Raw genomic sequence first — 138185 nt, 5'->3', positions numbered from 1 at the left:
AGTCTGCAATATGTTTTGACGAGAACAATTGGAAGAATGGCGTTGCCATTAATTGAAAGGGAAAAGAATGTGGAGTGAGTATCATTAATGGGGAAAATCAGGAATGCAGAACTGGAAAGATTAACTTTGCAATGCTTTCTACATGTCTAAGCTAGAGAGTTGGAGCCTGGAATTCAAGGGAAATGTGTGGGATACTCCTTTTGGTTTGCCAGTCATTAACATGGAGATGGTGTTTTAAGTTAGAAGTCTAGGTGAGATCAACAAGGGGGTGGGTGGGGATAGAACCAGAAGAAAGGTCCAATCATTGAGTTCTGGGCACTTGACTAGTTAAACGTGCTGGAGGGGAAGTGGAATCAGTTAGTGAGGTGGAGAAGGAAAAACAGAAACCAAGTGAAGAATGTGTTTCAAGGACTGCGTGCAAACTCTCTGCAATTAAGATAAAAACATGAAGCTGAAAAATGAATAGAATAGTAATATGGAAGTCTCTGCAACCTTTGTAAAAACACACTTGGGGGCGCCTGGGTGGCTCAGTTGGTTAAGTGTCAGACTCCTGATTTTGGCTCAGGTCATGATCTCATGTCCTGGGATCAAGCCCCATGTGCTGATGGTGGGGAACCTGCTTGGGATCCTCTCTCTCTCTTTCTCTCTCTCATCCCCTCCCCTGCTTGTGCTCTCTCTCTCTCAAAAATAAACAAATAAAAACAAACCTTTAAAAATATTTAAAAAAGAAACACCACCACATTTGGTGAAGCAGTAGGCAAGAAAACCTGATTAGAAAGGGTTCAAGCAATAACAAAGAAAGAAATCAAAGACAGTAAATATAAAACATCTTTTCCTAGATATTTTTTTTTTTTGTAAAGGAAAACAGAAAAATGGGGTGTCATAGCTGGACAAAGAGATAGGGCTTAGAAGGGTAGAGGTTTCTGGTGTTTTTTGTTGTTGCTGTTTTTGTTTTATTTTAAGTTTAGTTTAGCTTACATAGTACTAAGGAGGATAGTGATGGATTAAATTGATAACATAGGAGACAAGGAGCAGAATTGCTGGACCAATGTCCTTCAATAGGTGGGAAGAGACAGGAATGAATCCACAAAGGGAGAAGTTGAACTTCACTGCGAACAGAGGCAGTTCTTCCGTAACACAGAAGAAAAGGCCATGTAGATGGTACAGAGGCAAGGCAGGTGGTGCGTATGGAGAAGCTTGTAGAAGTTCATGACAGTTTCTTTCACCTGCAAAATGGAAAACTAGGTCAGAATGGAAAGTGAGAACCAAGGGGGGCTGTACAAGAGGTTTGAGCAGAGAAAAGGAGGTTATGAAAAAATTGCCAAGGAAAATGAGGCAGTGGGTGGACTAGACAGATAGGGTAAGGCTGTGGGCAGTATTAACTCCTGCTTAAAGCAGTGACCATGGCCTTGAAGTGAAACTCCTGAACTTGGGTATGAGTCCAGAGTTAGCCACGTTCAACTATGAGTGTGCAGCAGCTGGGAAGCTGGAGAGTTAGATTTAATTGGGGAGTCACTTTGACAAGGGATAACAGCTTCTAATTTTGCCAGCTCAACAGGTGTAGGAGTATGTTTTATGATTTTAATGTGTGCTTCCCTAATTTTTAAAAATATACTTCGCAGGCTTTGAGATTCCTCTGTTGTAAAGTACCTGGGCATACTCTGGCCATTTTTTCCTATTGAAGTTTCTGTCATGTTCCCATTGATGTGTAGGCATTCCTTGCATGTTCTAGATTATTCCCGTGTGTGTTTTAGTCATAGCTGATGTCTTTCCCAATCTATCATCTGCCTCTTAATTTTATTCACAATGTCCTTTGCTGAATAGAAAGCGTGACTTTTAATCTAATCAAATATATCTTAGTTTATTATTATTACTATATGATATATGCTTTTTAGGTATCATTTCAAAAATCTTTCTCCACCTGTGGATCATGTAGATATCACTACAGGAAAGTTTAACCCATCTGGAGGCCACTTTGTATGTGGCGCTAAGTAGGGAATCAGTTTTGTTTTTCTCCCATAATGATTCAGTTTTCCTAATGCCACCACTAATTAATTTCTCCTCTTCTCAGTGGTTTGTGCTGTTCACATTTTTATCAGATATACAGTTCCCGCTTATGCACTGGTCTCTTTCTGAGTTCTAAGTTAAAATCTATTAGCACATTTGTCTGTTTTTGAGCAAAAAACACACTAGAAATCCTTGGCAGGCCCATCTCACATTTTAGCAACTATACTAATACATGTCCATCATGTATGAGATCAGATTAGGAATGCTCATCCTGCTAAATTTGACCCAAGGCATCACTTTAATAGCTCAATAAATATTAAAAACAGAGAAAGAATGACAAAGAATTACTTATCAAAAAAAAAAATGCTCAGGTATCACTCATTTATTCATTCATTTACTCACACATTCAGCAAATACTTATTAGGTGTCTACTGTGGGCCAGGATTCATGATGGGTAGAGCTGGAGCTGGAAGGCTGAGCCAGAAAAAGCAAGTCTCTGAAGTCAGGAAACTGTACAGTCTTTAATAAGAAACAAATATTAAGCAAATAATGATTCCAACAAATTTAACTTTGTGACAAGTGCTCTAAATAAGAGGCAGCTGTTTAATGAGGAAGACTTGACCTGATAGGATTTGACCTGGAAGAGGAGAAAATAAAAGGTGATCTTTGCAGGCTGGACAGGATTGGTAACCAAGCTAGAGAGATGGAAGGAAGTTCCAGGTAGAGGAAAGAGCTTGTACAAAGCACCTACGGTAGAAAGGGCCTGAGTGCAAAGGTCTGAAAAAAAACACAGATGTGTTTGTGTGGGTCAATATTTAGGAGTCAAAGCAGAAGGAGCTAGCCAATGAGAATGCGTGGGTAGAGTCTGCAAGGGAAGAAGAAAAAAGTATCCTCTAGGCTAGGTTATCTCACAGAACTGTGCATTTCTTGTCTCTTGGTCCATTTAACAGAAGGGTAACATTTCATAATCCATGAACAAACTTAACACACAATTTTCATACTGGTGACTTTTAAAATCACCAATCCTTGTAGAATGCTGTTTAAGTACCATTTTGAACTTAACTCGATATTAACCTTTTCTTTTACAAAGGAGTCAGCAGGATGTAATTTTCAGATAGAGAGTGATTCTTGTCCTACCCAGTTATTTTATTTTTCCTTAGGGGTTTCCCTTGAGCATGTGGCTTGTCTTGTTCACCACAGCATTCTCAATGCTGAGAACAATGCCCGGGACATAGTAGGTTCTCAGTAAATACTTGTCCTATGAGTCAATTATTAAAGAAAACAAATGAAAATTTTGTAGTTTTACGTTTTTGTAAATTTGTTCATAGCACTCCTGGCACTCCATGTATCAATGGCAGATGTCACGAACCGTCTCTAGTCATGTTCAACACAATTGCCTCAAAATTCTTTTATTGGCTTGTTTTTATTGAGGGTGTGTTAAGTGAAAAGTACTGTAATAAAAATTGATTTATAGTTTATTTCACACTCTATCCCTTACTAAGTTCAAAAATATACTTTGAAATGTCATGGAAATTGAGTGTGGTTAGTACACTATGCTTTATTGAGGCCAATTTCGAAAGGAGAACTTCCAAGAAACATGGACAGCATTAGAAAAATAAAAATTTTATTTATTGGAAAATGAACAGCATTCAAAAATGTTCTACCAGAAAAGGATTCTTTTAAAGAAAAAATTGTCTAAATTTTCAGAAAAGATACGACCAGCATGGACGGTGGCATCCCATATTAGTGTTGCATAGTCAATCCCTTTGTGTCAGACAAGGTGTGGGGGTCATGTTGAAGGGAAGGGGGGGTTGAAGGATTTTGGTGTGGTGAGTGACTTAACCCTGGGGTTCAGCCCGAGGCCAGGAGCTGAGGTGGGTAGTAGAAAAACAGGAAGTAGAGAGCTGGGGTGGGGATGAAGTGGGGTGGGGGTATGAATGGCTTGTAGACACACAGCAGCACCGGAGGGGGGATGCCCAAACTAACCAACACTTAGGAATCACTTAGAATATGTGAGGTCTTATTCTGTATGCCTTTCATACATCATGCCATTTAATTTTGCAACAACTCTGAGAGGTAAATGCTCTGTGCTCATTTTGTTGTGGCTATCAGAGGCTTCCCTCTGTACATGCACCTCTAAAGTAACTAGGTGATGTCCTTTAGTTTTTCTTTTCCCTGTAAGTCTGTGCTTCCTTTGCTTTTCGGTTCCATTCTGTGCCCTACACCATGCCAAGACAGATTTGCCCTGAGGATCTCCTGTGCCCACGGACCCTCCTCTCCAGGATCCAGCGGCGGGAGGACTGGCAGAAATCATGTCGGGAAGAGCTGTCTCCATGTACACCTCAGTGAGTAACTGGGACTTCTGGTCGCCATTAATATGTTTACTTTCCAGTTTCTGAAATTAGGAAACTGGGAAGCCAGGCTGCATAGATGTGCCCCTGTGGACCTGGGGTTGCTGTTCATTCCTCTCCTTAAGGACCACTCTGATTCTGATTTTCTGTGTGTAAATAAACATCCATTTCTAGCTGGCCTTTTAAAAAAAATCAGCCACCAGTAGTTCAATTTTAGAAGTGCAAGTTAACCATAGACTGCACCCAGTGTTAACTTTAATGATCTCACTTAACTGTGCGCGAGTGTTGAGGCCTGAGAGGTTCCTTGAACCATCCAAGACTTAAAGGAAGTTGTTCCTGACTTCTGGTCTGGTGCACTATTTACTATAGCACATTGAAAACCAGTTCAAGTCAGCAGAGTCGTCTTCACAGGCAAAAGACAAGCCATTTTTTTAATGAGTATTTTTTATTTGTTTGTGTATTTATTTTGAGAGAGACAATGTTGGGGGGGCAGAGAGAAAGGGAGAGAGAAAATCCCCAACAGTCTCCATACTGGCACTGCCAGCTGTGGGGCCAGTGGTGGGTTTGAACCCACAAACCTTGAGATCACGATCTGAGCCGAAACCGAGTTAGACACCTAACCAACTGAGCCACCCAGGCGCCCCATAAGTGTATTTTTTAATGTTTATTTATTTTGAGAGAGAGAGAGAGAAAGAGAGAGAGAAACAGTGCAAGCAGGGGAGGGACAGAGAGAGAGGGAGAGAGAGAGAAAAAATCCCAAGCAGCCTCCCCACTGCCCGTGCAGAGACAGAGGCAGAGTTCAAATTCAGAACCCCGTGAGATGATGACCTGAGCCAAAAGCAAGCGTTGGATGCCTAACCAACTGAGCCATCCAGGCACCCCAAAAGACATTCTTAAAAAAATTCTCCTATACCCATTTCATTGTCTCTTCAAATTTATAGCTGTTATTTCAAACCTGTATTATAGAGGAATCCACTTCAGTGACCCTGTGGCCTAATCTAAACACACTGAATGAATTAGGCTACTTCTTTCGGGTAAGTCCCTTATATTTCATTCTTTGTTTTAACAAAAGTCACAATACACCCCCTCCCATCACCATTTTAATAGCCTCAATTAGGTACTTAGTGCGAAAGATGAAAATAAATATCTAAGATGAATTCTTTTCAGATTGCTCTTCTGCCCTTTTCTGGAATGAGGGAAGAAAACGTAAGCTACCCTTAGGGCATTAGGGGTTAAAGGGCAAGACAAGAGTTTGGAAATGTCCTATTGTCAAAGACTATGATGATAGCCTGAGTAGATTTCTAGAACCTGAAACTAGCTTGCTTCTCCGTCCTCTGGAAGGCTTCATGCTAGAGATCATGATGTCACTAATAGGATGAGGTGTGTTTATGAAATCATTGCTGGAAAAACACGAGGGTTAAAAAGTAGGGAAACAGAAGCATGTCAGCTATAGTCTCATGATGATGACCCAGGCTTATTTTACTAGCAAAGGTTCAATGACAAATTCTGTGGATATGGAAATAACAGAACAACTCATTATGTGTCATTCATGAACGAAACAGAGCATGGGACTAATACATAGACTGTAAACCGTGTAGTGTTTGACATCGCTTTTGAGTTTAACTATATGGTCAGTATTATAATAATTTTGGCTCTGTGTATGATGGTATAGGATGGTACATGTTCTCAGGAACTGAAATGCTGTGAGTGATGTGGTTGGCTTTTCAAACAGGTTTCTCCAAACACCCCAGAGGAGACAAACCAAATGAATTGGGACAGACAAGTTTCTCCTTTGTGGAGGGACTTCCTGGGTTTAAGTCTGCAGTTGAAAAGAGGTGCAGGAAGGAGTCAGAATGCCCTGTCCTTGTTTTCTGGAGAGCTGCAAGCATACTGCTTTTATATTTTAATTTTCCAGGTTGAAGCCTGCCATAATTCACCTAGTTTAAGTAGGTTGCAAGCCAAACATAAATTGCATCCCATTCTTTTTCTTGTCTTACTGCAAACTCTGGTTTCGGTGGTAGGAAAGGAAGAGAGACATCTCCAGTAGATGTCCAGGAGTCTGCTTTAGGAGATCAGTTATAAGAAGGTCGGTGGATGGCTTTAATTTGGGACAAGGGAGGGTCTTGGAGAACAGCAGGGGCTCACATTTAGTCAGCATCTAGGGCCTCAAGAGATCCGTTTTCTGTGTAACTTACCCTTGATTTTGTTATTGTTATTATTATTTTGTAAACTGGATTCCCTTAATTAATTAATCAATTAACGTCTTTAACTTCTGGTAATTTTGTTGCATCACTGCCATATTGGGTATGGAATTTCTAAAAACAAAAATAAGACCCCCCCAAGAAAGGTGTGCCACAGATGAAAACCCTGTCTGAACTGCACTTGGATGTCTGCAGTAAATTTACTCCGGCAGAGGCCACCGAATCAACTCTCTGTACGACTTAGGCAGCCGTTCGCATAAAATCCGAGGCTCCAGCTCTTCGGTGTCTGCGGGTCTGTGACTGACTTCCCAACAGCTGGCGGAGCAGGCAGCGCGCGGGGCGGAGTCGGGGCGCGGGAGCGCGCCCAGGTCCGCGCCCCCTTCCCGCGGCCCGGCGCGCCCGGGGAGTGAGTCTTTGTACAGTCAGGGCTTCTGCTGGGCAGGGCCAGCTGCTAATCCTCCAGGCGGCCACCGGCGCGGGGGGGGCGCATGGGGCATATAGGTGGCGTCCGCTGCTGAGAAACACCTAGCGCAGGTAAAAGGGTGGCGGCGAGAGGGAGTTCCCACCTGTTGCGCTCTTAAAGAAATGAAGACTTAAGAAAATCCCAAGGAGGAGCCGATCGGTGTCTTTCGGACGCGCCTGGAGCCCCACCCTGGGCCAGAGGAAAAGCCCCTTGGGTGCGAGGCAGGCGCTTCACCCAAAGCCAGAAAGGAAAGCGCCTCTCCCCGCGCGCCACCTCCTCCTGTGCCTCGCACTCCTCCTGCGCGGCGGGCCCTGCCTGACTCTCGCCGCGGCCTTTGGCCCCGCCGAGCCCGCTCGCCCCGGCCTCCCGGTGCAGCGCGGGTGACCTGTCCCCGAGTACTCCCATGGCGTCAGACCGCCCCACTCGCTCCCGGAGCGGAGCCCTCTGCCGGCAACTGCTGCTGACCCTCACGGTGAGTGGCCGCTCGGCTGCCGGCTCCCGCGAGGGGGCTCCTCCCGATGGGGGAGCGCTGGAAGCAGCGGTGCTTGGGGGTGGCGGGCAAAGCGGGGGTTAATGGGGCGCCGGCTGGTTGAACAAATGGAGCTGTTGGAATAGGGGAAGGTTGCCAGAAAGAGGCTGGCGACCTGGGCGCCGCGATCCCCAAGGGGAGGAGTAGTGTTGGCGGTAGATGTACTCAGCGCAGGCAGAGAGAGACGCAGGCGTGAGCTGCAAACGCCTTTCCAAAACCGTGGCCTCTGGGTACGAGCGGGGAGCGCTGCTCCTCCCGGTCTCTGCAATTCCCCGGGAAGGTACAGTCCACTTCTGCCCCGGTGCCCGGTTCCGGCCACGGCTGGGGCGAGCGCTGGGCGGACCGGACGGAAAGTGCGCGCCCCTTGGGTCACAGAGTGCGCTCCTTTGCGGGGGTTGCTCTGAGTCTCTTTGAGCGTGTGTGTGTTGGGGGAGCGGGTGGGGGGAATCGGGAGAGAGAGTAGGGGAGTGGTCTCGACCCTCTGCACCCGGAAACGGTAGATGGGCGGGCCTTAGGAGACCCTTTGTATTAGTTCCCATTGCGTGTCTCCGAGTGCGGTTGCCGGCCCCTTAGTCTTTAGGGAAATATTCGTCCGGATCTCTTTCCCCAGAGGCATCTGGATTCCTCTGCTCCTGTGTTCTCTCGCTCTAACTTCTTTCCCACTTTAAAGAACTGTAGCAACGACCCCACCCACCTAACCCTGGGAGCGAAAGGGGGTGGCCTTATTTGGGGAGGGGCAGTACCCCTCCCAGGCAGAAAAGACTGGGATCACACGCCGGCGGGAGGGGGGGGGGGCGAGGGGGATGGGTGGCAGATGCTTCAGGAATTTGGTGCGAGTGGACAGCCTCTGGGAGAGTTTGGGATCAGAGGTTTCCCAGATTGGGTTCCTAAATCCTCTACGAGGAGAAACATTAAATAGACCAGGTGCCAAAGAGTACTCAACTCGGTAGTGTCGTTTCACGTTGAGCCCCAGGCATTGGATCTCAAGTCCTCTGAAGGACAAGGGGACAAACCTGGAGAACAGACACCAGGAAGATTTATTCTGGGAGTGCTGGAACTGGGGGGCTGAAGTTTTAGGATAATTTCGCTTCTCAGTCGCTCTTAGCTTGCAGTGAATTCCTTAAAATTTTAGGTCGTGAAATTGTAGTTGTACTATCATTACAATGTCTTTCCCTAGGAATTCTATGGACTTTAAAACCCTTAATTAAATTCCTAGGGCACATTAGTATCATAGAAAGGGCCAGGTGCACAGCAGTTAATATTTTACTGTTGAGAAAACCAAGAATGGAATAAATAACGGTTGCAAAATATATAGTTGATGACAAAGAAATACTTTCGGTTAGATCCCTAATAAAGTTGCCACTTTTTAAACCACTGGCCATTTTCTTTGAAGGAAAAAGGGTGATTAAGCATGGATGATAATAGGCCTGGGCAATAAATAGCATTGCTTTACATATGCTTACACGCAAGACTTTCTCTGTGTGATCTCAGATCCTTTCTAGAAGAACGTCGATAAACTGAATAAATTAAAGGTGAATAATCCTCATTCCTTGGCTTTTCTTAGTTTCAAAGCTGGATAAGCCGGAAGTGGGGTAGATAGGAAAAAAAGTGCTGGCTCTGACGCACCCCTCATCCTGCTGCATTCTAGCTGGAAGGCGTCATCTGATGCTCATATGCATGTGTCTGTACAAAGTCCTGCCTGCTTCAGATGGTTCTTGTGGTGGTGAGCCTCAAGTGTGATAGATGTGCAAAGAGCATCTGAGTAGAAGATATTATTAAATAAGAAGGAGTAATTCCTCTTCACTGGGGGAACACCCTTTACATTTCCTCCTGTTCTTGTACCCAACTAATCCTTCACCATTCTAAACATCAGCTTCTCTCCACTTCCTAATATTGCCTCACCTTGCACACGTCTTAATCACTCGAACTCTGGTTTCTACCTAAACACCTAACGAGGCTGCTTTATCTCTGAGGTCATAAGGGATCCCCACTGCTAAATATAAACCATTCCTTATACAATTCCACCTTGATTGTGTCTTTATTGAAATTCACTCCTTTTTTCTTTTGACCTTCCTGACCACTCATAATCATGCTCCTTATTACAGGTCCTGTCTGTGAAATACACAGGTGTCTACTTGTACTAAATTTATTTTGTTAGTTGGGATGTCTTCATTGAACAGTAAGTCTTTATATCTCCCCAGTATGATGTATGACACAGCATTTATTATCTTCTCAGACAATGTTGCTTTTCTTCTCGTGTCATGTATTTCAGTGAAGGACACTGCTATACACCTTATTGCTCAGGTAGGAAGTCTGGAAGCTGTTTTTCCTTCTTCACTGTTCCCCTGCCCAAATCCATCATTAACTCCCGTTAAGTCTATCTTCAGAAATATCTTATGGATATCTCTGCTTCTCTCCAACACTCCTGCTATTACTTTTTGCTATTATAAATAATGTCACAGTGAATAAACTTGTCTGCATATGTCATTTCATGTATTGGCAGGTATGTGCATAGAATAGATTACCAGAAATGGGATGGCCAGACAAAAGTATAGATGACTGTATTCTTTTGGTATATATTACCAGCTTCTTCTCACCCCCATAAAGGTTGTATAGTCACTAGACAGAAAGAAATTTTATGATGGATAGCATATCCCACCATTGAGGATATATATATAGATATATATATAGATATATATATATAATATATATATAGAATTGTACATGTGTATATATGTATATATGTACAATACTATAGTATTATAGTATAGTACTATAGTATGTACAGTATGCTATATTATATATTATATAGCATGTCATACTATACTCTGTTATATTATACTATGTATATATAGTATGAGACTACTTGATCAGGCAGTCATTTGGCAAAAGGTAAAGTTGAACCCATACCTCATGGAGAACACCACAGAAAAGTCCAAACAGATGAAAGATTTAAATGTACCATATGATACAATACAGATATTAGAAGAAAACATCGTGAATTCCTATTTAAATTTGGGGTTAAGGGGGCGCCTGGGTGGCTCAGTCGGTTGAGCGTCCGACTTCAGCTCAGGTCATGATCTCGCAGTCTGTGAGTTCGAGCCCTATGTAGGGCTCTGGGCTGATGGCTCAGAGCCTGGAGCCTGCTTCCGATTCTGTGTCTCCCTCTCTCTCTGCCCCAACCCTGTTCATGCTCTGTCTCTCTCTGTCTCAAAAATAAATAAATGTTAAAAAATTAAAAAAAAAATAAATTTGGGGTTAAGAAGACTTTCTATGTTTCACATGGCTTAAATTTCAAAAGCCATTTATTAATATTGAGAAAACCAATTATATTCAATTATAATCATTAACATAAATATATTATAAATGTTATAAATAATATAAATAAATTATATTAAGACACACATACATAAACACTTGTCCGTGGCAAAAAAACTGAACCAAACAAAAACATTATAAGCAAAGTCAAAGGTAACTCATAAATTGTAAAAAAAATTTTTGCAGATCATATTTTAAAAGACTAATCTACTAATATATAAAGATCTCTTATAAATCAAGTAGTCCAACATGAACATGGACATGAAAAACTCCCATAAAGTAATAAAAATGGCCCATAAAAATATTTCACCCTCGCTCAGAATAAGAAAAGATGAATTTAAATTTCATTGACATGGCAATCCCATTTGGCAAGCATCCAAAAGTTTGACAATACAGGGTAGGCAAGAATGTGGAGAAATAAGAACTCTCATAAATTATTGGTGAGTGTAACAAAGTTACAACATTTATGGACTGTATAGAGTTACAAAAAACACGAATAGAAACTTTTACTTTTTCCTTTCCGATTTGTATGCATCTAATATGTTTCTGTCTATTCATATGCAATATTGCGGTTTTAATTATTGAAACTTCATAGAATTTTAAATATCTGCTAGGGCTAATATCCTTTCATTGCTTTTCTTTTTCATAATTTTCCTGTTTTTTCTTAATTATTTATTTTTACTTAAGACTTTTTTTTTTTTAATTTTTTAACATTTATTTATTTTTGAGACAGGGAGAGACAGAGTATGAACAGGGGAGGGTCAGAGAGAGGGAGACACAGAATCTGAAACAGGCTCCAGGCTCTGAACTGTCAGCACAGAGCCTGACGCGGGGCTCAAACTCACGGACTGCGAGATCATGACCCGAGCCAAAGTCGACCGCTAAACCGACTGAGCCACTCAGGCGCCCCTTTACTTAAGACTTTTTAAATCAGCTTGTCTAGTTCCAGAAAAAAAGAAAATACTGTTAAGGTTTATATTGGGATCATGAAATTTATAATTTAACTTAGTGAAAATTGATATATTTATGTTGATTTTTTTCTATCTAAAATACTTTCTTTTTGTGTGAGTCTACTTTTGTGTCTTTCAGAAATGTTTTCAGATTTTTCTCAAATAGACTTTATATCTTTCTTGTTAAGTTTACACCTTGGCATTCTAACTTTTTATTGCTTTTGAAAATAATTTCTTGGGGCGCCTGGGTGGCTCAGTCGGTTGAGCATCCGACTTCAGCTCAGGTCACAATCTCGAAGTTTGTGGGTTCGAGCCCCGCGTCGGGTTATGTGCTGACAGCTCAGGGCCTGGAGCCTGCCTCAGATTCTGTGTCTCCTCTCTGTGTTCCTCCCCTGCTCATGCTCTTTCTTTCTCTCAAAAATAAATAAAGATTAAAAAAAATTTTTTTTTTAAATGTATCCATCATTTTTAGTTTGGGCATGGTGGGTTGTTTTTTTGTTTTTTTTTTCTCCTTCCTGAATGACCTAGCTGCCATTATTGGAAATGAAAATCATTTCCCTGATCCATTCTCCACACTGCTCAGACTCACCTTATTCCAATAGGAAGCTGCTTATGTAATTTATCTGCTTAAAACAAACATTTGGTTTCTTATTATCTTTAGGAAAAAAAGATCTACATATGTTGTTAACACTGTTCAGAATCTATCCCAAACCTACTTCTGTGAATCCAGTTTAAACTTTGCCCCTCTTGTAGCATCAGCCTTTCAAGATTTTGTTTTCAGATCTGTGTCATCTCTGGGTTTCACATATGCTTGTTTCTGTGCTTGGGACATATAAGCTCTGCCTCCTCTTGACATGGCTCACGTACAGCCACTCTTTAGGTGACCTCGCCTGGCTTTCACATAAAGGCCATCGTATAGCGACTGTACCTCCCTAGCAGAGCATTTATCCTCCTTTATTGAAATTATGACTGTGTCTTACCCTTGAACTGAATGTTTCACGAGGATCATGTTTACTGCTCTGTGTCTGGTACATAGAAGACATTAGGTAAATATTGGTTAAATGCATGAATGAATGGATGAATACTGTTCCCTAGAGTATTGTCTTAATCTAGCCGTATCTCATCTTCTCTGCTGTTCTTACTTTAGTCCAAGTCACCATCCTCCCTCTCTTGGATTTCTACTGGAACCTCCCAACTGGTGTCCTTGTTTCCACTCTTGCTGCTCTACAGTCTGTTCTCACAGGGCCACCAGAATGAGTCTATGTAAATGCTCGCCACCTGATGCTACTCCACAACTGCTTCTTCTTCTTTTTTTAATTTTCTAAAATATTTGTTAGCTTTTGAGAGATTGAGAGAATGTGAGCCCCGGAAAGGCAGAGAGAGAGGGAGACACAGAATCCGAAGCAGGCTTGAGGGTCTGAGCTGTCAGCACAGAGCCCGATGCTGGGCTCGAACTCACGAACCGTGTGATCATGACCTGAGCCGAAGTCAGACACTTAACCAACTGAGCCACCCAGGCGCCCCTCCCCACAGTTTCTAAACCTATGGGTGCTTCTCTTTGCACTCAGAATAAAGTCGAGAAGTTTTAGACTTCTACTTTGAGACTCTATGTGATCTACCCATGATTGTCTCTTCAATGCCTATGGTATCACTCTTCCCTCACTGTGCTATATTACCATGAGCACCATTTTGTTCCTCTTGTACACCAGGCAAAATCCTTTCCCAGGGTTTTGTTCTGTTTTTTTCTCCACCTGGAAGACTCTTCCCCAGTTGATGAACTGGTTTGCTTCCTCATTTCATTCAGGCTTCTGGTCTTCCCTTTGTCACCTTTTCCCTCTGCTTTATTTTTCTCACAACATTTATCTCTTGGCATTATGCGACCTTTTTGCATTGTGACTTTGGCATTATATGACCTTTGTGTATTTATTTTTTTGTCTCTCATTATAAGATAATCTCCATGGGGTCAAAGACTTTGCCTTGTTCCTTGCTGAACACTGCCTACCACCTAGTAAGCAACCTGTAAAAATTGGTTGAAAGAATAAGTAGAAGCATGCTTTCAACCACCCTGAGCTGGACTCTTCACTTTCTCATTCCACTCCTGTTCTCTCTAGAGGATGTGGCCACTGAACATTCTTCTCATCTTTTAATTTCCAATCCATCCCTAATTTCCAAATGAAATGTAATCCTAGCCTTGCCTAATCCTCCCTATATAATTTGAGTTGGATAATTAAATCTGTCTTGGCATATGTAGTGGAAATAAAAATTTATATTAGAAATAAACATTTGAATCCAGATTTTGATTATTTTCATTTATGTTTATAGCCTTTGTAAGTATAGTGTCAGTGCTCGTCAGCAGTCTTGATTTTGTCAAAAGCTTTGCAAAATTGTAGAAAAAATTGTGAATCTTTCAGAAGTGTGTGTTATAAAGTTTTAGAACAGAATTAAATTTCAGTGGGTTCAAATATATATTGTATTGGAAATGGTTACCATAAATCACTAACTCATTTCAAAAATCTTAAGTGATATATTTTGTAAAATGACCTTATTGGTCATTTATGAGAAGATGTGCCTTCAACATAAATACGTATTTCAAAGTTATGTGCTTGTTTGTGTGAGGTCATAGATAAATCATCTCCACGTTGCTCCATGAAAATGAGTTGATGCTTCTCTTTAAAGCATTGGGTTTTCAGGGGCTCCTGGGTGGCTCAGTCGGCTAAGTGTCCGACTTTGGCCCAGGTCATGATCTCGCAGTTCGTGGATTCAAGCCCCGCTTTGGACTCTGTGCTGACAGCTCGGAACCTGGAGCCTGCTTTTGGTTCTGTGTCTCCCTCTCTCTCTCCCCCTCCCCTACTCGCGCTCTGTTTGTCTCTCTCTCTCTCAAAAATAAATAAACATTAAAAAAATTTTAAAGCATTGGGTTTTTGTTTAGGGTATTATTGATTTGATATCGTAGCTCATGTGCAATTGACAATTAACTGAAATACTTTGCTGGCTCTGTAATTTTTTTTTCTCTCTTTCCTAATCACATACCTGTGCTGCCTTCCTAAGTTTTTAGTGCTGTCTCACATTGGTTGCCATTAATTCCTCGATTACTCACTAAATTAATCAGTGAAGTTACTATTAACTCCTTTTGCAGAATAGGAAAAAAAGCCCGAGAGGGTAAGGAATTATTAGACTTTACATGCTTTGTGAAGGAGGGAGCTATGACTCTTGGTCTATTGTTTTATTCTTCTTCTCCATACAATTTTGTTCTGATTTTACTGCAGTGTATGTTTTTAAATTTTATTTTGCAACTTGTATAAACTAATTTATAATTATACCAATTTATAATTTATATAAACTATGTACACATTAAAAGGATCTTTCTTTAACGTGTAATATTGATTTGGTATTTTAGATCTTAACATTTGCCTGTGATGCCTGCAAAAAAGTCACGCTACATGTTCCCTCCAAACTAGATGCTGGAAAATTTGTTGGTAGAGGTAAGAAACTGCAAAAATGTGAATAAATCCTAATTTGGTACGATCTTGTAAAATTAGTGTAATTTTTAGAAGGGTAACTGTATTGGAATTAATGGTTAAAATGATATTTTATCATCTGTAATACATATGTACATATGGTGTCATTCCAATAAAAGAGATATTGTCCTTTCTTGACAAACATGATGATATGAGTAGATAAAAAGGTTTAGTTTGAGTAATAATTATTAATATTTATTCTAGATGAAAGGTATGGCATATGTTATAATATACTTTTGTGAAATTGAGAAATAGCATTGGAACTGTTTCTTGAGTTTAAAGGTATTGTTTTTGGATTTTAATCCTCAAATGTTTTGGCATCTTACTGATACTTATTTCCACATATTTTTTTTTGTCAATTAATTTTTTTCACATAACTCAAATGTGCAAGGAAGGAGCAGACCAGTGAGAACACAGAATATCATGACTCTTTAACAATAGATTCAAAGAGTTAAGAAATATTTTAATCTAATAGCTGCCAACTAATTCTCTAGATTCTGTTTAAGTTCAGTTCTCTCATGTGTTACTCTATAGCTAATTTCAGTTAATAAAGAAAAACTTTTTTGTGTGTTGGTTTACATATTCAAACATTAGAACTCACATGCCCTTATTTTAGGACAAATGTCTCTTTTTTAGAAGGATATAAAGTAGGTATTAGAAGTGATATCTGTGTTTATGCACAACTTAATTCACCATATGGTTTCATATGTACTTTTAAAAATGCAACATTTATAAGTGTCAGTATATACTTATACTTATAAAAATTTTATATACTTATAAAAATAAGTATACTTTTACTTATAAGTATAAGTAAAAATAATTTTAAGTTTTTGGCTTCCCACCCCCAAAAGCATAGATTACTGTTAAACCTATGTATTATTTTGTTTTACCTTACAAATGATTGTTCTGTATATTTTCCACAGTTAACCTGAAGGAGTGCTTTCAATCTGCAAATCTAATTCATTCAAGTGATCCTGACTTCCAAATTTTAGAAGATGGTTCAGTCTATACGACAAATGCTATTCTTTTGTCCTCAGAGGAGAGGAAGTTTACCATATTACTTTCCAACACTGACAACCAAGAGGAAGAGAAAATACTTGTCCTTTTACAGCATCAAACAAAGGTATACCAAACTATAAACATGCAGCATAATGAATTGGTTTCTGCAGGTGTAACATTACTAGGGAAGACGTGGAATCAGAAGCAATGTGGGATGGTTTTGCTTGATGAAAAATGAAAACCATCATACAACTTAACAGTGTTCAAGTGGCGGAAACGGGTTTTGCCCTATCAGTTATTCCAGGTTATAATTACTTTTTATTTGGGACATAAAAGGAGAAATTGGGCTACTGCAGCATGAGAAGTTGAAATCAGACACAGAGAAGCCTATCTTGATCTTTCTTGTAGAGTCCATTTCCAAAACAAGTTTTAAAACTCTGTTTCTGGAGGTCTTATGTATCTTAGCATAATTTGTAGTCTTAAAAAGTAGATGACTGTGTTAGGTTGAGGTTCAGACCTCATACGAACTTACTGTATTATGACACCAAAGATCCAAATGACTTCTGTTCAGCCACTGGCCATTATTCACTGCAGCGGTTTGAGAGTTATCACCACTGTTCTCTCCTCCTTCTGACACAGATCTCTCTGTTGGTCCCTGGCTCTTCCTAGTTGCTGGTGAGTGGAAGGTACATATGCTAGATTTAGGAGATCACTCACTTCATTCATTTTCCTTGCATCTCTCTCCTCCCATCGTTTTGCATGGCAATATGGCAACGGTAACGTAGTCAATTTTATTTTTGTCTTTGTAATTTTGTTTCTGGGCTTCCAGTTCCATCTCTCTTTCTTCCATATTCTCACCAAGTTATTTCCTCAAGAGGATTGATGTGATAACAGTTAGGACCATGATTTCTTTGTTATCTTTTGGCTGTGTTGACATTTAGTTTGGTTTTGAAGCACTACCATGGCCTTACACCTTCCCAGCTCCCCATGAAAGGAGATGTGTCAGAGTTCCAATGTTTGAGAGTATATTATTCATTGGCTTTATTATTTTTTTCCTGTCTTCTAAATGTAGGTACTGAAGAAGAGGCATTCTAGAGAGAAAGTTCTAAGACGTGCCAAGAGAAGATGGGCTCCTATTCCTTGTTCAATGCAAGAGAATTCTTTGGGTCCTTTCCCACTTTTTCTTCAACAGGTACAATTTACTTTCCTTTCGCTGTGAAAGTCTATGGCTTCCATTTTTTTTTAATTTGGCTAATGAGTATGCAGTTATTTCAAAAACAGTTGCATATGAATATATGAGTGAATGAGGATGTGTATTGTATGTTTCAATATATGGGTATAAACATATATCTTTACACCGTCATGCATTTTTTTGCAGTTTTAGTCATGCATAGCCTTTTTATGAAATTGTGAAACTCATCTAGCACTCTCAAACACATGGTTCCTTAATGAATTTTCATGTTAGTAAGGGTATCACAGAGTGTAGTCTAGAAACCCCAAAACATCTTCCATTAAAGAAGATAAAATTACTGACAAGAAGACAAATGCCACGAAGGGGAAAAGACACATACATCCTCCTTGTTAATTGTTTATCCCCAAGTCCACTACTTAGATCAGACTATATCCACGTTTTCTGTCTCTTTATAACTTTTTATATCCCACCAACAAATTTAATGCAGCTGAAAGAAGAACATATTAAAGTCGAGAAAGAAATCATTTAAAAATAATTATGTTAGTCATCCTGATATACAGTCAAGATCTTACTAAGAGTATCAAAACAACTTGGGAAAAAATTTGCTTTTTGGATCAAGTACCAGAATATCATACATGCCAGGATATTACATCACTTCTCTTCTCACCCATTCCTGCCACTCTTTCTCTTCAGCTCCTATAATAAAAAAGATGTTGACAAATAATGAAAACTAATTAAGGAAAGCATTTTCCGTGTTTTTGCCCTGCTCACAGTAACTTTAAACCTAGAGTCTCAAATCCTGTGTTGCATATAATAACAATTCACGCTTAAAAAATTGACAAAAGGGTAATTTTTCATGCTCAGAATACTTTGTTTTCTCAGACAGTTACAGTCTTAAATGTTTGGTCCACATAGGTACCATTTAGCCTTTAAAGTAGTCCTCAGGTATTCTGGAAATCTAAGATACTACTATATTTTTCTTCTCATGCCTTGCTCTTGTAATTTCTGTTATTAGGTTTCCTTATTCTATTACCTGTTTTTTTATTTGTACATGATAATGAATTAAAGAGGGTAATTACTTATTGCAATAAAAATGGCAACATGATTGCATGAATGTATAGATGAAAGTTTTGCTGAAATAAAAATTTGTCTCTTATATATATAATATCTACTTTCTAGATTCAATCTGACACCGCACAAAACTACACTATATTCTATTCCATCAGAGGACCTGGGGTAGACCGAGAACCTATAAATTTATTTTATGTAGAGAGAGATACTGGAAACCTGTTTTGTACTCGTCCTGTGGATCGGGAGCAGTATGAATCTTTTGAGGTAAAGTCTGAAGATTACATATTGTATTAGTAATTATTAAGCTTGGCTGCTTTATCTCTCATTCTCAATTCATTTACCCTCTTCTGTTCTCTGAGTTTGTCATCTAGGCTCTGGCGACATCCAATAGCAGAGACTTGAAACAAAAAAAAATTTATAGAATAAAGAGCATTAGATTCTTAGATTGGGTCTTGGCATGATAGTTTTACTTTTCTTCTTCTTTTTTTTTTTTCAAAAGAAAAAGGGAATACCACTCTGAAAAACAGTGATTCAGTTGGCATAAAAGGTCTGTGAACCTCTTTAGGGTACAGAGAGATATCATGGGAGGTCAGTGAACTTTGCAAGTTAGACGTCAGTATTTTTGCAACGAGAGAAGGTTAACTTGTGGTGAATAGGTGAGGAGTGTGGACAGTGCTTAATCAAGATTATCCAGTCTTTCATCATCTGGTTAACTTCCCATGGTGGCATGAGCATTAATATGGGAGAATTTAACCTAATGTTGTATTGATTTACCAACAGGACCTGGTCATTTTGCTTAACTCAGTTTTAATTATTTTACGTCTACTTTGGAGGAATTACTTATTCATCAGTAGACCAAATTAAGTGAATAGACTTGCAAACTTAGAATTAAATATTTATGTTTAGAATTGCTACAACATGGCCTCCTAAGTATCTGTGATGTTCTGCTTTTTCTGAAAGCTGTTATGAGAAAACTTGGAATTAGAATTCATATTATAAAAGTAAAAGAAATAAATTGTATTCCACACACAATGTAAAGCCATGCATTTGCTTTATTTCTGACTTTCCTTTTTTAAATTTAAAAATTTGTAACTTAAAAATCTAAATATAACTACCAAATATAACTAAAATCCTAATTAGTAGAATATAAGATAATATTCTAGTTAACAGCACCTGGGGAATTTGGAGTCCTAAGAAACCAAAGTTAATGAAGATCCAGAAAGTTATAATTAAAATCCGTGCACCTAAAACTTTCAAACAAAACAAAATAATAGAGAAATGGAAAGATATTCTAGGCTCGTAGGTCGGAAGAACAAACATTATTAAAATATCTATACTGTGCAAAGCAATCTATAGATTTAATGCAATCCGTATCAAAATACCAACAGCATTTTTCACAGAGCTAGAACAAACAATATTAAAATTTGTATAGAACCACAAAAGACCCTGAATAGCCAAAGCAGTCTTAAAAAAGAAAAACAAAGCTGGAGGCATGACAGTTTCAAACTCCAAGTTGTATTACAAAGCTGTACTAATCAAAACAGTATGGTACTGGCATTAAAAAAAAAAAAAAAGACACATAGATCAATGGAACAGGGCAGAAAACCCAGAAATAGACCCACAATTTTATGGTCAGTTAATCTTTGACAAAGAAAGAATGAATATCCAAGGGAAAAAGACAGTCTTCTCAACAAATGGTGTTGGGAAAACTGGACAGCAACACGCAAAAGAATGAAACTGAACCACTTTCTTATACCATACACAAAAATAAATTCAAAATGGATTAAAGACTGAAATGTGAGATCTGAAACCATAATAATCCTAGAAGGGAGCACAGGCAGTAATTTCTCTTATATCAGCCATAGCAACTATTTTCTAGATATGTCTCCTGACGCAAGGGAAATAAAGCAAAAATAAACTATTGGAACCACATCAAAATAAAAAGCTTCTGCACAGCAAAGGAAATAATCCACAAAACTAAAAGGCAACCTACCGAATGGGGGAAGATATTTTCAAATGACATATCTGATAAAGGGTTAGTATCCAAAATGTATAAAGAACTTATAAAACAACACCCAAAATACAAATAACTCCATTAAAAAAATGGGCAGAAAACATGAACAGACATTTCTCCAAAGAAGACATCCAGATGGCCAACAGACACATGAAAGGATGCTCAACATCACTCATCAGCAGGGAAATGCATATCAAAACCACAATGATATATCACCTCACACCTGGCAGAATAGCTAAAATCAAAACCCGAGAAAAAGCAAGTGTTGGCAAAGATGTGGAGAAAGGGGAATCCTCTGGCACTGTTGATGGGAATGCAAACTTGTTGGCCACTGTTGGGGGGTTCCTCAAAAAGTTAAAAATAAAACTACCACACAATCCAGTGATTGTATTACTTGGCATTTACCCCCCAAATACAAAAGCACTAATTTAAAGGTATACAAGCACCGCTATGTTTATGGCAGCATTATTTACAATGCCCAAATTTGTGGAAGCAGCCCAAGTAGCCACTGAATGGATAAAGAAGAGTGATATATACAATGGGATATTATTCAGCCATAAAAAAGAATGAAATCTTGCCATTTGCAATGACAAGGACGGAGCTAGCAAGTACTATGCTAAGCAAAGTAAGTCAGTCAGAGAAAGACAAATACCATATGATCTCATTCATCTGTGGAATTTAATAAACAAAACAAAAGCACAAAGGAAAAAAAAGAGAGATAGTCCAAGAAACAGACTGGTAACTGTAGAGAACAAACTGCTAGTTACCAGAGCGAGGGAGGAGCGGGGAGATGGGTGAAATAGGGATTGGCGATTAAAGAGTACATTTATCACAATGAGCACTGAGTAATTTATAGAATTGCTGAATCACCATATTGTACACCTGAAACTAATATAACACTGTATGTTAACAACTGGGATTAAAATTAAAAAAAAAAAAAAACACTTAAAAAACAAAATAAAATAAGAAAAAGCCACAAAACAATCTTCAAGACTGTTCTGGGAAATAATGATAAAAGCCATTACACTCATGAAAAATGTGCAGCACTAGTGAAGAAACCAAAATTATCTATGTTATTATATTAGATAAACATAAAATGCTGTAGTATACCACGGGATTAACCACCTCTTATGGCAGTAAGGTCATGTCCACATCCCAAAACAATAACAAATGGCAAAATTCACACTGCAATGCCACACAGTTTCCAAACTAAAGCCAAAGCAAGTGTAAACCATATTTTAATTTTGCTTTTTTTCTTATTTTACTCCTCACAGCTGATTGCCTTTGCCACAACTCCAGATGGATATACTCCAGAACTTCCACTGCCCCTGGTAATCAGAGTTGAGGATGAAAATGATAACTACCCAATTTTTACAGAAACAACTTACATATTTACAGTTCCTGAAAACTGCAGAGTTGGTGAGTACCTACCTTAACAATATACGGTAACTTAATGTTTTAATTCATAAGTTGAGTTTCATGGTGGCCATTGGGAGGCAGCATATCTTGCTGGCAAGAACAAGGCACTTGTCACTCAGACCTCTGTGGGTGGAATTTTACTCTGCCTTTCACTAGCTGTGACCCTGGGCAAACTTCCTAATTTTGACAAACCTTAGTTTTCTTATCTGTAAAATGGGTTATTGATATGCAAGATTGTTATGGAGATTAAATGATACATTATACACCTGGAATGCCAAGCATCGTACCTGAAAAATAGAGAAGTTATTCAGTATCTTATTTTGCCTTCCTGTGTGAGATAAAAGAAATACTTTTAAGAGAATGTACTCTAAAAAGGAGTCTTTAAGTAATTGAAGTCTTAGCCTTGAAGAGATCTACTGATATTCCATAGTGATTAAATGATTGACAATATTCTGAGCATAATCATAAAGGTCATTGAAAATCATGCGTTTTCTCAATCATATTAAAATGAACCATTTCAGCTGGAAGTCAGAATGCAATCTTTGAGTCTTCTAGAAAGATCTAACCGAACCAAGAATTTTGGACACATTTTTGACCATTTGATCCATTTAAGTGGAGACTTACAAATAGAAAGAGGTTAAAGAATAATTGGAATTCTTTAGTCTAGAAATACAAAGGCAATTGGAGGGGCATTGTCAACATTTATAAATTATACATTAAATACAGTAAATGCAGATACGGTCACCAAATTCCAAAATGTTCGAATGCTGGGATATTTACAAGAAATGATACTTCATATAGAAGACTGCAAATGTATGAATTATTACTCTGACATATAATTAAGCGGTCGAAAAGTTTTTTGAGTAGATGGAGAGGAGTGAAAAAAAGGGAAAGTTGAAAATGTAAAAGGTTTGTATACTGAAGAGGATTTTTCAACATGTAGGCTCGACCGTGGGCCAGGTATGTGCAACTGACAAAGATGAACCTGACACGATGCACACGCGTCTCAAGTACTCCATCATCGAGCAGTTGCCAGCATCAGCCACGCTGTTTTCTATGCATCCGACGACAGGCGTGATCACCACGTCATCATCTCAGCTAGACAGAGAGGTAACATAAATACTGGCAGACAAAACCTGATTATCACATGGCCATTTAATCGTAGATCTCTGTCTAGCACCTGTAGATGTGTTTTTGAAAAAGCATGTCGTGAATCTAATTTTATAAAAGTCAGTATTTTAAGTGTGTTGATGGAGATCATTAACCTCGCAGTCTGCTAATTTTGAACTGCTAACTTGTTCTCTTGAAATGTATGTTTTACAAGGTCGACTGGCCTAATATAAACATAATTATAGGATAGTAGTACAAACAAGGCCAAATATGAGAAGTGAAACTTTTGAAAATGTTCGGAAATTTGTTATTTACAGATAACAATGCTTCTTTTTTTTGCCTGTGTCATCTCTTCTTCAACCATCTCATCTATGTTCTTCCCCTTATATAAATTATAAGAAAAGTTAATTTCTATCTCTTTGATCTCTAATTTACCATTTTCCATTGATTGCTTGAAATCCTTACTTGGGTGTTTCACAGGTACCTAAGATGCAATATACATATAAAATTGAACTCTTCTTTACATCTAAATATGCTCTTCTTCCAATGTTTTTGAGTTCAGGTGACATTAGTACACTTTTTTCCTGTTAATTTTTCTGTTGTCAGCTTGGATTCATGTCTTCAAAATTGTATGTGATGTCTTCTCTTGCTCCCTTGATCAAATCACTTTCCAAATCATGTTGATGTTACTTCCAAAATTATCTTCTAGTTATATTCTGTCCATTTCTGCTTCAACTATCCTAGTTTAATGAGTCATTCACTTGGTTATTCACTATTACTTCGTTCACCAAGTATTTATTCATCTGAATTCTTTTTTTTTTTTTTTTAGTTTATTTTTGTTTGCTTTGAGAGAGAAATAAAGAGCAGGTGGGGAAGGGGCAGAGAGAGAGAGGGAGACAGAATCCCAAGCAGGCTTCTAGCTATTAGCACAGAGCCCAACACGAGGCTTGAACTCACTAACTGTGAGATTATGACCTGAGTTGAAATCAAGAATTGGACACTTGATGTTCTGAGCCACATAGGCTCCCCTATTCATCTGAATTCTTATAGTAGTTTATCTGGCCTACATACTACATTTATAATCCTTAATCTTAAAATATAGTAAATACCTGTTTGTCAGGTATATCTTTCATTCCTGAAAACTTCGTACCAGATTCATTTCTTCTTCCTCTTTTGTTTTCTCATGGATTAGAACAGTGGCCCTTAAATTTTCTGGTCTCAGGATGAATAAATGTTATTGAGGATTCCCAAGATCTTTTGTTTAGTGGGTTATATTTATTGATACTTACTCCGTTAGTATTTAAAGCTGTCAAAAGTTTAAGATATTTATTTATGTACCCATTTAAAAAATCATAAATATATTACATGTTAACATAAATAACATTTTTATAAAAGATAATTTTCCAAAACAGTAAATAATCTGCTGGGAAGACTGACATTATAATGCATTTTTCCAAGTCTCTTTAATACCTGGCTTAGCATAAGACTGGTGGATTCTCATATCTCTTTCTGCATTTGGTTTATTATAATATGTAGCTTTAGCTAAAGTATATAAAGAAAATCCAACATGATATGAAGTTAGAAAGGAGAGGAGTATTTTAATAGTTATTTCAGATCATTATGGCTACTCTTCTTTAATACTACACCAAAACTTGACAGGTTTGGTTTCATAAATATTTCATCAGTTTTTGGGTTTTGTTTTTTTTTTTTTGCAGTGTGCCTTATCAATGAGTTTTGTACTTTGTTACATTAAAATCCATTTGTCTATCTTATACTGTGAGTGGATAGTTTACCCATGTATGATTTTGTAACATCATGTGTTGACCATTTGGAAAATAGTGGTTCACTGAGTTATGCAGATCCTCCTTCCATATATTGATACATTTAATATACCATATAGGAAAAAGTCACCTTCTCACCTCCACTGATACACATTGGTCAATACAGGCTTTCTGGAATTCTCATTCTTGCTTGAAAACCCCAATTTATCATTGGTAACATAGTTGTTTTCCTTGAAGTGACAGATTCACTTTATGTATGACAAATTGTCTTCTAACACTAGTCTAAATGACTGTCGGTGTCTTTCATGTCAAAAATGGTATTTTATTTAAAAAACCCACACAATAGCTAATTCAGTTCATAAACAATCACACAGGTACTTCCCTTGAGAAGAACATCATACTATGTTATGTAGAAGAAATGCTTTATGCATATCTCCCCGTTCTTCACTAGACTATGGGTTGAAATTTAAGAAAATTTAGTAAAATTCTTCTTTTTTTTACTGCATCTACAAAGACATTCCCTAGTGAAATTGTATTTTATTAAAATTTTATTTTATTGTTTATAAATTCATTTATTTTTACTGTGAGTGCGTGACAGTGAAGAAAGCAGTATAATCTGCAGAATAAATGAATGAGTGAATTACTGCTGCAGCTCTATAAATTATACAGATTCTTCATGGAATTTGTGTGCTCAGGAAAAGCAAATTATAAACTAAATCCTCTTTGACCATCAAATCTTAAATAGATCCTTCTATAAGTCAGTTGAAAACATAGGACTAATGAAGGAGTCTGGGAGTGTTTTCACCCACGAGTGTTTTAGAGACACTTATTAATGCCAGGATTCCAGCTTTCATCTGTTGCCTTCAACCACTTAAGCGCTTTACACATCACATTTGTCTTCCATCTCAAGATATCACAAGTTAATATTTAGGTCCCAAACTTCATTTCTTCCTTTGCTTTATCAGCCAGTTGATTGTTTTCAATAAACCTCAGTTCACTACAAACAAAATATGCATTCTCTCCTGCAAGTACACTAGCATGAGTTTTTAAATGAGGCCAGTATTTTTAACTCTATCTATATGATTGATTATGAGAGAAGAGTAAATCAGGAAAATTACATGTGTAAAAAGCATAGAGATAGAGAACTTTTAGTTTTATTTTAGGCAATACACACAGACAAGAAAGTTCAAGAAGTGATGGAATTAAGAGGAGAGTAAACATTCTTGGTGGAAGGTTAGGCTGGTTTTTTACGTATTATTTTGTCTTATGAAAAGAGTTGAGGGGCATCTGGGTGGCTCAGTCCGTTAAGCATCCGACTCCGGCTCAGGTCATGATCTCGCAGTTTGTGAGTTCAAGCCCCACGTTGGGCTCTGTGCTGACAGCGCAAAGCCTGGAGCTGGCTTCAGAAATCTGTGTGTGTGTCTCTCTCTCTCTGCCCCTCCCCTGCTCATGCTCTGTCTCTGTCTCTCAAAAAATAAATAAATGTTAAAAAAAAATTAAAAAAAAAAAAAGAGTTGAATTATGTAAGAAGGGTATTAGTATTATCATTTTATAGAAGAGAAAACTTAGTTAAAAAGACTTTTCCAGGGGCGCCTGGGTGGCTCAGTCGGTTGAGTGTCCGACTTCGGCTCAGGTTATGACCTCATGGCTCGTTCGTGAGTTCGAGCTTTGCGTCGGGCTCTGTGCTGACAGTTCAGAGCCTGGAACATGTTTCGGATTCTGTGTCTCCCTGTCTCTCTCTGCCCCTTCCCTGCTCGTGCTCTGTCTCTCAAAAATAAATAAACATGAAAAAAATGTTTTAAATGACTTTTCCAACTGCCAGAGAGATTACATTTGTTACTTTAGAGTTAGGAATAGAACCCAAGACTTCTAAAGTTCATCCAGAAGGCATTATTATTAGAGTTGCTTTTAATCCTTTCATGCTTCAGTACTTAAGATAAATGAAACCATTATGAGAAGAAACACATTTTTCTTAAACTCTAAGTGAACGTTCTTCAATCCCTGATGAATAGAAAGCCCTAAGAACCAGATTCCATTTTCCATAGAGAGAAAAAATTATAGTTCTGGATCTTTTTACAAATGTAAATATTTAAAATCTACCTTTTTTATGTGAGGATATCTCACCTAATTATTACAAGACTGGTATGAGAGTCACTGGTATGTATTTTTCAGCTTAAAAATGTACTTTGGAAAAGAGATAAAGATTTTGATTAACTACTAGGCAATTTTAAAATGTGCTATGGCTATATCTTCTCTTTCTGGTGAGTAAAACTAAAACCAGTTCTTCTATATTCTATGAGTAGCACTTTAAATTTGAGAGACTAGTGGCACCTGGTGGCTCAGTTGGTTAAGTGTCTAACTCTTGATTTTGGCTCAGGTCATGATCTCACAGTTCATGAGTTTGAGCCCCACATTGGGCTCTGCACTTACAGCATGGAACCTGCTTGGGATTCTCTCTCTCTGCCCCTCTCCTGCTCACTCTTGCTGTCTCCCTCTCAAAATAAATGAATAACAACTTTAAATAAATAAAAATAAATTTAAGAAACTACTCTATTTTAATAAATTAATAGAAAAATACGGGTGTCAGGAAATTATTCTTTTGCTAGTACATGAAAACTATGAAATTTAAGTGTTCTTCTTAAATTTTTAATGCAAGAAAATTTACAGAGTGTAAATTAGGATTTCATTTATAATGTTGCTTTTGCATAATAATTAAATTCTTTCCTTTCAGCTAATTGATAAATACCAGCTGAAAATAAAAGTCCAGGATATGGATGGTCAATATTTTGGTTTGCAGACAACTTCAACTTGCATCATTAATGTTGAAGATGTAAATGACAACTTGCCAACATTCACCCGTACTTCTGTAAGTACATGATAGTAATAAAAGAAAAATGTATGACCCAGTGTTAATTGGTAAACATGCATACCTCTCTCCATGCTGCATGATTTCAAATGCAGTATCCCCAGTCACGTGACAGTAACCCGGACTCAGGATTTAAAATCATGTGACCATAGTCCTTGGAAATTAGAAGAACTGAGTTTACTTCCCACTGTGCTCTATGGGTTACAGTAACTAATTAAGCTTTTTTTTTTTGTTTTTTATTATTTTAGTATGTGACATCAGTGGAAGAAAATAGAGTTGATGTGGAAATCTTACGTGTTACCGTTGAAGATAAGGATTTAATAAATACTGCTAATTGGAGAGCCAATTATACCATTTTAAAGGGCAATGAAAATGGGAATTTTAAAATTGTAACAGATCCCAGAACCAATGAAGGAGTTCTGTATGTGGTTAAGGTAAGAATAAATTAGTAAATTAGTTATTTGTAGCTTATAATATCATAGATTAGCATACTAGGGTTTAATGAGAAGAAGAGAATTCTGGTAAATATACGAATAATGTAGATATATAGGTAAATGTAAATGTTCTCCATATCTATAATGGGATGGATATATTCAATTTGGGAAACCTTTTATAAAGGCATGATTTTTAAAATAATATATATATATATGTGTATATATATATGTGTGTGTATATATATATATGTGTGTATATACATGTACATATGGTCAATAGTATCCACTTTATAACCAACATCTCTTAACAGTTCAAATACTGGCACAGCTTTGATGCCCACGGGGGCCAAGTTTGGGGCCAAACTTTCCTGGCCCATTCTTTCTGTAGCTGGGTCAGGGAGACTCCACTTATTTACTGAATTTCCCAAATGGTGAGTTATTCCTGGTAAGACCCACAGGGAGAGCGTTTGTAGATCTGTTCATCTATATCTAGCATACATTACAACCTTAGCTTCTTGGTTAAGAATGGGAATCGTCAACCATTCAAAGATCCGGATACTTGTAAAACCTCTTTCTAATACTATTCTGCAACATCGCAGAAGTCCTCACTGCTATTTCCAGAGCCAGTTAGCCCATAAAGCCACCTGGACTCCATTTGTTTTGGACACAGTCCTAGTCTTCATTGTGCTGTATCTTTATCTAGAATGTGATTCTATCCTGGGTCCGTGCAGTTTCCCTTTTTGTACATTTTCACAAAGAGGATGAATCAAGTGACGAATTCTTTCTTCTTACCATGATGAAAATTAGCTGCAGTTTTGTGGGTTAATTTCTGTATTTCAAAGAGTAAAGAAATGTCCTTTGAATCTTATCTCTTTCCTCACCCAACCCCTACCCTAATCCTTGGTATTCTAAGAAAGAATCTTATCTCTGTGAAGTCTTAACACCTGACAAAATCTCTGTCTTGTAGGGAATGGCTTTACCCATTCCCATTATAACTAATATCAGGCAAGATAAAATAAAAACGTTCCAGTAAATTTGGTACTACCAGTGTTTTTTAGAAAGTACCTGGGATGGAAGAGCTAACAAAAGACAGTGTAATGTCCATGAGCTTTCCAGTTTCTTCTCTGTCCTCTCTGAAAAACATTTTAGAAAATTTGACCCATAGTTTCTACCCCAAACCAGGTACAAATAATTTTACTCATGTCAGAATGGTAGGATAAGTTGTCCCAAAAATGAATGGAGCAGAAAATAACTATTGGTTAGGTTATGGAGTTCCTAACGTCTCAAGTGTTAACCTCACATACTTTTTGCAATCATTATCAGGACTCTGATATTACTTGCAGTTGAAGAACAGTTTTTGTTTGTTTTGTTTTGCTGGTTTTGTCCACCCAAATACTGAATCAGTTGAAGGATTCTCCTCTTCCAACCACCACCTCGTTTCTGAGTCTATGTTTAATATTGTCAGGACTATTCCTGGCACGAGTTATGTATGGCACTTAGCATGGCCAAACGTTAAACGTCTTGATCTGATTTTCAACACACTTGCTTTTGTAGCCACTGAATTATGAAGAAAGACAACAGGTGAACCTACAAATTGGAGTAGTTAATGAAGCTCCGTATTCTAAAGAGGCTAGTTCACGATCAGTCATGAGCACAGCAACAGTTACCGTTAATGTAAAAAATCAGGATGAGGGCCCCGAGTGTAGCCCTGCAGTGCAAACCGTTCAAATTAGAGAAAATGCGCCACCGGGAACAAAGAGCGATGGATATAAAGCATATGACCCCGAGACGAAAAGTAGCAGTGGCATAAGGTATCTTCTTTTAGTTAACTCCAAATTTACCATGTTTTTAAAATTCATAACTTGTTTTTTAATGCCAGAATTATAATTTGGCCTATGACCCATTTTGTCATCTTAATTTATCATTATTAACAGGTATAAGAAATTAACTGATCCAAAAGGGTGGGTGACAGTAGATGAAAACTCAGGATCAATCACCACTTTCAGAAGCCTGGATAGAGAGACAGAGACCATCAGAGGTGGTGCATATAATATTACAATCCTTGCATCAGGCAAAGGTAAGAACTTTGTTTTTAATCCTGCTACATCAATTCTCACCTACTTACATCCTCAGTGTTTAAGCCAACAGTATAGATTTTTAAATCAGCTGCATATATTTTCAAAATGTATTTCTCCTCCAAAAGACATAGAGCAAGTGAGAAGTTTGCTGTAACTTATTAATTCATGTCTGCTTTCTAATAACACCCCCCGTTTTGTGTAATTATAAAATAATTTAGTTATAGAAATACTGGAAACTGTGGCTTATTGAAAGTAAACAATAATTGAACATTGAGAAAGTTACTTTGGTAACATTACCTTCAATTTATCTAGTCATCTCTTTTTAAAATATTCACTGTGGAAGGAAAATTCATTGCAGGGAGAACATACTTACTGCCCCATAGTGCATTCCTGGAAAACAGTTCTGTCTTTTTACAAGAAACTATCAACATACTTGGGGGTTAGAATTCTGATTAAGGACATTATATAAAAGTAATCATAGATACGATTAATAGTATACTATAAAATTAGAAAGACAAATTTTGTGAATCCATAAAACCATATGAAATGTAAAATGTTCTGTGAGTCCTACCAAACTGAGGGAAGTATGAGCACAGTGGTTATATATGAGACCCATTTAGTACATGTTATACGTTTGACCTTTGTGCATCCATAAACCAAACATGCCAGCTCCAGTAAACATAAGTTATTACACTTTGGCTTACAAAGTTGGAACTTAGAAGTGACTTTGAAAGATGTTTTAGGTATTTCAGTCCTCTCTAAATTAATGAGAGATGGTTCATATCCATTGGCTGAATTGGAAAGGTTGTAATTATTATTAATTTAACTTTGATTAATTGAAGATTGCCCTTTAAGGCCTCAGCTTCCTTTGTCCCGTTGTCAGGACCTGCTTTTTGGTCAAAGGCAAGTGAAAAAGAAGAATGATATGAAAATCAAATCTGTTCTTTTTACATTTTTTTTTTTTAATGTTTATTTTTGAGAGAGAGAGAGAGACAGAGCCCAACCAGGGGAGGGGTAGAGAGAGAGGGAGACACAGAATCCGAAGCAGGCTCCAGGTTCTGAGCTGTCAGCACAGAGGCTGACGTGGGGCTCAAACCCACGAACCGTGAAATCATGACCTAAGCTGAAGTCGGATGCTTAACTGACTGAGCCAGTTAGGCACCCCTATTCTTTTTACATTTTAAGTAGCACTTGGCAAATGGTTTGTTGATAGATAAGATAAAACTACTATCTGGGATTAGACATTTGGGATATAATTTTATTCTACATTCTCCTTTGTTGCAGAAGAGATTAAATAATTGAGAGATCAAATATGTGTATGGAGTTTAGATGAGTTAATCATCACTGCAGAATAGAATAAATGTGTAGTGGGGCCTTTCCCATTCATTTCTATTGAAGAGGGTAGGGGATAAATAATTTTACGTCTATTTATTCCTTGAACTGAGATTCTACAAAAGGATGTTTTTTGTGTGTTTTTGTTTGTACCTTTTTCTAAAATCTATACTAGCTAATTTCATTTGCCCGCCCCCCCCCCCCCCCCCCCCCCCCCGCCACCCCAGCTGCTTCCTCATGAAAGAGTCTCTTTCATGAGTGAGCACTGACCTCTGGGTCCATTCTCACTTCCCACCCTCCTGCTTCTCTACAGCACTTACTTCCTCTTTCTGAAACTCTCTTGCAACGCTTCTGTGTATAAATTGTTCCACACACTCCTCTATCATCCATATGTTTTCTGGTACCACCTTCCACTCTCCTGAACATAGCTATTTCTTCAGTTGGCGTTCAATTTCTCTTCTTCTCAGTATCTTCTCAAATTTAGCTCTCCTGGCAGTGTCACTTAAGTATCTCCTCCATATAGCTCAGTTTTAGGTTTCTATGTTTGTTGTATTATTCGCGCTTTGGGGAGGAGCGTGCTTTCAAAAAATGTTTGAAACATTTACCAGGAGGGCGCCATGCACAAAAATCACAAAACCATGGCTTTGCATGACTTCATATTTGGAATTAGTACTTACTTATATAGAATTGCTTTGACATTAGGTGACCATTGCATGCATACGCTCCAATGAATAAGGGGATTATTTATTTAATCAACAGATGAATAATGGCTGTGAGACACTGAATTAGATGTCTAAGATCTTTGGTTTACATATTGTACACCAATATGAATGACAGTGTGCAAAAAAACGGAGTGTATTGAACAACTCCAAACGTTTAATGGAAGGAAATTCAGGCATTCAGCACAGTAGTAGAAGAGCAAACACGGAAGAGTTTCAACTTTCAAAGACAATGCAATTAGATTCAGTCAGTAAGCCGTGTGCTTTCAACTCAGTGTGTGGACTCAAATGGAAAAGAAGTGTTCAAGACCACCAGCAGTCCCAATTTCCAGAGAGAGCCAGAAAACAGCACATAGCGTGAGAACAAGAGATTGTGAGAAGTGAAATTATTCTGCCCTGAGAAAAGTATATCAGGTAGATGAAATACACATCTCCCTGCTTCCTTTGTCTCCCTCTTCTTCTCCCTCTTTGTTTAGTTGTCCAAAATGAGAGATAGTTGCATTGTTTCTTGGCAGCTTGTTTCTTCTCTCGTCATCTCATTTCTTCTCTCCTGGTTCCCCGTTTCTTCTTGCTGGTGCATGTCCTTTACTAGTCCGTCCAATGGTGTGGTATAGGTGTTAAATCCTGCCTGACTTGCTCTGAAAAATATCATTCTCATGCTTGACTTGATAATTTGACTTGGTTTAACATTTTGAATTAACTCCTTCTTTTCCTCAACACTGTGCAGGTCATACTCCATTATCTTGTGGCATCTCTTGTTGCTGATGTTTATCCTACTGTCAATCTCACTATTGTCCCTTCGTGGATAGTATGTCTAGATAACTTTTATAGTTCCTTAGGTTGCATTCTATAGTTTCAATACAACATTTACGGTGTGAATGTATTTTTATTTATCTAGCACGGAAGATCATGTTTTTCTTTAATTATGGGATATTCTCAGCAATTATGTATTTAAATACTGCTTCCCCAACGTTCTAGTTATTCTCTTCTTCTAGAATCCCTATGAGAGGAATGTTGCTGTTTTATTTCTACTGGAATTTAAGCTATAATTTCATTGTTGTTTAAGTAGTTGCCCTTTTTATGTCTTTGAAGATACTAAACATACATGTTTCAAAGATGTCTTGTGTAGGGTGAATCAATCTTCTGATGGATGATTTTGGTTTTCCTTTTTAGCATTAATCTTGCTCATTCTGGAATTTTAACTTGCAAGCTTCTATCACGTGGGAGGTGTTCAGTTGTCTCTCTGTTGTTGGTTTCTCCATCTTTCCCGCTTCACCCCATAGGAGTCTTAGAGTTGCCCCCACCTTGTCCTTTGCTGTGCCCCACGTTTCAGAACCAGTTCTCCTGGCCTTTGAAGACACTGCAAGTATCATAGGTCCTGTTGCCTGGGTTGAAGTTGTGACTGTAGGGCTGTGCCCCATCTTCCAGCTCTCCTAGGTTGGCAGTTTTATCTAAGGCACGGCCCCAGGCAGCAGGCAACACAGGTTTGCTCCCCTCTTCTCCTTGCTTGATATCCAAGCCCTTCTTATTAAATGGAAGAAAGAATAAGTGGTTTAGAGACAGAAGTCCTGGATTTGTGTTCAGCTTCGGGCTTCACAACTGTGTTACTGGTTTGTGGCCTGGACACATGCTCACTTCCTCTTTGAATCCCCTAGGTTGTTTGCCAGCACAGTGCCCTGTACAAAGTGGTTATTCAGTAAGTTTTTATTAAATATATATAGACAGATGAGGGGTGCCTGGGTGGCTCAGTCCGTTATGCGTCCAACTCTTGGTTTCTTGTCAGGTCATGATCTCATAGTTCGTGGGTTCACGCCCCAAGTTAGGCTCGTGCTGACACCGAGGGGCCTGCTTGGGATTCTCTCTCCTTCTCTCTCTGCCCCTTCCCTGCTCGTTCTCTTGTTCTCTCTCAAAACAAATAAGTAAGCATAAAAAGTAAAATAAATATATAGATAGATGCATTCCTTAGGCTACAGACACTCTGATTAGTTTGGTTTGCAAGTGATTTTCTGCTTCTGGAGTCTTTCGTCCTTCAAATGGTCCTATGTACTATGTTGTTCTGATCTTCCATATCCACAATCTTACCTTTCAGTTCCCCTGCTCCAAAACCTTACTCACTCCCTAGATGTATATTAAACTCCAGGCTCCTTAGAATGGCTTTCAAGGACCCTTGGCTCTTCTCTGAGGTTTTGAACTCCAACCAATTTGCCTTCCCCTTCATTATGTCTAGAAGATGGATGTGCATGTTATGCTTTCCCACCTTCCTGAATGTCCTTGTGCTTTTAAGTATACCAGAAATGCCCTTGTTCATCCTCTTTTCTCCTTTTTAAAAATCAGTCAAAACTAACCTCTATAACAGTTTCCATCTCAGTTGCATGGATAGTGAATGGATGACAAATCTAAATAGTTATTATCTCTCCAACCCATCCAAAAGTGACAATTTTTTTTTTTTAACATTCCTTAAGGGCACAGCTTTGCGCTTGTCATTGATATGTCACAAGTGCCAAATTCACATTTAAAACTTTTTTTTTTCAATGTAGAATTTCCTAGTTAAAACTCAGAACATTAAAATGTTCTATTTTTATATCCAATTTTCTAGATGGGAGAACGTGTACTGGGACGCTGGGAATTATACTTGAAGACATGAACGATAATGGCCCAGTTATCCCAAAGCAGACGGTGGTCATCTGCAAAACCGTCATGTCATCTGCAGACATCTCTGCAGTGGATCCTGACGATCCTATAAATGGCCCACCCTTTGACTTCAGTTTGGAGAGTGTTCCTGATGCAGGCATAGAAAGAATGTGGAGACTGACAAAAATTAATGGTACGTATTACTAAACATGACTTTGTCCTTTTCAGCATCCGGATGTCTAAAATATTTTTTTCTTGATGCAACATGAGAATAATCACCGTGTGGGAACCACCAATAAAAGAAGGAAAGTTCCTCCATTCCGGTGTGGTGGGAAGTAGGACTCAAACTCAGGAACCATGAGACCATGACCTGAACCAAAATCAAGAGCCGGTTGCTTAACTGACTGAGCCACCCAGGTGCCCCTCTTGCACCGTTTCTAATCTCTCCTGTGTCAAGATTCTGTTAGGGGCTGTGTGAGTCCCCATTCCCCTCCCCTGTACATATCCCGCCTTAGCCTGGGTCTAATGCCATCACTTCCTGACTTGCTGACCTCTCCTCCACATAGATTCTTCACTCACTAATGGTTTCCTAGGTCGTAAGGGGATCACCATATGTTGCAGGTCTGTTCCCTAGGAAGTGAACTCTGAGACAAGAGTTTCTCAGGCAGAGTATTAATAAGGAATTTGCTTGGCATCAGTAGATGTGAAAGGAAGGAAAGCAGAATTGGGCAGAGAAAAGCCAAGCTGCAGCCCAAGTCAAAGGACAGCTGTAGTTAACCCCACAGGGAGTCTGAGTTAATGGCCCTTCAGGGGGCCCCAAGTTGAGCCTCTGTACTCTTTCATGGCTCAGTCAGTGGAGTGGGTGCCTTGAGGGGCGTGACTTTTGGCAAAATGGCACAGACATTGAAGAAGCTTATGGCCTCCCCAAACAGCTGGGACAATGCGAGGACAGTATGTCCCTGAGTGCAGGGAATCTGGGTATGCGTCACAGTGTCCACTCTGCTGTCCCTTGTCTCTGCACTGTATTGACCTCTGACCTTTTCTCGTCTTTTGTTTTCTAGTTGGGATTCTCCCCCAACTTAGTTCCTAGTCTGTACTTCTGACTTTCCCCATGAGAGGATCTATGGTGGATAAGAATGGCAAAATGGAGGGGCCTCTCCATGCCAGCTGCCTCACTCACTCCATCGGCTCTTCACTCTGCGGTGCTCTCGGCATCTCCTGACTGTACTGCCCACGGGCCCTGATGGCCTGGTCGCCCCCCACTTCAGCGCTCATGGTTCAAGATCTGCCATAAACAGAGGGTTTGCCCTTATGGTGTCCTTGAATGGTTTTCAACCCCATGCTTCCAATGAATATTCCTCTATTTCTTTTATGACAAATTAAAAAACAAAAGTTGTGAGCCAAGGGAAGGGAAATAGGAAGAGGGAAGTAAAACAAGGACACATAGAAGCTACGGCGACAAGTTAAGACCCGACTGTGTCCCGAATCCTGCTCTGTGGACAGGCAGCATTTTCAGTCTTTCTAAAAACAGTATTCTGGTGTGTGTGTATGTGTGTAAGGTTATCAACTATTCTTTTCTTGGGAACAACTAACCTTATTTTTAGATTTTGTTCTTTCTACTGATTTGGTGTCATAATATCATTTCTTTTTAGATAATGTGGAGCGAGATGGTAATTTTTTTTTTTTTTAATATTCCTACTTCATACAGTAAAACAGTGACAGGATTATGTTGCTCAAAGCTTTGTTACTTTAAAGTTTTACTATCTGTGAAGTAACCCAAAGTCTGGGAAACACCAAATCAAGAAGAACATATCCTAAAGAGGCTTTGAAGTCAGATAGGCTGTGTTAAATGCTGGCTCCACTGTTTATTAGTGACATAAATATGACCATGCTATTTATTCTCTTTGGGCCTTAATTTACTCATATGTAAAGTGGGATTATTTGAGGGAGTCAACAGGATAATGAATGCATCAGACCATGGCACATTATGCACCATCAATTTTGGTTTTGTTAATCTTAGTATTATTTCCTACACATAAACTTACCAAGTTAACCATGCTTTCTTTTATTTGGTTTTCTTTTTTAAAATGTTTATTTATTTTTGAGAGAGAGAGGGAGCTAGTGGGAGAGGGGCAGAGAGAGAGGGAGACACAGAATCGAACGCGGGCTCCACGCTGACAGCAGAGAGTCCGTTGCGAGGCTTAAACTCACAAGCTAGGAGATCGTGACCTGAGCTGAAGTTGGACGCTCAACCGACTGAGCCACCCAGGCGCACACCATCCTTTCCTTTATAATAGACTTATTCACTGATTTCTTTACCCAAACATCCAAATTTATATTTACAGCTTCAAACACCTTAAAAATCAATGGAATTGTCACACTGCAGGGGGATTATTCTTGGACATGTGCATGTGGTGTTTACGTTCAGGATAATATTATATCTTTGGATATGTGCTTAAGACTCAACTGGATTTTGACGTGGATATTTTCCACCCTTGACCTAAAAGCAAATACATGGTCCTATAGGACCATGAGATGCTGTAGCAGCAGGACCGCTCATGCCTGCTGGTATGTTCAAGGTCAGCCACGTTCTAAGTTGTCAGAATCAGTCTCTGACAGTAAGTCACAACTGTGTAATACTGTTTGGCACAATATATGCAAACAAAGTAAGGAGAAATGTCCAGAATTTCAGACTGTTACTCTATGATGAATCGTGTATAAATGAAAATTGCACTGTAAGTTTCTCTTAAAAATTTTTAAAGTGGTGATAAAGACCGATGTCTTAACAAGCCTATTACTTGTGATTGGAAAAGGTTTGTTTATGGATGGAAAAATATATTATTCCAAAAGCCAAAAGACATTTCTATAAGACACAGCAGGGATAAAGTTTTCTTTGCGGTATGTTTACCATCGAGGTAGATGAGAACTCCTCAGTCCGTTCCCATTCACGATCCTGTGCCGGCTGTGCCCTCCCATCAGGAAGATCCATTTGTGGAGAAATTTGGTGAACATCCTAACATAGGAGGCATTTGTGACATTCTATATCACTCGGTTTTATTTTCTTTCAGATACAGCAGCTCGTCTTTTCTATAAGAACGACCTTCCATTTGGACCATATCAAGTACCTGTCAGAGTTAGAGACAGACATGGCCTGTCAGTCGTCACTCCATTAAAAGTTATACTATGTGACTGTGTTACTGAAAATGATTGCGCACTTCGCACAGACCCAAGGACTGGCAACGGAGAAGTGAGGCTTGGAAAATGGGCCATCCTTGCGATACTGCTGGGCATAGCATTGCTCTTTTGTAAGTCCCTGCATGAACTCAAATAAGAGCCTCTGAAATAACTTTCAAGACTCATTCTTCGAGTCAACACTGCTCTCTGTAGCTGGCCACTTGAAGATAGTTCTATTTCAATTTAGCACAACATATTTAACTTATATATTGCAACTAGTGTTCTCTCAGCACAGACCTAAAATTCAGCGCAAAAATACAGCCCTTATAGCACGTCTTCGCGGCATCTCTGGTTAGGGCGGACTTGCCAATTGCCTACGATTTCACCATAGGCCATCGTGTGTATGTTTTCTGGAAAGCTGTCTTCATATTAGTCATCCTAAATTCGTAACTTCACATTGTTTTATGATAAACGGAAGCAATTTCTCTCATCCTCCAGGTATCCTATTTACCTTAGTCTGTGGGGCTACCGGGACAGCTAAACAGCCCAAAGCGTTTCCCGATGATTTAGCCCAGCAGAACCTCATCGTGTCAAACACTGAAGCTCCTGGAGATGACAAAATGGTAAGTAGTTTGTCTTTCTAAAATAAACACAAAGGACAAACTGGCCTAACCAACTAGAATTCTCTTTCTGGGACAAGTTCTTTTGCAGTCGGGTACCTTACAATATATAAAATTCCATTGTTCCTGTGGAAGTAGATAAAATTAGGTTGGTTCTCATGATGCTATGTGATATTTCACTGTGGTCATAGGGTGTTACTTCACACTAAAAATCCTTCAGCCTGTTATTATTATTCCTACTTGAAGTGTTTCATGATTTCAACTTTAGGTCTTTTTTATGTATTGAAACTGCTGTTTGTGCTGTAAAAATATTTCATTTAATTATTCACAGATCATCAGCATAATTATTTTAAGTTTGTTTTTTTTTTTTTTCCTGGCAGCAGCAATAAAATGACTACAAGCTTTGATCTGTGTGGGAAGAACTTTAATGGAGTCTTTCCGGTGCTAATGTGGGTTAGAAAGAAGCCTGAGGTCAAATTTATGATCCAGCAGTGCTAGCCAGTGACTACAGAGATCCAGCTTCGGTTTCTGGCCTAGTATGTGGATGAGGAACATGTAAATTTTCTACAAAAAGCATAATGATGATAAGAACAGGACAGATTTAGAAAACTTTAAAAAGTGTAAAACGTGTAAAAAAAAATAAAATAAAACAAAACTTAGCGTTTCCTACAAAAACAAACCATGGAAAATTAGTGGCCAGAGAAGCATCTCTGCTGGTTTATTTTTATTTATTGAGATTGCAAGGACTTTCTTTTTAATTAATTAATTAATTATTTTTAGGGGCGCCTGGGTGGCTCAGTCGGTTAAGCGGCCGACTTTGGCTCAGGTCGTGATCTCGCAGTCCATGAGTTCGAGCCCCGTGTCGGGCTCTGTGCTGACAGCTCAGAGCCTGGAGGCTGTTTCAGATTCTGTGTCTCCCTCTCTCTGCCCCTCCCCTTTCATGCTTTGTCTCTCCCTGTCTCAAAAATAAATAAAACGTTAAAAAAAATTTTTAAAAATTAATTATTTTTAAGGAGAGAGAGTACACACAAGCAGGAAGGGTGGGAGAGGCAGAGGGAAAGAATCTTGAGCAGGCTGCACACCCAGCATGGAGCATGACACGGGGCTTGATCTCATAACCCTGAGATTATGACCTGAGCCAAAATCAAGAGTCAGAAGCTCAATCGACCAAGCCACAAAAGGCACCCCAAGATTGCAAGGATTTATTATTCCAGCCAAGATGTTTATGGCAACTTTATTTCTATATTTTTGTTCTAGTTGAGGGGAACTAGATTAGACATTGAATAAAAATACCAATCGGGGAGCCTGGGTGGCTCATTGGGTTAAGCATCCAATTTTGGCTCAGGTCATCATCTCATGGTTCACGGCTTCAAGCCCCACATCAGGCTCTCTGCTATCAGTATGAAGCCTGCTTCAGATCCTCTGTCCCCCTCGCTCTGGGCCTCTGCCCTATTCTCTTTCTCTCTAAAAAATAGATTAAAAAAATTTTTTTAAATTAAAAAAAAATACTGATCATGTGTTGTAGACTCTGGGTCTGGAGTTCTCAGGCAGAGAGTGGACGCAGGATTAAAATGCAAGAGAGGCTAATGTTCGGGAGGAAACAAGAGCCCCAAGTAAGGGTCCTTGCTCCATTTTTATTAGGATCAGAAGGCATACAAGTGTGATGGACGTGTGCGAAGAGACGATGAAACCATGAACGTTAACTCATGTGTGTGAAGGAAAGGGGGTTTTGGTGTTAGGGGTCTGGCTCCAGGCAGGTGGTTATTTCTGGCATGCCCGAGGCCCCGAGTCTGTTTATCTTAGCCTGCCTAGGGACTAAAACAGTGAGATCCTGCTACCTCAGGGTCAACAAGGCATCTTTCTTTTGCTAATTAGCTTATTCCCCACAATCATCATTTCTGTTTCTGCTCTAGGCAGGTGAAGGGAATGAATTTAAACCCAGCAGGGTAAATACATGTGAGACATTGATAACGGAATCCTGATTTTGAGGCTTGAGATGTTGGAAGGATTTAATAAGTGACGTTGTACAATACTCTAAGAAGTTTTCAGAGGAGGAATATACATTAAGCTTTCTGATTTGTCTCAAGGATAGACCACTTGACAGTTGGCGATTTCCAGGACACTGCATGAAGTCCTGGGGTTACGATAATCAGGTGGTCAGGATAGTCAAGACAGATTTAGTTCCTGCCCTCAGAGAGCTTACCTTATAACACAAGAATTTATAACATTATTTACGTTCCGTTGTGGTGGTGGTTGTTCTTCTCTGTACTTCCCCAATGCCAACTGTTTCCGTTTCAGTGTTCCACGAATGGCTTCACAACCCATACCGTGGGCAGTTCGGCTCAGGGAATTTGTGGCACCTTGGGATCAGGAGTGAAAAATGGAGGCCAGGAGACCATTGAAATGGTGAAAGGCGGACACCAGACCCTGGAATCGTGCCGGGGGACGGGGCATCATCACACCCTGGATTCCTGCAGGGGAGGACACGTGGAGACGGACAACTGCAGATACACCTACTCCGAGTGGCATAATTTCACCCAGCCCCGCCTTGGTGAAGTGAGTTTCCCTCGGTGTCCTAAGAATTGATTTTGATATCTTTTCAGCGTTCTGAATTGTTACAATTTAGTGGCCTCACCTTCATTTTCAATTAATTATTGATCTACTTAATTGGAAAGTTGTTTTTCCTCAATTTTGATTTAATAATGCTCCGATATTAAGTGGATATTTACTTTTCCTCTCATTTTGTTTGGTTTTTAGTTCTTACTGAAATAATGTTAGATGATATTTACTTACTTACTTACTGGACAGGAAATGTCTTATTTATTTGGTAGAAGAACAACTGAAAAGAATCTTTATCCCAGGTTATGTGATTTTATTTTTAAAATACAAAAGTTATCTGTGTGATGACATTCAAATTATTTTTTTTCCCATGACTTTGTGTTAATATTTCCCATGTGATAAATCGTATCTTAGAAACCAAAAGTGTGCTACGAGGCAATTATAGCCTTATGGTCAGTAAGCCTATCTGGAAAGATCTGAGCCCACCACCATTTGGGTTCAGTTTAATGGGATTTTGCATTTCACGCTAGACGTGATTATGTAACATGAACCCTAGGATACTTGCTGCCACATATGTGATTTTTAGAAACATGCTATAGAGTGAATTTATAGAGTGATTTATGATACAGACCAATCATGTGCATTTTTTATATGTAGGAATCCATTAGAGGACACACTCTGGTTAAAAATTAAACAATGAAAGGTAAATCAAAGCAATTATTTTTATGTTAGTAAGTTTTGGTGTTTAAAATAATAATAATAAAATATATTGTGTTTCTCCCCTGGCAGAAGGTGCAACTGTGTGATCAGGATGACAATCATAAGCATGCTCAAGACTACGTCCTTACGTATAACTATGAAGGAAAAGGATCAGTGGCTGGTTCTATAGGTTGCTGCAGTGAACGACAAGAAGAAGATGGGCTTGAATTTTTGGATCATTTGGAACCCAAATTTAGGACACTAGCAGAAGCGTGCATAAGGAGATGAGTGGATTCTAATAAGTCTACAAAAGCCAGTGGCTTTATCTGTTCCCCAGCCCCCCACGAGCCCCCACTTTTTTAAATACAAGCCAGGATTTTTTAAAAATAGAAGATGCAATGTTTTGGGTTTTCCCCTTCTTTATTTTGATGAGATCTCTTTAGCCAAATGCATATTTACAGAAAAATGCTGTAAATAAGTATACAAAGTACCCAATTTTTACATAGTTATAAATTAGTTGTCTTCCATCCAAGGAGATCTACAGGTAGAAAAATTAAGGAAGTCCACATTATTGTTTACATTTGGGTATAATGTCAATAGCCAACTTACAGTGCAATAAAATGTAATTAATTCAAGTATATATCATAAGCTACTTGAAATATAACCTAATAGAAAATTTCAGAGAACTTGCTTTAGCATTATATTCATTTACCTAATTAATGAATTGTGTGGTGCTTAAAAACTGTTGCTGTCCTGAACATTATGAAGTGTGTATATTGCATTCTTGATAATGTTTTATTCTCACAGCATTACCTTTCTCAAGGTAAAGGGAGAGTCCCAACCAGGCATTGACTGTTAATATAATTCCATTCTGGTGGACTTTAGTTTCTAGGTTGTATTCTATACAAAATCCTGAACTGAATCTAAATTTCTCTGTTACCAACCTTGTCAGGAAAATTTAGTTTTAAAAACTGCTCTAAGAATGTATTTTTATTTCTGCAAGGCCTTGGTCTTTGGTCTCTCTCTCTCTGTCTCTCCCCTTTTCCCTCTGTGTCTGTTTCTCTCTCTCTACTTCTCTTTCTCTTCTCTTTATTTTTTAAATTTCTACTTGGGTTGGAGAGTCTAAATATTTTAAAAAGCCGTCTCTCTTCTTTTATAAAGCGAGTTATTCTGTTTTTGTTTTATGTAAGTGTATTATTCTCTGTTTTTCTCGAAATTAATGTCATGTTGATGTTATTGTTGCAAGTATCTTGGTTATTGCTTCATTATTTCCTCAACAAAGGAACTTTAATTCTGCCATTAAAACTGTAAAAATATGTCATGCTTTTATTAGATACAACATTCTGTGTTAACAAAAGGATATTTAAAATTGGAATGTGGTTATTTGGTATATAATAGCATGTTTATAGTTCATATCGTTAATGCAAGGACACAGTTTATAAATGCAAAATAGTGAGGGATTTTGAAATAAGCTTTGCAGAACAGGGATCATGAAAGCTCTCTAGGAATAAGTATTTTATAACTTTTTAGATGAAATGGCTAGTTATGTCTATCTGTTTGAGAAGTCTTTTTTTTCACATTTAAGGTCACAGTTTTTAACAAATGTAGAGTGGGCCAAACTATTTATATTTTGAAACAGTAAGACAAAATTAAACTTAACAGCCAACCAAATTCCAGGCCAGGCTTCACAGCTGATTTCAGTCAGTGAATTTTCTAAGTACACTAACCACATGGACATTTGAAATGTATTTCTGTTATCTATGATCGTTAGGAATATGCCTATCTTAAATTCGCAAGGTTGGCTTATGACAATTATTCCTAAAGATTAACACTGGGTAATTATTCCATAATGAATTTATCTTTTCAATAGTTTTCTTATTGTTCAGTCAAAAATACTATTTCTTAAAGTTACTTTAAATAAAGCATGCACACAGTGTTGTATATTACTGGGTACGATAAAGAAAATCAGGTAATTTTAAAATATTATTGTATGAGTTTGTTAATCATGTGTCTGAAAGGAGCTCATAAGAGTGTATTTGTCTTACTTTGAGAAGTGTCTTCTTTAGAATTGTGTTCTACATTTTTTAGAATTTTAGAGTTTGATGTGGAGAGATCATTGGTCCATGGTTATCACGTGTATATAATTTTGCTATTCTAAAGGTTGTGATGCTATGGGATATTGGTTAAGTTGCATAGTTTCTCTGTGTCTGTTTTTTTTTTAATTTCATCATAAAACGGGGGATAATAACTCTTTTCCTAGGGTGGCTGTAAGACATTTGAATAAAAAATGGTTTTTAAGCATGAGACTCATACAGAGTGGTCCACCTGAAAGGCACTCCTGTAATACTAAGTGATTTAAAATATATCACATGTACAACCCCACTTCATATTCACGAAAATCCATTAAGAAAATAGGATAATCGAAAGCCTGTTTTGCTTTATTTTACTTCAGAATATTTGCCAGTTGAGAATATGTCTCTTCATAATGATTACCTGATGCCTGGGCCTTCTATATCCAATGTTTTAGCACATACATTGCAAAGATTTCTGAAGCATCTGCAAAGCATTACCTAATTTTTTTTTTAATTTTTAAATTTATTTAGAGAGAAAGAGCATGTGCGCAAGTTGGGGAAGGACAGAAAGAAGGATAGAGAGAATCCCAAGCAGGCTCTGTGCTGTCAGTGCAGAGCCTGACTCGGGGCTTGAACTCATGAACTGTGCAGTCGTGACCTAAGCCCAAACTAAGAGTCAGGTGCTTGACCGACTGAGCCACCCAGGCACCCCAACTCAATTCCTTTTTTATCTTATTTGCATAGCACATCCTATATATTGCCTCCAAACTGCCAAACTTTCTGAGAATTTTTAATACAAGTTTAATACAAGTTTTAATACAAGTTTATTCATTCATTTCTTTGCATACAGTCATTTAATGCCTTCCCAGTGTAGCCTTCTAATGCAGATTGTGCTGGTATGCGAAGGTACAAGATGAATTAGCTACTCTCCCTACCCACCCACTCTACTACAAGACAAGATAGGGTGTAGTATTGAGTGGATGTGGGTATGGAATGGTCCAATGCCTGTAAAACACATCGCATGATACCTGGCACATGGTAAGTGCTTGATATAGGTGAAAAAATTCCAGGTGACATAAAAGAACTATAGAATTCTAGGGAGTGAAGATATGCTCCTGCTATTCTCCTGCTAAGCGTTTTGAGCGTGAGTGCCCTACCTCTACTGTCCTCCATTCCTCTCTTCATACATTCTTCCCACCAGTACCCCGGCTCCCATCCTTGGTGCCACTGAGCTCCAACAGTGTGCCACGCATCTCTTCCTCCTTCTCTCCTTCCACCTCCTGTCAAAGAACACGCGACCATGGCATTCTCCTGCCTAAGGGCCCTCTGTGGCTTTGGAGGATAAATTTGAAATGCAAATCACATTCAAATACCAATCTTCCTGTATCCCACACACTTCTTTGTGCCTTGTTCATAATAGGGTCTCCTTTTGCAGTGTCTTTATTTACTTGTTATCCACTTCCTTGTTGCAAAAGTACTTTTTAGAAGATCTAGTTCAAAAACCACTTCTTTAGCATATGACATTTTTTTTAGTCATACAACATTTATGTGTCTAGAGCATATTGCTGTAAAATGTTCATTTTTAGGTTTATATGTATGTTCATATGTATGTTTGTGTGTATGCGTGTGCAAACACGCATACGTGTGTGTGCATGTGTGTCTGTATGTTGTCATATAGGAAGCTTACTGAAGACAAAGAAAGGTGTTCTCATTTGTATGCACATTGAACTCTGGCCATCAATACATTCTGATGAGTCAAATTGTATTGCCCAGGTCACAAAGGGAAAAAAAAAAAAAGAAAGATTACAAATTAAGTTATCGGATTCTTAGCACACTACAATAACTTTCCCTTGACATAGGTTTTCCATTAGAGATGTGATGTATATTAGATTCTGCATTGAATTCTTTTTTCAACACTGGACATCGAATACACAGAATATCAAACATATGCATTCACTACTTAGTGAGGTGGTGAGGTTCTGGAATCCCTTCTGCTTCTCCCCTTGGGGTCCTGGGAGTGGCAGATCCTATCTGTACATTGTGGTTCAGGTTAGCTAATTCCTTCCCGCCTCCAGCAACTGCATGACCTCAGAACCAGCTACACTACCCTGAAATGTAACCCTCAAAGGTTTTTCCTCATCTTCACCACTGTATGCCCAGCATATAGAACAGTAGGCTTTCCGTGTGTTTGTTATACGAATGGATGAATGGATTCACATAGGTACTGACTGAGATTGGACTGCAGCTGTGTGTAAAGAGCCATTTCTTCCTCAATGTGAAACTCATTGACCAATGTGCAAATCTTAGTTGTGACCATCATTTCATTGTCAGCATGTTCTAACACTAGTTTTTCTAAAGGACTGCTCACTAACTTCCTGAGGAAAAGCAACGAAACGTCAGTTATATTTTAGAAATCCAAGAAATGATTCTTATGGGTTTGCCAAAGCCAGGTTAATTATTTGTGACGGTTGAAAGTCAGGCCTTGACTTGAAAAGTACCTTGAGAAACAAGAAGGCAAGGGAATGGTGCAGATCTAAGAACTTCCGATTCCTCTGAGTTAGAGTGGGACAACATTCTGTAACAGGGCACCACAGTGCTCAAGAACACCATGAGAAGGAAACCTTTTGAGGGAAGGAAAGGACATGTGCAGCTGTGAGCCTGGGAGGCAATGACTATACTGCACTGTGAGCTGATAATGTTGCCTGAAGATAACACATAAGATAGAGAGGACTGTCCTGCCGTTATAAGGAACAGACCTATCCAGCCAATGGTGGGCAAGGCTTAGTAAATAGCAAGTCAGCTATGCTTCTGGGTTTTTGGTTTTAGGAATCATTAATATGCCTTCTATTATTTCTTCTCCCCAGGGTCTAGATTTCAGTCCTCAGACTGGAATCTTAATAAGTTACTGTGTCTTTTTTTTTTAAGTAAGTTCTACACCCAGTGTGGGGCTTGAACTCATGACCCCAAGATCAAAAATTGCATGCTTTACTGACTGAGCCAGCCAGGCACCCCTGAAATCTTAAAAAGTGAGATCCTGTTTTTCCTGTCCTCTGTCCTCACCTTCCCCCTGCCCCTTGCTACCTCAATAGTTGAACGATTTAAGTCACTTCTGCTTAACTTCTTAAAATAGAGCAAATAAATGCATCCTCCAGCTGCATTTTAAATTAAACACACAGCATAATGTCTTCATGTAAAACAAAACAACAGAGTGCTGACAAAACAGGAAATAAAAAGGAAACTAGTGTTTTGCAGATAGCTAGTGTAGTAAGCGGAACACTTTGATCTGATTTTGTTAAAAAACACATTTTATAGAGGAATATTACTGTGTCGTGGCTTTGGGACATACTCTCTACTTTTAAACCCATCTGGTATGTTTTACATTCTTGTTATATATGAGACTCAGGAGAAGAATCTCATTGTGGCCCTTGGTTGGAAGGAAAAGTCAAGGGCTGTTTTGGGCCACTCTTTAGCTCTGTGACTATACCCTCATTCCCCGGCAGGAAATCTGGACATAGGTAAGAGGTTAGAACTATGGAGTTTCTACTAGTCATCTTTCTCTCTCTCTCTCTCTCTTTTTTAAGTTATTATGTTAAGATACAGGAGAGAGGACAGAGCAGAATATTGTTTCTTTTGCAGTTGACAAAGATTAGAGTGAACTTGTGAAAATATTTGCATTACTTTTTTTAGAGTGTGGTTTACAGACCATCTGCATCCAATCACCTTTGGTGTTTGTCGAAATAAAGATCCACTACAGAATCAGAATCACAAGGAGGACAGGGAGGAAGTATGGAAGACTTCAATTTTAGGAAGTTTTCTAGGCGACTTTTACACCCTCTCAAGTTCATCAAGAACCACTGATATGGATTTACTGACTGGGTCTATGTATGGTTTGGAGGTTTATGAAACTTAAGTATTTTCAGCTTCTTTCTTCATATAAGATGCATTAAGCAAGGTGCTGGAATTATACCAAAGAGTTGAAACACACTGATTAGTAAACTTCCACCCTTTGAGCAAATGAACCGTTTTACAATGTATTCTACTCAATGATTCCTACTCACCATTTGGAGTGAACCGGTGGCATAATCTTAGGATAGGACCACGGGACCAGGACATTTAGTAAATGCTCAATAAAAATGAAACTAATTTTGCTACATAAATGTGACTGGCCAATAAGATGCGTCCACATTATATTGTACATTTTCCAAAAATAATTGTCAAATCTCCAGAGACCAATAGTACCAGAGAGGTCAACAGCAGATGCATCTGGTGACTCTGTCTATGGTAGCTATTTGGCAGCACTATGCCATTGTGTGGGAGCCTTGTCAGGTAGGGTGACAGGTGATGTTCACTGGGTGATTATTATGGCCAGGACGTTCAGAGGGGCCTATGAAACAAGAGAGGGGCATAAGGGGAAAGTCAAGAGTTTTCAGTCTAAGGAATGTTTCCATGGGAAGGAGGCCAACTGGAAAATTTCTAGGAACCAAAAACATGAGGGGATCTCATACGGAATGATGAGTTCAGAAAGCCAGAGGTGGGAGGTGGTTGGGGGGGGGGGGGTGTCAACATACAAGCTTCAATGCAAAATTACCAGTCAAATCAGATAAAAGGAATTTATCCTAAAGAAGTAAGATGATGGCACAAAGATCCCATACACATGCAAGGATGTTTATCTCAGTGACATTAAATACGTGGATAATTGGAAATAAACTAATTGCTCCATAACAAAAAAGTAAATAATTTATAATATATTACCATAATACAATGTACCACAATTGAGGATAATGGATATAATGATCATGGACACGACTTTGTAGTCAGGAAGACTGAATTCGAGCTGTAGCTTTGTTCATACTAACTGAGTAACCTTGGAAAGTCACACAAGCCTCAGATGCCTTACATACAAAATGGGGACAAAATAGGAATAAATACATAAAGATCCTATCTTAGTGCTTGGTTCCTGAATATATCAATAAATGGTAGCTACTGTCATTTTTGTCACAATGATGATAAGGGAATATAATGCAATCATTTTATTTTGAAGACTAATTAAATAAGGACAGGCATAAAATACAGTGTTAATGAAAAAGTAGAATAATTTGCTAAATCAGTATAATCCCAAATTCATATAAATATATGATTATATGTAATATACTTAAATATTGAGTGGTAATCCCTGGATGGTGGGAATATTTCTTCATTATATGTTTCCATGTTTCCATTTTATAATGAACATTACTATTTACAAATGGGAGAAATTAATAGAATGAAATATAGAGGAAAAATAAGCTCATAGGGGCGTCTGGGTGGCTCAATCAGTTAAGTGTCTCATGGTTTTGGCTCAGGTCATGATCTCACTGTTTCTGAGCCTGAGGCCTGCATTTAGCCCTACTGACAGTAGGGAGCCTGCTTGGGATTCTCTCTCTCCCCCTCTCTCTGTCCTTCCCCTGCTCATGCTCTCTCTCAGAAATAAATAAATAAACTTACAAAAAAAAAAAAAAAACTCATAGGCTTTAGGATTTTTGAAGATTTGCTGACCGTGAAGAAAAGCCTTAAATCTCAGCCTTACTATGTCAAGCCTACAATGAACATACTATATTCACAGTAAATGACTGAATTGGAGCAAGAAAAAAATTCAGCATCTAACATTATTATATTTTAATGTTCCCTTTTACAAAGTTTTTAAAATAAACACCAGTCAATTTATTTTTATTTTTTTAATGTTTTATTTATTTTTAAGACAGAGAGAGAGAGCATGAGCGGGAGAGGGGCAGAGAGAGAGGGAGACACAGAATCTAAAGCAGGCTCCAGGCTCTGAGTTGTCAGCACAGAGCCCGATGTGGGGCTTGAACTCATGAACTGTGAGATCATGACTTGAGCCCAAGTTGGATGCTTAACCAACTGAACCACCCAGGCGCCCCAAACATCAGTTAATTTAAATTCCCTTTTTTTTTGCATAACACATATAGAAAGCATATAAAGATCATTTTTAAAATTTTCTACATAATAAAAATATTTCTTTTTTTTTCTTTTTTTTTTTTTAATTTTTTAACATTTATTTATTTTTGAGACAGAGAGAGACAGAGCATGAACGGGGGAGGGGCAGAGAGAGAGGGAGACACAGAATCGGAAGCAGGCTCCAGGCTCTGAGCCATCAGCCCAGAGCCTGACGCGGGGCTCGAACTCACGGACCGCGAGATCGTGACCTGAGCCGAAGTCGGACGCTCAACCGACTGAGCCACCCAGGCGCCCCAATAAAAATATTTCTTAAAGCTCCATGTAGTTCATTGCACATAAGGCTTCAGAAAATAAGTTACAGGACAATAAAAGAATTTGGATAGTTTCCTAGAAATCAGAACAGGACTTAACTTGCAGATTCAGTTTTGTTTTCCACAGTTATAACTGGGCGTACTATTTCTTCCAAGAATGATAACAATTTAAGCCTTGCCAAAACATTTTAGGTTTAAGCAGGAGAGAAAGAAAACAACACTATTGCTTTCAACCATTTTGGTTTTGATTAGCTGATTCATTTATCTCCATAAGGTTTTTTAAGAGAAAGGAATAGGGGTCTAAAATTCTGGAGTGTTATCTAAGCCTTCTCATCTTAAGGTAAGTCACATAACTCCCTCTTTGGGTATATGTTTCTTCAATAAAATGAGAAATTGTACTAGATTAAATATATAGCCACTTTTAGGTATAATGTTCTAGGGTTTTATGTGAATTAAATATGAGTGAAATGGTAATTCAGTATTAGTAATACTTAAAATTAACTTACTAACTTGGGAATACTTACTAACTTGGAATGTAGTGATTGGGTTAGTTTGGTTTTAGCTCCACACCTCCATGAATCTGGTAAGTGGTCCTGATAACATGTCTTTAGCTGACAAATGCATAGGTCTGTGTCTTAATCCTGGGACTCTTCTGATGCTTGGATTTGTATCATTTGTCTTCACCTGAAACTGAATTCCTAAGGAAGTTCCCTTTTGACTTTTCAATATGAGTTTCTTTAGTAAAGTTGTCAATAATATTTTTGGCAATTTCTAGTCTCTTGTAATTCAGACAAAGTTCCTCCCTGAATCTCAGCATTTGTATAGGAAATTTAAGATGGCAACATTCCATCATTTGTTTTTTAGTCATTTTACCATTTTTCCTTTAAAGGAAGTCTTACTAAGCCTTGTAAAGTTGACCCTCTAAAGAAAGGATGAACTGAATGGCTTCCCAGCAGATGTCTTGATATGATCCAGGGCTCCCTGTGCTAATGGGTAATATTGTAGAGAAGGATGGCCCTACATTCAAAAGTCATCCCATTTGAGATAGGACAGAAATTACATATAAATTCCGTTTGCATTTGAATATGTTCTATATTAGGATATCACGTTCAAATAATGCTTTACGTTTTTGAAAAAGCATATTTGAAAACTAGATTCATTGCTTTCACCTAATGGTTCTCTTAACATTCTAATACAAAGTTAAGATAAAGTTTAACACTATGGATGAACTTTTGTATTCTCTTTTATTGCATAATGAGAGCCATGTAACTCCAAAATTAAAAGTATCATACTTTGCCTGAATATCCAGGAAGTTAATAAGCAAAATCCAGGACTCGGTGATAGTAAATAACCCACCTCAATTGCTTTATTGATACCTGATTATTTTTATCTGCTTTATATAATTTAATTTGATAAGCCTTTTTATTTTTTTTTAATAATTTTTTTTATTAATTTTTTTTTAACGTTTATTTTTGAGACAGAGAGAGACAGAGCACCAACAGGGGAGGGGCAGAGAGAGAGAGACACACAGAATCTGAAACAGGCTCCAGGCTCTGAGCTGTCAGCACAGAGCCCGACGCAGGGCTCGAACTCACGGACCGTGAGATCGTGACCTGAGCCGAAGTCGGACGCTTAACCGACCAAGCCACCCAGGCGCCCCTTGATAAGCCTTTTTAAAAGTGGGTAGGATATAAACTCGAGTTAAATAAACAAAATGCTTATCAACTCTTTTTCATTCTGATAGTATAAACCATCAAAGAGAGAAGACAACATTAACACTCTAACACCTGTCTGTGAAAGTTTTTATATTTTAAGTAAAACAAATCATTATTCTAATTATTAGTAGGATGAACAAGGACACAAAAGCCTAGACACAAAAACCTAGAAGATGGCATCCAAAGATCTCTGCCTCCCAGTATTCATGCCCTTATGTAATCATCTTCTGTTGACTTTAGAGTATCTCTGGTGACTTACTTCTAGCCAACATAATTAGGCAGAGGTAAAAGAAGATCACTTCCGACACTAGATTACAAACAGACTGTGTGTGACATCCACTTTGGTTACATGATCTTTCTTGCTTGCTCTGAAGGAAGCCTCTCCCTAGAGAGGACCATGTGGCAAGGAACTGATGTCTCAAAGGAAGCTTGTCAAAAGTCACATAAGTGAACTAAGAAACAGATCCTGTGGAGCCTTGAGATGATGGCAATGTCAACTAAACACCTTTTTGCGAGTGCCTGAGCCAGAGACAGCTAGCTAAGCCACGCCTGCATTCTGTAGAAACTGTGAGATCATGAGTTCTTGTTTTAAACCACTAAATTGTAGAATATTGCAAAAGTGATGTCCAATAGATAAAAAGTGATGAAGTAATAGATAACTGTGTGTGATGGTAATGCAGCATGTCATTCCATTTATGTGACATTACAAGGAAGTCAAAATTACTTAATGATTGAAAGCAGAACGCGGTTGCCTCAGCATGGGGATAGGTATTGACTTGGGTCAAAACATTTTTCTTTTTCTTTTTCTTTTTAATTTTTTTTATTGTTGTTTTTAATTTTGAGAGAGAGAGAGAGAGCATGCAGGAGGAGCAGAGAGAGAAGGACAGAGACAGAGAGAGAGGGAGAGAGAGAGAATCCCAGGCAGGCAGTGCAGAACCTGATGTGGGGCTGTAACCCAGAACCGTGAGATCATGACCTGAGCTGAAAAAAAGAGGTGGACACCCAACTGACAGAGACACCCAGGCGCCCCCCAAAGAAATGTTCTATATCTTGATTTGAATGATGGTAACACCAGTATATATATACATTTGTCAAGACTTATTGAAGTGTCCATTTGAGGTCTATGAATTGTACTCTATGTAAATTGTACCCCAATAAAGAAAAATAAAAGGTTCCAGAAGCATCATGTTTGACCATTTGGGTGAGGTAAATTGGGACCTACTCAGGTATATAGATCAATCACATAGTTGGATCAAATGGGAAGGAAAAAACTTTCGTAGAATTGTATGTCTTCACAAGATGGAAAAGCCAGAGATTCTAAAACCAAATAGGCTTACCCCAGGACAATTATGTTGAAAACAAACAATTTATAACTTTACTTAGAATCTCTAAACAAATGGAGCTAAAATACCCAGGTCATGCTGACTTAAATTTTCGTCTTTTGTTTCCTTTTTATTTATTTATTTTTTAAAGTCATCTCTATACCCAACATGGGACTTGACCTTACGGCCTTGAGATCAAGAGTCACTTGTTCTACTGACTGAAAGAACCAGTCACCCCTTGAATTCTTGTTATTTTTGAGGTGTTCTTCTTCATTTTATTAATATAATGCTGTTGTCAAAACAGTCTCTTTCATTTTGCCTCAACAATAGCCAAGTACAAAGATCTACTGTGACCTAAAGACCACTGTTCCCATTTGTTCAAAATTAAAAGAGGGAATGAAGGGGAGGAAAAAACTCGAGGCCTTTGAACAAACTTGGGGGGAGGGGGACCTGGCAGATTCCTGGCCGACTGCCATAACACAGTACTTCCTTCTATAAACAGATGAATTTTGAAGACTGTCATGGGAGAGCCTGGTGCAGCAAGGCTCAGGCCACCTTATTCTCAGGGAATCATTTATATGTTTCTGCCATGGCAGAAAACAATATATCCTTTGTCTTTCGTTTTGTCGTAAGAACTTGTGTGTGCTTATCAATTACCAGTATCTCTGGAGAGAGAAAACCTGAATCTCATTGTACCAAATGAGAAAGGAACACGTGAGATTGGGTGACACTGGTGTCAATTATCTTAGAAATATTACAAAAAGGCAGGTCATCGTAAAGGATAAAAGATGTCCAAGCCATATCCATAGTGCTTGTTCCTCCCCAATTTTTTTTGGCTACCCATTCTGGATGAGAGGAGTGTGGGAGACAGCGGTCTCCAGGCTCTGCCTAGACTTTGGAACAGTACAGCAGCTGAGGTCAGATAACTCATCATTAGATGTTGAAAAGCTGTTCCAGATAATATCTGATTGCTACCTAAATGTTCTCTTGAATAGGAAATAAATAAAAGTTCTTATGGATGCCTCTGAGTTTGGAATCATTTATTCTGAGACTTGTAAAAAAAATACTACTTTGAGGGCCTAGCAGGGAGATTTTGGCCAAAGATTCTTGTTTAAAAGGGCCATATTATAGTTCAGATTAGACCTTTCTCCGACCACCATATGAATAGAACTTGTAATCTGGGAGAGACAGCCAGTTTTATTGAACATGTAAAGAATACTGCAGGGGCACCTGGGGGGCTCAGTGTGCTGACAGCTCAGAGCCTGGAGCCTGCTTCGGATTCTGTATCTCCATCTCTCTCTACCCTTCCTCCTCTCACTCTTTATCTCTTCCTCTCTCTCAAAAATAAATAGAAAACATTAAGAAAAATTTAAATAAATAAAAATATTAAAAAATAAGGAACACTGGCAAAGTTAGTCGAAAGTAGGGGGTGCCTGGATGGCTTAGCTGGAAAAGCCTGCGACTCTTGATCTCAGAGTCATGAGCATGAGCCCCACATTGGATGCAGAGATTATATAAACAAACAAACTTAAAAAACAAAGTTAGTGGAAAGTGACAACAAAATAGCTTTCCTGATACACGCTCACATACCTACTAGAAATATTACTAGCTCTTCAGTCTTTTTGTTTACATCTTTGTAAATATTCAGGAAGGACCATTGCATTAGAGTTGTTTAGAGGAGTAAGATTCTGGTATAATCTTACATAGATACATGCACGTTAAGACTACAGCTTACCAGGGGCACCTGGGTGGCTCAGCTGGCTAAGGGTCCGATGCTTGATCTCAGCTCAGGTCTTGATCTCAGGGTCATGAGTTCGAGGCCCCATGTTGGGCTTCACGCTGAGTGTGGAGCCAACTTAAAAAAACAAAGAAACAAAAACTACGGCTTACCATTTAGGAAATTGTGCAGCTTATAACATTGAAAGGCAAACAAATAGGAGGCTTTAAAGGAATGCAAAGAAAGAATGGGGGCACTGGCTGAACAATTTAGCAAACACTGAATAGCTCATTGGTGGAAAGCCTCATCTAGTGACAGAGGGCTTGAGAAACCGGGCAGGCTGAAAAGAAGAGACAAATCAAGAATAATAAATCTTGAGCAAATAAAAATAACGAATGGATCATTGATGATCAATAAAATGAATTAATAACAATAAATCAATACATGTTGAAGAAATAATTTACTGCCCATATAGGGAACTGGTGGGAAAAGCAGTTTTCTAGTTGTGAGCTAGATGATAGGCACTTGAGCTGGGGGATATGCTGCTTCCCCGAGCTGTGGTTGAGGAACCGTCCTCTCAAACGTGTGGGAGAAAAGAAGGCTGATGGGGCAGTGAATCAGAGGATGACGTGGAGATAAATGACACAGGAGATCTGGATGTCAGCCCACTCACACCTGTAAACCTTCATGCTTGAGCAATGTCCTTTGAACAGACAGATGCGCACAATGAGCTCTTAGGAACATGAGAATGTCCAGGAGAGACGACAGCCTCACCCGCTGGGAGGGGAGTTCCACTCTGAAGTAAAGGGAAGTGAAGAATCATGGGATGATTCCACGATGGATGAGAGGGACTAAAATTTCACCTTGTACCAGAGCTTTGTTACATTGCTTTTATCCGGTTCCTGGAGGGAGTTATTACCCATACAATGGAGTTTTGTTTTCTCAGGGGAAATCACCATTCCTTCCAGCCCAGTGAGAAGTCACTGGAAGACCACTTCCCTGCCTTAAAAAGGCCCATGCGCAGAAGATGTTTGTAAGGGTGTCTCAAGATTTTAGTGGGAGAAGATTTGCTGAAACTCTTATAATAGTTCTTGAATCATTAATTAATAAGGAGAGACTGAAAGGACACTTTCTTTCTTTAAATTTTTTAATGTTTACTTATTTATTTTGAGAGAGAGTGCGAGTGGGGGAGGGGCAGAGAAAGAGGGTGAGGGGGGAGAGAATCCCAAGCAGACCCCACCCTATCAGCATGGTGGAGGTTGACGAAGGGCTCGCACCCTGGAACCGTGAGGTTCGACCTGGGCCCAAACCTAGAGTCGGTCACTCAACTGCCTGAGCCACCCAGGCGCTCCTAAAAGGAGCCTCTCTGAGCCTGGCACATTCTGTCTGGATTGGATGATCGTCATGGTGTTACTTATATTGGACAGTTCTGAATTTGGGAAATGTACAAAGGTCCAATTTTTGTATGATTGCTGCCAAGGATATAGTGAAAAGCTACACCCCTGTGGATGGGAGTAAGTTTTCTCCTCAAGGGCATGTGTAGTCCCTCTGCCAATCACTCTGGGTAGAAATGAATTCTAGAGTGACCTGACACTGACAGACCCAGCATAGAAAAGGTGAAGGGGAAACTTCTCTGCCTGGTGGGCCAGGGTCATTCTGGTCTAGACTTGAGGTTCTCTTAGCTGCTTGGAGAATTTCCATGGGGGAAATGTACTTGCCATGGAAAGACAGGAGAAGAAGGAGGCAGACAGGGATTCTGGGACGGCTCTTTTTCTGGGCAGCAATGCAGTATCATAGTTTTTTGTTTTTGTTTTTCTTTTGTTTTTGTTTTTTTTATGTTATTCTTGACTTCAATTGTCTAGTATCCCCAAGTCTCCAGCAGTCTTTTTAAATGACCAAAAAGTCAAGGCTGTTCTCAGTGGTGTTCTGGGAAATTAGTGGAGAGCCTCTAGACACACTTTGGAAAGGTGATACAGGAAAAGCAGTGTCCTCTCCTGGAACCTGAGTAGCAATAGCAGGAGGTGGTTACTCTTGAAGGAAAATGACCACTTAGTTCCCAAGTATGAGGAAAGAGTCTCTCCGAAAGAGCAAGTGGGTATATTAAGGAGAGCTAACTTCCAAAAATAAAGTCTGCAAGGGCTCCCAGCATGTGAGGACACATTTGTATGGTATTCCTCACTGTTGATTCAACAAGTAATTTGCTCAATTACTGTTTATTACTGTGACCATTTATCCTCAGCAGTATTCTAAAAGTGCTTCTGAGCTACTATTCTAAAAGTGCTACATGAACTTGAGTTCATGGCAGAACTCATGTTACGTCTTCAGAAGGACTATTCAAACCAATCTTTCACTTGATTTTAATTCAAGCTTCTTTTCATACACTTCTTTCCTTACTAGCAAGTTTGTTCCAAAAATCATACAGTTGCCCTGGTTGTATTTTATAGGCGTGGTTTGAGGAGACCCACACTTGCCATGTCATCGCCCATGCAAGCCACAGAGGCGAGTAGGTGTGTGAGACCAGAGCCTGTTGGCGTTGAGTTGTGCAAGGCAGCCTTGTCAGTGGGCCGGGGGTTAGCTTCCACCTCTCTTCCACTCTTTTTGTGGCCAGAGATTCCTCCTAAGTACAGAGAACTCTTAATAATCTTAGGTTTGCTTTCTACTGAATATTTTCGAATTCACCTGGATTCCTGAAGTTTTGTACTTTAGCCTAAAATCATTTCCCATATTGATCCTTTATTATTGCTGCCCTTACCTTTATTATAGCTACTCAGACTAAGAAAGTAACAAGGGGAAATAATGCTTCTTTCCCATTTTTGTACATTATCCTTTTAGGAGTGACTTCCAACTGATTTGGCAGCTTGGGAAATGAGTATTAAAATAAAGACATTTCAGAATAACTCTTTACGCTTTATGACGTCTCATGGTGATTTAAAGTTGACTTGATTACAGAAGGATCCAGTTCTCACAATGCTCAAACCGAGGTTCATATTGTAAATAGATTTTTAACCAAGTCATTTTATATTATAATTTACACAGGAAAAATAAAAGTAATTTTAATTTATCCTCAAGTCACATTTATAATTATAACTGCGTAGGAAGATTCTTCTAAGCTATAAAAATGCATTTTCATTAGAGCGTAGACCAATCTACTCATGATGGGCAAGTACATGCTATAGCAAAACAGGAAATGTCAACACGGTAATTAAAAGTACGTCTGTCATTTGGAATTTGCCATTTAGATTGAAAATATCCCCAATATGCTTTCTTATCATATTTCTGGAATAGATTCCTATAACTTTTATTTTGTAGGAGCTAAAAATGGAAGCTCAGAGTAACTGTTACACAGTCAGTAGGCTTAACAATCGCCTCAATTACCCAGTAGAGCTGAAACAAGCAGATAATAGCTATCTTATAGTTTTAGTCATTTGGATGACAGTAATAAATAGGTCAGACTCGCTCTAGTAGATAAAACTGAAATCACTGAAAAGTAAGACTACTTAGAATAAAGGAAAACATTTCAAGCCTTTTATTCCCTAGGAAAGCTATATGAAGACATAAACAGGTTATGAAGGAAGTTAATGACTTCATTAACCCACCCAAAGTGATAATTCTGTAACAGTAGTTAGCAACTGTTTTTACAGATTGAGTAGATGATTCTTCCATCTTTTCCAGGATGAAATTCAGCTCCTCAACCTGGTTTCTTATAAGCCTAGCTTTCTAACCTAATTCCCAGTCATTGGACTTCTTCTGAACTCCAGTGGTTCTGAAGAATCTCTCTTCCTGTATTCCTGATGTAGGAAGGTGTTACCAGGCTCTTCAGTGCTACACCAGTATTGTTGCCTTTGTCTGGAACATGGTCCTGCCCTCTCCCTTTCTCTGTTGGTTCTTATATCAAGCATTTGTTCTCAGTTCTGAGGGTTGAGGGTTCAAAATTAAGGTGCTGGCCTATTTGACCTCTGATGAGGACTCTCTTTCTGGTTTGTAAACACCCACCTTCTCACTGTGTCCACACACGGAGCAGGGAGAGACAGACAGAGACACAGAAAGACAGAGGAGGGGAGCTCTCTCTGGTGTCTCTTCTCATAAGGACACTAATTCCATCAGATCAGGGCCCCACCATCATAATGTCATTAATGTCAATTCCTTCCTCATCGGCCCTATCTCCAAATGCAGTCATAGGCAGGTTAGGTCTTCACCATATGAATTTTGAGGGGACACAGTTCAGTCTATGGCATCACCTATGTTACAGGAAAGCCATGATTCACTTGTGTTTCTAAAGGCTGTCTAGGGCCAGAGAATCTTTGAGAGCCTTTTCCTGAGGTCTTGGGTAACATGAAAATGATTGGGGCAGAGAAAAGTTTGGAGAACTTTCTCTGAGACCGGAAGGCTTCTTTCATTCAGAGGCCTCCAGAGGTGAGACAGGATTTCTGATGGGTGCCTTGGATGCCTCAGAGCTGGGACTGGAAGTGAATTTAGTGTCTGAATCCTCAGAGCCTGTGAGTTTCAGGGAAGCCCCAGACTTCAGTTAACAAGCCTACTGGATGGGCAGGGTGGGATGATTGAAGGCCATAGCACCTTCCCTGATTAATCTAGACTATCTGAGGGTTCTGACATTGGAACTTGTACATGGACTTTGAGGAACAGCAACGCACCTAAGAAGGAGTTCCTCCTGAATTCGACAAGTGGGGGCTTTGGGGATACAAAATTCCATCGAGAGGGAAATAAAGGAATGTGTCCAGGTGTTGTTAGCTACCTCCCCATTAAAACATTTACCCTGCTGGGCTAGGATGCTAACCTTTATGCCCTCCTAGACTTTGGGTTGCTTTGGGCTGCAACTGGGTTTTGTACATTCTCTTTCCTCCAGCCCCTTGCACAATGCCTTGGTGACCTGGGTGACATTTATTGAGTAATATTGAATTTCCAAGCTTCATTTTAGAGTAGAAGCTTTTGGGTGGTAGGTTTACTTTCCTTTTACCACAGACTGAAAAATGGCACCTTAGCATACTTACCATGTAATTACTAAATCAATACTTCACATAGAAGAACAAATTCTTTCTTAGAAGGTTCATATAAGGTCACAAAATTGGCGGTAAAGAAGACTTCATGTAATCACTCATATTTTGGACACTTCAAATGGTCAGATATCGGAGTTTCTTCTACTTGGTTTTAATTTCTGGTATACCGAATGCCAGTTTATTCAAGCCACTTGGGATAGTCTTCCCTTGGTCGTTTATCTTACCATGTTAGTCAAGTTTGTAAAGAATACATAAATGGTTTATTACCCGGGAGACATTGGCCGGCATTCGATCAGGAGCGGAATGAAGGGAGGATGCGCTGATGCAATGACGGAGGTGTTCCTGGCACCCCGGAGCGCCCGTGTTGGGACAGGGATCCCTGCAGGCGGATTTGGGTCCTGCAGCGGGAGCGCGCAAGCGGCGTCGGCCAGGGGGTTCGCTCCGGCCCGGGCCACGCGGAGGGAAGGCGGGGCGGACGAGGGGCGTGGGGCGTGGGAAAGGCGGCAGAGGGTGGGCCTGGGACCGCTTTCCCGCGAGAGCCAGCGCCCGGCGCGGCCCCGGGGGAGCGGAGGGGCAGGCTCGGGCAGCTCCCCGGCTGCCCGCGTGATTCGACTTGAGAAATAAGCAGGAGGGGCGGCCCGGCGTCTGCCGCGTCCAGTCCCGTCTCAGGAGGGAACACGCTCCCGGGCAGGCAAGCCTGACAGATCCAAGGAGACTTGGAGAGGAGCGGCAGCGAGGCACGCCCGCACCGCGCGCGTCGCTGCACCTCCGCCCGGCGCCCGCGGCCCCCTTCCTGCCTCGCGGCCCCTTTCCCGCCCCCCGATGGCCGCCGCCGAGCGTCCGATCCCCCTGCGCGGAGCCCTCTCCGGGCTGTTGCTGACCCTCGTGGTGAGTAGGAGCCGGGATCGGGAAGGGCTGGACCCGCCCTGTCCCGCGGGGAGAGCGGAGCCCGGGCCAAGCGGACCGAGAGCGGACCGCCGCGCCTCCGCTCAGTCCTGCGGGGCAGGACCAGCCAAGTTTGGGCCTGGACGGGTGAGGGCAGAAAACGAGTCTTGGAGGGACGACTCGGGACGGGGTTTTGTGTTTGATTACGGTCGCGCCCCGGCGTGTCTGCGCTCTCCCGGGCGGTCGACGGTGCCTGGGGTTCACGCCCTCCCCCTGGCTCCCCAGGCTAGGGACGAAGGTGGGGGGTGGGGGGTGGCACGTCTGTGTGGAGAGCGACGAACTGTACTTGGGCAGGTGTTTCAGGATCCCTGAGTGAGCGAAACACAGGTGTGAGATGGGGTTCAGGAGGCTGCCCCACCCCAGGCTTACCTGGGATGGGGACGTTAGTGACTGGAGGGGCTGGAACGGTGCCTCTGGGTCCCGGCGTGGAGTAAACTCTGAAAACCGGCTTCCAGATTCTGCCTCCGCTAAATGGAGCTCACCCCGGAGTCTCCTGGCCCGAGGCGAAGTGTGCCTGAGGCACGGGGGGCGTGGGAAGGCTGGATCCTGGCTGCGGTTGGGGTCGCGGTTGGTGATGCGGGGGAGGGGGGACTGTCGGGGTGGGCAGAGAGCGTAGAGTCCGGGTGGGTGGAGTGGGGGGATAGGCGTGGGCTTGGGTGGTCCAGTGTCCAGCTCCGGGAAGGACTGCGCAAACCCAGAGTCCATCTTCGGGCCGTATGTGCCCCGGAAACCTGCCACCCAGGACCAGGTTCACCTGGATAGGAAGTTAGGGACAATTCTCTGAGAATTCAGGAGACACACGGCGAAGAAGCCGGAACTCTGTCGGCGCGATTAAGTGCGGAGATTCAGACTAGACCAGGGTCGCTCTCAGGGTGTGCTGTGGAAAGGAGCCGCGCGCGACCCCGCAAACCCGAATCCAAGCATGGGCCTGGGGTCGGATTCGGAGAGAACCTACCTAGCTGGGGAGTAGGTTGGCTGTGGCTACACGGATTCTTGCTGCTCCTCTGCCTTTGGGGCCAGTGGATCAAAGCTTTGTCTTCTCTTTGAATCAGCGAGTTATGAATATTGGGTTGGTATTTAAGATCTAAGTTAATTTATGGACAATGACTTGTACAAATGAGCGCGTCGCCCTGCAAGGCAGCTGTTCCAACAAAATGAGCTGATGAAATGACTCTTTACAAATAGGAACCGCTCTCAAAGTGTGATCTTTTGTAATAAATTTGAGTTTCCCAGTTTTGATGTTTAAAAGCGTGGGTTTAGTGTTGTGTGATTTTTCTGCGAAAGGGGTTAGAGAATGGGGAGAGGAAACTGCAAAGGTGCTGTGTTGCCAAGATTTCCCGTGTATTCCCGCAGGGGAGGGTGTGGAATTCAAGGAGCTGTTGCGGTGCCCAGAACGGGGGCGGGGTGGAGGGTGTGCGGGTGTTGGGGTGTGGCAAGGCAAACGAGTGTGCGTTACTCTAAATGGAGATACCATCAGCTCTAGTATATGACATATTCGTTTAGGATTGCTTTAAAGAAGAATTTCCTAAAGTTTAGACTAAATGAGGAGACTTGAATACTGGAGAGTGTACATAGAATAATTTATTTCATCCAAAATCCCCAGTATACAGATACCTTGGATTTCTTCCCTGATGGGTAAATTAAGGTCTCTACTGACCATCTTCTGTTGTATTTCCTTTTGATTCATCGGACCGTCAACTTTTCAGTATAATATTAAAATCACAACACTTTTCCTTTTATAGATACCTTAACGGATCTCTCAAAAACAATTCCTTGTTTGAAGGGAGAGCGCTTCAAAGCAAGTCTTTAACACAAAACTGAGACTTTTAACAGGTTACCCTTTCCACTGAGCTGGCCCATAGGCTGAGGAATCTTCCCATTTGCACCCATCTCCATCTTTCACAGCCCTCTGTCCTCAGTACTCTCTAAACTGCCACAAAATACAACTCCTAATGGCCACCGCCACTCCCTCCCCCAGACACAAAGAAAAAGAAGAAAAGAAAAAGAAAAAGAAAAAAGGATCAGGGGTGGGGACTGGGGACTAGAAAATAAATATATCAGACCATCACTGGACTGTTGAAAGTGTAGTACCGAATGTCTCTTAAAATGTTTCTCCTGTGACTGTAACAAAAATTGAAAACGAATTTGCATGAGCTCAGCTCTCCTTCTGTCCCAATACAAATAATGGGACCCTTTCAAATATGCGTTTAATATTGTTCATCTCATCAAATCCACTTGGGGAATCGTTACTATTATATATTTTAAATAGTATGGAATTGGGCACAGTTAATCTATCATTTTCCTTCAAAAGGAATTAAAATAGCTTTTTTGTTCTAGCATAGCATACTTTTTCCCCTTGGAATATATGAATTCTGCCTGTAACCTATGCTGACAAATGGGTGTTCCAGCTTTTCAGATTTTATAGCGTTAATTAACAAGAATAATGTGACTGCTTTAGCAGACTTTTTGTTGTTCTTGTTGATAACATTTGATGTAGTAATCTTTTAAAAATAAGAGTACAATAATTTCTATTAGCTTTTGCATTAGTGACAAAAAGCCTCAGGCAAATAAAGGAAGTAAATGAGAAGTAGTCTATTTTAAAATCATAATCCTAAGAAAGTCAAGTTTTGGTATATATTTAGTGGGTGCATTATCAGGTATCTTTTTTTTTTTTTCTTAGAGAAAGAGAGCAAGCAGGGGAGGGGCAGAGAGAGGGAGAGTGAGAATACTAAGCAGACTCCAGTCCCAGAGCCCAGAGCGGGAGCCCTACACGGGGCTCAATCTCAAGACCATGAGTGAGATCATGACCTGAGCAGGAGTCCATCACTTAACCAGGTGGACCACCCAGCCACCCCTTAGCTACCTTTTTAAAAGCAGATTGTGGATGTTCATATTGAGATACAGCTAGATTCTGAAACACCTGCTGAATCACTAAATACATGTAAGCCTATGCACATTTTTTGGTCCTATTGTAATCCCCTTGGCAGTTTCCATTCCATATATGGAGTCTGTGGTTACCTGTGGTTCATCATGCTTTCCATTTAACTAGAATTCTTGTCTTACAAAGAGTTTGGTTAGAAAGAAATTTAATGGCATGACCTAAGTACCGAGAGTTACAGAGAGGTCAGTCTTAACGATTTACCTTTGAGCTGGTGAGAATTTGAAAGTAGTATTTCCATTTTGCAGAAGGTAAATGCCTAGAGGAGAGATGACAAATTTAAAATTTCATAACTATTATGCTCAACTAAGAAGATCTCATTTACTTTTTGGACTTTCCATAAATTTCCATTCTTTGGCTTCTTTTTCCTGTTGAAAAAGGATGTCATTTTAGAAAGCCTCCCTGTGAATTCACTGTAAAACTGTCCACAGGAAAAGTAAAACAATCTCAGATAACCCCTCTCATTTTCACTCTCCTTTTGGCATTAATTTTCTTATCAAGATTTATTATTAGTATGATAGCTTTCTATCATACAATTAATAACATTTGGATGATACTGTAAAATGAAACAAAGTAATTATTTTTCCCAGACTACATGGAGGATACTTTATATTATCTTTTTTAAAACTCCATTTGCTACATTTTAATTTAAAGTTGTGCAGCTCTCAGCTTTATAAATGAGATATTTAAAGTTGACTTGGAGGATTTTCCATTAAAAGAGATTTTTTTGAACTCAAATAGTCAATCCATAATTCGTTAATCTTTTTTTAAAGCTATTTATTTTGAGAGAGACTGACAGAGTGTGAGGGGAGAGGGACAGAGAGAGAGGAGAGAGAGAATCCCAAGCAGGCTCTGCGAGGTCAGTGCGTAGAGCCCAAAGCAGGGCTGGAACTCACAAAACCGTGAGATCATGACCTGAGCCAATTCAAGTGTCGGACACTTAACTGACTGAGCCACCCAAGCACCCCAATAACTCATTAATCTTAAAATTATTTTTGGATGTTGCATTTTTTAATTGGGCATTCTTCCATACAAAATTTATTTTTAAATTAACTTTAAAGGTCATTAATTCATCATTGATAATCTAATGGTGCCTTTACATTTTTAATTTTATATTCAATAATATGTCCAATCTCCACAAATATAGTATCAAATTATTTTATAGTTTTAAGAAGCATGACATAACTTAAATTTATATATGAATATTATCCCTTTCAAAAATTATATTAATGAATTAATTGTGCATTATTTCTAATGATGTCCTATATAGCAATGAAAATGAATGAACCTCTCTGTATGTTCAGCATGGATAAATTTCACAAACATAATTTGAGCAATGAAATCAAGTAGCATATAATTAGCATATGGCTGCATATACGTAAAAGCTAAAAATTGGCAAAATAAAATTATCTTCTTTAAAGACACATATACATAGGGGTGCCTGGGTGGCTCAGTCGGTTGAGCGGTCGACTTTGGCTCAGGTCATGATCTCACGGTTTGTGAGTTCGAGCCCCGCGTCCGGCTCTGTGCTGACAGCTCGGAGCCTGGGGCCTGCTTCAGATTCTGTGTCTCCCTCTCTCTGACCCTCCCCCATTTATGCTCTGTCTCTTTCTGTCTCAAAAATAAATAAACATTAAAAAAAATAAAAAAAAAAGACACATAAACATGGGATAAAATTAAGCAGAGGCAGGAAAGTAAATGATTAACACAAAAATCATCCACTAGTGATTACCTGAGTTTTAGGGGTGTGGGAGGGAAGAAAATGCTACTGAGGAGCGATATATAGAAACATTGAAAATAATAGTAATATTTTATTTCTTAACTTTGAAGGTGAGTGCCCTAGTGTTCATCTTATTGTTTCTTAAAACACACATGTACGCTATATGTGTATGTAAGTATGTGTGTGTGTGTGTGTGTGTGTGTGTGTATATATATATATATATATATATATATATATATATATATACACATATATGTATAGTCTTTTGTATGTATACTTTGTCTTACAAAGAACATTAAACAAAGAAACAAGCAATAGAGATCAACAAAACCAAAAGCTATTCTTTGAAAGTAAACACAAATGCTACTATGATTGGGCAAGTAAACAATAGAGAAGACAAAGATAAAGCAATATTAGGAATAAAAGGAGGTACAGTCATGGAGAAGACAGATGTTTTAGACAAACAGATAGCAATATTAATGTATTATTTCAATTAATTTGAAAATACAGACAAAATGAGCAATTTCCTACAAAATACAAATTACCAACATTGGCTCAAAGAGGTATACAAAACTTAAATAGACTTAAAACCATTAAAGATATTGAATTAAAAGCTAAATGCCTTCACACACAGACACCTTCATATATTCATCAATATATATTCATCAATATATTCATCGAGTCCAGGCTTGTGGTAGGTGAATTCTTCCATAATTATATGGAATGGATAATCTCTATCTTATGTAAATTGTTTCAAAGGATGGAAAAAAGTGGAACTGTCTTTAACTCATTTAGTAAGGATTTATGATATTGAAAAATAGTAGCCTGATCTCACTTATGAACATATATTTGAAGTACTAAAATAGATACCAACAAGCCAAACCAATAACATATTTGAAAAGTTAGCATGTCCATGCAAGATTTGTCTCAGGAATGGAAAAAATGGTTTCACATTAGAAAATCTATTATTGTAGTTTAACATAGTAATATATTCAGAGAGAAAAATTATTATGTTTCAAACTAAGCAAGAAATTATTTTTATTGCTATAAAATATTCTTAGTAGACTAGGAGTGTAGGGGAATGTACTTTATTTTTTTAACATACTGAAGCATACCTAACAATACTTAATGATTGAAAAAAAGAGAAAGGAAGAAAAAAAAAATGGAAAAGAGGACAGGATAGGAAAGGAAAGGAAAGGACAGGAAAAGAGGAGGCAGGAGGGAGGGAGGGAGGAAGGAAGGAAGGAAGGAAGGAAACTCATAATGAATGGTGAAATGGTAAATGTGTTATCTTTAAAGTTAGAAACAAATCCACAATGGTCACTATAGCTGTCCCTATTCAGCAGCTACTGGAGGTCCTAACGAGGACATACATGAGATAAAATATGTAACAGCAATAGGAAAAGAGGTTAAGGATTTAAGGAAGAAATCTGCCATTTTGCCAGCTATAGGATTAGCTACATGTGAAATCCTACACTTCTTCAACAAACTACTGAGAAGTAGTAAAAGTAAGCAAGGACTAGTAAAAGCAAGCAAGCAAACCCTAGAAAGGGTTTTCATGGACTTGGTCAGCTGGTCATAAGAATTTTTTGAAAGAGTAGAAGGCTAAAAAAACAAACAGACAACAAACATAATTTAAAGGAAGATAATAAGGATTGGGTCACCATAACAAATACTGCAATCTATAATAAAGCTATGTTAATTAAAACTATATAGTGTTGGTGTAGAGATAAACTCTGATGAAATAATGCAGAGTCCTGAAATAGATTCTATAATTGGGGTCCATGCATATGATATATGCAGCAGTATCATTATTAGTTAAGAAGGGAAGAACTACTCAATGATGGTTCTAGATAGTTGGCTATCCATATGGCAAAGGACAAGATTAGATATCTACAGTGCATCACACACAAAATAATTCCAGATGAGTAAAAGATTTAAAAGTTGGAAGTAACTTTAAAATTTTTGTAAATAAATATCAGATAGTGTGTTTATGATAGGGCAGAGGGGAGATATTAATATACAAAAGTATTAACTGGAGGAAAGTTTTAATGAAACTGACTACTTTAAAAAACTAAAGGAAATACTTAATAAATTTGACTACTTTCAAAGTGAAGCACTGATTATCAAAAGATACCACTAAAAGATTAAAAAAGCAAACCACCTAAGCCTACAAGTAAAATCTGATTTAAAAAAGACAAGCAATACAAAAATGACTAAATGAGAGCAACCGACGATTTACAGGAGGTAAATGACAAATTAACACAAGAAGTGATGTTCAGTCTCACTAGAAATTAAGAAAATGCACATTAAAGCATCAGCTGTAAGATTGGCAACAGTTAGAAAAGTCAAGTATAATGAATTGGAGTAGAGGATATGAGAAATAGAGGTATCTAATACTCTGGGGGACATGAAATAAATTTATGTTAGTACGCTGGACAACAAGTTGGCAGTAGTTATTGGAATTGGAGATCGTCATGTGTCTCTATTGCAGGTATGCATCTCAATATCTTGCACCTGTAAGGCTGTTTACTGTAGTGTCATTTGTAATAGAGAAAGTAGGAAACAAGAATATAATCTAAATGGCCTTCATAGGAGAATGAGAAAAATAAACTGTGGTATATTCACAGAAAAATCTTAAATGTATTGTTGAGTGAAAAATACAAGTTGTAAAAGGACGCATGAAGACACAAGCTGTGCACAGTATCAGCTTATACTTTATAGGCACATGCGTCTATAATAAAAGTACAAAAGCCTACAAGGGAAGTATAAATGCCAACTTAGAAGAAACTATTCCTTGAAGAAGAGGAAGGAAATGGAATAGAGCATAGCCACATCTGTACATTTTAATTAAAAAAATGAAATGAAGGAGTGCCTGGCTGGCTCAGTTAGAAGAGCATGAGACTCTTGATCTTGGATTGTGAGTTCAAACCCCACGTTGGGTGTAGAGGTTATTGAAACAAAATAAATAAACTTATGAAAAATGAAGCAAAAATTGCAAAATATTAATTTGAAAATCTGAAAATGTACATGCATATTTATTTTAGTATGTTCTATTTGATTTAAACATTTCATATTTATCTTCAAGTATTTTTTTTAAACAGTTGTGATTAAAACGTATTGAACATGGCTTTCTATTGATATTCAGAAATACCAACTATAGAGCTAAAACTTATTTGGACCAATGGGTACATTATTAAATAAAACCATTTTTCACCCGTGGCGACAACTATATTCTTAGAGACAATTCAGTTGAATTGTTTTTAAGAACAAATAACTTATTACTTTATTGTAACAGCAATATGATTATGACTTTCTGAAAATGACTTTTTTGATTACTATATTTAAAATAAACAATACTATTACATATTGACTCTATTTTTGAGTTGTTTTCCTCAAGTAGATAAATGTAGATAGATCTATCATTGATAGATCTTACATTGCAGTAATATTTAGAGCACATATTAGCATAAGATTTGATTATGCATACATGTATATGTGTATACAGTTTGTTACCACCATGTTTTAAAATCTTTTAATTTTATGAAGGAACTTGTTTTATATTTGATTATATCAGAAATGAAATACATTTTTGTGGTTATTATCCAGTTTTGTTTTGCTAAAGCTACTTACATGAATTTGTAAATTTGGGATACTGCTCACTGCCGATTTGTAGAGGTGGGCGTGGAAAGAGTGATTTTTATGGTTTTTATATCATTTTTTAAAACTGCTTTTTCAAGATAATAATGTATATTCCATAAAACTCACCTATGCTGTGTGCAGCTCACTACAATTTAGCAAACTTAGAGAATGCACAATCATTACCACAATCTAATTTTAGAACATTTCTATCATCTTAAAAAGAAGTCTCATACTCATTTATAGCCACTCCACAATCCTACCCCCAGTCCTAGGCAACTAATCTAGTCTGTTTCTGTATATTTGCCTCTTTTGGACGTTTTTATAAGTGAAATCATACAGTATGTGCTCTTTTGTGTCATTTCTTTCACTGAGCATAATGTTTTTTTAGGTTTATCCATATTGGTATCGTAGCATTACACCAGCTCCTTGTCTCTTTTTATGGCTGAATGGTATTCCATTTGAATGTATCACATTTTGTCTATTCATTCATAACCTAATGGACATGTGGGTTGTTTCCACTTTTTTTTGTTATTGTAAGTAATGTTGCTGTGAATATTCATATACAAGTTTTTCCATGGACATAGGTTTTTATTTCTTAAGGGTAGGAGTGAAATTGCTGGATTATATGTTGTATATGATTAACTTTTTAAGAAACTGCCAAACTGTGTTCCAAATTTGCCACACCATTTTATGTTTCCACCAGCAATGCATGAGGGTTCCAGTTTTTCTACATCCTTGGCAACACTTGTAATTTTCTGTCTTGTTTATTTTAGCCATCCTCATGGGTATCTCACTGTGGTTTGCATGACTGTAGTGCCTAAGGATGTTGGGCATCTTTTCATTCGCTCATTGGCTGTTTATACATCTTTGGATAAAATCTGTTCAAACCCTTTGCCCATTTTTTATGTTGTTTGTCTTTTTATTATTGAATTGTAAACGTTTTTTTTTTATTTTTTGATATAAGTCCTTTATTGCTATGTGATTAGAAAATATTTTCTCCCATTCTCTAGGTTGTAATTTCACTTTCTATATGGTATCTTTTGAGAAGCAAAAGTTTTAAATTTGATTAAGTCCTATTAATTGCTCTTTTACCATTTGTGCTTTTGGTGTTATAAGATATCATTGCCTAACCTAAGATCATTAAGATTTGTTTTTTAGTTTTCTTCAACAGTTTTAGTTCTTTAGGTCTGTGATCCACTTTGAATTAATTTTACACATGGTATGAGGTAGGGGTTCAAATTCATTTTCTTAATGAGGATATTTAATGATCTCAACACCATTTGTTGAAAAGACTGCTTCTTTCCCTTGAACTTATTGAAACCTTTGCCAAAAATTGGCTAACCACAAAGGTACAGGCTAAGTTATGGGATTTCAGTTCTGTCCTATTTGTCTCTACACTTACCTTTATGCCAGTACCACTCTGCCTTGATGATTGTATCTTTGTAGTAAATTTTGAAAATGGGAAATGTGAGTCCTACAACTTTGTTGTTTTCAAATTTATTTGGGTCTTTGGGTCCCTTGCATTTCTACAGGGATTAATTTTTAATTTTTGGAAAAATACTTTTGAGATTTTAATAAGGATTGCATTGAATCTGTTTGGTGAATTGTGGAAATATATCTTCTGATCCATGAAGATGGAACACCTGTTGTGAAAGGAAGTGGTTGCTTACTTCTGTTTCCAGAGTTTTATATTGCTAGTGTATAGGAATGTAATTGACTTCTGTATGTTGATCTTGTATCTTGCAATCTTACTGAACTCATTTATGATTTTTGATAGTTTTTTTTAGTGGATTCTTTGGGATTTTCTATGTACAAGATCACATCATCTGCAAATAGAGACTATTTTTCTTCTTCCTTCCCAATCGAGATGCCTTTAATTTATGTGTGCATGTGCACATGTGCAATTACCCAGTCTAGAAGTTTCCATATAATGTTGAATAGCAGTGGTGAGAAAGGACATCATTGTCTTGTTCCTGATGTCAAAGGAAAGCATCCAGTCTTTTTTATTAAGTATGATATTGGTTCTAAGTTTTCCATAGATGCCCTTTATCATGTTGAGCAAATTTCTTTTTAGTCCTAGTTTGTTGAGGACTCTTAATGGTAAATAGAAGTTGGGTTTTGTCAGTTGCTTGCATCTATTGAGATAATCATGTGCTTTTATTCTTTTTTTGTAAACAACTTTATTGAGTTAAGATTGACATACAAAAAGCTGTACAGGTTTACATATACAATTTGATGAGTTTGGAGATAAGTATACATCTGTCAAATCATCACCACAGTCTTTGGCATAAATATATCCATCATTTCTAAAAGTTTCCTCTCACCCTCTTTATTTCTATTATTTTTTTATGACAGAGCTCTGAACATAAAATCTATTCTTTTAGCAAAAATTTTAAGTACATAATATGATACAGTTAACTATGATACAGTTACAGTTAACAGTGGATCTCTAGGACTTATTTTTCTTGTTTATTTGAAACCTTATTCTTTATTCTATACTGTATTAATGTGACTTTTTTTTTTTTAATTCTAGGTCTTCAGTTTTGCCTGTGAAGCCTGCAAAAAGGTGACATTTAATATACCTTCCAAACTAGAGGCAGACAAAATAGTTGGCAGAGGTGAGACATTTCAAAACAAGTGGTTTTAAAACAGAAATTTAGTTTCGTTATGCTGAAAAGAGCATGTTATCCAACCTTTGCCTTTTGGGTTTAGCCTTAATCTATTTATATTTAGATACAATTCAAGATGGTTTGAAATATATATTCTGTTTTTTATAATTCCATGGAATTCTGTGGTTGATTCTAGTGCAAATGTTCTAATCCACGTTTTTGCAGTAATTTATGTTTTAACAGTTTAGAGATTACATGAAGAGTTAAATGTAGAATGTAGCCCTTTCATTACCCTAGGATTCTAAGCATTGGAGAAATATTGATAAGTAGCTGAGAAAATCAGAGCAGTATTTTTATCAATGCTAGAGCTGCCTTGAGGCACACCACAAGATGAGCCATTCCTTTCAAAACTGAACTTCATCAGCCATTTTCACATGGAGAATTTGGGGAACCTCAAACTTTCCCAACAGCTGGGAAGCTCTGCCCAGGTGGACTTGCCATGTGGTATAGGAATATTAGAAGAAAGTATCATGGTTGTTGTTTTGTTTGTTTTTGTTTTTGTTTTTGTGGTTTTTTTTAGAGCTATAGCTTGTCCCAAAGATACCAAATTTACTTTTTCAGCAAAGTGTCTCATTTGTGGTTAAGTGCCTCATTTAATTTTTATTAAGTAAATGTCACTTTCATTCCTAAGAAAAGGAAGAAGAAAAAGGATGTAAAAGAGAGGTCAGGGGTGTTCCTTTGAGGGGATAGACCAGAAGTTATTTTGCCAAAAATGTGAAGAGAGAAATATGTCATCATTACTAAAGATGTTCACTTCTTTTTGATTACATGTTTCCATCTGTGACAGATTTGGATTAAAGTGAAAACACTTTACATGAGTAACATAGGAATCCTATGAGAAGTTATTCCTTAAGTGAACATTAATGTATCAGTTTGGTTGTTGTTAAACCGGATAGTTGAAGAATGAGATGGATTTGATATTTCTGACCGAAGTTTTAAACTACTTACATTGATATTTATATTTTATTACTTTTTTACCTGGGAAAACTCCCAGGGAGAGGAGACGTGCATGCGGGGTTTCAGTGGGGAGCCCTGGAAAGCTCGGAATAGGAACACGAAGAGAACTAAGGGCGGAAGGGGAGCCGGTGGCTTGGGGGAGGCATGTAACAAAAAAGTGCCGGTAGGAAGAATTCAAAGAGACTTTTCTGGGGCTCCTGGCTGGCTCAGTTGGTGAAGCATGCGACTCTTGATCTTGGGGTGGGGGTTCGAGCTCCATGTTGGGTGTAGAGATTACTTAAAAATAAAATCTAAAAAAAAAAAACAAAGATAGACTTTTCTTCCTTGACTATTTGCTAAATTCATACCGTCTGTTACTCTTTGGGATCATGTGTACAACATCTGGCTGAAGACAGGTGTATCTTAAAAGACTCAGACTGTGGTGTTGAGGAAAACTTTTCTGTTTGTTTATTCAGCTGTGTGTGTTTATTCAGCTGTGTGTGGGGGCGTTATATCTCGGCTTCTTCGTGATTGCCACACACACTCCTCTTTAATAGATCATTTTTATAAGTCTTTTAGAAGCACATAAAGGTTGAAAAACACTTTCATGCCTGTATACAATTGAGTTATTTTTTTAATTAAAAATTTTTTTTCTAACTTTTAATTATTTTTGGGAGACAGAGAGAGACAAAGCATGAATGAGGGAGGAGTAGAGAGGGGGGAGAGATAGAATCCAAACAGGCTCCAGGCTCTAAGCTGTCGGCACAGAGCCTGCTGCAGGGCTTGAACCCATGAACTGTGAGATCATGACCTGAGCTGAAGTCGGATGCCCAACCAACTGAGCCACCCAGGTGCCCAAGAATTCCTTTTTAACTGAAAGAAAAGTATCATTTTTTATACATGTGAAGAAAACTAGTTAAGATATTTGGTAAATGCAGAGTGATTGATTTATTTCATTCTACTTCATGATTCTGAAGAAAATGTATACATTATCTTAACATGTCTTTTTTTTTTTTTTCTTTTGCATGTGTTTCTACTTTACAACTTGGAAACTTTTGCTTGCAGTTAATTTGAAAGAGTGCCTCAGGTCTGCAGACCTCATCCGGTCAGGTGACCCTGATTTCAGAGTTCTAGATGATGGATCAGTATACACAACTAGCACCGTGGTGTTGTCTGATGAGAAAAGATCATTCACCATATGGCTTTCTGACTCCAGGACACAGGCACAGAAGGAGATTAAGGTGCTCCTGGAACATCAGAAGAAGGTATTCAAAACACGTTGATATTTTCAGGCGTGCTTTTCTTTTCATTTAAATATTTCATTAAAAATTGTAAAGAGGACAAAAAGATAATTGGGTTTTTAATCCTCCTCTTCTCCTTTCCCTACAGTTTGCTTTCTCTCCCTCCCTCTCTTTCTTCCTCCCTTTTCCCCACCAACACAGGCTGAACATTGGCTTTGGGTTTGGCCTTGTGAAATCTACATGGCATCTCCTTTGGGAAGGCTTCTTCCACTTCTAAAGTCCAACTAATTGCCTTCATGTGTCCGTGTCTGTCAGTTTGGTTGCCCCTCTTTTATAAGCATTTGGGATTTTTTATTTGTGTAAACAATTTGTCTGTAGTTGTTGAGGGCACAAATTGATCCTTTTTCTGCTTATGGTCTCAGTAATACCTAATTCCCGAGTCAATAGGTGTATGTTAAATTCACGTTAGGTGCAGAGGTTCCCCGTGAATAAGAGGTTGATTTCAAGTGTCACAGTGATTCTGGTGTTAAAATAGGATGGAAATCCTGAAGTGTGTAGGTATGAATAAAAGTATATGTGGCATGGTATTGGCAGTTCTAGAATCCACATCATGAGAAATGTCATTGTGAAAGCAGTCACAAAAAAGATTAAAGGTTTAGAGTGGATTACAATGAATCCGTCTTAAGTGTATTAATGATAAAATTAATTTAAATGACTCTTTAGCACATCAATAAATGTTTAATAAAATTAGTTATGTATTAATTCTCAGGAAATAAATTTCTTCCTTGCAACACCATGAAATGAAATAGAAATCACTAAAAAGTCCCATCCAGCTTTTTGCAGTGATGGAAATGTTCGTAATCGGCATGGCCTGATCTAGTAGCCCAATATTAATGGCTACTGAGCACTCGGCATGTGGCTAGTGCCACTGAAGGATGGAATTTTACATTTTATTTAATTATAATCAATTTAAATTTAAATACAGTAAAACCGTGGTTTGTGACTATAATTTGTTCCAGAAACATGCTTGTAATCCGAAGCATTTGTATATCAAAGGAAATTTCAAGAACCATTGGCTCAGTTATGATCATGTGACGTTCGATGTCACATACTACTTGTATTGCAAGACATCGCTCATTTATCAAATTAAAATTTATTAGAAATGTTTGCTCGTCTTGCAACCCTCTCGGAACAAGTTACTTACTTGCAATCCAAGGTCTTGCTGTAATCAGCCTATGGCTAGAGCTACCATATTGGAGAGTGCAGATGGGAGTGATAAGGCAATGAAGAGCATGCATTTTCTTGCTCTGGTTCTTCTGAGACTGTGAGGTTTTAGCAGAAAGAACAGGTAAGGGCCATCTATAGATTGTTATAAAGAGAATGTGTTCACTATGTGTATTTGGGAAAGAAGGAAAACTAAGAGTGCACTGATGATTTTCCTATCCTTGAAAGTATGGTCAGTGTTAGAAAGATATACAAAATGAAATTCTTCAGTTTATGAAACCTTTAAAATGTGGATGCATTCTTTCTTACCCACCTAATGCAAAAAGGCCTTAAAAAATACTTTAAAAAACTCCTGAGACTGAGCCTCCAGGGAGGCATTAGGTTTAGGGACCGGCTACTCATTTGTAACAACATCGTCATTGGCTGTGGTACTTTTATTTATCTAATTTCCTTTCTCTAAATTCAGGTGCTGAGGAAAAGACATGCTAAAGAAGACGTTCTCAGGCGTTCCAAGAGGAGATGGGCCCCTATTCCCTGTTCAATGCAAGAGAATTCACTGGGCCCCTTCCCTTTGTTTCTTCAACAAGTAGGTTTTACATTCTTTCTGATTGGGAAGGTTTTGATTCCAGAGCCTGTTTTGTTCAGGCTTCACAACTCTTTAGACATTTAAATAAGCAGATTTGATTGAAGATTTTCATGAAGTATAATAAAAGTGAGTAAAATGAGAAAATCACTAAAAAACTAAGAATAATATGAGAGAGAATGCAGCCACTAAAAGATCTTTATTAGTTTTTTCATTCGTTTAGCAGCTACTTCTTGAGCACCTACTATGTCCCATGGAAGGTACTGCTGTAAGTACGACACTAGAAATAAATTTAGTCTTACCCTCGCTCTCCTGTAGGCTAGTGAGGAAGAAGGGTAGGCAGTTGGTTACAATACTGAGTGATAAGTGCTTTGGTAGAGATGGTTTGGGTGATCTGAGAATTCATGGGGTCAGCACCGAGTCCTGAGATGAAATGTGGTACAAATCAAGGAAAGACTTAGAAGAGGAGACAGCAGAGGGTGGACCTGAGGGATGAAAACATTATGCAAGTAAATAATTGTGGAGAAGACGAGCTCGTTGGAGGAGTCCTCCTACTTATGATGGGGCTGGAGCAGGGAGATGAGGCAGAGGACGCAGGTAGACATTAAACCATAATGGACCATGTGTGTCCTGTTAGGGAGTTCAACTTTTTCCTAAAAACAAGGAGAAGTTTTTAATCAGGTCAAGTTTACTTTTCATAAAGATCTACATGGAACACATACAACGAAAGCCGTTGCTGAAGTAGGGCTGTGGCCTGGTGCTTGCTTTTTTCTGTTATTGTGGCTGATGTTTCATTCCAGCGGTGGGATCTGTGTGTCCTATTTGTTGATGTTTTTAACTGTCTTTCCAGTGTCTTTCGCACTTTTTCAAAAATTCTGTTCATCGCTAGACCTTATTTTTCCTTTTCAAAAAAATATATATATATATATTTAATATTTATTTATTTTTGAGTGAGAAAGAGCACAAGAGGGGTAGAGGGGCAGAGGGAGAGAGAGAATCCCAGGAAGGCTCTGTGCTGTCAGCACAGAGCCCAATGCAGCGCTCAATCCCACGAACCATGAGATCATTATCTGAGCCAAAATCAAGAGTCAGACATTTAATTGATTGAACCACCCAACCACCCCTCAAATTTTGTATTTTAAGCACTGATGAAGCATATTAAGACATGATTTCTGATTACCAAAGTTATACTTATCATAGCTGATTTTAGCCTTTGCATCGCTAATCTTGTCACCACTTCTCAGTCCTCATTTCCTTGACATGTGTACATTTGCCATAGCTGACCCTTCCCTCTTCCTCCAAATACTTTATTCACTTGGCTTCTAGAACACCACTCATCTGGTTGTCCATTTACCTCCCTGGCCACTCTTTCATACTATGTTTTGCTAGTTTTTCCTCATTCCCATGTTTCCTCTTCTGTGAACTTTGGAGAGCTCCAGGCTCGACCCACGAACCTTGTCTCTTGTTTCTTTATATTCACTGCCTTGATAATCTTATCCAGTCTTGTAGCTTTGAGTACTGTTATCTATTGGAGACTTAAGACTTCATATTTCTAGGACAGACTGCCTAATTGCTATTTCTACTTGAAAGCTTAACGGATATTTCAAACTTAACATATGCAGAAAACAAAAAAATGTGTGTTTTCTCCTAAAAACATCCAACCATCTCAGTTAATGACACCTCATTCTTTCAGTTGTTAGGGCATCAGAGTCGGTTTGGTAAGGTTTTAGTTGTAGAGAACATACGTCTCTCTAAGTAGTTAACAGAGAGTGATTTATTACAGCACATAAGCCATTTATAGAATTGTGGCGGGGACTGAAGAAACAAACTTTAGGTTGAACTTTCAGGAATGAGTCTCCAAGCTACACTGCAGAATCCACAACCAAGGGACATGCTGTTTCCTCCATGATGGGGTAGCAAATAATTCAGGAACCAAAATGTCACTAAGTGGCTTATGCATGACAGATTTATTTATTTGATGTGAAAGTATGATCTGGTAGAGATATTTAATATAAAAAAATCACCAGGGACCTAGGCATTTTTTTTTTTTTTTAGTTTGACCATCTCTGCAGGTTCAAGAGAGTGCATCATGGTTATATCTCATTGACGTGATCTTTTCATGTGGCCACACCTAATTGTAAGGGAGCCTGGGAAGTGTCTTTCTTTTGGGCAATCTTGCACTCAGCTATAAATTCTAACACAAAGGAACATGGCAGAATAGATATTAGGGGATGTCAGCACCCTCTGACATAGTGTCATCTTCACGCTACACGTCCAACCCATTGACAAATCCTGTTGGCTGTACCTTCAAATTATATGCAGAATCTAAGCACTTCTCACCATCTCTACTGCTACATGCTGTCTAACAAACCATCATTACTCCCATGAATTCTTACAGTAACCAAGTGGTCTTCCTGCTTCTTTGCTTACCTACCCACCCACCCCCATTTAGTCCTAAAAAAACATCAAGTATTATCTATTTAAAATATAACTTACACAATATCACTCTTGTCTAAAGTTTCCAATGGCTTTCCACCTGTTTGTAGGGAAGAGTCAACAGCATTGAAATCCCTGATATGATGTGGCCTTATCTCCTACTTCTTGCTGACTACTGGCTTTCCCTGCTGCAGTCCCAGTGGCCTCTTTGCTACACCTTGAACACTCCAGACACAACCCTCACCTTTGTTATTCATGTTTCCTCTGCCAGGAAGAGTCTTCCTTGTATAGGTTATGGTTTATTGTTTTTAATTAGATTTTCTTTGGTTACTCTTTATGTTGAACATTATTTTCATTAAATTGAGCAGTTTAAAAAATCTTTTACCGAATGCTTCTTACTGTTTTGTGCGTTGATGAAATGATAAATGTGATTATTATTTTCCCAAAGTGTATTTAATATAAAAAGATATAAATGCATAAGCTACATAAAAAAGATAGCATTTTAACAGATTTTGATTTAAAATTTTTACATCTGTGTTTTTTTCCTCTTAGGTTCAATCTGATGCAGCACAGAACTATACCATTTTCTACTCAATAAGTGGGCATGGAGTTGACCAAGAACCTTTAAATTTATTTTTCATAGAAAGAGACACTGGAAATCTGTATTGTACCCGGCCTGTGGATCGTGAAGAATATGAAGTTTTTGATGTAGGAGTTTTATTGATATGCATGATTTTAAATGATTAAACTGTGTTTCTTCTGATACCCTATGGACTCTTTTCTGTCTTCCTTCATTCTCTTCTTAGAGTCAAAAGAAATAAGTTGTGCAGTATTTTGGAATATTTGATTTGCTCTTTATCTTAACTTCTGTTAGGTAAGCCTAAAATGAGCAAAGAGGTTTAGTTGTATTTGGATGTATATTCCAGTATATTTCCAAGAGTTGGTTTTGTTTATGAGGTGCTTTCTCTCTCTGGTCATGCTACATTTTCCTCTCTCCAGGACGTGGCCACAGTTGACTAGAAGGGTCTTCTTCTCTCCTCCCTCCTCCTCCTCCTCCTCCTCCTCCTCCTCCTCCTCCTTCTTCCTCTTCTTCTTCTTCTTCTTTTTCTTCTTTTAGTTTTCTTTTTTTTCCCTCCTTCCACTTGTGTGATTCTCTGACCATGTCTGGGAACTAGATAAGGGAGCAAAAGTGGGAGACCAAATCCAAATAAGGTTAATAAGCCAGTCTTCTGATATTGATGAGCTTACAATCAATGGAGAATAACTCAGACAGTTTTCAGTGTAATATGGTAAATTGTATGAGGTCATGTGGTTATCCCTGTGGTGCAGGGGGGAATGTTCCTCCATAGGAAAGAGGGATTCTCTTCCTAGAAGAAGGAAGAGATGCTCGTAAGCAAATATGACTGAGGTCCACCACATGACATTTCTTTGCTTTTGGTTAGAAAATTTTTAACTCGGTGTTATAATCACATGTTGAATAGAAATACATTCTATTTGATATTACATTGCCCTTCGGTTACTTAGCAATGTGGAAACTGGTAAATGCATTTTGTCAGAAAAACTCTTATAAATATGTGATTTATGAAGTAAAACAATAAAAGGGCTTTGCTAGTTACAAATGGAAAAATCATGGTATTATTTAGATGATGTAGAGTAGGGATTTTTCTGTTTGCAGTGAGTTTAATTGTTGTCCCCAGTATAACTTTCTGATTATGGATAGAATATGGATTATGGATAGAATAAGACTATAATCTGAGTCTAATGGACAGAATTATCTCTGACTTGGCTGTACTATGGGGTTTTATTCAAAGTGTAGCCCTTTCTACTAAATATTGGATGCTCTTTACTGTACTTAAAGTGTTTTCCATTCGATGCTTGGGTGATTAAAAAAGAATTGAGTAGAAGTTTTTAGTGGTTTGTTATCAAAAAGATTTGCAAAGAAGGTAGCAGGTAAAGCATAGTGTTCTCTCTTGCTAGAATCTTGTATTAATGGACTATTGATATTGTTTTTTCCTGTTTTACAGTTGATTGCCTATGCCTCAACTGCAGATGGGTATTCAGCAGACATGCCTCTTCCACTGCCCATCAGAGTGGAGGATGAAAATGACAACCACCCTATTTTCACAGAAGCTATTTATAATTTTGAAGTTCCAGAAAGTAGCAGACTTGGTAAGATAACTTTTTTAAATTGAACTTTCTTGCATATGGCTTCTTTTGCCATTTGTATTTTTTTCTTTTAGGAACTGTATGTGCATTTCCTTTGCTCTTATGTTCCTTGGTGTTTATCTTGCTCTTAACTGTTTCTTTTTTTAAATCTACCTAAAAATGCTCTTTACATATTAAGGTTATTAACCTATTGTTGCACTGCAAATATTTTCCCATTGTATTGCTGCTTTTCAGTTTACTTTTTGAGGTACAGAGGTTCAGGACTTGCATTTAGTTAAATCAATCCTTATTCCTATTGGACTTTATGGTAAGAGAACTTCTAAAAGTAAAATGTATTATGCTAAATATCTTTGTGCACATTTTTTTGAGACATTGGGTTTTTTTATACCAAGACCAGATTATCCTGAGATGATATCAAACCAGTATCTACTTTCCAGAATACATTTAATCCTATCACATCCAAACAGAGTGTAACCTATAGGATATTACAAGAGTTTGGTGTGGTCTATATGATACCAATTAATTATAAAAGCGGATAACAGTTATTTAATCTTGGAATCATATTCAATTTATATACTTTATTACACTTGATCATTTTGTGGATTTATCATCATTCTCTTCTCTAATACAGGACATATAGGATAGAATTACAATAAAATTAAAATTAATATCAATATTTATATTAGGTTTTATTTAAGGAGGTGTTAAATGACATCTACTGAGAACACAATTTTTTAAAGCTCTAATTTATATTACCTCTTTTCTTAAAACTGCTACTTTACTACTTCCAATTTGGAATGAATATGGGGATAACTCTAGAGAAGCTTACATCACATATTCTAAACACTTGCTCAGACATGGAAAGCCAAAATGTTCAGGTTAGTTGGCCCTGATGTCTTCTGAGACTTGCAACATGGAAAGTAGCCATTCACAATAAAGTTGAAAGAATGTGGACTCATTCATAAAGGGTGACTTTGCTAAATTGCCTATTAAAGTTTCTAGTAGTTACTTAGGTCTTCAGTATATTTTTATATCTGCTATACCCCTTTATATTTTACTTGGATAATTTGATGTCATGGATGTTAGCCTCCTTATTACTCATATGGTACAATTAAAAAAATAAAAATTGTTGGTTTGGAGTTTAAAAAACCTAGTTTTTGATTTGGGGTCTGTTATTAATTCACTGTGGGAAATGGTGGAAGTCCCTTTGAGTTCCCTGACCTATAAAAGGAGTTAATTACATTAGATGACCTATAATATTTTCAGCTTCAGTGTGACTGTGACTCTGGTACAATTTACTTTTTTTTCAAAGAGAGATTATTGGTTTCAAAGTCTTTCTTGAGAATTCTCTTCTTTATGATAGTGATAGATGAGAACCAAGGGCAAGTACTTTGATTCCCAGATGAACCCAAGGTACTTTAAGCATCCCACATGAGAAGGTTCAGACCAGTTTGGGCTGTGATACTCTGAACTGCTGGGTGTTCTTTGAGTTTGCCTTAATTCACACACAGAATTTGGGACATGGGGTGCTCAACTAATATTTAAGTATACTGCTCATGAAAAGGGGTTTTGAAGATTTTCAGAGGATTTTCTGTGATAAGTAAAACAGTTTTTAATCCAGAGAATTAACATAGTGTTTGTGTCCTGTCAGTAAAATCTCAGGAAGAAAATATTCTGCCTTAAAAAGATTAGGAACTTGTTTTCTATGCAAACATAGATGAATAGCATTTGTTTTCTCATAATAAGATAATTACTTCGTGTCTTCATATTGATCCACTGCAAAAGTCTTGTCACTATTTATGAATACGTAACTGGACATTCTCTATAATGTTTATCTATCTGTGTGTGTGTGTATGTATCTGTTCATGTACACACACATATATACAAATTTTAAAGACATTACAGTGAAAACTATTTAAAACTAATATTTCTGGCATTAATTGGTTTTTATTTCCTTCAAATACTGTATTCAGCAAACGTGTGTGTGTGTGTGTGCGTGTGTGTGTGTGTGTGTGAATGTGTGTGTGACTGTATATGTCTATGTATTTGTTCTTCAGGCCAGCCCTTACTGGGCTATAGGCAAAGTGGATCTATGTATTACATTTCCATGGGCATTGGAACACTGACCTTACACTGGACAATACCACCTGTTTGTACTCTTTGATATGTATAATCCTTTACCTGAGCAATACTCTTACATTCCATACAGATGACAAATATTAATAGCTCCAAATGAAGAAACAATTGACCTAAATTCTCCCTGAAGGATGAATAGTATGAAATCCCTTACTGAGGATTAAGTAGGGCTGAGGGCAGTGCGGTGTGGATGCTAAGCGGGTGAAAGATAATGAAACACGTTAAAGACTGGCACAAAAAAGAAAAAATACTGGAATAGAGACTAGACTGTGAAAGGTCAAGTTGACCACTTATACAGTTATACCCCAAGTCAGTCTTGATTTATCTATTAATCAGAAATTCAATTAAAAAATCTGATTTACTTAGGAAACATGATTTCTCTCTCCAGCTCGGTTTGTTATTGCAGTATGTGGGAATATGTGTTGAAATTATTCTTGATTGCCATTTAAATAAGTTTTTAGTAATTTCTTATCAAATTTTTTTTAACTGTGAGCAAAGTAGAAGTGTGCCTTGATATAGAGTCTCATAGTGTTTATATTATAAATTTGAAGCCCTCTTCATTGGTGCTATTGAAAGATGGAACATGTCTCATAAGAAACCCATTTAAAATTAGATTTCCACTACCATTGTCAAAATTTGAAAAGTGTATATATTCATAAATATGTTTTGCAGTTCTGCAAATTAAAGACTCTTTTCTTTCTTTTCTTTCTTTCTTTTTTTTTTTTTTTTTGGAAAACATGTAGGTACTACAGTGGGAGTGGTTTGTGCCACAGACAAAGATGAACCGGATACGATGCACACACGCCTGAAGTATACCATTTTGGAGCAGACCCCGAAGTCCCCGGGGATCTTCTCTGTGCATCCGACCACAGGTGTCATCACCACAGTCGCTCATTATTTGGACAGAGAGGTAGCTTTCCACTCCTTAGAATATAATTTTACCAGGGGCTTAGATCCCTACCCCATTTACTGTAGTTTGCTCTCCCGTGAACTTAGGAGTTTCTATTTTCTTTTATTTAGGTGTAAGACAATAAGAATTTCCAGCCATGTTATATGCTTTTTTTTTAAATATGACTTCTGTTTCCTTATGTAAGGAAAGCCATTGGAATAGAAATACAGATCAATTGGTGTTTAGAAGGAGTGGGAACAAAATACATTTCTTATGAAAGTTGCTGCTGTTGAATATTATTCTGTTCTTATGTGTGACTAATTGGTTTCAGCTCAGGAAAGCCTTCAATTCTCATGTAGGACAATTAATTTTGCACGCTCCATGGGTTTAGATCACATGCGGATTCCTATCCAGTTATTGTGGATATGTACTTTTTATTAGGAAGGAATTAGTTGATGGCTTATTATGAAATCTGTAACACTATTTGGATCATAGTACTAGCACACTATCAGGTATATAGCATTTTATGTTCAAATTCTTCATGCATAATTATGTTCGATCTTTATAATTTCCTCGTTTGACTAGATAGGTTGTTACATCCAATCTATAGAGGACAAACGTGACAGTCAGAAAGATTGATTGACTCACCAGAAACAAATCATTGAACTCAATCTTCTAATTTTTGTTACTCTTGCTCTATTTTGTCAGCCTGTGTTTAACTCACAGACCTGAATTCCTGACTGAGGCAGATTAATCAATTTCATGTGTACAAAATAGCTCTATTAAAACACTCAGTGGTTCCCACTGCACCCTGAATAACACAAATAGAAGGATCGATATGACTTGGACAGATAATGTACAGAAGTAATCAGTGGAATTGGTTGCCAAAGAAAAAGGAAAGGATGATGAGAAGCCACGGAAAGAAATCAAAAATAGCACAAAGGTTTTATTTGTCATTATTTTTATTTTTGGGTGTGGTCAGTACATTTTATGTGATAAAGCACGTGATGATAATAACAAATGGGAAGGTTTGAAGGAGCAAGATGAATGTGTTTTTTGTATATGTGGAAGAGGTAGAGCTGATATAGTGACCAAGTGAAAACAAGCATTTTCCCTCAGTTTTTACACATTGACAGTGAGGCTTAGAAAAATTAAATAATTTAAGGGCATACAGCCTGTAAGATACAGATTTGTGGTCACACCCAGGTCTGCTTTCCTGATCAAAAAAAGTCAACAGAGGGGCGCCTGGGTGGCTCAGTGGGTTGAACATCCTACTTTTGATTTCAGCTCAGGTCATGATCTCACGGGTTTGTGAGTTCAAGCCCCACGTTGGGCTCTGTGCTGATAGTGTGGAGCCTGCTTGGGATTCTATCTCCCTATCTCTCTGTCCTTGCCCTGCTTGCTCTCTATCTCCCTCTCAAAATAAATACAAATAAACTTAATTTTTTTTTAAAGTCAACAGGATTTTGGGGGGAACTGCCACAAAGTGTGTTGTGGGGAACAACACAGGAAATAAAGAAATGAATAAGGGAGATATAAAAACAAAACCAGTGCATTTAGAGGAAGAAGAAGCAGGGTATCAGAGAGTGGAGCCAAAGGAGGAGCATCTCAGGGTGAGAATGTTGGTTTCTAGAAAATGGAGAAAAGTAAAAAAACAAAATGAAACAAAACCAAAAGGAATAGCTAAAGAATAGTAAGAGAGAAGAGAAAGTTAACAGGATTGTGTCACAAAGTAATCAATTCATCATCCATCACCACCCCGCCATTTGCAAAACTCTGTTCACAGAAAGTCAACAGTGACCTCCCAGTTGCCAAATCCACCTGTTACCTAAAGCCCCTGTCCATTGTTGGCACTTGCTAACACTCTCTCTTCTCTTGGATTTCTGGTTCTTTTCCTGTTTCTCTGATCTTTCCTTTTTATTGTCCATCACTTAGTCTTCTTACTTCCCCCATGCTTGACATGCCACTGTTACTTCTATCCTTAGCTCTTCTTATCCTTTAACCTCTTTTCGATAAATCTGATGCCTGCTACAATTTCAGCCACCATCTACATACTAATGGCTCCCAGAGTGGTATTTCTGGCTATGAACTCTCCTGTAAGTAGGGGGCCACACATCCAAGTGTCTTCTGAACATTTCTCCTTAGATTTCCCATAGGCACATAAAATTCAGTATATGCCAGGCACAACTCATTCTTTTTGGCCATTTTTGCTCACCCTGCTAGTGCTCACTTCCTCAGAGCACAGGCTGTCCTTCTGCATTTGCTACATTGGTTGGTGATACCCCTCTGCTTTATCCAAATAGGACACCTGAGCATAATTCTCAACTCTCCCTTCTCTGAAATTTTATATAGAATCTACCATCACATCCTACTAAATGCTAACTCCCAAGAAGCTTTCCTGTCACCCTTATCTCTGTCCTCATTGCCACTGCCTTAGATGTGGATCACCTATCTTAGACTATTTCAGGAGCTTTTTAACTGGTTTCCTTTTTTTTTTAACTTTTAAAAATTTATTTATTTATTTTGAGAGAGAGAGAGACAGCGAGCAGGGGAGGGACACAGCGAGAGGGAGAGAGAGAGAATCCCTAGCAGGATCTGCACTGTCAACACAGCCTGATGCGGCTCAGTCTCACCAACTGTGGGATCATAACCGGAGCTGAAACCATGAGTCTCATGCTTAACTGACTCAGCCACTTAAGAGCCTCTAACTGATTTCTTTGACTTTCAGCTCAGTTTACTTCAAATTATGCTGAATCTACATGAAGAATATTCTTTCTGAAACTCCAGTGTTCTTATTTTGTGCTCCCCCTATGACTCCTATAAAACTTTTCCCTATTAGCCAATTAAAATATGTCTAAATTCTTCGTCTGCCTCTTTGTAATTTAACCTCTGTCTACCTTTCCAGCTTATCCCTGTCTACCCAATTCTTAAAGTGTCTGCAAATATGGATCAAATAAAAGCGTGGATTCACACAAATGGAAGACTACACAACTGAAGTTTCATTTATAAGTTGGAGCAAATGTTTTCAAAACTAATTAAGTATTTGCTTTGTTTCCAGACTGTAGATAAGTACTCACTGATAATGAAAGTACAAGACATGGATGGTCAATTATTTGGACTGATGAGTACCTCAACTTGCATCATAACAGTTAAAGATTCAAATGACAATGCACCCACTTTCAAACAAAATACTGTAAGTATATAATATCAAAATCTATGTCTACTTGTCAATTGTTATTTGTTATTTAATATAAATTAATAACATATGTGTCATGCTTTGAAGTATGTATGTTTATTTTATGAATAAAATTAAAGTTTGAACAGCTGACATATAAATCTCCTTTATTTATTCATAGTAGTATTTTATCCTCTTGTAACATTTGTCTTTATTTGTAATGAATTTCTTTCATTTCAAAGATAATCCTTTGAAAGATTCATGGCTTTAAAATACACTAGCTAAAAACTATAAGAACCAATACTTTTGGAGTGGAAGAAATACTTTACTTTCTTTGTAAAACTTCTCTTTATAAAGTAAGTTTTTAATGAGTTCTTTCTGTTTCAGTATGAAGCATCAGTAGAGGAAAATTCATACAATGTGGAGATCTTACGCATATCTATAGAAGATAAGGATTTAATTAACACTGCCAACTGGAGAGCCAATTTTACCATTTTGAAGGGGAATGAGAATGGACATTTCAAAATCAGCACAGACAAAGAGACTAATGAAGGTGTTTTGTACGTTGTAAAGGTACAGTAATAATGGATACTTGACAACTTGGCAAGTTAACAAGTTCTCTTCAACTATTGGTTTAATCAACCAAATAGTTTCAGATCAAAGAATCCACAAGATGGAATAGAGCTTCGTCTGTTTAGTCCAACTGTTCCCATTGAATGCTGTCTTTCTTCCATAATTTTGTTGCCAGTCATTAGTCACCTAGCTTATGCTTGAACATTCTCAGTTCTGAGGATCTCCATTGGCAGCTTATTCTGTTTTTGGAGAGCTCTGATTCTCAGAAGTCCTTACTTCTACTGTGCTCGAATTATTGTCTTTCTATCCCATGTCTAGGTTCTGTCTTTAATGGTCTGGCTCTAATCCTATACAGAAGTATAATTCTTTTGAAAAGTTTGCTATGTCCATTTGAAACGTACTTTCTCTAGGATAAATATTCCTAATTCCTTTAACTATTCCTTACATGATATAATTCAGAAGCCCATAGTCTTCTCACTTACTCTCTTTCTGGAATATATGCCTGGTTGTATCTGATCCTTTATAGGTGATTTTGAGGGTGAAATACAGTGTTGTATCAGACAGCATATATCTTTATTCTATATATTGTGTTTTTGGTTGCCCTGTTTCATTCTAGGGTCCAGGTTATGAGGGCAGAGAAGGCCCTATTTGGGAAGGACCCTTGGTTTTATATTTGTAGCCCCGAACAAGGAAGAAAATTGTCCTATGGGCAGGTAAAGGAGTCATCCATTGAATAAAGCAAACTTTCCTGCCAGCAACAATATGGTGTAGACTTTGATACAACAGTATCTATTTGTAGTTATTTCCTCACTAAAAATTTCCACAGATTATGTAATCAACTTTGGCAAGTTCTATCCAGATGTGAATAGTCAAATATATTTGTTCCAGATGACTCTCAACATCAAACCTCCCTCTATTTCAGTTTTCTATAATATGATCCACTCAAATTGAATACTAAAAGCAGCCACTTAAGAAAAATGAAGTTTTATAACTGATAGTGGTAGGAAAGGAAATAAGCAGGTGCTACTGGTCATATTTTCTTTGTGTTGGCCCACCTCAGTCAGTCTTCCTTTGGACTCTCCAGAAAGCAGAACACGAGGCAAGGACCTCAGTGAAGGAAACTATTTAGGAAGTGGATCCTAGAAAGCCAGAGTAAAAATGGAAAATTAAGACAGAAAAGAACAAAAAGCCAATCAAGTCTGCATTATTGACTTAGTCACCTCTGGTGTTCAATCATGCAATGAACCGTGTAGAATGTACTTCAGAATTATCTCCTCAAAAAGTGGTACCCAGGGCATTTGTCCATCAACTCCCATTGTTGATACCCATGCCTCACTGGTTGAAGGTTGCTTCCAGGGAACCTCAGCTCTCCTGCACTTCTGGGCGTGGCTGTGCCTGCCTGAGAGAGAGCTGCTTAGCTTTGAACCAAACTTTGAATCTGAAGAGCTGAATCTTTGTGCACTTGAGGTGTGAATCTATCAGTATAAATGGTAGAAGTGTTCACCAGAGCTGCAGCTTAAGTCAGGTAGGCTGAGGGTCTGTGGTGTGTAATTCTTTTGAAAAAGGCTGCTATGCATCAGTTTCCAAAGCTGGACAAGCATTTGCCTCAAAATTGATGTGATTGGCAACAGATGTTTTGTTAAAGTTTTCTCCCGTACACCTTCCTCTGCATACCCCTCAACCACACCTTTCCTTCTTTCTAGAAATAAGTCAAAGGAATAGTTTGAGATCCAAGATGGGTAGATTATACCAACTGCAGTAGCTCAGGTCAAAGACCCATGCTCAGACCTTTTAGAGTGTTTTAGAGTATCTACTGCTTGGTTAGATACTTGGCTACTTCTCAGTTACAAGCTACTACTGCTTGGCTACTTCTCAGTTCTCTCTATTCAAGGCCATTATTAAAGACCTGTTATTATTATTATTTTTTAAATCGCAATAATTTTATCTTGGTTCGGGAGGCCAAATTTAAGTAATGCTAGGAATTAAATTTTTATTATGAGTTTTTTGACCAATACAAAATGAATTTTAGTAAACTTTAAAAAAAAATCATAGTATGTTGGCACATTTGATTTTTTTCATATTCAGAGTGGATTTTTTCTCCTCAAGGAATGTTTATCATAGAGACGTTAAGAAAAATGTTTGCACATATTTTCAGAAATAATAGACTATATTCTAGAATATCTCTTACTCCATGTGACTAATAAACATCTGGTGAAATATTTTATTTCTGGTGAACAGCTTCTGGGTACCATCCCAGGATTCTTTAGGAGAGAGAGCAATTACATGGTGATACTTTACTTTTTTTCACTGGTTCATTTTAAGTTAATTGGACATATGAAGAATATAGAAAAATCCACGCACCCCTCCCTCCGCAATAAAATTTATATGCATTTAATCCCATTATCTTTAAATATAAGATAGTTGCACTGATAATTATATCCTAGTTATTTTTTTAAATTTTTTAAATGTTTTTATTTATTTTTGAGAGAGAGAGAGACAGAGCATGAGCAGGGGAGGGGCAGAAAGAGAGGAAGACACAGAATCTGAAGCAGGCTCCAGGCTCTGAGCTGTGAGCCCAGAGCCCGATGTGGGGCTCGAACTCACAGACTGTGAGATCATGACCTGAGCTGAAGTCGGACACTTAACCAACTGAGCCACCCAGTCGCCCTATCCTAGTTTTTATATCTAGGAAATTCTTTTAGAATTTTAAAAGTAGTTACCAAGTACTGATCACCTTTCATGCCAAGGGAATGATACTAAACATAAACAACTAAACTAGTTGTCATATCCCCTTTAGGATACGATACTATTATTATCCCCATTTTACAATAAAAAATATAGTTTTCTTAATTTGCACAGTTTCTGTTTAAATCAATATTAGGTATGCTTTATAAAATTAATTTATTTTGCTGCTTTCCCCATGTTTTGAAATTGTAAAGGAAAAAAAAGCCTCCAAAAATATACAGGATTCCAAAGATTTATTTTTAACTTTCATAACAACCCAGTAGTTGTTCCTATCATTCTTCCCATTTTCAGATGAAGAGGCTGAGTCAAAAGAAGTAAAGTCACTTGCCCCCATTCATAGAGATAGAAGGTGACAGATCCAGGATGCAAACTGAGACATTCCTGATGCAGAACCCTTCGTCAGAGCTACTGTGCTATTCTTCCTGCGTGGTACCCTTGGGGTCATGTTCCCCTTAGCTCTCCTCTTTCCCATACTTGGGTTACATGGCTTGATAAAATCATGACTTCAGTTGCACAAGGAGGTCTTCTCTTTTTGTATCTTCAATAAATTTCTACTTCTATGAGTTTACTCTTTTTTTTTAAATGTTTTTTTTATTTATTTTTGAAGGAGAGAGAGAGACAGAGCATGAGCAGGGTAGGAGCAGAGAGAGAGGGAGACACAGAATTTGAAGCAGGCTCCAGGCTCTGAGCCATCAGTACAGAGTCTGATGTGGGGTTCGAACCCACAAATTGTGACATCATGACCCGAGCCGAAGCCGGATGCTCAACTGACTGAGCCACCCAGGCGCCCCATCTGAGTTTACTCTTTAAGTTATCTCCTTCCTCTGTCATTATTAGCTCCTTTGGTAGTTTTACCTTCCTTCTTTCTTTAAGCCCTTCATAATATTCTCTAACATTTTGGGCAATAAAATTTGCATTCTCTATGGTATATCTTCCTTTCTATATTTTACGCAACCCCTTAGAAAATCTGAATTCATTACAGAGATCCTTTGGTAACTGCACTCGTCTTTAAAGTTATTGTATCCTTGGGGAGCCTGTGTGGCTCAGTCGGTTAAGTGTCTGACTCTTGATATCAGCTCAGGTCATGATTTTTCGGTCTGTGAGATTGAGCCCTGCATCAGGCTCTGCATTGATAGCGTGGAGTCTGCTTGGGATTCTCTCTCTCCCTCTCTCTCTGCCCCTCCACCACTTGCTTTCTCTCTGTCTCAAAATAAGTAAACAAATATTTAAAAAATGTAAACGTACCTTATCTTTTACCTTGCTAAAGATTTGTGTTCGTGTACTTAAGTTATATATTTAAGTACTTTGTAACATTGATGAGGTATCTTCTATTTTAAAACCAAACACTGTATAACCAAGGCATTTTGAAATCCATCTTTCTTTCACATAGGCTATGTACTTAATAATGGATAGGAATGAACTTTATTCATTCCTCTATACCAAAAAAGAATGAAATAATCAGTAATTCAAGCCAAAGATTGCTCAAATATACTTCTTTATCTGAACAAAGCTTCCAAACATTGTCTTGTTAGTTGGTGTCTCCTATTATGCATCATATTGGATGTTAACAAAAAATACATCACCTTTTTCTTTCGACTGGCTGCGTGACAGCCGGAGAGATTACTAAAACCTATAGTGTAAAGCACTCGCTGTGGGCTTACAATGTTAAATGTTATTCTTACAACAGTTGTGCAGAGGACAAAACTTAGTGTCAGAGAGATTAAGAAATTTACCCAAAGTGACACAGCTAGGATGCAGTAGGACAGGATTTGAGTGAAGGTCTCTTTGATTCCAAGTACATGCTCTTAAGCACCATGTTCAATTGCTTTGCATAGCTATGTGATCTTGGAAATTAGCCTCTGTATTATCTATAGAATATAAATAATACTTCTCTCTGCCTCCCTAGTAGCTATTCAATTATAATAATGAAAGTGAAAACACTTGGTGAACTGTAGGATATTATTATTCTATTTTTAGAAGCCTTACATGTTCTTGGGTCTTGTGTTATAATTGTCCATGTCAGAGAACTTTTCTGGAACTGTAGACCCTGAGCTGATGCAGTCTTCAGCTCAGTCCTGGGTAATCTTTCCATCTCAGCATTTCCTTTCTATTTGAGCAGCAGCAGTTGCACATGGGCTTGATGAAGAAGATACTCTACTTGGTCATTCTCAACATAGAGAGTCCGCCATAAAACAGCACTTCATTTTCTAGCGAGATACTAGCATCTCAGTGCAGATATAAGATATTTTTGAACATTTTTTTAGTTGATGAAACAGGTGCCTGGGTGGCTCAGTCGGTTGAGTGTCCAACTTTATTTACCGCAGGTCATGATCTCACGGTTTGTGAGTTCGAGCCCCACATTGGGCTCACAGCTGCTAGCCTGTCAGTGCAGAGCCCACTTTGGATCCTCTGTCCTCTTCTCTCGGCCCTTCCTCCGCTTGCATTCTCCGTGAAAGAAATAAATATTAAAAAAAAAATAATAAATGATGAAACATTAAAGCTACCGTGTGGTGGAAGAGAATTCCTGGTTTTTCATTAATCGCTGATTTCATCCTACTAGATTTCCAATCTTGCAGAGTTTTAAGCCTCTAAACCAATATGCAGTGCAAACCTCGAACAATTACATAAAGAAATTCTAAGGCTTTAGTAAGTGGCCCTGATCAAATCACTGCACCTCCCCCAGAGCAGCAGCTGTTTCCTGACTTTCTATCCATGCCTCATCTCCAATGAATGCTTTCATTCTCTGCATGATCATATATCAACACATGTAATTTGTGAGAGTGTTCATTAGCAATAGATAAACATATTAATTCTTTTTCCCTTCTTGCCTCTCTGTTTTCTAGAATGTTCATAAAAAATTTTTAAAAAGTTTCACCCATATTTTGTGGATTCTAAGATTCAGAAATTTTCTTGACTTCTTAGCGGACTTATGATATTAGTATCTCAGCTTGATAATAGCTAGGTATGGGGAGAGGTTTAAAATAAAAATGTTACTCCTCATTTTTTATTTTGTTCAATGGTCAACCAGTGATGGTTTTGATAAGCAGAAAGAGAATCAAATAAAAAAAAATACTTCAAATTTGCAGTACAATGTAAAATAATGTTATTATGGGTTTGCTTGATTCGCTGTCTAAAAATCAATTATAATCAAAGGATTCACTTAAATGTTTTTAGAGGCTGGTGAACCAATTAAGCAGCATAGTGTAGCAGAGGGATTATAGTGTGGTGGTTAAGGAAATGGACATAGTCAATAGGAAGTAGTGAGTCAAACAAAATTGCATTCTCCTGGAGTTAGATGCCCCTTCGGCTGGTCTGTTAGCGCTTTAAAGCAGGGTCATAAAAACACTGTCATCTCTCTGCATTGTCTCCAGGTTCAGAATAATCTTCCTTAGTAAGAATGAACTATGAGAGTATAACTGGAATTGTTTTTCCACAACTCCATAAAACCATCTGTAGAAACTTTTGGACCACTCTTGCTAAAGGCTTAGTGAAGAATCACCTCTCTCTTTAGCAACGGGTAAAAGTCCATATTGATTGAATGGGAGCATAGAATTTATGCACCACTGTTCATTTTTGCAGATGCTCACTTGTTATTTGAAATTCCGAAGGTATTTTACACTGATGCTGATATGCATGTGCTTTTTTGAAAAGCCGCTGAATTATGAAGAAAACCACCAAGTGACCCTGGAAATTGGAGTAAGCAATGAAGCTCCATTTACTCGAGATTTTGCACTCAGAACAACCATGAACAGAGCCTTGGTCACAGTTCACGTGAGGGATCAGGATGAAGGACCCGAATGTAGCCCTGCAGCCCAGTATGTACGGATTCAAGAACACTCAGCAGTGGGGTCAAAGGTCAATGGTTATAAGGCATATGACCCTGAAACTAGAAGTGCCAGCGGCATAAGGTATGAAGAAGTCTGTAACCACATACTAATAATGTATTTGTAATAACTGAGACAGTAATTTATTTTAATATGTTTTATATTGCTGAAGACTTTTTATTTTAAATTAATAGGTACAAAAAATTGCATGATCCTAAAGGATGGATCACCATTGATGAGATTTCAGGGTCAATCACAACTTCCAAAATCCTGGACCGGGAGGCCATGACTCCCAGAAATGACTTATATAATATAACAGTCCTGGCAATAGACCAAGGTAAAAAAAAAATGTTAATTTTATTTAATATGGTATCTTAGGAGGAATTGGACAATAAGCTGCAATTATTATTGTGCAGAATTGTTGTGATAGGTATTTTTGAATTGTCAGAAATTACTTTGAAGACGGTTCCTATTTCTCTTAATCATTTAACGAGGTGAACCTTCATAGCAACAAGAAGCCATTTATTTATCTTTATATCCCCAGCATGGTGGGACCTCACATGCTTATAGATCTCTTTGTTGGAGGGCAAAGAGGAAACTTAAGTCTTGGATCGGATGAGACGATCTCACCAGAATCTTCTAGATCTTTTCATGCCATTTTAAATCGAATCTTTGAGTAACTTAGCTGATTATTAGGTCACAGTGACCCTTTGCTTGAATTCCGTTGCTTAAAACAACTCAGAGTTTCTTAACCCTGGCTTCATATTACAATAACTTGGGGCACTTAAAAAATCATTTTGTAGGGGCACCTGGGTGGCTCAGTCAGTTAAGTATCCCACGTCGGCCCAGGTCATGATCTCACCGTGAGTTCAAGCCCTGCATGGGGCTCTGTGCTGACAGCTCAGAGCCTGAAACCTGCTTCAGATTCTGTGTCTCCCGCTCTCTCTGTCCCTCCCATGCTCACGTTCTGTCTGTCTCTCAAAAATAAGTAAACATTTAAAAAATTAAAAAAAATCATTTTGTAGCATTGACTTAGATGAAATGAATCAGAATATTTGGGGAACCCAAGCATCATATATTTTCAAAATCTTGCTAAGTGGATTAAATGTGTACCAAGATTAGAATAACTTTTTGTAGCCTTTCTAGTGCTCATTAACATCTGTACCAGAGGGGACCCCTGCGAATACAGAGTTCACACACTGATTTTTCTTGTTTGGTAGTGATCCTGGCAAAAAGTTTATTGGCAGTTGTAACTGATATTATCAATGGCAGTACTCATTTTAGATGATCTACAGGTTTCGTTTATTCTTCTACATTCTTATTTACCATTTTTTCTAATATCAGCTTATTTGAGGAAACATGTATCATATATAGAAGGTAGTTAATTTATTTTATTAAGAAAATGTTAACGCATAAAACTACACTAAATCTTTTACCTTTCTTCCTAGATGGTAGATCATGTACTGGGACACTTGCAGTTAACATTGAAGATATGAATGATAACCCACCAGAAATACTTCAAAGTTATGTAACAATTTGCAAACCAAAGATGAGGTATACTGACATTTCAGCTGTCGATCCCGATGAACCTATCCATGGCCCTCCATTTTATTTCAGCTTGGCAGACACTTCTCCAGAAATGAACAGAATGTGGACCCTCACCAAAGTTAATGGTATTTAATAAACAGTAACGATTTATATGCTCTAAAATAACTGAGGGTGAATTTGCTTGTTTGCTAAAATATTCTCATTGACATATTTTAGAGCCTAATTCGACCATTTACAAATATTATGATGGGGTCTTTATATTGTATATAAAATGAAAGAAATTGTCATTTTTTATGAAGGCAAAATTTACATTTACAACAAAGACAAAAAAGCTTTGCTGAAAATATTGGGCAACTTATCATTAAGACGAATTGTTTCCGGTGTGGTTTTAAAGTGACTCCAGGGAGGTGAAGAGAGAACAGAGATGGGGAGTTTAAATTTTAGTGTAAGCAAACTCTGGAAATGAGAATGTGGGTATAGGAGGCAAGCACTCTGTGGTGTTCTGGAAAGAAGCATGGTGAGCTGTGGACAGAGATGTTGGATGGGAGCCGTCAGGACAGCATCCTGTGATAGTGATTTCTGGGGGAGTGTAGTTCTATATTTCAGCCACCATTCACTGCTGTTTTCTTACTATCCATTCTCTTCCATACAATTGGATTTTTGTGTATGCTATCCTTTCTTCCTAGAATACTACCCTTCCCATTTCATAGCTTGGTATTAATTCATGAGGTTCTTATGGAGCCCCTACCATCTACTATGCACCGTTCTTACCCTGGTGATACACGTAGAAATTAACAAGACAGACATGACAGCAATTCAGATGCTCACATCTACGAAGTCTTTCTTGAAGTAGAAGGAGTAGCACCATGACCTTTTGTACCTTTATTATAGCTTCTTTTGTGTTGTGTTATCACCTGTTTACCTTTCTTTTCCAATACATGAGTTTCTCAGGATAATTGTGATTCATTTGTGTCTCGCCAGCACCTAGCCCAGTGCTTAGTAGATACTAACTGCTTAATTAAGTGTTTGTTTAAAAATAATTGGTTAATAAACATGCATAAAGAAGGGAAATGCTAAGGGGATAAATAAACCAGTGTTAGAGTTTAGGTTTTAGCAGGAATGCCCAGAGAGTGGCGGCCGGGGGGGGTGGGGGGGAGTGGCGATGGAATCTGGTGATGAAGCACCTTATGTAGTAGGCTGAGGAGACTGACTTTTGTACAGTCGGTGACAGCAGGAATGCACTGAGAGTGTGCCAGTAAGGAATGCTGTGCCCAGATTTGTCTTAACAAGGTGACATTGGTGACAGGACAGTTTGAAGAGGGCAGAGTTGAGTGACAAGGACAGCAGAGGTGACTATGGTACAGCTTGTGGTCTTGAGGGAAGAGAGGAATTTGGAGGATTTTACCTTAGCCACAATAGGAGATGGGAGGGTTCCATCTAAACCTTAGCAGTAATTCACACTCCTCTGGGGAGCCCTACATTTGAGATGCAGGCAGAAATCTTTGAAGTTCTTAACAGCTGTAACAGTGCGTTTAAGAAAGGCTTAGACATTACAGATGACTTCCAGGATGTGCATGGTGCTACTTCTTCATTTCACTTACTGCAAAACTCAGAAGGTTGTGATTGGCATTAAAAATGCATGGAGCTTTTGATCAGTTGATAATAAAGTCATTACAGTAGGTATCAAGACTATTGGGGAAATATCATAGTTGATAAGAACATATTGTTAGGATACAGATACATCTGTTTTTATGTAAGCCTTACACCCAGCCTGGGTGGCATTAACTAGCTTTGTGGTATTGAGATTACTTCTAGAGGGAAGGCATAATAACAAAGGGTCTATTGTACTTTGAAAAGTTACCTTGTACATAAAGATAATGGACAGATACCAGAAAATAAATGGATAAGAGAATGTTGACTTCGGACATGCTTTGTGTGTAACAATTGTTAATTCTTTATAAGTACCATAAACTGATACTATAGAAAAAAGGTTGAAGTGTGTGTCAAGAGCCAATGTAGCATCATTGGTTTGTAAATAAGGATATAGATAAGTAATATTAAATGCTGCAGAAATGCTACTGGGTCACTCCAATGCCAAGTTATTTCTCTAAGCCTCTCCTCTAGAAAGTTACGATGGGCAACACATACATGGTAATATTAGTGCTGATAAAGGTAGCACTAAGAATAGAATAGAAGATAGAATAATAGAAGGTAGTTGTCCATTTTTATTCATTTTCATGTGGCAGGTGGTTCCTTGAGAATAACATGTTTAGAAACAAGTGTGATGAAACAAATGCTAGAAGTAAATGTCCATTAAAAATATAATTCTTTCATTTTCTTTCAGATACAGCTGCCCGTCTTTCATATCAGAAAAATGCTGAATTTCAGGAATATAGTGTTCCTATTACTGTAAAAGATAGAGAAGGTCAATCTGCAACAAAAACCGTGAGAGTTAATCTGTGTGATTGTACTCATCCAAGTCAATGTCTGCCGACCCGAAGGAGCGCAGGAGTAATACTCGGAAAATGGGCGATCCTGGCCATACTGCTGGGCATAGCATTACTATTTTGTAAGTCCTTTTGCCTACTTAAAGTTAAAATATATCACAAAAAGGGGCCCTGGGTGGCTTAGTCGGTTGAGCATCTGATTTCGGCTCCGGTCATGATCTTGCAGTCCCTGAGTTCTAGCCCTACATCAAGCTCTGTGCTGACAGCTCAGAGCCTGGAGCCTGCTTCTGATTCTGTGTTTCCCTCTCTCTCTGCCCCTCCCCCGCTGGTGCTCTGTCTCTCTGTTTCAAAAATAAACATTAAAAAAGAAACTAAAAAGAATCTCTATATCTATCTATCTATCTATCTATCTATCTATCTATCTATATCTATCTGTATCTCACAAATGTCTGAGTGCAGGAAAAGGTCCTTGAAAAGTAATCTTGTCCAACTGTCCAGCCGGGGTGAGTCCTCATTACAAATTGCTTTCGTGTTATTATCAGATTTCTGATGGAATATTTTCGGGAAGAAGGAACAAGATCCTTTTTGTGATACAAAATTTCATATTTGGACAGGGCTGCTTAAAGTTCCTTAGATTTTTCCAAATCTGGCAATGTATAGTTTCCATTTCTTGGTCCTAGTACTACCCCTTTTAGGGCAAAATCAACACTCTAAAACTACTGCCGTATGAAAGTCCACTATAAGCCACTGTGATCTCTTGTCATCATTCAGCCACGGACTTAGGGCACTTACTCGGATCACAGCAATATCTCTTTTTGGGTGTATCTTGCCAGTTTTGGATTTTTTTTAACCTCTTGCTTGTCAGTTGTGTCATTCCCAATGGTACCATATTTTATCCTCTTTTTTTTTATTTCCATCCACTCTTCCAGCCTAGATTAGCCGTTGTTCCTTTGTTCTATGATAGGACTAGTGGTTCAGAGCAAGACCCAGGCACCAAACCATTGAGTTCATAACCTAGCTCTATCATTTGCAAGCCATGAGACCGGAGGCGAGTTACTTAACTGTGCTTCAGTTTCCTCATCTGTGAAAGGGGGTATTTGTAGTCTCCTTTATGGGGCAGCACTGAACATTAATTGGGTAACCCATGTGAAAAGCTTCAAACAGTACAATGCTCATTATTTTTCAACAACTGAACAAAATAAATATACATTGAACACCTACTATATTCCAGAAATTGTCCAGGTGCTTGGGAGTCATCAGTGAACAAAACAGACAAAACCAAATGCAAACAGTGTGCCTTGTGACAGTAAACTAATAAATAAGTGAAATGCTGTGGAGGAAAAAATAGAGCAAAATAATTAGGAGCTGTAGTGCTGTGGAGTGTGTGTGTGTGTGTGTGTGTGTGTGTGTGTGTGTGTGTGGTGTTGGGGGAGGATTAGGGGTAGTGACTCCGGTTTTCAGTGGATGGTTTGGCAGGCCTGACAAGGTTATCTTCAATGATTTTTGTGAAAGGTCAAAGAGTCAGCTAAGTACAGTACTTGGGGGAAGAGTTTTTCAGTCAGAGGTCAGCACAAAGGCCCTGAGGTGAGAGGGTGGCTGGAGAAGTCAAGGCATGACAGGGGCACTGATGTGGCTGGAGTGGAGTGGATCAAGAGAGTGGGGTAGGACACGGAACCAGAAGGTTTAACAAGTGGCCACATAGAATAGGCAGAGATTGGTACCCTTTTTCTGTAAAGGGCTGGATAGTATATATTTTACATTTTGCAGGCCATGTGGTTTCACGTATAACCAGGGAAATCCACCCTGCTAGTAGGAAAGCAGCCATAGAAAATATTTAAGTGATGGGCATGCCTGCGTTCCAAAAGAACTTTATTAATGGATGCTAAACTTTGACTTTCATATAATTTTCACATGTAATGAACTACTATTCATTTTAAAATGTTTTAAAAAAACATTTAAAAATGTAAAAACCATAGTTCATGGGCCATTCAAAAACATGTGGTCATCCAAAAAATTCATGGGAAGGGGTTTGGGGTTGCAGTTTGGCCATCCTTGGTGGAGGAGCCTGTGGAACATGGTAAGGAACTGTGATTATTAACCATTATTATTATTACTGCTAATCTTATTGACACATATTTCAACCTCCCACAGGTATGACATAGAATGAAAATTTTGAATAGACAAAATACAGAGTAGTTTTAATTAAGATACTTAGAGACAAGATATTCTAGAAAAAAGTATGTTTGTCATGCTTTTCATACAGGCAAACCATTTTTTTGGGAATGAGTAAATCTCTTAAAGTCTCTGTCTTAAATTAATGTCATTGAATTTTTTGAAAATTTACTGTTTAATCCACGATTGTGAATACTTTAACATGCATGATAGATAGAATTCGAACCCTTAAAAGAACTATTATCAAAATATACATATAATTAATGGGGCTGCTGGATGGCCCAGTCAGTTATGTGTCTGACTCTTAGTTTAGGCTCAGGTCACAATATCACGGTTTCATGAGTTTGAGCCCTGCAATGGGGCCTGCTTGGGATTCTCTCTCTCTTCTCTGTCTCTCTCCCTCTCTCTACCCCTTCCCCACTTGTGCTGTCTCTGTGTCTCTCAAAAGAAATAAACTTAAAAAAATATATATATATACACACATATAATTAATTCACATTTTTAAAATCCAAGCTAAATCATGACCTATTAATTTAGAAAGGCCAAGGTAATTCATGGGACCGTGGTTAGTGGTTTTCCTCCTGTGCACTCGAGGTAATAAAAAATAAAAGATGAGTATTTTATTCTCTATATGTTAAACTTTTTTTTTTTTTTTTAAATGCAGCTGTATTGCTAACTTTGGTATGTGGAGTTTTTGGTGCCAAAAAAAGAAAAGGTTTTCCTGAAGATTTAGCACAGCAAAACTTAATCATATCAAACACAGAAGCACCTGGAGATGATAAGGTGGTAAGTGTTTTAAATGAGTATCTCTGAATATCTCCCATAATTTCTTTTACTGATTCTTCTGAAGTTATTTTGAAATTTAGGGGTTAATTTATATTTTTAATTTGGTCAGATTTTGTAGGCATAAGTATTTTATCTGCCGATATTCAGATATTTATGTAGTGGCATTTATTAGAATTCTTAACACATGTGTTGTTTTGGGGCGCCTGGGTGGCTCAGTCAGTTGTGTCTGACTTTGGTTCAGGTCATGATCCCATGGCTTGTGAGTTCAAGCCCCACATCGGGCTCTGTGCTGACAGCTCGGAGCCTGGAGCCTGCTTTGGATTCTGTGTTTCTCTCTCATTCTGCCCCTCATTCATTCATGCTCTGTTTCTCTCTCTCTTAAGAATAAATAAAACATTGAAAAAAAAATTACAAAAAGACATGTGTTGTTTTAATTATCATTTTTCCACCCTCTAGTGCTATGATTTAAAACTTTTTGATGTGGATTTATTATAATAACAGTGTTTCAGCTGCTCTGTACCATGTACATTTCCAGGTATCATTTGTTTCTCTCTTTGATTATATATAATGGGGGAAAAAACCTACTAAAAGTTCTGACGATAAATTAAGAAAATACCAAAGAGATATATATTTTTATATGGTGGAGGGTAGATTACTTGGAAGATTATTGCCACTTTCTTTCCTTATGTATTTCTTGGGACTGCTGAGGTGCTTAGTACTAGGCTTCTTCTTTGGGGGGGAGCGCATATATTTCAAGAGTTCTTACAAGGCATATTTTTCCCTCAAAAAGATTTCAATGTACTTGTGAGCAGTTGAATCTACTTCTATGGGAAAAATAAGTAGGAACATTTCAGTAAACATTAGCACCATGACAGAGCACTGTTAGTTCAAAGACACTTGTGATACATAAGTGCATTCGTGTTCTCTGGATCAACCTGAAGGCCTGGTGAAAGAGGTACAGATTACTCTGTAACTGAAAGAGTAAGAAGGGGTTGAAAGTGGAGAGGTTGTGGGAATAGTTAAAGAGGAGGAAAACAGCCTTAAGAATAAAACAGGAGGGGCGCCCGGGTGCCTCAGTTGGTTGAGTCTTGATTTCAGCTCAGGTCATGATCTTGCAGTTAATGAGTTTGAGCCCCGCACTGGGCTCTGTGCAGCGCAAAGCCTGCTTGGGATTCTCTGTCTCCCCCACTTTCTACCTCTTCCCCATTCACTCTCTCTCTCTCTCAAAAGAAATAAATAAACATGAAATTAAAAAATAAAGAATGAAAAAGGGGATGACAAAGTTTAGGGATTATTCAACAAATAGTAAAGAAGTTGTTTTGAGATGGAAGAAATGGTGTTTTAGAATAGAAGCTTGAAACTTAGGGTTTTGGGGGAGAGGATGTAAGAGATGGGGCTATCATATGCCACACTAAGGATTTGGGGTTTATCTTCTTGGAAAGGAAGGGCCAGTGAAAGTTTTCCTGCATAGATTGGCATAATGGGAACAGCATGATGCTGAGTCAGTAGGGTGATCGGTGAGAACAGCAAGACACTAAGGATGGGGAAGTTCAAGGATTAGAATCTTGCTATAGTTTAAGCAGGAGATAACTCTAGTAGTCTAATGATAACTGGAAAATTAAAATAAGGATAATCAGTATTTCAAATATGTAAATGATAGCTTATTAACTCTAGAGTAACAAAATAAAAAGTGAAGCCAAAGTGACAGAGGCCATAGCCAGGGACAGTGACTTCATATCAAGCCTTTGATATGTCAAAGATACCTTTCTTATTGACTTTCTCTCTTTAACCTCCTTCCCACCATCATGCAAAGTCATAGCCCTCCTGTGCTTGACATGCCTCCATGTGGAGCCCTGTAATTATTTTTCCATTCAGAAAATCCATTTAGTCCCTGATAGTCCTTGGCTCAAAGTAAGATCTTATTTTATATCTGAGAATGGAATGATTGAGATGTTCTTCATATTTGTTCTTTACCATTTGATGCTGGAGCTGATGGTATTAGTTGGCCATTTCACCATAACATACTCACACCTATTTACCTGTTCTCTGTTAGGAGCACTTCTCAGAAGGATTTGGGATTATTAATTTATACCAGAACATAATTTGAGGCATATTTTTGCAAAATGTAACAGGGGTGCCTGGGTGGCTCAGTCGGTTAAGCATCTGACTTCAGCTCAGGTCAGGATCTCGCAGTTTGTGAGTTCGAGCCCCGTGTCGGGCTCTGTGCTGACCGCTTAGAGCCCAGAGCCTGCTTCAGATTCTGTGTCTCCCTCTCTCTCTCTGCCCCTCCCCACTCACACTCTGTCTCTTTCAAAAATAAATAAAACATTAAAAAAAATTTTTTTAAAAAATGTAACAAAACTTTGTAGTGAATGGGTAAGCTCATTTTAGTACAATGAGTAAAGGTGATGACGTTACTTTTAGAGCTAAGTTTAAGTCAGAGGCAGTTCAGATGGGGTTAGGAGCTGGTTGAAAAGTCAGGACTGGAGAAGTTAAATCTGGAAATCATTGATGTGGAAAAGGAGCTGTTGTTACCATGTGAGAATAAACTTTGGGCGTGGAGATGGTCAGGAAGGAACAGAGAATAGAATGTGAAACATGGAACTGTGGACTCAGCTTTGGTTTTAGTTTATCTTCAAGTCTCCCGGTATTAGGTTGGGTGATCTCTGAACATGTATTTATAATGACAAAAATTATACCATCAAGGAGATTTGATAATCAGGATTTTTTTTTTTTTTTTTTTTTGAATAGAATTTCAAGGTAGCAGCAACCTAAGCAAAAAATATAGGGCAGCAGCGCCACCAAATGGCTACTTTTTAGTTCTCCTTTCTGGTATAATTTTCTAAGGCAATGAGATACTATGTATGACATTTATAGATACATTTCAGACTCTGAAATATCTGAAACTCCAAATCATCTGAACTTGAAAATCTTCCAGTTTAGTTAGAGACTCTGCATATTCAATAGAAGGAAAACAAATTGGCAAGAAGATGGCACAACGGAGCCTGATTTTAATGGAGTTCTTGTCTGAAAGTAACGGTTTATAATTAGAACTGACACCCTGAGGTTGCCACGGTAACTCGACTTCTCACCCATGGCCCAGACTTCCAACTGCGGTTCCAGCATTAAGTTACTGTTGAATCAAGTCTTTTTCATCTTCAAACATCCCCTCAACTCTGTCTGCTCTAGTTCCCTCCATGTCTCTTTTTCTTTGAAACTGAACTCTTTGAGAGATTTAATACTCGATTTCTCCATGACATTAGTTCCTGTTCATTCAGCACTTCGTGGAAATTCTTTTGACACAGATCACCAGTGGCCACTCTTTTACTTGAATCCGAGAGGTGATTACTTTACTTGGACCAATTCTTAAACAACTTTGATATTTTCTCCTTACCATAATCCTCTCTGCATGGCTTCAGAGTTTGTCTTTTGGATTCCTTCATTCTCTCAGTTGCTATTTCAGATCAGTTCTGCCTTCTAATTCCTTTACCAACCCCTTAAAACATTTGTTCTTGTGTTCTGTTATTAGCCTTCTTTTTGTTTAGTCTACCATTTTCCCTGGGTGTTATAATTTATCCCTGTGACTTCAACTACCACCTATATGGTGGTGACTTCTGGAATTAGAGCGTCAGCTCAGCTCCCCTACCTGAGCTCCAGACCCCATATTCATATATGCATTGTGGACATCCACGGGTTTCTTAAACTTGCCATGCCCCAAATTGAATTGTTCCCCCTCCTCTCACCCACAAGCACATCCTTCATCCCAACTTCAGGGAATTATGCCATCTGGAGTTGCACAAGCAGAGCACATAGGAATAATTCCTTCCATTTGCTGCTTCATCCATCTAACTGCCAGTAAACTTTGTGTGGGGTCCAGCCACTTTGAGTCATCTTTGCTTCTACTTTGGCTTAGATCCTTATCATGTTTCACCTAGAATGGTTCAGGTGATATCTGTGATATCTCTCTGATATCTGTGACACTCAACTTACTGTCTTCTTATTTGTCTTTTACATTATCGCCTAGAATGACTTTTTAAAAATATGTGCCTTGCCTGTCTATTAAAACCCTTCTTTGAGTCTCCGTAATCTTCATGATAGTCTATTTTTTTTTATTAAATTTTTTTTAACGTTTATTTATTTTGAGACAGAGAGAGACAGAGCATTAACGGGGGAGGGTCAGAGAGAGAGGGAGACACAGAATCTGAAACAGGCTCCAGGCTCTGAGCTGTCAGCACAGAGCCCGACGCGGGGCTCGAACTCACGGACCGCGAGATAGTGACCTGAGCCGAAGTCGGACGCTTAACTGACAGCCACCCAGGCGCCCCGATAGTCTATATTTTTTAGCATGGCATATGGTTCTTTATATTCTCTGGCCTTTTATAACCTCTCCATTTCCTCTCTTACCCTGAACCCTATGTGGCAGCCACTCTCAACAGGCTGAAGCTGAAGACCCCCAAAGCACCCCGTTGCCTTTGCCTGTAGACCTTCCTGCAGGTGGTGGTTTTTTCCTCCCATTTCTCAGTCGGAGCCCCTACTCTTAGACTTCTCCACTTACTCTCTCTGGATGTGGATTTTAATGTGTTCCTCAGTGTTCCTATAGCATTCTGCATTTACCTACGTATACATTCTTAAAGTAATCATCTGATTTTTCTGCCTCACTGGAATAAGAGCTTCTTAGAGCTGGTGAGGGATCATGCCCATCTTTGTATCCCTAGACCAGGCACACAATTAGAAAATACGGATGAATCAATAAAACGTTGAATAAACATTCTCTCTCCCTTGCCTTCTTATCACTTGGGATCCATTTCCTCCTGATACAAATGGTCTTATTTTATTTTATTTCAGTGTTCTGCCAATGGGTTTATGACCCAGACAGTCAATAACTCTGGCCAAGGCTTTTGCGGTACCATGGGATCAGGAATGAAGAATGGAGGGCAGGAGACCATTGAAATGGTGAAAGGCGGACACCAGACCCTGGAATCGTGCCGGGGGACGGGGCATCATCACACCCTGGATTCCTGCAGGGGAGGACACGTGGAGACGGACAACTGCAGACACGCCTACTCCGAGTGGCATAATTTCACCCAGCCCCGCCTTGGTGAAGTGAGTTTCCCTCAGCGTTTCCATTCTGAGGTTTACATATCCAAGTGTAGAACAAGAGGAAATTGAAATTAGCATACAGTTGCAGAAGTTGCTTTTCCCTATGTATCTTTTCAATGTATCTTTTCTCTTTCATTCTCTGGTCCTTCCCAGCACTGCCCTCCTCCACGCCTCCCCACCCCCATGCCCTTTGATTTTGTTACATTATTTAACATAAAAGAGATTTTATTCCATCTGTCATATTTCTTTTAATTTCTAAAATCTCATGAGATCTGGAAATTTCTAATATCCAACCTAAAGCCACATGCCACTTCTAGATGTAGTTTACCTCACGAATTATTTTCATATAGAAGAATGTGAAAAAAAAATCTTACTCCCTACAATCACAAAACTCCCCCAAATCAAATCTACATCTCTCTCTGAAAACAAAACATCTGCACACAATTCTAGGATGAACATTAAATAATATGAGCTGTATAAACTATATGTAATGTAAAAAGCACCATTCATATATAAAACATTTTTATTCAGGGGACAGCAAGGATGTAAAACAAAGGAAGGATTAAATCATGATTTTTGAGTCCTGGGAGCACATCAAAATCCCCCTGGAGCTTTTAAAAGATATTAATGCCTGTGCTCCACCTTGAAGGATTTGGATTCAATTGGTTTGGCTTATTATTATTATTATTATTTTAAATTTGTATTTATTTTTGAGGGTGGGGGAGGGGCAGAGAGAGAGGGAGACACAGAATCTGAAGCAGGCTGCAGACTCTGAGCTGTCAGCACAGAGTCCAATGTGGGACTGGAACCCATGAGATGGGAGATCATGACCTGAGCCCAAGTCAGACACTTAACTGACTAAGCCACCCAGGCGGCCCTAGAATTATTATTTTTAAAACTCCTCAGGCAATTCACATGTGCCACCTGGGTAGAGAACCACTGGATTGAATATTCTTCCTGGTACTAAGTTTTCTTTTTATCAGAGTGTGCCAGTACCATTGTAACACCAACAGTGGACCAGAAGCCCTTAATCCTTTAATGGATTGCAACTAGGCACCTTTCTGTGACGCGGCTATAGCTTATCGCATGTCCATAGCATATTTTTTCCCGTCAAATTCAAGTGTTAATCTCTTTTCTGTTTCTAGACAGCCAGTATTCATGTAAGATCAGGCAGGGGAAGGAGTGAAGCTTAAGAAGCACTCCTAGGGGTGTTCTTCAATGTGCACATCACTTAATGGGATACGAGGCTGAAGCGGTCATGAAGAAAGACACTTGATAACATGAGCCAAGGAAATAAGCTCTGGGTTAGAGAGGCAGGAGGCACACAGGTGAGGAGGAGGAGCCCAGGGGTTAGACAAGCTGGCCAGTAACAGACTGTGAGGGTGGATGTGGCTGAATGCATGGCCTCTCCAGTGCAAAGGGCTGGTTTTTGCAATCCGGGTTATGTTGAGTATTTTTAATCTCACTAAAATGTCTTGCACATCTCTCTATTTTGTCATGTTTTGGCTGTCTCAGAAAACGTCATTCTGAAACCAATGTGATAATTCTTGCCTACTTTAAAACTGCATGTAGTAGTGGTTTTAGTTAATGTGTTTTGAATATTTACTATGTGCTGGGCGAAGGAAGAGTATTTTTCATGCGCTATTATTTCATCAGTATCGTGAGACAGTCACTGTGTATATTCCCATTTTAGATGTAAGGAGAGTGAGAAGTGAGACTGAGAGATGTTTAGTGACCTGCTCAAAGTCACATACGTAGCTGGTACAGCCAGAGCTGGGACTCAAAACCCGGACTATTCAGATATCCAACGTCAAATTCTAGGCCACCGTGCATAGTGTCACCGTTTTGTGGACTAGCCTGAACTCCAGATAGAAAGTTTAGAGTTAAGCATTTAATGATAATTTAAATATACATAAATATAACATTTGTATATATATAATTTTTTTTATTTGTATGGATTACTAGAAATGTAAGATATACTGATTTTATGGTATGGTTGTGATATCGACCAATCATGTGCATTTTTTGTATGTAGGACTCCATTAGAGGACACACTGGTTAAAAATTAGACATAAAAGGTAAATAAAATAATAAATTTTATGTTCATATGTTTAAGAATACTTAAAATAATACAACAATACAATCCTTTTTTCTGTTTGTTTATTTTACAGAAATTGCATCTGTGTAATCAGAATGAAAACCATGTGCCATCTCAAGATTATGTCCTTACGTATAACTATGAAGGAAAGGGATCTCCAGCTGGTTCTGTAGGGTGCTGCAGCGAAAAACAGGAAGAAGATGGCCTTGACTTTTTAAATAATTTGGGAGCCAAATTTACTACATTAGCAGAAACATGCGCAAAGAGATAATGTTAATGTTCTACAATGAGATGTGTTTTTGCCAGACATTCTGGAAGTTTCCAAAAGGGATATTTAAAGTTCAATTTCAATTGCTAATATATATATATATATATGTATATATATACATACATATATGTATATATTTAGCTATATATATATTAGAATTTCAATTTCTAATATATATAGATATGTGTTTTTAACATATATATTAGAAAAATAGATATGAAGTTTTCTAAATTTTTAATTGTACTATTTACCAATTTGTAGTTTTATAGCAATTTTTTGCTTATCTTTTCCAAGAAGCTTGAAATGTTAAAACGTATTTGGCCTTCTTTATTGCAAAATAAATAGACAGCTAGCAAAATCATGCTGTAACATTGGATTTAAGGTCTATAAAGGATCTGCTATTCTTTATAGATAGCTTTCCAACAAATGTGTTTAGTTAATATCAGTTCAATGATAACTATGCTGTATTGATTGAATATAGAACAGCTATCTGGGCTAGAAATTCTGTTCTTATTCCAGATTTAAGTTAATAGGATTATATCAAACATTATGGTAAACTGTACTGCAATTTTTAGCTCTTTAAAAATTTTGTACCACTGAGACGCTCCAAAGACTACTAGAATTTCATTTTCCTTCTGGTTGGCAACTAGATCATGAAGGGCAGTTAGTTCTGTCTGCTTGGTTACCCTAATAAGGTCTTAAAAAATACATAGCCACCATGTTAAACTACAACAGGAAATTGTAGACTGAAAAATTGTGTTGTTTTTATGCTTTTGAGTGTGTGCTTTATGGTTTGGAGAAGGATTATTATGAGGAATATATCTAAGTTTCCTTATTCTCAAGAAAGATAACTATGTTCACCAAACAGAGTTATTGTCAGTATTTGAACAAAAAACACCAAAGATCTTCTGTTGAGATTGTAATCCTAAGTATTAACATCTTTTTCCCTGAGATTCAGGACTACTGAAGATATAGAGAGAGTAGAGAGATAGATAGATACATAGATAGATAGGAGAGAGAGAGAGAGAGAGTGATATCCCTCACTTTTCAAAAGTTCATGTTATGCCACTTCACTTGCATGAAAACCTTGCATTACTACCTGTTTTTGCTAACCTAAAGGTACCTGAAGAAGAATTTTGCTTATATGCAAAAAGAGAGGATAGCATTTAGCGTTTTCCTTGCGGTGAGCCTTATAGAGGCAGCGTGTACCCAGGCAGAGAAGGGGGGCCCGCCAAGCTCCTTCCCCCGGGGAACTTCACTCAGCATCTCAGTATCAAGCTGCCTCAGCTTTGAACTGTGTCTGTGAGCATCTCTGCTTTATCTCCATTAATTTTGTACATCACTTAGTAAGATGTGTCCTAAGGTATCAGAGAAGCGTAAGAGAGGTTAAATTTTGGGACTGGGAACACTAAAAAAATTTTCCATGTAGATGAATGGTAATTGCTTCTTTGCTTTATGCCATTTCGCTTTATGAAAGTTTTCATAGGAATGCTCTACTTTTGGATAAGGATAAACACATACATGCACACACACACACACACACACATGTATATTAGTTAATGCAACATTTAAAATAAAATGAGAACCAAAAGGGAGGATGATGACATAAAGCTGAATGTATCTGACAATAGGAACCTAAAGTTCTAAAAAGAGAGAGCCTCTTATACTTAGTTCTTATGTGCTGCATTAACTAAGCATATTAGGAAATTGTTCATGTACATTTGGGTAATTTCTTTAAAATCGTATACAGTTAGGGGCGCCTGGGTGGCTCAGTTGGTTAAGCGTCCAACTCTTGATTTCAGCTCGGGTCATGATCTGAAATCATGGTTGGTGAGTTTGAGCCCTGCATCGGGCTCTGGGCTGATAGCGTGGAGCCTGCTTCACATTCTCCATCTGCCTCTCTCTCTGTCCCTTTCCCACGCTCACTCGCTCTCTCTCTCAAAAATAAACTTAAGAACAATTTTTTAAATTGTATACAGCTAATGAAACTTCTCTGGTTTCAGTGGGAAGGGAAGAGGGAACTAGGTGGAACAGTAGCCTTGCTTCGCAGTTTCTTTCTGCATGCACAAATGTGGAGCCAGCTGGCAAATGGCTGTTCCAGCTCAGGCTCCCTGACTCCCACCAGCAAGGCTCCAGAGATGAAATGCTTTTCTTGGAGCTAATACTGAACGCTTTTAAAAACCTAATTCTGGTAAAAAGATTCTATCACTGTTTTCCTTCCCTTTTCTATTAATCAACGTTTGTAAAATTTAGAGCCGATAAACCCTGCTGTGTTGGTCAGATTTTAAAGGATAAAGGGAGCTGGGAGGGGGGCACAAATCTTACTGAAGGGACTGAGTGGGGCATGACCATCCTAAGATTCAAGACCTCAAACCTATCACCATCTGCTGTGTTCTAATTCAAGCCTGGGAATTGTAAAATGGCACTTCCCCACTCACTGCCCTGTTTTTTTGTTTTGTTTTGTTTAAAATTTTTTTCTTAAATATTTTATTTATTTTTGAGACAGAGAGAGACAGAGCATGAGCAGGGGAAGAGCAGAGAGAGAGGGAGACACACAATCTGAAGCAGGCTCCAGGCTCCGAGCTGTCAGCACAGAGCCTGACACGGGGCTCAAACCCACAAACCGTGAGATCACCATCTGAGCCGAAGTTGGACGCTTAACAGACTGAGCCACCCAGGTGCCCCTCACTGCCCTGTTTTAAACTGATGTTGGTGTGATTCAAAAGAAATCCAGCTCTCCCATCCATCCCCTTTCTTTAATCTCTCTCCCAATGCGATCAATAACACTTAGGTGGTGAATACTCCAGGCTGTCAATCACCCTGTAGTATGAATTAATTTCTATGAGCTTGCTTTCTTACAAGGATGTTTTAAGTAATAGAAGAAATAGAAATTTTGAATACAGGAAAGAAAAAGACCCAGTGGTCATTTGGGAACACAGGGAACTTAGGGGGAGTGCAAGTCCACGTGGGGTATTTGGACAGTCAGCAACATGAAAACCCAGGCCTTCGAGGGCAAGGAGAGAGACCAATAAAGAGACACCGAGTGGTAGTAGAGACAAAATTAGTTGCTACTTAAAAGTTTTCTAGGCCAGGCTCCCCCTTTGCCTTCTTTTCTCAGGCCAGTGGTGGCTCCCATTTAAGTTCGGTGAAATATCACCAACCCTTTTTCCATGTCTCACCTTATTTGGAGTGTGGAATCAAGGGAAAAGCCGGCTGCATGTCAAGTCTTCAGGCATTTACAGAACGGGCCCAAACTGGCTGCGCAGAACAAATGGGGCATTCATGGGGAATACATTCTTCCTGATGTAGCCCTCTGGGCCCTGAGGTACAATGTCTTCAATGAAATGTGTGTCTCAATTTTTATTTGATTCTCAATTTTTATTTGTTGCCACTTTTCCCATTTTCTAATTTCCCCCCCAAATCTAGATTTTACAGACCTAGACTTTGAAAAGGGTACTTTTCTTTCTTCCTTATAAGGGTCTTCTTATGTCTAATGTAAACATTTTTAACATGAGGCATTCTTCTTTCCATATATATGTAAGGGGGAAATTATGCTAGTTTAGTGTAAAAATAACTTTCATTTTTTTTCCAGTGAATGTTCTTGAATTTTTAATGTCAATGTACAGATTGTTTTTTCATATTTTTATAAGGAAGCAGTTAACTGTCTAAAATGCAGTGAGGTTTGGTTTGTAGCATTTTTAACAGAATTTTTAAGTTTGCTATTAAAAGGAATTGCTTTGCTTTTAAAGGAACATGGCAGGTTAAAATAAGCAAAAATTGAATGTATAAAGTAATAGTTGAAGATATAGAATGTAATGAAACTGCTAACTTGATAATCTTGTCTTTGCCGTATTTAGAGATAAGATGATTCCAAGGTGATCACTTTGTAAAATTGTGCTTAAGACTGGCATGAAAATAGATCCTCAAGAGTGCCTTCATTGTGTTCATTGTATTCATTACTGGGATAATGTTTTAGGGAATGGGTCATTATCAAATTGTCAATATATTTACATATTAAGCTATTTGGGGGGAGAGCACTATTTGGGGCATAGCTTTACAGATGATATCTATCTGTATCTCTCTAGCTGATTTTTCTTGGGTAAAGAAGTATTGGAAGGTGGTTGTAATTGTAGGGTGTTCCAGAAATAAGATGCTGATATAGCATTCTTTTTTTTTCATTTTTTTTTTTATTTTTTTAAAGTTTATTTATTTTTGAGACAGAGAGAGACAGAGCATGAACGGGGGAGGGGCAGAGGGAGAGGGAGACACAGAATCGGAAGCAGGCTCCAGGCTCTGAGCCATCAGCCCAGAGCCCGACGCGGGGCTCGAACTCACAGACTGCGAGATGGTGACCTGAGCTGAAGTCAGACGCTTAACCGACTGAGCCACCCAGGCGCCCCAAGATATAGCATTCTTACCTGGAGCTGTGTAGTCAAGGGGAAGCATCATGAGTTCAAAAAAGCAAAAAAAAGCAAGCAATATTCTTTGTTCTGTCACTTACAGAGTATATGACCTTCAAGCTTTGTTCACAACCAAATTATGGTGCTGTGTACCTCACAGCAAATCTTTTCCCTAGCTGTGTATGTGTCTGCTTTCCCACAAAGGTAAGACTGACCATTTCAAAAATGGTTGGATCAAAAGCTTTAAATTGTAGTGTAAACTCGAGCCATGATTTCAATTTCAGGAACTTTTATTGTGGTTATTATTTTTGCTTCTAAGTATTTGTCTTTAAGAATGCTCATTGAATTTTTTGTTTCTTTTCTTTTCTTTTTTTTTAAGTTTATTTGTTTATCTTGAGAGAGACAGAGACAGAATGAGCGGGGAAGAGGCAGAGAGAGAGGGAGACAGAGAATCCCAAGCAGACTCCATGCTGCCAGCACAGAGCCCAACATGGCACTCGAACCCATGAAACCATGAGTCAAAACCAAAAGTCAATTGCTTAATGCACTGAGCCACCCAGGTGCCCCGAATTTTTGTTTCTGATATCCAAACATTTGGTAAATGCCAAGCATCCAGCAGAATTGATATGGTCATAGTGGTTGAGAATGGATGCCTCTAGAGTCAGACTTTTTGCAGTCTCAGTCTGAGTTTTCTCACCTTTAAAAAAAAATTTTTTTATGTTTATATATTTCTGAGACAGAGAGAGACAGAGCATTAGTGGGGGAGGGGCAGAGAGAGAGGGAGATACAGAATCAGAAGCAGGCTCCAGGCCCTGAGCTGTCAGCACAGAGCCCAACGCAGGGCTCGAACTCACAAACCATGAGATCATGACCTGAGCCGAAGTCGGTCGCTCAACCGACTGAGCCACCCAGGTGCCCCGAGTTTTCTCATCTTTAAAAGCAAGATAACAATACCAACCTCAAGGGGTTATTGGGACGATTGAATGAGTTACTATATTCATAGCATGTAGAACTGAGAAGGGAAGTGGGCAAAAGTGAGAAGGAAATCTGGCAAGGGCAGATAAAAAAAGGGGGTCAACCAGATGTCCGAGACCAGATGCTCCCCTTGAATGGTTTTGATTTTGGTAATCTTGCTTACCTCCTGCACTCCTGCATCTACCAACAGCCCGAGTAACACTGAGAGGCCTGAGAAAACTGAAACTTAAAAGCTTAAGTTACGGGAAACTGAAAGCTAACCAAGCCTAACCAGCTTGTTCTGCTTCTGTACAATTGCTTGGCGAGCCCGTGTATTCCTGATCAATCATTGTTGCTTGGCACGCCCGTGTATTCCTGATCAATCATTGAGATACCCGTACCCCCAGTTGTGGTCTGACCTAAAGGTAGGAACCAATCGAATACTGCTAAGTGTCCAACTGTAAACATCAACCAATCGCAGCTCTGTCACTGTGGAAAATCCCTGATTTCCCCATGACTTGTTTGTACCAGTCTATAAAAGGGGTGTAAAAACCTCTCTCGGGGCCTCTTAGCGTCACCGGCAACGAGTGCGCAGAGGTCCAGGTTCGAACCTGCAATAAATGACCCTTGCTGCTTAGCTTTGACTCTGGACTCTGGTGGTTCGTTTTTGGGGGTCTCTTGGACTCTGGGCGTTTCAACACCACTGATAAGTGCCCCCTCCCCTTTTTCATTTTTTCCCCTTGAGCCCCTACAATCCCAGCCATAAAAAGAGGCCGATGCCAAGGTTCGGGGCTCAGCCTTTGGAGATGACTCCGCTGGGTCAGCACCGGTGCAGAAGAAACAGTCTTTTCTGATTCCCCGAGTGCATGTCTCTTGTCTCTTCCTGGGCACCGAGTATTTGTGGTAACAAAGCACTGCCTGTATATAGTAAAAGATGTGTGTTAGGTATACAGGCAATGAATTCATGTAGTTGAATTTACTGAAATATCTAATCTCTTTTTAAGGAAAAGTTTATGCTTCTGTGTATAAAAAAAGATCTGAATAGATTCTTTCCAGACAATGGAATTATGGTTGATTTGTATTTTGTGTTCATCTTCTACAAGGAACATTGATAACATTTTATTTATTTATTTATTTATTTATTTATTTATTTATTTATTTAAAAGAGTTAATCCCAGCTCTAGACAGCTTCGTTATGACTCTTGCATTAGTCAGGATTAGGGTTGGCTGTGTGGACAGAAAACGTGGTGGCAGTGACTTAAGCAAACACTATCCAGATTAAGTTTGCAGGTTTAGCTGTTCTTTTTTTTTGTTTTGTTTTAAGTTTATTTATTTTGGGAGAGAGTGCATGAGCAGGGGAGGGGTACAGAGAGAAAGGGAGGGAGAGAATCCCAAGCAGGCTTCACACTGTCAGTGCAGAGCCTAATACGGGGCTTGAACTCACCAACCAGGAGATCATGACCTGAGGGGAAACCAAGAGTGGGACGATTAACCACTGAGCCACCCGGGTGCCCTGCAGGTCTAGCTGTTCTGTTTGCTTATTTTGATTTCACTTAATTTGAGCCTCAGAACTTTTGTTTTCCCTGTATTGTTTTTTTTTTCTTTTAATTATGGTAAAATTCACATAACATAAAATTCACCTATTTAAGGCATTTTAATGATTTTGTTTTAAAGTAATGCCCCTACTTGAACCATTTTGAAGTGTAGAGTTCAGTGTCATTCATTCAGAATGTGGTGCAGCCATCGACACTAATGAGTTCCAGAACATTTTCATCCTTCAGTTCCCAGAAAGGAAACCCTTTAAGCTGCCAGTCCTGTTTCCCCATTCTCTCAGCTCCTCGAAGCCACTAATCACCAAGCCCAGTGGTGGTTGCCCTGGGCTGGTGGAGGTGGGGAGGAAATGGGGAGTTGCTGTTTAATGGGGATACAGTTTCAGTCGTGCAAGATGAAAACACAACCTCGTGCTTATAGTTAACAATGCTATACTGTGCAGGTAAAACCTTTGAAGGTAGGTCTCAGCTTGAGTGTTTTTCACCACATTGGAAAACAACAATGACCACCGTAAAAGAAACCATACTTCCTTTCAGGATAAACTGGTTTTGCAGTGTTCTTTGGGCGAGGTCGTTTCCATGAATCCTCAAGGTAGGAGAGAGAGGCTGGGTGTTCTGCCTTCGCCTCCAGCTCTCAAGGTGTCAAGGCTCCTTTTCAATGATCTGTGAGAGCAGAGGACACACCCTTCAGTCACACCTACCTCCGCTGTGCTCCAGCACCGACCGGAAAGATACCTGGGGCTGCTCAAACCTGTGGGCAGTGCCTGGAAGCACTGTTGTTACTCTACGGGACCTCAAGAACAGAAGGGTCTTTGGAAGCCACTTTGAAAAATGCAAACATGGGCAGAAATACCGGCAATCTATCTGTCCTGTAATTGTTCTTTGTCTCCTGAGTACATTGCAACCATAGCGGGAGGTAAATATGCACCGCGGATATTATGAGCCAGCAGTTTACGTCCGGGGAAAGCTAATAGGTCCAATATGATGCCAGAATAAACTTGAGTATTTGTTACTAACTTCCCACATGATTTGTATTGATTTCACTTTCTTTTCAAAGTACATTAAGCTAAAGATACGCTGTGTGAGATTAGTGTATTTACATTTATTTCATTAAAAGATTTACATTCTAACCTTAATAGATTCACTTCCTGTATAGAAGTAAATCTGAGACTATGGCGTTAAACCGCATTGCTGGTTACAGAGTTCTGCTGAGACTGGCCTTCTGGCATCATACACTATGCAAGTTTCTCTGACAGGATGCGGCAGGTTCCAAGCTAAAGGGCAACTTCACAGAAAGTCCTAATTTCAATTTCTAATTGAAATTTCTGTGGTTTCTTCCCCCTTAATATGGATCATCACAGACAAGTTAAAGCAAATACGTAATAATATAAGGTTACTTGGGGAAAGGCAGGAAAATGGCTTAAGTATATTAGACATAGGGAGAGAAAAAGTAGAGAGGAAAAAAATGATGTGAATTTTACTGGAATCAAGCTGGGTGGGTTAGTCAACATTTCTGTTCTGTGATTCTAACTTGGTGAAGCTGGTTGTATCTGATCGACAAGGAGAATGTGCCCCAGAGCGAAACAGGAATACCTTTTCCAGTCCGATTCTCAGCACACTGTGTTCTTTACAAGGGACCCTCCCTCCCTCCCACCCTCGTGCTTCAGAAAGATCATACATCATTTTGAAGGAATTCTGTTATATATGTGTTTCCTTGGGCTACAGATAATATCCATGATCACAAATTCAGATGTACAAAATGTCAGTATTTTGTCATAATTTGTCTTTGTCTTGACACCCCCACCCAACAACCCCTATTAGGGTTCACCCTCACTCTCGTGTATTCACAAGTCGTGTCTGAGTTTCAGAGAGTTTATGCTACGTGCAGCAATTGGGAATCAGAGTGAAGGATTTCTGGTCCTGAGATCTTAAGAACCAGAATATGCCCCCACTTTTTTCACTATATTTACTAACTCTCAAAAAACTTGTATGCTCTTATAACCCATCTTTCTGACTGGATTTGCTAAGTAATCTAAGAATTTGAATCCATTCAAATTATTGAATCAAAGTATTAGCTCAGCCAGCCAATTAGTCTAATTTCCTATCTTCAATCTACACACCAACACACATACCAGATATGTAACAATAGAATAAGATTATTATCTTGACAGATGAGGGTAAGACAACATAAGAACAATGCTCAAGGGGCACCTAGGTGGCTTAGTTGGTTAAGCATCGACTTCAGCTCAGGTCATGATCTCATGGTTCATGAGTTCAAGCCCCACCCACATCAGGCTCTGTGCTGACAGCTCGGAACCTGGAGCCTGCTTCGAATTCTGTGTCTCCCTCTCTCTCTGCCCCTCCCTGACTCACGTTCTGCCTCTCTCTCTCAAAAAATAAATAAACATTAAGAAAAATTAAAGAAAAACAATACTGTAAGGAGAAGAACAACAAAACAAACCAACACACACACACACACGTATACACAAACAAAATAGAACTTTTAAATTTGAATGCAATTTCTGTTGTTCTTTTAAATGGTACAAAAATTGCTGGGCCCAGCTTGGGAAAAGACTTACCATGTAACTTGGATAAGCTTGCTAATCTCTCTGTGCTTCAGTTTATTGTCTAAAGCAAGGCTCTTCATTCATTCATTCATTCATTCAGTCGTCAGTCAATCATTCAATCAGTCAGTCATTGGCAATTATTTCTTGGTCACCTACCGTACGCTAAGTCTAAGTCTAGATGCTAAAGGTACAGCAGTGAGTAAAATAGCCAAAGTCCGTGTTCTCACAACTGCATCCCAAGAAGATAATAAACAAATATACAAATATGTGCTTAATGTCATGCTGTAATAAATGGTACAAAGAAAAATGAAACAATAAGGAGCAGAGAATAATGGGAGATTTTTATTTTATTAAGAGTTATAGAAAGTCCTTGTGTAGGTGACATTTAAGCAAAAACCTGAAGGGAGAGATTAAGCAAGTCATGTTGTTATAAGGGCAGGGGATGGGAGAGAACATTCTGAGGAAAGGAAACCACTAACACAAAGGCCCTGAGGTAGGATTCTGCTTGGCATATTCCACAAAGCTAGTACAGTGGAACTTGAGAGGAAGAGTTGGAAGAGGTGGGATGAGGAGGGCAGTGAGAAACCCCATCATCCAGGGTTCTGTGATTATAATAGTGGTTTGGGATCTTTGAATAAGGCAAGAGCCTATTGGGGGCTTGAGTTATAACAACGCCTGCACCGTATGTAAAATGAGTTAGCATGTACACAAGATTTTCTTCTTTCTCTTCCTCTTCTTCACCACCTTCTTTTCTTTTCTAAATATTCTTTTCCTCCTCAGTTTCTTTCTTCCCTTCTTTTCCTTCTCTTCCTGCTTGACCTCCTCCTCCTCCTTGTCCTCCCCCCCTCCCTTTCCTTTTTGTCTTAGATTCTGCCTGCCAGAATTAGAACTGAGTTTGCATCCTAACTTTGCCACTTGCCAGATCCTCGCATTTGCACATATGGTGGAGGCACCCATGTGAATGACTTGGGAATATCACAGGGAATGCATAAATAGGCATAAACCAGCTGGTCTTTTTGAGAACCTAAGTTGCTAATGTCAGCATTTGGCCTCTTGTTCCTCTTCTAACAATGAGAATCTGACTTGTCTTCTGACATGTCTTTATAGCTATGAGCCTGATCTGATTTCAGATCTGATGTTTGCCTTCTGGCTGGTTTATATGACCCTTGATGCTTTGTCTCCACCCCAAGTCAATCCATTCTGGCTACAATGCTTGAAAAATATCCCTTTTAGGCAGAGCCTGCTTGTCCTCTCTAATCTTTCATCAAGACTTGGGCCTTCTATATTCCCCTGTCTAGGTTTCTATTCATCTCTGCACCAGCAGCCCTATAATTTTATGTGCTGGTAGGAAGGGTAAAAGACATAAATATTCATGTTCCCAGGAGCCTACCAAATAAATATACTGAACCATCTCCTTGATGAGTAAGCAGATTTTAAACTGCAAAGATCTCAAGGAGATAAAATTTGGCAATATAGCTACATTTATTATAGATTAAAAATCATCTCCATTGTGTTTACTGACTTTCACTATAAAAAGAGATGACACTTGTCAAATTATTTTGCTAGAGGGCTAATTTTCTCCTTGGGTTTATTTATGTGTCCAAATAATATGTTTGGATATTTTAGGAAGACATCAATATGACTAGTGCATGATACAATGATTATTAATGCATTTTATCTATTCCTAATTATGTCAGCTGTACCCAAACTCACAGTTAATTCGGTTTTCTTTTTTTTTCTTTTCCCTTCTCTATTTAAAACCAAACGCTTTATTTCACACACCATAAAAGCTCAGTGCAATTCATGTGTGGTGGATAGATATTTATAAGTGCTTTCTTCCTGCTGCTGCTGCTTATACCAAACATGAATCAAATAAATGTACTTGAGATGGTTTCTATGAGAAAATTAATTTATTTTTCATACCTTGCCACCATTAGGTGAAAATCCCAGTTTGGGGCTACGGGCTATTTTTCAAAACTTATATTTTAAAATTAATGAGGTTAAGAATTCAGGATAGAGACCAAATATATAAGTGTCTTTTTTCCACTTCTCTTTAATTTCTTACCTAAAATAATACTTGCTAAACCTGCAGCTATCCACGCTTATACTTCTGTTGGCAGGATGACTTTTTTTTCCTTCCCCAAATCGGGGCAGTCTCAAAAAAATGGGAAATTTTTTTCCAGGCAGAGTTGTAGATTTTAGTAATTTCACTATGACCCTTGAGACAGAAATAATGGGCAATGGTACCCAGTGTATTCGTTTATTCTTAATTCAAGGCAGTTTTAACAGACAGATCTCTTTCCATTCTTTAAGAGCACCATTGCACGGCAAGTTGGCATAATTTCTGGGCTCTGAAATTTCTCAGAAGAATTTTACAAAGTACTTTTTTGGAAGTGACATAGACTCATAAATCTCTTGTCAGCGATTTCACTCTGAATAAAGTAAGAGTCCACTGGTGACTTTTAATCAGACGAGAGACGTGAGTTACAATACCAGTCCCCACCTCATTGGATCGCTCTAATTACCTTGGCCAGGACAGTACTTAGAATATTGCCTGGCCCGGAGTGAGCATTCAACAAATGTGAGCATTTGTTTGGTTGCTCAGTTTTACTAGATCTAGAATCAGAACTGGGTTTGAAGTCCCAGCTTCATCACTTCCTAGAATCCCTCATCTATGATATTGTGGAGGCTCTCACAGTGACTTGAATGACCGTAATATCATGACCCTATGAAAAATATGCTGAGGGTCATATACTAGCAGGTTACATTTAGAACCTTCACCCTCAGCAATTATTTGGCATCTTATCCCTAGTGATCCAAGAACCTAAACAGACAAAAAAACCTATTGGATGCTTAATCACCTGAATGTCTTGGCACAAGGGTTAAGATGCTATGTGTTAAGTAACAATGTTATACCTTACAGTGATGCTTGATCAAATTCTTTCTGTTAACCTAAAACACCTTGCCCCTTTCAATGCGATTCATACTTTTTCTCTCTGGGAAGAGTAAATCCCATTAACATGAAATAAAATGTAATTTATTAAATTAGCTTATTGAGGAGTTTCCTGGGAAAGAGAGGGCACAATCACATCCCCACCTGAAGATCCCCTCCCTCTCTTCAGCTTCTTACAATTAGGGTGCATCCATGCTATGCCTTCTATAATCCTGCATGGTTTGCAAATATCTATAAACTAACCTGAGTCCTTGATGGTAACTAGTCACCCCACATCCCATACAATATTTGAAAACAAGTTCTAAAGCTTTTGCACGTTAGCATGAGCTCTTTCAAAGAATGTGTTTTTATTGATATTTTCTGAGATTTTTCTCCACTCACTTTTCAACTCACTGCTTCTTTATTCCTCAGAAGGTTTCTGATTTCAGCTGATTTTACTTGTCCTTGCATGCATTTTGTTGCCTGAGAATTACTTTGTACATTCATTTTCTATTGTTGTGCAACAAATTAGCATGCATTGAGTGGCTTCAAACAGCACACATTTGTTCTCTCCACCCCATGGGGCAAGAGCTTGAGCACGGCTTAGTTACACCCTGTGCGCAGGGTCTCATGAGGTTGTAACCAAGATGTTTGCTGGGCTGTGGGCTCATCTGGAGGCTTGCTATGGAAGAATCGCTTCCAAGCTCTTTTAGGTTTTTGGCAGAACTCATTTCCTTGCAGCTGTAGAATCGAAGGTCCCCCACTTTGGGGCTGACTATTGTCCTTATCGGTTGCACGTCCTTCAGGACGAGCAAGTGTTCAAAGCCACTCTATTTCCTTGTCCTGTGGATTTCCTCAACACAGCTTCTTGCTTGTCTCTCCCTCCAGTCTGCTAAGCCACCTATTTACATAATGCAACCTAATCATGGCAGTGACATCCGTGATCTTTGCCATATTCTATTGACCAGATGCAAACGACAAGTCTAATCTGCATGCAGAGGGGAGGATGACACAAAGGCATGGACACCAGCAAACCATAGGGGGTCACCTCTGGGTCTGTTACCACAGCCTGTCTCCTGGTCTCACTGAAAATGGAACTTCAGGGTTTTATGTCTATTCTGCTCTCTCTCTCTCTCTTTTTAAGCTTATTCACTAATTTTGAGAGAGACAGAGACACTATGAATCGGGGAAAGACAGAGAGAGGAGAGAGAAAGAATCCCAAGCAGGCTCTGCACTGTCAGCGGGGCTCAAACTGAGGAAACTGTGAGATCATGACCTGAGCTGAAACCAAGGGTCCAGACGCTCAACCAATTGAGCCCCTATTCTGCTTTGCTTTTAATGTTTCTTACTGCTGTCTTATGAATTCCCAAAGGAAAGGTAGAAAAACACTGCCTTGGAGCTCTTTGTTAATTCTGAAAGCCCACTGATAGAAATTGTAATGATTTATTGAGGGCTCCCATTTCCTTAGGCCATATTATAGTTTTAGATATGTAATGTCTTGTATCTGTGTCGTAAACCCATCACATTTTCTGTTGTAGCTGTTCTATCTAGATGCAATTAAGATTATAATGTGCATCTGTAATGTTTAGGATGATTGGGAAGAGGAAAGGAAGAAAGAAAACTAGTATCACTGAGTACATGTTGGATAGTAGAATTTAGTTCTGACATGTTACTGTACTTACCTAGGGTGTATTACCATTTTAACAATATTATGCCTTCTGATCCACAAAGATGGATTTTTCATTTATTATATTTCTTTCAACAATATTTTTCAGTTTTCACAGTACAAGTTTTACATTTCTTTTGTTCAATTTATTCCTGGTATTTTTTTTTTTTTTTTACGTTATTGTGAATGGAATTGTCTTCTTAAAGTCATTTCTGGATTTGTTGCAACAATAGAATTGTTTTGTGTATATTGATTTTGTATTTTCTGTTTGTGTCGCTTTGTTTTAGGTTCATCTCTCATATACTTACATATTCTCAAAGTGGAGAATTTTGTTTTGCCTCTTTTTTTCCAATCTAGAGCTGTTTTTCTTTTGATAAGTGTATTAAGGCTTGTTACGCTTGTGTATATTGAAGGAATATTTAGTGGTAATAACATTGGCATGTTACCTCTTCTCTCTTCCCTTACATTTTTTTGTACCACAAAGTTTCAGTCAATAGTATTATCTTCCATCGTGCTTACTTTCGTACTTTTAAATCTGCTGAGATTTCTGTTATTTGAGTCGTCCTGTTCACACAATGTATTTTAAGTGTCAGCTAATGCAGGTAAAGTAACGAGTATACATATTCTAACTCCTTTCTTTCTCTTTTTCACTTACAATTTTTAGCAGATTTATGGTTTTTACATTGTCAGGTCAGGTCATTTCTTTCTTACATACTGCTCTGTTACTTCAATTCTCATATCTGCTTCCTCTTAGTTCTTAGTTAATACGTTTGCATATTTAATACATATACATTATAAATGTAAAATGCTTGTTGACAGTCCTTTAGCCATAGTTTTTAGCAAGCAACTCTTGGATGATGGAAGTTTGAAACCTATTAGTTTCTAGGTTTGAAATCCAGTACTTTCCTGGCTATTGCTTATTATTGTATATTGAAATAAAATGTCTTACTATTTTTACTTTCATGATACTTAGGTTGTTGCAGCTCAACCATTAGGCCTGAGACAAATAGAACAACTGAAGACATCATTACTGTTTTTTTCAAAATCTTTTATTTTAAGGGCATCAAGTCAGAGAATATTTGAGGGCTCACAGAGAAGGTAAGTGGAAGGTAGTGATCTCAACATTTTGGCATCACTTTTTCCCATGAGCTACTTACCAATTTGCAAATAATTCATATTTAACACTGTCTTAAATTCTTTGTTTTAGCAAAGCTTGATGTCTGGGCTTCCTCAGGGACAGTTTCTGCTGAGTTATTTTGCTTCCCTGAATAATCAATAGTTTCCCGTTTCTTTGTCTGCCTCGTGATTTTTTTGTTGTCGAATACTGGGCATTTGATTTTTATAATGTGGCAACTCTGGAAATCAGGTATTTCCCTTCTCCAGGGTTTGCTGGATTTTTAAAAAAGCTATAGCTGTATTTGTTTTGAGACTTTTCCAAACTATGCGACATGTATTCCTTGTCATGTGTGCTCATTGAAGTCTCTGTTCCTTTAGCTCATGTTCAGAAAATGCTTTGATAGAGTTTTTCTCGAATGCCAGGAGCTGAAACTGATAAAAATACACTATCAATCACTCAATAGAAAGAAACAAGGAAGGAAAGAAAGAAGAAAAAGAAAGAGAAAAGAGAAACAATGATGATTCCCAGTCTTTGTGGAGTAGTTTTTTGCCGTGTGTGTTAAGTGGGAATCCTTCGTTGATTTAGCTAGGTTTGCTCCAAGCCTAGGATCAGACCAAAGTTAAGGTTTATGATTTTCTCAGGACTTTTTTGAGCATGCATCTTGCCCAGGCACGCACATGTGACTTTCTAAAATCCTCTGTATAAGCAGTTGGTTTTGAATGTCCTGGTATCACAGTCTCACCCTTAGATTTTCCCCCAGGCCTTAGATGGTCTATTGTATGTCTCTACCCATAATCTTTTACTCCATGTGTTGTGGGTTGTAGCTTTTATGAAGCGTGTTTACCACTGTTTCATGCCTGCATTCCAAGTTATGGGAGACAGAAACTAACAAGTCAGGCCCACAGATGTCCTGCAGCTTTATTAGAACAGACAGGCGCAGTCAGGTCCAAGGATTAGGGCAACTTGGTATTGGGTTGTTGCCGCTCAAGACCAGGGAAGAAGTGGGGTGAGGGCAAAGAAAAACACAAACTTTCATGCCATTTTGGAGTCAGCTTTCTTTTGACTGGGCATTTGCTAGGTAGCAATCCTTTGTTTCTAGAGCTTTTACAAAATTGGTTTACTTAGCTTCTGGTTGTTTTGTTAAAGTTTTATGTGGGAAGGAGAGTTAGGACCTTCCTAGGTTGCCATTTTGCCGATGTTGGATTCTGTAAGAATTTTTAACTACCCAAAGATTTCCAATTTTTTTCATGTTTCTCCCTACCTTCTGGCATTTTATATGTGGAAAGATGAGCTAGGGAATAAAAACAAAATCAAAAGATGCATTGTTTACCATGCAACAGATTAGCTTTTATTCTCATTGTGCCAGAAGTAAATACTAAGTTCTAATGATTCAGGTTCAATGATAGCATTTGACCATAGAAATTATTTATAAAATGTTTTCTGATTTGTGTAATATTTATGTAAAACATCTTATGATCCTGCCTTTGATTTTCTTGTAGAGTTTGTAAATATCTTTATATTTTAAATGTTTCAATATGCACTTCAAATATCACTTATGTTTTATTTCAAGTCATAAAATTATTTGCTTTCAATTTAAAAGAAGGAATTGCGATTTCTCTTTTATTTTTTAATTTTTTAAAATGTTTATTTATTTTTGAGAGAAAAAGAGACAGAGTGTGAGCAGGGGAGGGGCAGAGAGGGAAGGAGACACAGAATCAGAAGCAGGCTCCAGGCTCTGAGCTGTCAGCCCAACCCAGGGCTCGAACCCATGAACCATGAGATCATGACCTGAGCCAAAGTTGGACACTTAACCAACTGAGCCACCCAGGAGCCCCACTATTTCTCTTTTTAAAAATACAATTTAAAATATCTAGTAGTATTTCCTTCATGTTTAAAATCCCTTTTCCCCCCTGTTTTTGGAAATTTCTTGTATTTCTCTTTTTAAAGAACAATGTTTCTTTAAAAGTGAAACTATAGTATGTGGACATAGGAATTGTCTTTGTGAGAGTAATTTTCAAAATCGCGTTGATTTAATGAACCCAATCAGTGTTGTAATTATAAGATGTCTTCACAAGTAGTCTTCAAAGTTGGTTTTTGCTTTCAATTACCTTTTCAATTAACTAACAAGTGCTTCATGGATAAAAATTTGTCCAAATAAGACTTTTGAGAATAAAGGGGTCATTTTGACAGAATGACCAACCAAAAACAAAGGATTAAATAAAGAAGCAAGGATAAACATTAGAAAGGGGTGAGTTGTTTTATTATTTTGATGGCCTAGAAGAGTGTGCCAACACGTTTATGCCCCAATGAGTCAATCGCCACTTACTATCATGATAAATATTCTTGTGCATATGATGGTAAATATCTCCAGTTACCTCCTTATACTTTTTTATGCATTGTTATAAATAAAAACAATAATAATTGTTTTATTATTAATGCATTTAAATTTAAATAATGCATTGTTTTAATAAGATAATGCATTGTTTTAAATAATGCATTTAAATAATGCATTGTTATAATAAAATTGATACGTGCTCATTATTAAGAAATATAAACATTTAAAGAAAAGCATAAATCATAAAATACATACCATCTCCAAATTTTATGAGTCTAAACTATCCTGGTAGGGATCTTTTCTATTGTCATGGCACCAAAATTTCACCCTCTATTCAGCCTAGTGCCCTGATAGATGAAAAGATGTGTGTGACCTTCCTGCCCAAGCTAAGGTCTCAAGGTGAACATGAACTTCCACTTCTAGCAGTTTTCTGCTCTCTGTGGCTTTTCCTTTGTAATTTCTAGGTCTGCTCACTCAAAGTGTTACCCAGTTTATCTCAGAATTGAAGGAGGTTGGTTGGGATACTAAAAAAAAAATTAAAATAACTTCCTTTTATTCCCTTCGTAGTCTGTTTGGGGTAGGGTGGGGTCAGAGGATCTGCTACATTGTAAAACCCACAAATCTTTATTTATTTTGGTGTTACTTTTCAAAGTTATGGGCATATGATTAAGCTTCATTCCTTGTTTCTCTGCAACTGATGAATTTATTTTAACTGGTTTTATTGTACATGTTAACCTTGTTTGAGAAGAAATCATTATAAATTTATCTAGATGTCATACAGTGTATCAGAATCTTATATCCGAGCTTTGTTTACCAACATCAAAAGTATTTTATCCACAGGGGTGCCTGACTAGCTCATTGGTAGAGCATGGGATTCTTGATCTTGGGGTTGTAAGTTTGAGTACCATGTTGGGTATAGAGATTACTTAAAAATAAAATCTTAAATAAAATTTTATCCACAAACATTCTATTCATATCATGTCAAGAATCCAAGTATTTTCAATAATAGATGTTATAAACTATATTTAGCTTGTGAAAACAATGGTAGTGTTTGAACAAACTATTGCTTTAGTCAATTTTTAAAATATATCAAAGAAGAATTTACACCAAAACACTTATTTTAGTAAGTCAGCATGTATTTAATTTTTTTTTTTTTTAATTCTTACTTGCTATCTTGCTACAGATGTGCTAGCTGGAAAAAATGCTGAAAATCTTGATATTTCAATAACAGTTCCATATTACAAATGGTTTCTCCCAAAATGGATTGCAAATTTCCATTAGAGAGGTGCCATATGAAATATTTCTAAAATATATTTATAAATATTTAAAGACCGTATTTTAAGCTACCTCCTGTAATGTGGGAGTTTTCCTTTCCACAAAGGTATGGATCTTTAATCTGTGTGTGAGATTAGTGAGGAGGGTAAGAATGTTCAAACTGAGAAGAATAATAATCCTACAAGGGCACAGTTATTTTTCTGATGCTTGGAAGTAAGTGGGATGCCAGAATTGCCAGGGTGGAAGGATGTTTGATGAATAAGATAAATATATACAAGGTGATAAAGGCAACATTTGAGTATGGGACCAAGAGCTGCAGAAGAAAATAATAGGCTGATAACAGGAGAAATAATAGACAGATATCCTAAATTGTGACTCTGAAAACCAAAACCAGAGTCAGAAATTTATTAAACAAGCCAGTAAAGGCAGATGTAAAAACAAAATAGCCAAGATCCTTATCCAGAAGAATAGCCTGTGTGCCAGAGTTTCAAGAAAGTAAAAGAAAACTAGAATTCTGGAAGCAAAAGCATTCAAAGAGATAGCATTCACACTGAGGGTTTAAATTATTTTATATTACAGTAGAATCTATAAGAACTAAGGAGAGTTTTACAGAGGCTCGATGGGAAAGAAATTTTCATTAAGAGAGGCAAAAAGAAAAAAAAAATAGGGGAGGGAGGTGGAAATTCCCAGCTATAATTAAAAAAAAAAATGATTTCAGGTGGCTCAACCAGATAACTTAAAACCATGAGTTTGTACTCACGTGTTGATGTGGTTATGTACTCAAAATAGCTGTGTGTGTAGAACCACAGTGAAAAAAAGTAGAAAGAAGGTGCAGCTGTCATAAAATCAAAGCATGGAAAAAATCTAAAATCCAGTGGCAAGATATTAGGAATTGCTTCTGGTTAAAAAGAGGAAACCGAAATTAATCTAGCCAACAAATCGGATCAGGGTGGGCACTCTGGACTTTATCAGGTAATGCCGATTGATTGTGAATGCTTCTTCAGTTTGTGTCTCAGCTGCTAAAGGACAAATTCTCTATCTTCATATGTGACTACGATCTCTTCTCCAGATCATATGGGTTTTCTCTTTCTTCTTGTAAGCTTGCTAAAAGCAAGCGTTAATAATTGCCACCACCTTTAACTTAAACAAAACGTGATAGCTTAAAAACTATTAACCGAAAGCTTACTTGTTACAGCTGAAGGACTGTGTACATTAAGCAGAGATGGATCTCAGTTCGTGTGGTGTCACAATCCCATTTTATACTCCTTTTTCTTACGATCTGCTTTGTAGACATTGATGATCTGGCATCTGCTCCTGGAATGCAAGCAGGAAAGGGATGCCAGAAACTGGTACAATGATGGTGAAGAGACATGTGGCTACAGTCTTTCGTCTGATGGTGCCAAGAATTCCTTTGAGTCATATTCAAAGGCCTGACAAGCTGTCGCTCATATTGACCCAGAACCACTCAAAACATCCTTTCTCTCTGCCTTCTGCTGTACCTTCCTGTAGTGCACAAGCTAGAAAAACAAAAGCTACATTTCTCAGACTACATCGCATTTTGGGTTTTGGCTACAATTTAGGTTCCATCCATCAGATGGTTTTGCACAGGTGTTGGAAGGTAGAAGATGGGCAGAGGCCTGGTTTTTGTTTCTTCCATGCCTTTCTTCTGAAAATGTCTTTGGAGGTGTCTTATTTTCCTCTGATGGCCTCCTGGTAATTGATGCTTCTTGACTGTGGCTTTTACCTGACAATGGTAATTTCATGAATGCGGCAGTGGTGGCTTACTCCTGGAACTAGCCATTGTAGAAACAGTTCCTATGGTACCTGGGTGGCCCTGTATTATTTCCTACATGTTCAACGTGTTCAGTTAAGTTCAATTCCATTCCATGTGTTTCCTCAGGCTTCACAAGTCTGTAAGAACTTAATTCCCTTATATCTGTTGCTAAAGCTACCTTGAATATATTCTGTTTTCCCTAAACCCTGACCCATACAGTGCCATATCTAATGATGAGTCCAAATATTTAATATTACTGCTGGCTGAGTCAGTGTGATTAAATATGGATGAAGTTAAATATTGCCTAGACTTTAGGCGGCTCTGAAACTTCTGGGGCTTGGTGCTGAAATGTGTACCCTGGCAGATATCACTAGTGTGCATGGATTGTACATTATCCACTGTATTATCCAATGGTGAGACACTTCCTTACTCTTCTTTTGGAATGGAAAACTTAAGAGACGTTTTCTCAGGTCTCGAAGATATGGTTGATGTGTCATGTGGGTCAGAAGGGCAGACTCCAGTCTCTTGTATGATAAATGTGTATAGTAAGCACTCTTCACGATGACCACTAACTTTATCAAGAAGTTTCATCCCATCTGTGGCAGGAAGACTTCTAGAATGTTTCCCAGTTTCTTAGTATCCACACAGTTGGGTATGAGTGGGACATAGTGACTTGGTTCTAACCAATAGAGTAGAACAATGTTGATGAGCTATAACTTCTGTAAGTTGGTTACAAAATGTTGTAGCATCCATCTTGCTTGAAGATTCTATTGCCTTCTTGCACTTTTTGTAGTTTTTGATGAAGCAAGCCTCCATGTTGGGGATGCCCATACCCAGAAAGGAACGAAGACCCTCATTTCAATTGCCCAGGAGGAACTGAGTCCTGCCTACAACCAGGTGAACTTGGGGGCATATCTTTGCCCACCTGAGCTTTGTGTTGATTAGAACAGAGCTGGCACCATGACTGCAACATATGAGAGATTTGAACACATAGCCAGTTAAGCTGAGCTGGATTTGTTAAGCAAAGAAACTGTGAAAATATAGTAAATATGTTTTTTAAGCCACTGAATTTTGCGATAATTTTTATTCCGTGATAGATTTTTTTAAGCTTACTTTTATTTAGTTATGCTGAGTTTTTAGTAGGTGCTTTGAAAAAGCACCTAACTTTTCTGTTGTCAAGCTGGGACTTCCAAACAGTTTTAAATTCCAAAGATTCACAGCAGAGGGAAAAAAAATCAATGAAGTAAAAAGGCAACCTACAGAATGGGAGAAAATATTTGGAAACTATGTATCTGATCAGGACTTAATCCCGCGAATATATGAGAAATTCCTGCAACTCAGTAAAAACGACAACAACAGTAACAACAACAACAACAACAATAGATAACTAATGACCTGGTATAAAAATGGGCAAAGGACTTGAATAGACACCTCTTTAAAGAAACCACACAAATGGCCAATAAGTATATGGAAAAAATGCTCAATGTCATTAAACATCAGGGAAATGCAGACCAAAATCTCAGGGAATATTACTTCACACTTGTCAGGATGATTATTATAAAAAAAAATAATAAGCTGGGATATGGAGAAATTAGAACCCCTCTACACTGTTAGTAAGAATGCAAAAATGGTGCAGCCACTATGGAAAACAGTGTGAAGACGCCTTAATAAATTAAAAATAGAACTACCATATGATCTAGCAATTCTGCTTGTGGGTATTTATTAAAAAATGAAATCAGGATCTCAAAGGGATATTAACACTCTCATGTTTATTGCAGTACTGTTCATAATAGCTAAGCTGTGGAAACAACCCAAGATTCCATTGACAGATGGATACAGAAAATATAGTATATACATTCAGTGAAATATTTTTTTTTTTTAATTTTTTTTTTCAACGTTTTTTATTTATTTTTGGGACAGAGAGAGACAGAGCATGAATGGGGGAGGGGCAGAGAGAGAGGGAGACACAGAATCGGAAACAGGCTCCAGGCTCCGAGCCATCAGCCCAGAGCCTGACGCGGGGCTCGAACTCACGGACCGCGAGATCATGACCTGGCTGAAGTCGGACGCTTAACCGACTGCGCCACCCAGGCGCCCCTCAGTGAAATATTTTTATTTGGACTTAAAAAAAGAAGGAAATTCTGCACTATGCAACAATATGGATGAACAATGAGGACATTATGCTAAGTGAAATAAGCCAGTCACAGAAAGACAAATACTGCATAATTCTCCCTACATGAAATGTCTAAAATAGTCCAATTTAGAGACTCAAAGAGTATAATGGTGATTGCCAGGGGCTGAGGAAGGGAGAAATGAGGAGTTGCTGTTCAGTGGGTGTAGCATTTCAGTCATGCAAGTTGAAAAAATTCTAGAGATCTGCAGTACAACATTGACCCTATAATCAACAAAAACTATACTGAACACTTGGAAATTTAAGAGGGTATGTCTCATGTTAAGTGTTCTTACCACAATAAAATCAAATTTGAAAAAATTCTGAAGACTAAAACTATTTGAAACAAATGGGGACACTTGTATCATTTTACCCATGTTTTGGAAATTGAAACTCTGTCGAGAAGGGACTGATTAAAAATAATCACTTTGAAAATAAGAGTCTCTTTCTCTCTCTCTTTCATTCGCTCTCTCATTGCACTGCTTCATAGGCCAACTGGCTTAAACTTCAGTTAGTGGTCATATTACCATTGTTTTCTATCATAATTTTATTATGTACCTAACCTTTTTTCCTTTCTTACTTGCTGATTGATGCTTACCTTTCCCCAAGTACTTTTGAACTTCTTTCCAAGTGAGGAAGCTATGAAAACTCTCCTCTTTCTCGCTCTTTTTCTCTACTTTTTCCTACACTCTGGATGTAGTGAAGGAAGATAGTCTATTTTTGAAGGGAGGGTAACTCCCTAGGACAGGATGAACCCATCCAGAGTGGCTCAGCATCATTTTGAGTGAAACCACTGTCAGCCTTGGGAGATGACCTCAGCCCTTTGTTGTTTAAGGGGGGAGACTCCCAGGTGCTAGCTCTGAATAGTGTGAGTGGAGAGGTCGTATAATTATATCCAGAGACCTCAACTGTCAACAGTCCTGTTTCCACGTAACTACAAACATTGCTTGCCCCAAGAAAACTTGCACTCCACGTCCAACAGCTGAGCGGGATGACCAGTCTGCCAATGTCTTGGACCAGCCTCACCACAATCCTTGTTATATGAGGCTATCTGCTTCATGATGTCCCCATGCCCTCAATTTCCAAGCTGACTTCTGCACACCTGGTACAGTAGCGATGTGGTTGTAAGTGGACTCTCATTTCTGTCCTTTAGGTGTTGGATTGGGTGGTTTAGTATACTTAGTCAGGAAAATTGGGGGTAGATACCACTGGAGTGTAACCAAGCCCAAAATTTAATAACATAAAGGGACACAACATAGTTAACACAACTCACTGGAAGAAATACATATTCCAAAAAAGCTGACTTGAAGTAGTCATAATTGACTGCTAAGGAATGGTGATGTGCATTTACCTTTGAATATGACTTTTGGTCTACTTAGAATTCTCATTCCCTTACAAGTCTGATCCCCTTTATTCAAGCTAATTTCTTTTTTTTTATTATTAAATTTTTTAATGTTTATTTGTGAGAAAGAGAGGAAGAGAGAGAGAGAGAGCATGAGTGGGGGGAGGGCAGAGAGAGAGGGAGACACAGTATCCGAAGCAGGATCCAGGCTCCAGGCTCCCAGCTGTCAGCACAGAGCCCACCGTGGGGCTGGAACTCACAAACTGTGAGATCATGACCTGAGCCGAAGTCCCGGACGCTCAACCAACTGAGACGCCCAGGTGCTCCAAGCTAATTTCTATTAATTTTTCAAGAATCATTCTAAATGTTATGGTCTTCCAAACCTTTATTTATTTATTTATTTATTTACTTAAATATTTTATTTATGTTTGAGAGAGACAGAGACAGCGTGAGCAGGGGAAGGGCAGAGCGAGAGGGAGACACAGAATCCCAAGCAGGCTCCAGGTAATGAGCTGTCAGCACAGAGCCCCATGAGGGTATCGAACCCTTGAACCGTGAGATCATGTTATGAGCCGAAGTTGGATGCTTAACCGACTGAGCCACCCAGGTGCCCCTTGTCATGGTATTTTGAGAGACCCAGGAGGAAACCAGTAAAGGAAAGGGGGCTATTTCACGTTGACTGAGTGCCTGTGATTGGCAGTAACACTGCGTTGGGTGGCGGTGGGTGATACACGCTGTGACCAGTAAGGAATATAGGTGGAGAAGAAGCTCCTGGGTACATAAATGGGTGGATGTGTGAAAACCCTTTCTTCCCCAATACACTAAGGAATGGATGGAACTGATTATTAGGTTAAATTCTAATTAAGTACTTTCCATGTATTATCATTCAAAGCTTGTTTCCTCCTGTACATGCCCCATGAGCCAGAGATTGGATATATCCTGGTTACGATTTACTTCTACTTACTAGCATATATTGCACTAGGTAGGTATTTAAAAAGTATTGGTTAAGTAAATGAAATTGTAACTATTTTTAAGGCTTACATTAGGCACATTCCATCACTTGGGGAACCGAACGCAAGTTTAATTTTCATTATTTGCAATTAGCTGGTATATTATGATTATCATTTCTTCTGAAAGGCAATGTGACAATCACTAACTTGACATGATTGGTAAATTTGTAACTTAAATGTATATGAACAACCGTGTAGAAATATACGTGAGTAGGCAGATCAAAATCAGCCTAATATCCAACCCCTTTGAAATAGTAAACTTCTTTACCCTTAGAGGCATTCAGTATATTTAGAAAGTTGATAAATGAAATAACTTAATAGATTTTTGGAATTAAATTCTCTTAACAATTAAAGAGAATTCTAAGTTCATCCGAGTTCAGTGATGATCTACTCTAAAATTCTATTACTGTTACGACACCTTTAAGCCAAATGTCCACTCCATTTCAGTCCAAACTGTGATTCAAGAAATGGCCACAAGATGGCAACATATATTGATGTTATTTTTCAAGGTTATGTCCGAGTTATAGTTACACAGTGCACAAATTTTACATAAAAATTTATTTTATTTTATTTTTAAAATTTTATTTTAGATAAACTGAATTATTTACATTATTTAAGATATGTAAGAATTTTTATTTCTTTCATTTTCTTTTTTTTTAAATTTTTTAAATGTTTATTTGTTTTTTGAGACAGAGAGAGAGAAGGAGGGGGAGGGGCAGAGCGAGAGGGAGACACAGAATCCGAAGCAAGCTCCAGGCTCTGAGCTGTCAGCACAGAGCCCGACGCAGGGCTCAAACTCATGAGCTGCGAGATCACGACCTGAGCTGAAGTCGGACGCTCAAACGACTAAGTCACCCAGACACCCCTGTAAGAATTTTTAAAAACAGGGTTCAAATTGTTGTCTCAGGAATTTTGAAATTTTCAGGGTTAAATATTTTGGGTTGATAACTAAGTGGATTGGATAGGTAGTATTTGTAATGTCACATGCCAGTTTTGAATGTAAGACATATTATGGAACTTGAAATGTAATCTTAATGTTTTGACTTATATATTTTAAATTAGCATTTATTGGTGCACGTTAATGGCAGGATTTAAAAGCTAGATTTTTAAAAGATAAAATAGTTCTCCTTTGTAGGACTTTTCAGAGATCGAATGTTAGTGTGTATTCCTTTTCTTCAAAAAAGAGGGTATATGTAGAATTCCTTAAATGGAACATCTTCTATGAAGCATTTCCTTACAGAATAGTATTTAACACCCGAGGGAAAATGCTGTCCTAAGTGAGGATTTCTAACATGACAACTAACATCATCTGAAGTGATTGTAGGCATGTGCAGAAATAGGAAATACATCTAAAGTAATAAAATATGGAATGTGGGAGTACTAAAAAAATCTAAACTAATTTTTAAAAAGATTACAATTTTTAAATTTTAAAAAGTACCTAAAATTCATGGGCTAATTCATCCAGCTTGAAGATAAATTATATCCAGTTCTGCAGAAAGATAAGGGGAGTAAAAATCCTGTGTTAATGAGCCGAAAGAACGTGATATAATCAGAATGGTTTTTGTACCGTTTAGTTTCTTTTTTATGAGAGGGAAATGGCACCAGAGACGGGAAACTGAGTACTGATTCCTAAAAAGCAAACTGTAAGACTGTCATGGACAGATATTTTACATTTCTTGAAGCTCTACTATTTCTCACTGCAAATTCGTGTTCACACTGGTGACACCGTGACCCTACAAGATACTACAGCATGAAAGATAGATGCTGTTATGTTTTCCACTGTACTCAATTGAGAAATTACTTGGTGAGGTGTCATTGCAACCACACACGGGTGGACTAAATATCGCACACATTTTCTCCGTGAATGAATTTGTTACCAGTTCCATGTGTTAGGCACCAAAAGGAATCCAGTCTGATTAATAACCTCTGGTGGAGGATTTTGAATTAAGTGATCAATTTTGATTTATCGTCCTATGCTGCCATCCGGTGGTTACTTGAGAAATGAATGAAGTGGGGGAAATCTCATGTTTAGAAAAAGGTTTGAGCTATTTGCTTCAGTGGAATCATAGAAATAAGGGACTCAGGCAGACCTGTGCGTGTGTCTCCAGAAGGGATGATATTCAGTGGCTGTCCTTCATTTATTTTCTCTATCTTTCACCCCTCTGAGATAAGACGAGTTTAAAATAGTTGCTGCATAATGTATGAAGGAGAAAAATCCTGAGAGGACTTAACAGTTCTGAGAAATAATTGTCTCTTATTCTTAAATATTTCCATGGAGGGAGGGAGGAAGAACATCTATTTTCACCTTAATTTTCATTTGATCTGGAGAACTCATTCCTTTCTGAACAGTTTGTCTAAACTAGGTTTTGAAAAATATCCATCATATCCATACAGTAATGAAAAAAGCAAAGCCGATCAGCAGAGAGCCGGGCTGATTTATTTTGGAATGCGACTACTTCAGGTTTTATCTTTTTTTATCTTAATGAAACATGGTGCCATTATGCAAGTGGTCTTGCTATTACCTGCAAAATAATCTACCCTGTGATGGAATGAAAGTCTCTTTGAGGCAATTCAAGGTGGAAATGCTTTCATTTATTCACAGCAGATAATGAATTATCTTCTAAAAGAAGGGTAGCCTTTGATCAGCTGTTTCCAATTTAAAACAAATTACTTGCTCTTTCCTTGTTGGATCTAATGAAAAAATAATTTAATAAACATTATATTGAGGATTAATTTTAATAATATTAATTCTTATTATTGTACTAATTGTCAAACCAATGAAAGTCATTAGTCAGTCAGTCTGTACTTACCAAGAACTTTTCTGTTAATTTCTATTTTACATCAATAGCTATGATGAGGTTTAGGATGTAGATCAAAGCCATAGAAGAAGACAGAAGTGAAAGAAAATTAGAATTCTAAACTATTGATTCAGCTTTATGTTTAATTATTCATTCATATGATATTGCATTTCAGAAAACATTAAGTATTGCAATTTTCTTATTAAATATTTAGTTCTGGCACTTTCATGTTACAATATTGACAAGCCATGACTTTGCCTAGTCAAAAAAAGAGCCATCATGCTACCTTGCTAAAGTTTATTTTATCCCATTTCTGCCTTCCGGTTGCCTACTAAATAAGGACATAATTTGTCAGATATCACTGTTGAAAATCTGGTTGTGTAGAATATCACCGTCTTTGTAATGCATGCTGAGTTTAGTAAACCTATTACAATGCAGTCACCTTATCAATTATAAGAACATGGTTACCTCATCATTTTAAATGGACTTAATTTCCTTCTGTAGGGGAAAAAAAACTATATGCATAACAAATCAATATAAAATGGAAAAGGTAAACAACAGCTTGCTAAATAAATAACATAAAGCAATTCTCCATCAAAGCCTCCGTAATTACTGTGTGGAACAGGCTGCCCTTAATACAACAATTAATTAATTTTTCCAAATGAATTATGCAAGCCAACATTTTCTCTTCATTAATGTTTTGTTGAAGTCATTAAGTTTCATTAATGAATAACAAAGAAGCAATTGGGTCTTTATCCTAACTGATATATATTAATGCACTTAACTTGAACTAAATGTGTTTCTCGTATGTAATCAGATTTGAATCAATCAAGTCAATTTACCAGTCAAATGTCCTTTTGGAGCTCCAGCTGCTTCATATGGATGGCTGTTCACAGAGAACGTGCAGAAAGTGACCCAGAAGTCTCTGCGGTTCCGCCAAATACCGCATCAATTCCTAATTACAATCCACTTGGTTTTCTAGAGGCGGCTACTAGGGCCTCACGTAGAATTCTGATTCTAATTTGATGAATGTGAATAAAAACTTAAAATTAATCAGTGCAAAACAATGACTGTTAGCTAAGATGTCAGTTCCTTTTCTAAAGAAGTAAGAGAACAAATTCATCCTAATCTTAGCTCTGCAAGAGTATAAACATAAGCAGGTATTACTGTTCCCTTTTCACAAGATGTATGTCCGAAAAGCAGCAAAGCTCATCTTGTGTTTATGCCATCGCTGTCTATACGAAAATTAAAAAAAAAAATTGATTACTGAATTACCTGATATATGGCATCGTGACCAATAATCTTACTACGGAACAGAGCCTGACCATATCCCCTTATGCAATCTGTGGAACATCTGAACAAGAGACATTCATCAAGATACCTGCATTTGTCCATGAGTCTGTCTTTTTTAAAAACCAGGTTTTAGGGGCGCCTGGGTGACTCAGTCAGTTAAGCGTCCAACTTCAGCTCAGGTCATGATCTCGCAGTCTGTGGGTTCGAGCCCTGCATCGGGCTCTGTGCTGACAGCTCAGTCTGGAGCTTGCTTCAGATTCTGTGTCTCCCTCTTTTTCTACCCTTCCCTTGCACTCTGTCTCTCTGTCTCTCTCTCTGTCTCTCAAAAATAAGTAATCGTTAAAAAATTTAAAAACCAGTTTTTAGTAGTAATTAAAATAGCTCTTTACCTTGTATTTTATTTTATTCTAAAATTTTTTAACGTTTTATTTATTTTTAAGACAGAGAGAGACAGAGCATGAACGGGGGAGGGGCAGAAAGAGAGGGAGACACAGAATCGGAAGCAGGCTCCAGGCTCTGAGCCATCAGCCCAGAACCCTATGCGGGGCTCGAACTCACGGACCGCGAGATCGTGACCTGAGCTGAAGTCGGATGGTTAA

General features: G+C 38.4%; 2 protein-coding genes across 2 annotated transcripts; both read left to right on the top strand.

Moving 5' to 3' along the window:
- The first annotated feature begins 7000 nt into the window (after positions 1–7000).
- DSC2 (desmocollin 2) lies at positions 7001–43052 on the top strand. Its single transcript, XM_042910143.1, has 16 exons — positions 7001–7494; positions 15217–15301; positions 16261–16460; positions 17409–17528; positions 18708–18863; positions 21888–22032; positions 22976–23142; positions 27655–27789; positions 28038–28223; positions 29778–30034; positions 30158–30300; positions 34949–35176; positions 38052–38288; positions 38656–38780; positions 41076–41333; positions 42126–43052. Exons 1-16 carry the CDS (start codon positions 7426–7428, stop codon positions 42321–42323), a joined length of 2709 nt encoding a protein of 902 aa, XP_042766077.1. The 5' UTR covers positions 7001–7425; the 3' UTR covers positions 42324–43052.
- A 17912-nt stretch (positions 43053–60964) lies between these two features.
- On the top strand, positions 60965–108412 carry DSC3 (desmocollin 3). Its single transcript, XM_042909683.1, has 16 exons — positions 60965–61030; positions 71921–72005; positions 74058–74257; positions 75924–76043; positions 79029–79184; positions 80501–80645; positions 83522–83688; positions 86726–86860; positions 87230–87415; positions 93812–94068; positions 94179–94321; positions 95433–95657; positions 97877–98101; positions 100816–100937; positions 105783–106040; positions 108209–108412. Exons 1-16 carry the CDS (start codon positions 60965–60967, stop codon positions 108404–108406), a joined length of 2688 nt encoding a protein of 895 aa, XP_042765617.1. The 3' UTR covers positions 108407–108412.
- Positions 108413–138185: the final 29773 nt, after the last annotated feature.

This window comes from Panthera leo, chromosome D3 (assembly GCF_018350215.1).
Source record: "Panthera leo isolate Ple1 chromosome D3, P.leo_Ple1_pat1.1, whole genome shotgun sequence".
NCBI classification, from domain to species: Eukaryota; Metazoa; Chordata; class Mammalia; order Carnivora; family Felidae; genus Panthera; species Panthera leo.
The sequence above is the reverse complement of the archived record's forward strand: the minus strand, read 5'-3'. Positions and strand labels throughout refer to the sequence as shown.

Bases quoted from the DNA above. Each gene is read 5' to 3' on its own strand.
- DSC2 (XM_042910143.1), top strand. From the start codon at position 7,426: ATGGCGTCAGACCGCCCCACTCGCTCCCGGAGCGGAGCCCTCTGCCGG. The intron at 17,529-18,707 runs GTACAATTTACT...TCTACTTTCTAG, and splicing joins TCCCACTTTTTCTTCAACAG to ATTCAATCTGACACCGCACA. The intron at 18,864-21,887 runs GTAAAGTCTGAA...TACTCCTCACAG, and splicing joins AGCAGTATGAATCTTTTGAG to CTGATTGCCTTTGCCACAAC.
- DSC3 (XM_042909683.1), top strand. From the start codon at position 60,965: ATGGCCGCCGCCGAGCGTCCGATCCCCCTGCGCGGAGCCCTCTCCGGG. The intron at 76,044-79,028 runs GTAGGTTTTACA...TTTTCCTCTTAG, and splicing joins TCCCTTTGTTTCTTCAACAA to GTTCAATCTGATGCAGCACA. The intron at 94,322-95,432 runs GTAAAAAAAAAA...CTTTCTTCCTAG, and splicing joins AGTCCTGGCAATAGACCAAG to ATGGTAGATCATGTACTGGG.